The sequence below is a fragment of the Triticum urartu genome, chromosome 7A (genome assembly GCF_056163025.1).
Source record: "Triticum urartu cultivar PI428250 chromosome 7A, HENAU_Tu73, whole genome shotgun sequence".
Lineage (NCBI taxonomy): Eukaryota > Viridiplantae > Streptophyta > Magnoliopsida > Poales > Poaceae > Triticum > Triticum urartu.
Window position 1 is genome coordinate 733571913 of NC_141879.1, and position 144179 is coordinate 733716091.

General features: G+C 44.7%; 3 protein-coding genes and 2 pseudogenes across 3 annotated transcripts; 4 read left to right on the forward strand and 1 right to left on the reverse strand.

Moving 5' to 3' along the window:
- Positions 1–14558: 14558 nt before the first annotated feature.
- On the reverse strand, positions 14559–103695 carry LOC147962433 (uncharacterized; annotated as a pseudogene).
- A 713-nt stretch (positions 103696–104408) lies between these two features.
- Positions 104409–105593, forward strand: LOC125530955 (26 kDa endochitinase 1). The gene has a single exon (XM_048695365.2). The coding sequence runs from the start codon at positions 104501–104503 to the stop codon at positions 105452–105454; it is 954 nt and encodes a 317-aa protein (XP_048551322.2). The 5' UTR covers positions 104409–104500; the 3' UTR covers positions 105455–105593.
- A 2749-nt stretch (positions 105594–108342) lies between these two features.
- Positions 108343–109356, forward strand: LOC125530954 (26 kDa endochitinase 2). The gene has a single exon (XM_048695364.2). The coding sequence runs from the start codon at positions 108419–108421 to the stop codon at positions 109217–109219; it is 801 nt and encodes a 266-aa protein (XP_048551321.1). The 5' UTR covers positions 108343–108418; the 3' UTR covers positions 109220–109356.
- Positions 109357–118054: 8698 nt separating this feature from the next.
- On the forward strand, positions 118055–119051 carry LOC147962434 (26 kDa endochitinase 1 pseudogene; annotated as a pseudogene).
- A 13971-nt stretch (positions 119052–133022) lies between these two features.
- Positions 133023–133892, forward strand: LOC125517989 (uncharacterized). The gene has a single exon (XM_048682954.2). It carries the CDS (start codon positions 133124–133126, stop codon positions 133667–133669), a length of 546 nt encoding a protein of 181 aa, XP_048538911.1. The 5' UTR covers positions 133023–133123; the 3' UTR covers positions 133670–133892.
- The last annotated feature ends 10287 nt before the right edge of the window (positions 133893–144179 follow it).

Here is a 144179-nt window from a genome sequence, read left to right on the forward strand (position 1 = left end):
GTCGCAGGGCAGAACCGCCTCTGCGCCGTATACCATAAAGAATGGTGTGTATCCGGTAGTGCGATTTGGCGTGGTCCGCAGCCCTCGGAGTACAGAGTCGAGCTCCTCTACCCAATGCGTGTTAGATTCCTTGAGGGACCGCACTAATCTGAGTTTGATGCCGCTCATGATAAGACCATTTGCTCGCTCTACCTGACCGTTAGTTTGTGGGTGATAGACTGAAGCATAATCAAGCTTGATGCCCATGTTTTTGCACCAGAGTTTTACCTCGTCGGCCGTAAAGTTCGTGCCGTTATCAGTGATGATGCTGTGGGGGACGCCGTAACGGTGTACGCCCCCGAATATGAAGTCTATCACCGGTCTGGATTCGGTCGTCTTAACAGGCTTGGCTTCTATCCATTTGGTGAACTTATCCACCATGACCAGTAAGTATTTTTGCTTGTGGGTTCCTCCTTTAAGGGGTCCAACCATGTCAAGCCCCCAGACCGCGAAGGGCCAGGTGATGGGGATGGTTTGGAGGGCGGTGGGTGGCATATGGCTTTGGTTAGCAAAAAGCTGGCAACCAACGCATCATTGGACTAAGTCCTGAGCGTCTTCCCAGGCAGTCGGCCAATAGAAGCCTGTACGGAAGGCCTTGCTTACAAGGGCCCGGGCCGCCGCGTGGTGACCGCCGAGTCCGAATTTCAGCCAGAAGATTCCGCCCTTCCTCTTCGGAGATGCACCTTTGAAGGACTCCGGTGGTGCTTTTCTTATAAAGCTCTCCCTCATGAACTTTATAGGCTTTAGATCGCCGCACTATGCAGCGTACCTCGTTTTGGTCCGCGGGAAGTTCCTGCTTAGTTAAGTAGGCTAGGAATGGTTCTGTCCACGGGGCGATGACTGCCATTATTACGTGGGCTGAAGATGTTATTTCGTTGGCAGGGCCTCCAATTACGTCAAAATATTCAGTGTCGGGCAGTGCGATTGGGTCCGGGCTGTTATTTCCAGGTCCCCCTTCCCATAGTACGGATGGCTTGAACAACCTCTCCAAGAAGATGTTTGGAGGGACGGCATCGCGTTTTGCGCCGATGCGTGCCAGGACGTCTGCTGCCTGGTTGTTTTCCCGGGCTATATGGTGAAATTCGAGCCCCTCGAACCGAGCTGACATTTTTAGGACGACATTGTGATAAGCTGCCATTTTCGGATCCTTGGCATCAAAATCTCCATTTATTTGGGATATCGCGAGGTTTGAATCCCCGCGCACCTCTAGGCGTTGAATGCCCATGTATACTGCCATCCGGAGACCATGTAGAAGGGCCTCATATTCGGCTGCGTTGTTGGAGTCCATATACATTATCTGGAGTACGTATTGAACTGTATCTCCTATTGGGGACGTCAAAACGACGCCAGCCCCCAGACCAGCCAACATTTTGGAGCCGTCGAAGTGCATGATCTAGTTTGAATATGTGCCGTACTCTTTAGGGAGTTCGGCTTCCGTCCACTCGGTGACGAAGTCGGCCAAAACTTGCGACTTAATAGCTCACCGTGGCTTGTAAGTTATGTCGAACGGGAGGAGCTCAATGGCCCATTTGGCAATCCAGCCCGTCGCGTCGTGGTTGTTTATAATATCGTTAAGTGGTACTTCCGAGGCTACCGTTATCGAACACTCTTGAAAGTAGTGTCGCAGCTTCCGGGATGCCATAAATACCGCGTACGCTATCTTTTGATAATGTGGGTACCGTGACTTGCATGGAGTAAGGACAGTGGACACATAGTAAACCGGCTTTTGAAGGGGGAATTTGTGTCCGTCCGTTTCTCGTTCGACGACGAGCACTGCGCTTACTACTTGATGAGTTGCCGCAATGTATAATAGCATTGGTTCGCCAATGTTTGGCGCGGCCAGGACTGGGTTTGCTGCCAATATGGCTTTTATTTCATCGAGTCCGTCCGTGGCGGCATCCGTCCACTCGAAGTGTTCGGTGCGCCGGAGGAGGCGATAAAGGGGTAATGCCTTTTCTCCCAAGCGGGAGATGAAGCGACTTAGAGCCGCCACGCATCCGTTCAATTTTTGTATTTGTTTGAGGTCCTTTGGGATGTCCAATTGTGACAGAGCTCGGATCTTGGCTGGGTTTGCTTCAATTCCTCTACCGGATACAATGAAGCCCAAGAGCTTTCTGGCTGGTACGCTGAAAACGCATTTTCCGGGTTGAGCTTGATGTCGTATTTCCAAAGGTTATCGAATGTGAGCCTCAAGTCGTCTACTAGAGATTCGACATGCTTGGTTTTGACGACCACGTCATCTACGTATGCCTCCACTGTTTTGCCGATCTGGTTTGCCAGACATGTCTGAATCATGCGCTGATATGTTGCGCCGGTGTTTTTGAGCCTGAAGGGCATTGTGTTGAAGCAGAATGGGCCGTACGGTGTGATGAATGCCGTTGTGGCTTGGTCTGGCTCTGCCGTTTTAATTTGATAGTAGCCGGAGTATGCGTCGAGGAAACACAATGAATTGTGTCATGCGGTAGCGTCGATGATTTGATCGATGCGGGGGAGGGGGAAGGGATCCTTTGGGCAGGCCTTGTTAAGGTCCTTAAAATCGACGCACAAGCGCCAGGATTTGTCCTTATGTGGTACCATCACCAGGTTTGCTAGCCAGTACGGATGTTTTATGTCTCTGATGAATTCGGCCTCCAATAGCTTGGCTAGTTCCTCTCTCATGGCTTGTCTCTTAGGTTCGGAGAAACGCCGAAGAGCCTGCTTGACTGGCTTGAATCCTTTTAGGATATTTAGGTTGTGCTCGGCCAGCCTACGTGGGATTCCTGGCATGTCTGAAGGGTGCCAGGTAAAAATGTCCCAGTTCTCGCGTAGGAACTCTCGTAGTGCGGCGTCGACATTAGGGTTTAATTGTGCCCCGATGGAAGCTGTTTTTGTAGGGTTCGTTGGATGGACTTGGAATTTGACTATTTCGTCCGCCGGTTTAAAGGAGGTGGACTTGGATCTTTTATCGAGTATCACGTCATCCCTGTTCACCGTGGAGCGCAGCGCAGTCAGTTCCTCGTCCGCTAGGGCTTTGGATAGTGCCGCGAGGGCCAGTGCGGCTGTCTTATTTTCGGCGCGGAGTGCTATGTCCGGATCACTAGCAAGAGTGATGATTTCGTTGGGCCCGGACATTTTGAGCTTCATGTACCCGTAATGGGGTATGGCTCGGAAGATTGTAAACACCTCCCACCCTAATAGAGCGTGGTATCCGCTACTGAACGGGGCCACTTGGAACGTGACCTCTTCGGACCTGTAATTATCCGGCGTGCCGAACACCACATCTAGTGTGTTTTTTCCTGTACAGCGCGCTTCCTGACTAGGGATTATTCCTCTAAAGGCTGTGCTGCTTCGCTCGATGCGGTTCCAGCCTATTTCCATTTTTTGAAGGTTTCCTCATAAATGAGGTTCAATCCGCTGCCACCGTCCATGGGTACCTTGGTGAGTCGAAAGCCGTCCACTATTGGACTGAGGACCAATGCGGCTGGTGCTTGGGCTGTTCGGAATTTAGGTTCGTCACTGGCATTAAAAGTAACTAGTCGATAACCCGTGCACTTGCACGGGCTAGAAAATTAATATTATATATAACAAAGGTTTGAAAAATTAGAAATGTCAAATATTATTTGAAAATGTTTATATAGGTTATTATTATTACACATACACATATGGCCTAATGAATTTACATTGCTTTGACTATATTGTGATTATATTGTTTATGTCCAATTTTGTCACAACGGTATAAATTATATCGCTGTGTGATGGAAACCACCTCAGGTATATAGAAGATATGTGGAAAATATGGATTTATAAGGGTATATATGTTATGTTAATAGAAAACACGGTTACAAACACAAAATGTGTTGCATGTAGCATGGACTCGTGACATATAAGTTTCTAAAAGGTATTAAAGATCAAGCGCCCTATTGTAGCATATATCTTCCTTTCTTACTCAACGAAAAAAGACGTACATATTTTTTTCTACCACAGAAGTATGGTAGAATTATAAAAACATGGTTTCTATACACAATAATGGACACACGCATGCACGTCTTTCTATCGACATATATGATATCGTTGAAAATAATATACGTTTTTTAGAAGTGGAAGTTGTATACTATAAGCACCATAGAATATTCAGATTATAAATTCTTGTCTATACCAACAAATTCTTGCAAATAAATGTATTTTGCATGACCCTTGGAATTTTAAATTTTCTATCCATTATACGTATCGCTATGCTTTCCATCTGCTAGAGATTTTCCAATGGGCAGCGTACCAATTAGGACAACGACACGATCTACTTTAGACCACTGTAGGTAGAACTCATCATACGCTACATCAACCATTATCATTGTTAGATTGCAATCTGCTCGGAGCTTGAAGCCAAGAAGAATAGATTGAGGATGGATTTGATAGTTGTCCTTTGTTAGATCAGAAACGTGAGTGTACTTTGAAGCTTGTGGTGGATCGAGAGAGATGCGGTGATCCTGAGAAACATGAAGACCAATTGCCGCTTAGGTCGCTCGTCATCCCTCGTAACAGCTAGCTTTGGCTGCTTTGTGGCTCGCCCTTGGTCATGCAGGTGGGCGAGTGCACTTGATGGTGATGGTTATATCCTTTGGTGAGAAAAAATGTCGCCAACAGCCATAGAAGAGAAGAATTGAAGGAGATGGAGTCAGCAACCATGTACAGTTCAAGAGAGATGTTTTCCTTCCATTTTTTGAGGGAGAGGTGTTTTTCAATCTTTTGTGAGTGATTTTCTTTTCTTCAGTCAGCAGAAGAATTTTTTACGTACATTGAATGGACATCACATGGATGTGCTTTTTTTCCTTTTCATTGACGTAGTTTTTATGGAAGGCTGCTATCCTTAAAAAGAACCGATGTGCTTTCCTTCTTTTGTCTCACGAACATTACGTGTTAGACGTTTTTTTTGGACGGGACGATGTAAAGTTACGTATAAGTTTCAGCGGTCAGGGGTCGACGGTGAGACGTTTTTCCTTTTTTGCATTGATGTTTACTTCCTTTTTTAATCGGGAAAATATTTTATTGACCGAATAGGGTCCTCAAGCGGATCTGTTTTTTTTTTTTTTTACTTTCTTTCGATGGTTTTCTTTTGTTTCACGCCAACATTAAACGTGTCAAATGCAATCTGCTATTTTTTCTTCAAGTTATTGGTTTCCTTTTCATCCATGAGTTTATATGGAAGGAGACTATCATTTTTTGTTTTGAAAAGGAAGGAGGCAATCCTTACAAAAGGAACCGTGGAAGCTTTCCATATTTTGTTTCACCGGCATTAAAGATAACCTGAAATCTAAAAAGCGGCCGGCCACTAAATAGACAGAACGAGCGGCCGAACGAGAGCCGCTCGATCTCGTCCCGATCGACGCCGCGCGGTGTCCAGGTGTCCCCTGGTCGGGAGGTGGGGCCGCGCCGCTCAGACCCACGTGTGGACCAGTCGCCTGGTCCGATTTGCGCCGCGCCCGCGAGATAAATCATCCATGGGACCCACATGTCATCGAGGATTAGGCAGTTCTCCAGCGTTTTAGCCGTCGTGCGTAGTGGGCGGCGGTTTCGAATTTTGTGCCATTACCCCGTCCACCCCCACCTCTCGCCGCCCATTCCTCCACTTTCCCCCTTTGCTTTCGCCGTTGGTTGGTGCTCGGAGGCGGTTCCAAATCCGCTGGGTTGTGGTCGACGGCGGGGCGCGCCGCGAGGGTCGTCGTCCGCGGCGGCTCTGGTACTGTTCCTACGCGCGCTCCTCGTCTTCGTCCCTGCTTGTTTCTCCACTCGCCCGTCCTCCTTTTTCTGATGAGGTCGCTCGTTTTCCGGTGAGGTCGCGGTCGTTGTCAGGGAGGTCGAGGTAGAGGTCGAGGTCGCGGTCGGGGTTAGGGAGGTCGAACTCATTTTCCGGCGAGGTTGAGGTCACCCCAGCGGACTACTTCGTTTGGGAAACCGCCGGATTGGCAGGGATGGGTTAGGGTTGTGCTCATCTTGTCGTTTTTGAGTTGCAGTAGGGGGTGAGCTCGTGCATATGGTTCAGGGAGGATGAGTGGTTCGCGGCGATAGTGCCTCTTCTGTGGATTGAAGCCTCGCGGTGGATCTGGTGTTTTTGATGAGTGTTTTTCCCCCGCGGTGTGCAACTCTGTCGCCCCTTGCGTGCAAATTAGGAGCAGTAGTAGACAATTTTTGAGATAATATAGCCAATCTGCCAGCCTTCTGGTGGTTCTCGTGGGTCATGTGTTTTTCTCCTCTTGTTTGTAATTAGGGACCATTACATGTGCAAATTAGTACCTGTGCAAATTAGGGACCATTACCTGTGCTAACCAACTAAGAGGGTGAAACTTGTATCACGGCCACTTTTTAGTTGGTAGACACTTGTGTTCCAGTTGCACAAAATTCTATCCAGTTGGCTTCATTCATATAGTAGTTGGCTGTCCCTATGTTCTGCAGTTGCACCAATTTTTTGCTAGTTGGGTGTCTACATACTGTTCAGTTGCACAAGTTGCCTGCTCAGTTGGCTACATCACTTTTACTAGTTGGCTGTCCATATGTTCTACACCTGCACTAGTTTGTCCCGCTTAGTTGGTTTGCTGTTTTGCACTAGGTCGACCGTCTATATGTTGTTCATTTGCACAATTAGATGGATGCATCCATATACTAATTGGCTGTATATATATATACTGTTTTTGTGTTGCAGAAGTGCTCTGCTTTCGTGGTCAAGTTGGTTGTCCATGTGTTTTACAATGGACACTAGTTGCCCTGCTTAGTTTGCTTGCTATTTTGTGCTAGGTTGTCTGTCTACGCGTTGTTCAGTTGCACAAGTTGCCTGATTAGTTGGCTGCATCCATGTACTAGTTGGTTCTGTACTTCATTTTGCGCATCTTCTAACTCATTTTGCGCATGAGTTGGCTGTTTTCCCCTCTGCTGTGTGCAACTAGGGACTCTTGTTTGTGCAATTTTAGCACCAATGCTTGCCAGTTTTCCAATATAATCTACCCAATCCACCAGCGTTGTGGTGGCTGTGGTGGTTTATGTGTTATTCTCGTGCTTTTGTGCAACTAGGACCCCTTGATTTGTGTAAATTAGTACCAATGCTTGCCAATTTTCCATTTTTAATTTTTCTCAATGTGCAAGTCTTTTTGTTGTGGATATGGTTGTTTTAATGTGTCTCCCCTCATGTTCAACTAGGGACCTTTTTTTCAGAATAAGTTATCTCACTGAGCTTGTTGCCTTTACTTAACTTTTTTCTGTCTAGGTATTACTTGTCACAGTTGGCAAGTAATAATTAGGCAGAAAAAAGTTAGTTGGCTTATTTGATGTCCAGTTTGCACAAGGTTTACTGCCCAGTTGGCTGCATCATTGTAGTAGTTGGTTGTCCACATCTTCTAACTATGTTTTTTTGTTGTATTTCCTGCCGCAGGGCAAAAATGGTTATAATAGGAGGAGATGCGGATGGCAATAAAGGAGATGTATTTTTATTCACTTTTTTTCTTTTGTTTTTGAGTTGTTTTCAACTTATGCATGTATGCTAATGTCTTTTTTTTCATGTTTTCTTTTGGTTGCTTAATCAGCGTTCTGGAAGTCAGCCGCTTCGCCGGAACTCGAAGCGTCCTGCTAATCGCCAGCCACGACCTGCGCAGAGTGTTGAGCAGGGAGAGGATGTTGAGGTACGTGGCATGCTGATGACACAAGTCCATTTTTTTTGGTTTTGTTTGGGTCATATAACATTTTTTTTTGTTTTTTCCCATGCTCATGTTTTTTTTCTTAGGATGCTGATCAGTTCCGTGTTGTAAAGCGGACTAGACGTGCAGCACTTGGCAAGGGAGCTGAGTCATCTTCTAGGGTAAGTAAAATCTCAAATATAAGTGTTTTTCTCGCCTTTTTTAGATAGTGATGAAATTATGCAGCAGTTCGGACCATTATTTTTGTTTTTAGTCTGTCAATAACAACCTTTTGTAGTTGACATCTCTAGTCATATTGATTTAAATACAGTTGACATTAGTTGGCATTAGTTGGCATCTTGTAGTTCACTAGTTGGCATCTTTTCATAGTTGACATCAGTGGTCATTTTTTTGTGCAGGCAGCAGTTGCTGGAGAAGCTGTCGCATCTTCCGCAGCAGATGCTGAGGTATGTGGGTTTTTTGTGTGTGTTTATGAGCTATTTGAATAGTTCTTTGTAAACCTTTTTTTTGTTACTGTTTTTCTTGTGTTGCAGTATCATTTCTTATTGTTGCACATACACTAGAACTTTTTGTAGCTGCCAGGTCTCGTTCTTTTTTTATTTACTTTTTTATTGTTGCACATTCAGTTGCACACTGGCAGTCTTTGCAGTTGTCCTCATGAGCTTTATTAGTTGCACAAATACATCATATTAGTTGGCATGATCCATTTTATGAATATATAGCTCATTCTAATACTGATCCAAATGATGGTTGCTCGTTTTTTTTCATTCTTGTTTTTTCTCTTGTGTTTAATGTTTGTGTAATGCTATCATTTTCTAATCAACAGGGCAGCGGTGAAGGAGTTGAGGTAGCTCCAGGGGAAGATGTGGAGCGACCATCACAAGCAGGCAGGATAAGGGCATCATCAGCGCGCTTTGCAAATTTCAACGCCTCTCTAACCCCACTACAGAAATCAGAGCTAGTTTCGAGGTCGGTCGGGGGGCTATTGAACTTATCAGACACACTTCCAGCGGACCTCACTAAGTTCCTGGTGCAGTCCTACCAGCCACAGACCTCTGAAATGGTTTTCCCAGGAAGGGGAAGGATCCGTGTCGATGCTGATAGTGTTCAGAGGGTATTTGATCTCCCAAACAAGGGTCCAAAAGTCAGATATTTAGTTGACAAGGATGCAACTAGGAGATTCAGACAGGCTTTCAACATAACTGGAAATTCTCATCCCCAGATCACTACATGGCTCAAGATGATTCAACATATGGCTGGAAGAACGGATGACACATTCTTTATGGCCTGGCTTGTGGTTGCCTTCAGCACTTTTCTAGCACCAACCACGGCCTTGAAGCTCAGCCCAAAGTGTTATGGACTTGTGCTAGATCATCAAATGCTAAAGAATACAAACATCTGCCTCTTTGTAGTAGAACACATTAACGAAGCTTTCCGGAACATGGACCAGGAGAAGCAAACTGTCTGCTGCTGCTTGTATCACTTGATGGTTAGTGAAAACGACCACTTTTTTCCATCTGTTCCTGTTCTTTCTGTGCAGTTATAGTTTGCTGAAATTCTCATAACAATAACTGAACTTGGCCTTTTCTTTTGTTTGGGTCTGGTGCAGATACTATACCTTGATGCGCTCGTACATGACATCCCAGTAAGCAACTGCACGATACGATCGAATGCATGGGATAGTACTCTAATTGCCAAGGTGATCAAGAAGGATACTATCTCTCCTGGTGTGTTCGGCAAATTACAAGTAAGTTCTTTTTTGTTTTTTTCCAACAGTGTCTTCCTTCTATGTTCTTTTGATGTCTGGTCACTCTTTTTGGAAATTGCATAGAAAACTGTCATCAGCTGGCACAACAATGCATGTAGTTGCACAGATTGTAGCTTTTAGTTTGGCAATCTGCACACATGTTCATTTTAAATTGGCACACCATCTTTTTTAAGTTGCACAGTTTTACTAATCTTGTTGCACAGATGTGTTGCATCAGTTGGTAGAAACTTTTTTTAGGTGCCATGTGTGTTGCACAGTTTTTGTGTCTTTGTTCAGTTGCATATATGTATAGTTGAATTTGTCTACCCCAGTATCTTGTTGTAGTTGCACAGGTTGTAATTTGTGGTTTCATTCAACACACAAATCTATTTTTGATAACCTTGTTATTTTCTGTTTCTCTTTTTTTTTCACATCAGCTTAAAGAGGAGTATAGAGGCACGGAGCAGACACCACAGTTTGGTGGAATTTTGCAAGCTGAAGCATTCATGGCATCCAAGTTACCAATAACATACAATCCGCAGGTTAGTGTTTTGCATACAGAAACTTGTATCACTTACCAATATTTTTCTATTGGCTGGGATGTATGTTCAGATGGACATGTATAACTTTTGTAGTTGCGAGAATACAGAATTTAGTTGGCTGTGATGTATGTTCAGTTGCACATATAAGCTTTTGTAGTTGCACATGTTCTTTTGGACAGTCAAAGTGTTCATTTACAACCATTGTCATCAACTTTTGGCAGAATGCATGTTTTTTAGTTTGTGCCACAGTGCATGTGTAGTTGGCTAGAATCATGTTTTTAGTTGGCCAGAAAGTGTGTGTTAGTCATTTTTGCTTATCACATCATGGTCAGTTATAGACATTTTTACTTTTTATTTTTTCTTTGTAACTGAATCAGTACTGAATCTTTTTTGTTTTGATGCAGAAAAAGGCAAAGATTGCGAAAGTGGTCAATGAGCTGTGCAAGGCTGTAACTGAACAGGTTGGCACCTTCATTGAAGAAGCTGCCAAGATTGATGACGAGGAACCAGATATTGATCCTTACGTACAGCAGCCATCAATGCAAACTGGGGCGTCACGCCGTGCTCCAAAAAGAAAGAGATGGCGGTCAACTATACAAGAAGAAGAAGAATTTGTTGAGGATGGGTCAGAAGAAGATGAGGAAATGGAAGCAGCGATAGATGCTGACGACGATGAGGAGACAGATGCGGATGAATCAGAGGAGGAGGACAAGGATGAGGATGACAATGAAGAAGATGCAGAGGAGGAGGAGGATGAGGAGGAAGAGGAGGAAGAGGAGGAGGAGGAGGACAAACAAGAAGAGGACAAAGGAGAGGAGGAGGACAAAGAAGAAGATAGTGATGCAGAGGAGGAGGAAGAAGAAGGTGAGGCCAAAGAGGGGGACGGGGACAAAGGGGCAGCAGTTGATGGCAGTGAGAGGGAGAAGAAAAAGGCGCAACAGCTGATGGCAGTGAGAGGGAAGAAGACGATGATGAAGAAGACGAGGATGATTATGGTGATGATAAAGGGGGATCCAATGGAGGCAGCGACAGCAGCGATGACGATGATGATGACAACGCCCCTGGTTCTGGTGGTACAGGTGGCAACACATCCAGGAGGACTAGCACTCATGCCACCCCTGCGAGCAGCAGCAATTCATTGAGTAGCAGGAGCACACTACAGATGTTGATTGACAAAACTTGCTGGAAAGACAAGGATTTGCCAAAGTCAACGAAAAATGACGAAGCAGAGTCTCAGGGCAGCATTGATATGTTCAAGCTCTGCAACTTGAAGCCAGCTTTGCCAACCACCTTTCCCGTGCCAGATTTCAGCGACAAAGATATGTGTGAGAAGATCAACTTTGCCATTGACAAGAGCCTGTTCTTATCAAGTGATGCTAAAAAGAATCAAATTGACATGGAGGAAGCAGGAAAGGGTCTTGACTGGGTTCATTCAAAGGAAAAATACAAGGAATATTTAAAGCAGCTCCCAGACCTAAGCTCCAGCAAGAGCAAGGCAGCATCCACGGCAAACCCTCACGTGGTCCAGAAGCGTAAAGCAGTTTCAATGAAGAAGAATCTGCAGTTGCCTCAAACCAAGGAGAAGATGGTGAGTGCAGATGCTGAAGTAAATATGGTCAAGGAAGCTGTGCTTCAAACTGATATGCCAACAGTAGTGAGCAGAGAGCCAACCAATGTTAGAGAAGTTCAACAGATCAAGGGGAAGACTCCCCTTTCAACAGTCCCACCAAAACCACCTAAGCAGAAGATTGTCAAGTTTGCCAGGGGCGCAAAGGGGGAACAGGCCACAAAAGATTTGGGGTTCAGAGACGAGAGAGAGCTGCGAGCCGCAGCCATTGATGCAGGGGTGCCAAGTTCTGCTAGGTTGCTGCCAACTCAGACTGGAAAGATGCCAACTACAGATACCAGTGTGCCAACTGATGTGTCAGTTAGCAGCATGGTCACAGTCAAAACCACCACAGCTGGTCAGGAAGGCACCACTTGCAACTGCAAGTCCCAAGGTGCCTACTGATAGAGATGCTTCAATGCCAAACACAAAAGGAGGTGATCCAACTATCAAAGTGCCGTCCCCAAGAGCTGACTTTCAGCAACCATTAACACAAGAGGAGGTGTTCGACATTATAAGTAGGTGCAAGCCTCCAAGGCCGCCAACTACAACACTATTGCGAACCAAGTCAGTGAATGATGCACCCGTGTTTGTGCCGCAAGGAGATGCCCTGGTCCTTGAACCCTTACGAAGATCAAACTCTTATCATGGTGATGGGTTCTGCGATGCACCATCTTTTGACCTCGGCATAGATGGTGATGCTCCAGCACCTGCTCCAGCAGCAGAAATAGCGGAAGCCGGTGTGATCAGCATCGATGAGTGTGAGTTGGACCCAGCAGCTGTGAATGAAGGATGTGATGCTGCTGATGCTGGCAAGGCAATAGCTCAAGAACTAGATGTTGGTTCACCAGAGAATTGCCACACCCCGATATGCGCAGAACCAGAACTTGGCACGAGCAGTTCTTCGGGGCCACCTCTTGCACGAAGACAGAGGAGGGTAAGAAGGCCCGCAGCATCTCAAAGGTCTCCATTCATCGACTACAACAAGAAGAAGACTTTCAGCACCAATGAGGTAGTGAACAAGCTTTACGCTGCCCTCTTGTATTGGGTCAGGCATCACAAAGGAGCAGATGATGGAGCTACCAGGTAAACTAACTCCCCACAGCCTACATACATATCTTTTTCAGTTGCATAGGACCAGCCACTTAGTTGCACAGAAAGCATAGCATGTTGCACAGAACAGGGCTTTTAGTTGCACACTGTTCTATTTTCATTTTCATGCACATTTTTTTTGCTGCTGTGACCCTTCGAGCTAACTTGTCTTTTTATTGCTTTCAAAAAAAATCAGCCCTGAGATAATCAGGTATGGTGCTTTCTACATTTCTTTAAAGGAGTTAGTTGATTCGATGAAGCCGGTTCAATGATTGTCAAAAATTGTTATTGAGACTGGAATCTTACACATCATGGATAACTTACCAGAAGGGTCAAAGAAGGTTGTTATGCCACTGAGGTTTTCTGTAAGTTTTTCCAAAACCTTCTTTTTACCCTCATCTTTGTTCTGTAGCACTTTTTTCGTTGACCATTTGAGGGAGGCCTTTCACCTACTAAGGAGTTTTGAGCCATGTTTTATAATCTCTGCAGATAAAATTACAGCAAGGGATCCACAATGTGAATGAGATTAACAAGAAGTTTGATTACAAGAATCGTCTCGACAAGAAAGACTTGGTGAGTGTTGTGCCCACATGATCAATCTTTTTTTAGTTGGCACCCACAGCATGTCCAGTTGCACATGACACATCTGTTAGTTGGCAGATACTTGTTGCAACCCGTTTTTAACTTGACCAAGTCTTTTACTGTTTTTCTTAGCTACATCTTGTATTTGTGTCTGAAATCGTTCACGCTTGCAGGTCATGCTGCCAGTGCTCGAGTGCGCAGATGTAACCGATAAGGACGGAGGGAGGCATTATTGGGTCTTCAGTGTCAACTTGAGGGACGGACGCTTCGAAGTTCTTGATTCAAGCAGGATGCTAGACAACATTGAGCTGATGAACACCGCCTCTACCATTGTGGGGGCAGTACGCCAGCTATGGAGGAAGCATTACCCAAAGTTTAGCATCGAGCACTTCCAGATTATTGACATTGACGTACCGAAGCAGCTCGGCAAGTAAGACAATAAGCATTTCATTCCTTATCAATCAAATACCATCATTTTGTAGTTTTTAAATTTTTCTACATGTGCAATCTTTAGTATTTTTAAGACACAGTACTAGTCTTCAATCTGTTTTATCATTTTTATGAGTTTCTAATGGATTATGCTAGTTGCAGAGTGGCGCGTAAGTAGTTGCACACTGGCACGTAAGCAGTTGCACAGTGGCACATAATGAGTTGCAGTAGAACACAAGCAGTTGCACAGTAGGACATAAGTAGTTGCACAGAGTGCATTACCTTTATTTGGTTTTAATTTTATGTGACAATTTTTTTGCCCATTTTTGCAGTAATGAGTGTGGGTTGTTTGCACTGCTTAACGCCATCGAGTGGAATGGTAGCCAACTGCCCAACTACGACCCCAAGGAAGTACTCAACATCAGGAAGAAGCTGACATATGATTGGGTCACCAGCATGCACAACACCGCCCCATGGAGGAAGTTGCTGAGATACGACAAGGAGTAGGTCAGTACTATTTTTTTTCTGCTCCATGGAGGAAGTTGCTGGTTTGTACAATTTTATTAAGTAGATTTTGTAGTTGCACACTACTAGTAATTGCGTTTGCAACTCAATATCATCACTTTTGTTGATACATTAGGAGCACTGGATATACAATTGTTCAACAACTAAATATTTAACCAGTTGCCAACAAAGGCACAAATAGCAACTTTTTTTTACACAGTGCATGAACTAATTCAAGCAGCATAAATTAGATAAAGAGGAATCATAGATGCTGAATGTGTCCACTTGGTCCCAACATTGCTAAAAAAGACATCATTATTTCCCTTTTTTGTTCCAAAGTTACAAATGAGGAAACAGAATCACAGGAGCCACTGTGGACACACACCAGCAGTGTGCTCTGTAGATTGGCACTGGCTGCATTTGTTTTTCTTCTTTGGGTGTAGCTCCAGCGCCGATTTGTACCGTCGACTCTTTGCCCTACCCTTTGTAGTAGACCTTGGAGGATCCCTGGGCACAAAATCATCAGAAGCTTGTGCAAGGGATGCAGCCTCCAACGGGGCAGTAGGACCGTCACGATCACCTGTGTAATAATCATATAAAAAGTTTAGTATTTTTGTTATTGTGCAACCAACACTGATGTTCTGTGCAACCACACAGTACATTTTGTGCAACTAACTGGTTGCTGTGTGCAAGTTAAGTTGAAAAAAACACCTGCAGTAGTACGGCCTGTCATGGTACTTGGATTGTAGCCGCCTATGGGCAGAACATGAAAAACAAGTTAGATTTTTAGCTTGATCCTCAAACTAACACAGCGCACGCAACTAGGCAGCATGTTTCTGTTCAACTGGGCACTATGATATGTGCAACTAAAGTCACTCACCCTAGTTTTTGTTTTGGAGTCGGTGAAGGTACTAACCTAGGTTATGAGCCCCCTGAGTCCTGCCTGTAGGTCCATTGGGAGTAGCACAAAGGGCACTGCTAGTTGGGCCTGGCGGGGGAGGAGGTCTTTGAGGGTTGGCATCACCTATAGGCAGAACAGGACAAACAAGTCAGTTGTGTTTATCTTTTTGATGCTCGAACTAACATAGCATGCGCAACTAGGTAGCCTGTTCGGTGCAACTGAGCACCATGATGTGTGCAATTGGAGTTACAGACCTAGCTTGATGGGGAGTTGGGGGCAGGTAATTACCTGGACGACGAGCCCCCTGAGTGCTGCCTGTAGGGCCATTGGGAGGAGCACGCGGGGGAGGAGGTGGCGGAGGATGCCGTGTACAGCCAGGAGGGGGAGGAGGTCCTTGAGGGTTGACATCACATATATCCAGAACTGGAAAAATAAGTTAGCTGTGTTATCTTGATGCTTAAACTAACACAGCGTGCGCAACTAGGCAGTATGTTCTGTCCAAGTGGCTACCATGGTGTGTGCAACTGGGCACAATGATGTGTGCAACTGAAGTTACACACCTAGTTAGATCAGGAGTTGGGGCAAGTAATTACCTGGATGATGAGCCCCCTGATTGCTACCTGGAGGTGGAGGAGGTCCTCGAGGGTTGCCATCATCTGATGGCCCCGTTGCAGCAGTCGGTTTTTTCTTTCTTGGACTTGTTCAGGTGGCCGATCTCGGTACGTGCTGCACGCATATGCTTGTATACAATAGCTTGTGCTGGATCAGAACCACTCGCAAACTTTGCTAGTTTCCGAAAATCGTATATCATGTTCCTCTCCCTTATCTGCTTCTTTGATTGAGGAGGCATTTCATCCGGTTGCTCATAACCAGTCCCTGGCGCACTAGGTACAGCAGTAGGTGTCCACCGTCTTAGCAGGTACCTTTCCGGTATGACATCAACGCCAACATGGGTGAACACCTTGAGGATTTGGCAACAGAGGATGCCGTCCTTGTCCATTTTACAACACTCACACAAATAGGAACCCTCCTCCACCCTTGCCTGCACCAAGTAGTTTCGAGAACCATATTTCGCAACAAATTCCTGGTTCGGTCTAAGCTCAAACGCATCAGCACCAACTTGGAATGCATTATAATGTCCAATCAGCTCAAACTCTTCTCTGAACTTGCGGTAAAGGTCTCTAGTATAGGTTTTGTAAGCTTGCTTCTCTATTGGGAAGTTGGACCACAACTCAATCTCAAGGTGTTCTGTCCTGTAATCATTGCAGCCTTCCTTGGCAAGGATGTGGTTCTGTATTTTTTCATATTGCTTGACGAAGTTCAGCATTGAGTTGTGTGGGTTCACATATCTTTTGAGGACGGCGTTGAACCCCTCACTACGCTGTGTAGACTGGAGGAAGGGAAAGAACCTGTGTTTGAAGTAGCACGGCACCCAAGTTGACCTGTATTCGTACAACTTCTCAAAGTGTGTGTGTGTCATAGCCTCATACTTCATCATTAACCCAGCCCAATTCTGCTCAAACTCGTCTATAGTGAAGCTGAAGTCAACACACTTGTTGAAATCATCAGAGAGTCCTGGATTCCGGCACAGAAACCAACCAACCTTTTCCTGAGCCTTTTTCATGATGTGCCATCGACAACAGCGGTGCACGGTGGTTGGAAAGATGCTCTGTATTGACTGCCTCATCGCACCATCCTGATCGGTGATGAAGTTGTCAGGAGGTTTGCCATCCATAGCCTCTAGGAATGCTCCAAAGACCCAATCAAAGCTCAATGCCAACTCCTGCCTCACAAACGCGCAACCCATCATGAAAGATTGGCCATGTCGGTTTATTCCTATGAAGGGCGCGAACGGCATATTGTACAAGTTGGTCATAGGTGGTGTCAAACGATATGCAATCGTGGTACGCCTCCGCATAAGCTTTTCGAGCTAAGCCGTCCACCCAAAATATGTTGACAACTCTGTCCTCTTCATCATATTTCACCTTATAGAAGAAGTCTGGATCGGTTTTTTGTATATCCTTGAAGTGCGTAATTGTCTCAATCAGATCACCCTCCTTTGTGTCATCTCTACGGAAACTTGTACAAAGATTTGTTATTGCCTTTGGTCTGAATGGCACCATCATCTCAGATCCATAGAACTCTGCCATTACATGCATCATTCGTCCTGCATAATACAAAACCAAACAGTATATCCTTTTTTAGTTGCACAAATGGCACATCCAGCTGCACAGTAATAGGACACGTGTTGGCATAGAACATAATCGCAGGAAATGGACACCTAGCTGCACCTTTTTAAAAACACTTTGCAGTTTTTGCATACAGGACATTGTGTAGTTGCACAGTAAAGACAATCTAGGTGCACAAGAAGCACCAAAAGTGATATACAAAAAGCATGGGAAGTTGGACACCAGTTGCACAGTTGAGCCATTTCAGTTGCACAGTAGTACCATAACAGTTGCACACTGGACTGCCTAGAAGGAAACTTAATTCTTCAAGGGATATAGAAAAACACCACACCTGTAGTCAAGTTGCAGTTATACAAGATGCGCAGAAACTCCTTTTCATCAGGTGAGATGCCTTGGTGGGATCTCAATTATTTGGATAATGACGGTTTGTTCACAAGCGGATGATTGTGGTCACGAACAAAGTGCATCACCTCCCATCGCCCATCTATCAGCTTCACCAACATTTTCGCCTTGCATTCAGTCTGCTTTATTGTCTCGTGTTTGTGCTTCTTCTTCTTCTTACTAGTACCAGCCTCCTCTTCAGCAAATATTGGAGGTTCTTCTTCCATCTCCTCATCACTGTTAACAGATTTTGGATCTGGAATAGGGTCCAGGACAGGAGGAGCCTTAGCTCCTCCATCATCAGCTTTGGGCTTCTTGAACTTGTTGTAGCAAAACTGTTGTTTTATCAATTCATTGGTGCGGGCTGTCCGTCTAGAGGTGTTCATCTTGATAGAGAAACCCATCCGTAGTGCATAGCTGTTGTAGTGATCCTTAGCAATTTGAAGGCTGTCAAACCTCATGCCAACATAGGGTTCCATAGGTTGAGAACCAACCTCGTCCTCTCCTTCTTCTACTTGCACAGCTCTGTCAACAACCCCAGCTTCTAGCTCAGTCCTGGTTGGACCAGGAACATTTGCCTCGGTTCCTGTGTCATCAAGAGTATGGCTCTCTGACTGCAAAGACACCACTACAGGGGCACCACGGACTGATGATTGGCCTGCCACATTGTCATGGCCCGTAGGGTTACCATCACGACTTGCCTGCGTGTAGTAAACAGATCGACCATTTTCTGTCCAATTTCCTTATTGTATGCTGGGTTGCTGCTGATCCATATCACGAGGAAGCTCATTGAGATCTGGAGGCAACTCATTGAGATCAAGCATTTTTTTCCTTGTTCTTGGATGCTGCCACACACTCCCTGCACATATATAAAAAGAAGAAATTGATGTCATCAGTTGGTAACCACAGAAAAAGAGTGTTTCAAACAACCTAAAAACTTAGTAAATAGACAGTTGCACACCATTTTGTGATAATCTTAGTTCCAAAAACAACATGACCGTAGAATAATATTTTATTATAACGGTTATGAAATTTTTTGTTTGCACAGATTTGTTATGTTAGTTGCACAGTTTGCAGTAAATAACTGGCAAAAGCATGACTCCTTTTTGCTACAGAGTTTTTCTAACTTCCCCCTTTTTGTTTTGTTGTAATGATCTGTAGGTTTCCGTTTCGCAAGGAGCTCTTTTCAGATTTTTCTGCACATAATTGGATGCTACATTTGAGAAGGAAAATCCAGGTGAAAGAAGAAAGAAGAATTCGAGGACAGATTATAGTTATATGTTTTTCATCGTCATTTATGTTTCTAGTTCTGGTATATTTGAACATATTAATATGGTTTGCAATAGGTGTGGGACCAGAATATATGCGTGGGACAAGATTATATGTGTGAATATGTTAATATGGTTTGTGGCTTCATTAGCCATGGACAAAAGTTGTTGTGCTTTTCCTGTTGCACTACAGATTTCTGGTTTTCGCTAGAATAGGCGTCTCAATTGCCAGGATGTATCTTTGCACTTGGCCAGCATACATATCCAGTTGGACATTCAATGTTTTTAGTTGGCTAGAATAGATGTCTCAGCTGGCCATGTTGCATTTATTTCAGTTTTTGGCCAACATGCATGTTTAGTTGGACAGTTAATACATTCAGTTGGCTAGAATAGATGTCTCAGTTGGCCAGGATACATTTTCTCAGTTTTTTGCCAACATGCATGTTTAGTTGGCCAGAAAACATGTTTTTTATTTGCACATATACTACAGTTTTCCCAAAGTGTTCACTCACAAACATGTATTTGCGAAATATACATGTTTACTTGGCCAGGATACATGTTTAGTTGGCCAGGATACATGTTTTTTAGTTGACCAGATAACACGTGGGGTACAATGCATGTTTTAGTTTTGGCTAGCATGCATGCCGAGTTGCCAGAATATAGGTTCAGTTGGATGGGATGCATGTTCAGTTGCACATTTATGAATTTTTCGTTGCACATATCTATTGGGCAGTTAATTTTTTGTTCATTTTGCAAACAATAACTACAAGTTGGTAGAATGCATGTTTAGTTTTTGGCTACAATGCTTTGTTGAGTTGGCTTTAATCATGTTTTAATTGGCCAGAGAACTTGTTTTTAATTGGCTTGTTTAACACATCCAGGTGGTAGAAACTTGTCTGGCATGCATCAAGTAGTTTTTGGCATTTTTAACACATCCAGCAGTAACATCAAGTAGGCTGGTGTGATGTGCCAGATTCACCTCTTTTTTGAAGCAGATTCTCCATGGATCCATGGAGAAGGGGGTTTACATATGCCTATGCAGTACAAGAAAGGGGGAAGTGAAGAGGTGCAGAGGGGGCTTACCTGCTTGATCTTACTGCCTGGTATGGCTCTGACCACCCTGCCCTTTAGATCTTGAAGCAGCTCCTTCTAGTTTGGGGCTCCCATGGCGGCTGTGTAGGAGGAGGAAGAAGGGTTGGGGGCGATTTTTGTTTGGATCTGCTTTTGGCATGGAGAAGAAGAAAAAGGCAGCGTGGGAGGGGCTGAGGCATGGGGGCGAGCGGGGGCGTGGGTGCGAGCTGGGGACAGCTAGCTACGTGGGCGCTCGATCGGTTTGTTTGGTGGCCGGTCGAGCGGTCTGTTGCCTTCCTTTTCTGTTTCGTGGGGACAGGGGGTTTCCTTTTTCAGCCGGCCGCTCGGTTGCACTAGTGGGCAGCCGGCCGCCCACTAGACACGCCCTAAAGATAAATATGTCAGATCCAATCTATTTTTTTTCTTTTCATCCGTGAAGTTTTTCTGGAAAGAGGCTAACCTTTTTTAAGGAACCAAGGACTCTTTCCTTGTTTTGTTTCACCAACGTCGAACATCTCTGTCTAAAAAATGTTGAACGTGCCAGGTGTTCTTTTATGGACCATTTGTGTTACATAAATTCTCCTTTTATCTTAGACGTAAATTATGTAATCCAATAGTGTAATTAATGTTGATGATGTGGATTAATGAGAAGACTTGAAAGGTGCCTCCAATTAGTAAATATAAGATAAGATAGCCGTGTCACTCCATGGGTTTATTGTTGCCGCGTGGTAGACCTCGGCAAGGCTGCGGAGTGTTCGTTTTCGCATATTATTTGATGTAAAAGTCTCGAAGACTGTTAATACCGTACTGGTATCCCTAGGCCGGTGCTCTGTGGCTTATGGGGTTAGAAGATCTTCGCCACTTTTGGCCACCTGCCGGAGTATCCAACATGCTCTAAGGCTATGAGTTGGTGTGGCGCCCTCTGCACTGTGAATTTTACAGGGTCCATTGAGCCATCCCTTCAGTACAGTTCCATGCCTTGTAGAGGGTTTTTGCTTTTTGGTGTTTAACCCGGGTGTCTGGCGATAATGCACCCTTTTATTTCGGACTGGGTTTGTATTCAGGGCCGGATTATCCCAAAATTTTATTTTGGTTTTCCAGGCGTTTTTCATCGCACAGTACTTTCGTACTATGGACACCAAGTCGGCAAAGCGTGTAATATCGCGGCGACTTATGTCGTTGAGGATTCCCTTGTCCGTGCAATTATTGTAGAAGAGTGAAATTGCGTCTTCCTCGCGGCAGTCCTTTATCCTGTTCATGACCAGGAGGAATCTGGCCCAGTAATGGTGTACTGTTTCTTCGGGCTCTTGCCTAATTTGGGATAGATCGCTTATGTTTGGGTGGGTGAGTGGAATTGAATCTGAATCCTCACCCAATCTGAGACTCAGGGGCCAAGGAGTTTCCGAACTCGGAAGTTTGGATTCTTGGATGTTTTCCAATGAATCTAGCCCGCTGCCTAATTCTAGGTTTAGGTCTTGAGTGACGACCTCCCCTCCACGGGTATCCGACTTGGAGGGATCGGGAATCCGGACATAGCTAGTCCTTAAGATAGATGAATGGTTGCCGCATTGTTCCTCCACCACTACAACGTGATGGGTGACCTGGGGAGAGTTGATCTCTCTCAGATCGGGTTTAGGCCCAATCTGATCGTAGTATGTAGCGACTCCCAGGGCGGTGATGCGATCCAAGAGCTCGTTTAGGGAAGAGAAATCCATTGGATCTAACTGCTCGGCGAGTTCCGAGTTGACGTGAAGATTGCTTTCGATGACCCGAGAAGTCATCGTCGGCAACGGCCGAATAGGTGGTCATAAGAAAACTACCTAGCCGGAGAGTTTGGCCGACAGCCAAAGCTCCCTTGGCAACAGTGCCGTCTTTAAAGACGGGATGAGGCATCCTTCCTGATGGCGACGGCACAGCGGAACTCTCAATGAAAGCACCAATGTCGGTGTCAAAACCGGCGGATCTCGGGTAGGGGGTCCCGAACTGTGCGTCTAGGCTGGATGGTAACAGGAGGCAGGGGACACAATGTTTTACCCAGGTTCGGGCCCTCTCGATGGAGGTAAAACCCTACGTCTTGCTTGATTAATATTGATTATATGGGTAGTACAAGAGTAGATCTACCACGAGATCAGAGAGGCTAAACCCTAGAAGCTAGCCTATGGTATGATTGTCTGTTGTCCTACGGACTAAAACCCTCCGGTTTATATAGACACCGGAGAGGGTTAGGGTTACACAAGGTCGGTTACAAAGGAGGAGATATCCATATCCGTATTGCCTAGCTTGTCTTCCACGCCAAGTAGAGTCCTATCCGGACACGAGACGAAGTCTTCAATCTTGTATCTTCATAGTCTAACAGTCCGGCCGAAGGATATAGTCCGGCTTTCTGGAGACCCCCTAATCCAGGACTCCCTCACACGGGTTCTGTAGTCGGCGTTCCAGTCCGAAAACCTCTCATACCACGGAATAGCGCCCTTGCCTCATGTTCTTCCCGGGTGTTCAGGATTTCCCAGGGCACGCGTAAGCTCATCGTTCTCTCTGTTGGGCTGGAACACCCCCAATCGAGCCTCTTCTATTGCAACAAGTAGCTTATCTTCGGCTCCGTTCAGACATGCCTTCTTCGAAACTTTGCCTGTCTTCGGGTCCAACTCCCCCCCATGTGCATAGAACCAAGTCCTGCACCTGGGGGGCCAGCTCCTAGTAACCGGAGTGACACCTGCATCCTCCATCTCTTTCTCAGACTTATCCCACTTAGGCATTGCCACCGCGTAGCCACCTGGCCCCAGCTTATGGAACTTATCCTTTTTTGGCATTTTTCTTGTTTATTCTCGACCGTTCCTTAGCTAATTCCGAATCCTTGAATTTTAGGAAATCGTCCCAATGAGCACTTTGCTTCTCTAGTGTTCCCTCGAATACTGGAGTCTTCCTTCCTCCCTTGACATACTTGTCCCATACACGATTCTTGTGGTTGTTGAATGCAACCGCCATCTTCCTAAGAGCAGCGTCCTTGACTTTCTCCACATCTGCATCTGTGAAATGATCTAGTAGGGTGAAATGTTCCATGAGAGTTTCCCAAAGCAGACCTTTTTGTCTGTCGTCGACAAAAGTAACATCTGGACGTGGCTTTGCTGGCTCTCTCCATGCTTGAAGGGAGATCGGGAGTTGGCCCTTCACAAGAACTCCGCACTGACGAATGAACTTGTCTGCAATCTTCTTAGGCACTAATGGTTCGCCATTAGGTTTGATGGCCTCAATATTGTACTTTACGCCCTCCTTCAACTTTTTGTTCGGGCCTCGTTTCCTGTTGCCTGAAGATTTTCTCGATCCGGATGGCTGAAAGAAGAAAGATCGATTCGTTAATATATCTTCAAGTCATTTAAAACATATGATGATCACCAGATGCCTGCTTATATAAATATATATACCTCACCGGTCTTTGTTGTTTCAAGATCAACATTTTCTTCGTCAACTTCATAATCATAGTTCATGACTTCATCAATTCGGTCGTCGCGATCGAATATCATATCACCCTCCCCGGTGTTGTTTAGAAATTCGGAGCCGTCATAATCTTCTTCATTCTGATCATCATCTGGCCCGCGAGGATGGCGTATGATATCGAACAGGGTCTCCTCCCCCTCTCTGCCGGTATTGTCCGCCATAGCTTTTATTTAACTAATCCAAAAGAAATATAAAACAATTTAGTATTCAAATTACAATGCATGGATGCAATCAATTAATAAGGAAAAATTGAATCAATCATAGTACATAATAAGCATAATTGAATATAATCTCGAATACATCGTCTCAAATAATCTTATATTTACTAATTGGAGGCACCATTAAAGCCTTCTCCTTAATCCACATCATTGAAATTAATTGTACCGTTGGATTAAATAATTAACGCCAGAGATGAAAAAGAAACTTATGTAACACATGGTCCAAAAAAGGACTCGTGCCACGTTTTGGTGAAGCAAAACAAAGACTGCATCCAACGTTGCCTAAAAAAATGATAGCATTCAGGCACCATTAAAGCCTTCTCCTTAATCCACATCATTGAAATTAATTGCACCATTGGATTAAATAATTAACACCAGAGATGAAAAAGAAACTTACGTAACACATGGTCCAAAAAAGGACTCCTGCCACGTTTCGGTGAAGCAAAACAAAGACTGCATCCAACGTTGCCTAAAAAAATGATAGCATTCTTTCATAAAAAAAATCTAGCAATGAAAAGGAAAAAAAATAGGAGAGCAGATCTGTTTGATTACCCTTCAAACTCCAATCTTCTCCCGTGAAGTAAAACAAAGAAAGCTGATTTTTTTTCCATTAGCAGATATGCTAAACGTAAGATGTGATTTAAGTCTGGCGTGATAAACTAGAAAAAGAGCAAGTCCATAATGAGTGCTTTAGCATGTCTGCACGCTAGAATAAGGGAGTCCATATATAGTACGATTTGTCATTCCGCAAAAAAAAAATATAACTTACGTAACACATGGTCCAAAAAAGGAATGCTGCCACGTTTTGGTGAAGCAAAACAAAGACTGCATCCAACGTTGCCTAAAAAAATGATAGCATTCTTTCATAAAAAAAATCTAGCAATGAAAAGGAAAAAAAAATAGGAGAGCAGATCTGTTTGATTACCCTTCAAACTCCAGTCTTCTCCCGTGAAGTAAAACAAAGAAAGCTGATTTTTTTTCATTAGCAGATATGCTAAACGTAAGATGTGATTTAAGTCTGGCGCGATAAACTAAAAAAAGAGCAAGTCCATAATAAGTGCTTTAGCATGTCTGCACGCTAGAATAAGGGAGTCCATATATAGTACGATTTGTCATTCCGCAAAAAAATAAATGCTACAAGTCGTGCGTGATTTTAGTCCAACAGGATAAAGTACGCATGTTGGAGAGTCCATCTATGATACAAGTCATACGACATGCATGATTTGATTCTGGCGTGATATGTTTCTTTCAAGAAAAAGAAAGGCCGACGAAAAAAAATATTGCGGGGAAAAAGTCCGACGTGATAGAACAAACAGTACTACCTCTGCACGTACGTTTAGAGATAGTTGTGTCCCTGTATAAATACATGTGTACAAAAACAATATGAGGGCCCATGAAAACAAATAAGGGCTGCATGTACGGCCATTGAATCCCTGCAAAAAAATGTACGCCCATTGAAACGTAGTTGCAAACAAAAAATATATAAGGGCGTCCTTCAGTAATGGAAAATAGTATTTTCAAAAAAAAGTAATGGAAAATAGTATTTATTCATCAACCAGATATTGCATCCGTGGAACTTTTATATGCATGTGGAGACAAAGAATGGACACATATAAAGTTGTAGAGATTTGGTGGGATAAGAGGGCACTACAATAAAAATAAGGAAATTAATTTTTAAATTCATATTCGACGGGAGATTCATTCAATCTTCTCAGTTTCCATGCCAATCACGATGGATGATGCTCTGAAGGGGGTGCGCCGATGGTTCGTCGAAGCAGACCATCTCAAACTCTGTCGGCTTCCATCCAATTTGTTTATCGATCCAGTGGCCGTAGTCTCAAGGTGCAACGATGGCGGGTGCTTTTCCAAAGGGTAGACGTTTCCTCCACATCCATGCATCGCCAGAGTCACGCCCAACATTTGGTTTGTCGGGCGTGAGGTCCGTCTTCATCCTCATTATGGTCCTATAAGAAACACCAGCATAGATGTCTGCATACTTCTAAAAAAGACTACATTTCTCTTGGCCCAGGTAAAATACAAGATTCGAAACAACTAGATTGGTTAGTCTTCTCTATACTCAGGACACACGCTTGCTCTTATCATGGATCTAGGATGAGTTTGACACTTTGTTTGCCATGTAAGTCAAAAAAGATCTATGTGATGACCATAAAATCTTCTTCGCACTAAAACGAGGAAAACTGTTCATGTAAAAAGCAAAAAGGAAACACATCTCTTCCTCAAAGTAAAAGGGAAAACATCTCCCTCAACTCCTATACATGACTGCTGCCTCCTTTCCTTCGATTCTCCTCTCCTATCGATGGCCCCCGACAGTTTTTCTCAGTGAAGGATATCCCCTTCACCGTCAAGTGCCCTCTCCCACCAGCATTGCCATCGGCAAACCACAAACATCCCAAAGTCAGGTGTCGCACGGGATGACAAGCGACCCCAAGCGACGACTGAACTTACATGCCTGTGTTATAATAATAATCTACATCAACATATTCATATTATTATTGTTTGACATTTTTGAATTTTCACAGCTTTGTTATTTTAAATATTGAAATTGCTAGACCGTGCAAGTGCACGGGTTGACGACTAGTAGATATAATCTCAAATACATCGTCTCGAATAATATATATAATCTCGAATAAATCATCTCAAATATTATATATCGAATACATCACTAGCTAGCTAGCTATCTAGCAGCTAATAAAGATCGAATACTAAAGAGTAATCTAGGCCACTCACGGTTCCTGAGGCGCGGGCGGTGGACAACCAAAGTGAAGGAACCATCACTGGATCATAGCTCGGGTGATCTCCCCAAAGAACCTGCCAGGTATTGGAGAACCTGACGTCCATAGCAGCCATGTAGCGATGGACGTGCTCGTCCTCCTCCCTGACACGGCGACGTACCACCTCCGGCGGGGCCGGCTCCCTCCGCACCGAAAGTGGCCCACGCAAACGCCACCAAAGGAGATGAGAGTCGACGACGGGACCCGGGGCCGGGTTCCTCACCAAGCGTCGCGCCCCTGAAGGTAGCACCTCCCAGTGCCAGCCCGGCGGAGCCCAGTCCCGGACATGGGTCCTCTGAAGCAGGACGTCGTCGCGAACGGGTCGACGGCGAGGATGCGGGCCGGGCATCGTCGACAACAAATACTATATGCAAATGTAACACTAATTATGTTATAATTGCATATGTCAAAAGTCTATATGCTATTTCATACTAATTAAGCATCTAATACTAAAAACAGAAAAAACAACTTCTATACATCCATTAAAAAACAGAAAAACAACATTATATAAAAAAATTCCATACTAATTAAACACTAATTATATCCATCTAACATGCATTCATACATATATACTAGTGAAAAAATAATAATCTAAAAAATCTAAACTAATTAAACATACAAAATACGTATATACTAATTAACTTAAGGAAATGTGTGTGTGTGTGTGTGTTCATCATGCTTGTGTGTGTGTATGGGCTCGGGGAGGGGCGGTGCCCATGGTGGCCGCCGGGGGCGAGGGAGAGGGGTTAGAGGGGGAGAGCTCACAGCGGGGCGACGGCGACGGTGAGGCGACGGCCGGGGACGGCGACGGGCCGGGGCGTGACGGGGCGGCGACGCGGGGACGGCGCGATGGGGACGGGCCCGGGGCGGCGACGGAGACGAGGGCGGCGACGGGGATGGGGGCGGCGACGGCAACAGCGCGGGACGGGGGCGGCGACGGGGACGGGGGCGGCAACGGCGTCGATCGATCGGGGCGGGCTGTCCTTCAGTGGGGAAACAGAGGAAGAAACAGAGTGAGAATGAAATTTTTCGAAGTGATGTATATATAGAAGGCACCTTTAGTACCGGTTGGAGCCACCAACCGGTACTAAAGGCCTGTTTTGGCCAGGCCAAGCGGCGGGAAGGGCATGCCTTTAGTACCGGGTGGTGGCTCCAACCGGTACTAAAGACCCCCCCCCCCTTTAGTACCGGTTGATGCCACGACCCAGTACTAAAGGGGGTGCGCTGCCAGGCGAGGGGCACAGAAGTTCAGTCCCACCTCGCTAGCCGAAGGGCGCTCGCACCTGCTTATAAGCCCCGCCGGCGCTGCCGTCTCGAGCTCCTCTCTAAAGCAGGCCTTCTGGGCCTACCTCTGCTACTCTGCCTTGTGGGGCCTATTGGGCTTGCGGGCCTACATCCTGGCCCAACAACAGGTTGGGTTTCTAGTCTTATGCAGGCCGCTGTGTCCCGGTAGGTGGGCTTTTTTTCATTTAGTTTTTTCTTTTCTGCTTTATTTATTTAGTTTTATTTAGTTTTAGTTGTTTTTTGCTGTATTTAGAGTTTCTTTGTGAATATTTTTGATAGTTTTTAGAAACTTTCAGTTAGTGCCGGTAGTTTTTAAATTTGAATAGTTTAAATTTTGAATTATTTGAAATTTGTGTGAATCACTAGTTTGTGAATAACTTAACTTCAAAAATACATTTTTCAGTGATTCTTTTTTATTATGTTTAATATTAGTGTGTTTTATCATTATATTCAATTTGGTAATGCTTAGGTTATTTAAAAAATGAAATGCCTTTTTAGCTGAAAAAATCAGTAAATGCATGAAAGAATTTGTTTGCACATAAAATTTCTTCGCGTTTCAAATGCCAAAACACATAACTACCCTAACTATTACAGAGATTCCCTCCTGGGTGTGAAACACAGAAGAAAGTGATGATAGTGAAGCCGATCACATCCCATATCTTTGGGTGTGAAACTTTTTCTTCGCGTGTGTCCCTTTGCGCCGTAACCATGGAAAATCTTCATCATTTAACGGGATGCTCGGGTCAATATTCACTGTGAATGGAGAAATGTCATCAAACTTTTCATAATCTCCTGACATGTCTGTCTTGTCATCCACTCCCACGATGTTTCTCTTCCCGGAAAGAACTATGTGCCGCTTTGGCTCATTGTACGATGCATTCGGTTCCTTATCTTTTCTTTTTCTCGGCTTGGTAGACATGTCCTTCACATAGAAAACCTGTGCCACATCATTGGCTAGGACGAATGGTTCGTCTGCATACGCAAGATTGTTGAGATCCACTATTGTCATTCCGTACTGCGGGTCTTCCGTTACCCCGCCTCGTGCCATATTGACCCATTTGCACTGAAACAAAGGGACCTTCAAACCACGTCGATAGTCAAGTTCCCATATGTCCTGTATATAACCATAATATGTTTCCTTTCCCGTCTTGGTTTCTGCATCAAAGCGGACACCACTATTTTGGTTGGTGCTCTTCTTATCTTGGGCGATCATGTAAAATGTATTACCATTTATCTCGTACCCTTTGAAAGTCATTATATTCAAAGATGGTAACTGGGACAGCAAGTACAGGTCATCTTGAATAGAGGCGTCATGCATGGTACGTGTCTGCAACCAGCTGGCGAAACTCCTGGTTTGTTCACGTGTAATCCAGTCATCGGACCGCTCCGGGTGTTTGGAGCGTAGCAAATTCTTGTGTTCATCCATATACGGAGCTACCAAGGCAGAATTCTGTAGAACTGTGTATTGTGCTTCAGTGAGAGAATGTTCGTCCATACATATTATTTGTTCCCCTCCTAGCGTGCCTTTTCCATCCAGTCCGCCCTTATGCCGCCATTCAGGAACACCAATCGGCTTAAGGTCAGGAATAAAGTCAATACAAAACTCAATGACCTCCTCATTTTCATGGCCCTTGGAGATGCTTCCTTCTGGCCTAGCACGGTTATGAACATACTTCTTTAAGACTCCCATGAACCTCTCAAAGGGGAACATATTGTGTAGAAATACAGGACCCAAAACATTAATCTCTTTGCATAGGTGAACTAGGACGTGCGTCATGATGTTGAAGAAGGATGGTGGGAATACCAACTCGAAACTGACAAGACATTGCACCAAATCATTCTCTAACCTTGGTATGATTTCTGGATCGATTACCTTTCGAGAGATTGCATTGAGGAATGCACATAGCTTCATAATGGCTAATCGAACGTTTTCCGGTAGAAGCCCCCTCAATGCAACCGGAAGCAGTTGCGTCATAATCACGTGGCAGTCATGAGACTTCAGGTTCTGGAACTTTTTCTCTGCCATGTTTATTATTCCCTTTATATTCGACGAGAAGCCAGACGGTACCTTAATACTGAGCAGGCATTCAAAGAAGATTTCCTTCTCTTCTTTGGTAAGAGCGTAGCTTGCATGACCCTGATGTATGCCGTCTTTTCCGTGCATACGTTGCTGGTCCTCCCGTGCCTCAGGTGTATCTTTTGTCTTCCAATACACGCCCAAGAAGCCAAGCAGGGTCACACAAAGATTCTTCGTCACGTGCATCACGTCGATTACGGAGCGGACCTCTAGGTCTTTCCAATAGGGCAGGTCCCAAAATATAGATATCTTCTTCCACATGGGTGCGCGTCCGTCAGCGTCATACGGAACAGGTTGTCCACCAGGACCCTTTCCAAAGACCACCTTCAAATCCTTGACCATATCATGTACATCAGCACCAGTACGGTGGCGAGGCTTCGTCTGGTGATCCGCCTCACCTTTGAAATGCCTGCCTTTCTTTCTTACGGGATGCCTGCTTGGAAGAAATCGACGATGTCCCAGGTACACATTCTTCTTACAATTAGCCAAATATATACTGTTGGTATCATCCAAACAGTGTGCGCATGCGCGGTATCCCTTGTTTGTCTGTCCTGAAAGGTTACTGAGAGCAGGCCAATCATTGATGGTCACTGTCGGTGTCAAAACCGGTGGATCTCGGGTAGGGGGTCCCTAACTGTGCGTCTAGGCGGATGGTAACAGGAGGCAGGGGACACAATGTTTTACCCAGGTTCGGGCCCTCTTGATGGAGGTAAAACCCTACGTCCTGCTTGATTAATATTGATGATATGGGTAGTACAATAGTAGATCTACCACGAGATCAAGGAGGCTAAACCCTAGAAGCTAGCCTATGGTATGATTGTTGTTCGTCCTATGGACTAAAACCCTCCGGTTTATATAGACACCGGAGAGGGCTAGGGTTACACAGAGTCGGTTACAATGGTAGGAGATCTACATATCCGTATCGCCAAGCTTGCCTTCTACGCCAAGGAAAGTCCCTTCCGGACACGGGACGAAGTCTTCAATCTTGTATCTTCATAGTCCAGGAGTCCGGCCAAAGGTATAGTCTGGCTATCCGGACACCCCCTAATCCAGGACTCCCTCAGTAGCCCCCGAACCAGGCTTCAATGACGACGAGTCCGACGCGTAGATTGTCTTCGGCTTTGCAAGGCGGGTTCTCCAAATTCCGTGTACCCGTTGAATAATGTCCGGTTTCTTGTAGCGCTCCTTGGCTTCTACGCCCAATAATGGCCGTCTTCCACGTGTCAAACGAATACGAAAAGTCAGGGTGTTTTTTTATATTTACACACCTAGTCGCGTGAATGAGCCGCCTATTTAAGGAGATGAGGATTTAGATCCAAACCACACTGAGGGAGTCCTGGATTAGGGGGTGTCTGGATGGCCGGACTATACGTTCAGCCGGACTCCTGGACTATGAACATACAAGATTGAAGACTTCGTCCCGTGTCTGGAAGGGACTTTCCTTGGCGTGGAAGGCAAGCTTGGCAATACGGATATGCAGATCTCCTACCATTGTAACCGACTTTGTGTAACCCTAACCCTCTCCGGTGTCTATATAAACCGAAGGGTTTTAGTCCATAGGACAACATACACAACAACAATCATACCATAGGCTAGCTTCTAGGGTTTAGCCTCTCCGATCTCGTGGTAGATCTACTCTTGTACTACCCATATCATCAATATTAATCAAGCAGGACGTAGGGTTTTACCTCCATCGAGAGGGCCCGAACCTGGGTAAAACTTCGTGTCCCTTGCCTCCTGTTACCATCCGGCCTAGACGCACAGTTCGGGACCCCCTACCCGAGATCCGCCAGTTTTGACACCGACATTGGTGCTTTCATTGAGAGTTCCTCTGTGTCGTCGCCGTCAGGCTTGATGGCTCCTACAATCATCAATGGCGATGCAGTCCAGGGTGAGACCTTCCTTCCCGGACAGATCTTCGTCTTCGGCGGCTTCACACTACGGGACAATTCACTTGGCCATCTGGAGCAGATCGAAAGCTATGCCCCTGGCCATCAGGTCAGATTTGGAAGTTTAAACTACACGGCTGACATCCGCGGGGACTTGATCTTCGACGGATTCGAGCCACTGCCGAGGGCACCGCACTGTCATGGCGAGCATGACCTAGCTCTGGCGCCGAACAGTGCCCTGGAGGCCGCACCCCACTGGTAGAAAAAGGGCCTATAGTCCCGGTTCGTAAGGGCCTTTAGTCCCGGTTCCGGAACCGGGACTAAAGTGTCGGTACTAATACCTCCCCCCTTTAGTCCCGGTTCAATCCAGAACCGGGACTAAAGGCCCTCCACGTGGGCATTGCGCAGAGCCCAGTCAGGAGACCCTTTGGTCCCGGTTGGTGGCACCAACCGGGACCAATAGGCATCCACGCGTCAGCACTTCTGTGGGTGGGGTTTTTGTTTTTTTTTGAAGGGGGGGGGGTTGGGGGTTTTGCGGGGTTAATTTAGTTGTTTCATATATTGTGTTAGCTAGTTATAATTAATAGAGAGAAGTGTCCTCTCTTATGTCCATGCTTGGTCGACGCTACGTACTATACATACGTATATAGAGAGGACTAGACACGCTAGCTAGATAGTAAGCAAATGAAGGAAACAGAAGATCGTCATGAACATATATGCATATATACAGAGAGAAGTGATATCGACCACCTCTCCTTCTCCGAGAGATTGGTCGAACAACAAGTTCTCGTATATCTATCTGACACTACCGGCTACATATATACAATAATTATCTCTTACAAATGTAATCATACGGACTCAGGGTCCACATAGAATTCTCCGTCTTCAGGGATCACGTGGTCAAGAAAGAATGCCGCCAATTCCTCTTGAATTGCTCGCATGCGAGCTGGTGCTAGGAGTTCATCCCGCTCCTGAAACATCTAATTTGAAGAAGGGGGTCAATACATATATATATATATATAAATGAATGAAACTCAACACAAATGATGGTAATAAAATAAAATTGTGAATGTTGTTATTTACGTACTTCATATTGTTCGTTAGAGTACCCGCCCCGCTCACAGGTCGTGTGGCGGATGGACTCGCAGATGTAGTATCCACAGAAATCATTCCCTTGTTCCCGCCACAACCACTTTACAAGAAATAGAGGTCAATCAAACTGATAAGCAAGAATGCTAAATGGTATTGATGAAACTAGCGCTTGAATAACTAGGAGATGCGCGGAACATGCTACTATAGTACTTACTTTCGGGTGTCTAAATTCCAGCTCCTTCGGCAGTCCCGGAACTGTTTTGGTGAATTTTCTCCAAACCCTGCCGGACAAAGAAAACAATTACTTGATATCAGGAAATGAACAAAGTTGCTGATATGGTGGATAATGATCGATTTAACTTACTTCTTGAGGATTTCAGTCATGTCCGCATACTCCTTGGGATCTTTTTGTTTAGAGTCCAAGACGGTTACTACTCCCTGCTCAAGCTTAATCTCTAGGAGAATATAGTGGTAACTGCACACACATGCATAACTCATCAATTACATTACTATAACCTTGACTCATATATAAGGGAAACCGAATACGCACAAGACAGTAACACTCACCTGAAGTTGTAAGGAAAGAGTATTATATCTTTGTTTTGATTTATTACGAACGATCGTAGCAAGCTGGCCTCGGTAGCTGCGGCATGAAGTTTAACCTGAGTTGCATCTATGAGATATGTGTTAATGAACCCAATATCACCAACTTGTCTTTTCTTCAATTCGACGATCTTCAATCTGCATAATATAGTGAGGATGATTATAAATACATGCAATGAAAGAGCTAAGCTATATAGAGAAACTTAATGACAGAAGTAGTACTACTTACAGACAGTAGCAAGCGACCGTTGTTTTATCGAGGGCCAATTGATTGAAGAACTGATAGAACTCCTCAAATGGAACAGGCAACAGATCAATTCCAACGAGGTCATGCTCCGGTTTAACTCTCGCATACAAAGTACTCCTCCCCCCAGAGTCTCTACAGATTTTCAAGTACCAATCATGCAATCTTCGCATCATCGTTGATAGAGATCTTTCATCTTTGACGAGAGGCTTCCCGTACTCGTATCTTTGTATCTGCACGTCCATGGGTTCATAATGTACTTCGTCGGGCAGGTAATCTGCAAGATTGCTATAATCGGGCACCATCCTCGGATCATTATCGACGTTGTGGCTAGGCACCTTGAGCGGGGGGCACGATTGCTTCGCTTGTTCGCCGAGCTGGGCAATTTGTTTCCCAGCTCGTCGTTCTTTCAGCCTTTGATCACTGACAGTACTTCCCGACCGCTCCGCTTCGGCAAATTCCTTTCCAATAATGCGGTCATAGTTTCCTTTCGGCGAATCAGACTTCGGTGGTTTTGTCAGGGTAGCCAGAGTGCGCTTCACTTTCACCCGATCTACCTTCTCCTCCGGAGGTGGATGTTTCTTTGCTTTCACCCCTTCAAAGAATTTCTTTACTTCTTCTCGCGCGATCTCGGCATTCTCCTCCTGGGTCCTCTCGTATGGTAACTTCTCTGGAGTCTTCAGAGAAGGACCGAATCTGTATGTCCTCCCGCCTCTGGTTGTACTGCTAGACGCCGACCGAGCAAATGTAGCGGTTGTCTTCTTTACTTGCTTAAGAGGCGGAGGAGAAGGACTACGACGCGCCGGAGCAGCTGGAGCGGTGGCAGGTCTCTTCCACCCTTGCTGACGAGGCGGAGAAGGAGGAGGCTGGCTGCTCGGGCGCGTCGGCACAGGCGGAGAAGGAGGCGGAGTGCCGCGGCGCGCCGGAGAAGGAGCCGGCCGAGGGCCCTGATCGTCACTCGCCGGAGGAGGAGGCGGTGGAGGCGGAGTGCCCTGACTCACCGGAGGAGGAGGAGGAGGCGGTGGCGTCCAGTTCGGAAGGTTGATGAGCTCCTTCCGCCATAGGCATGGAGTCTTCAGAGCAGACCCCAGCCGAGTCTCCCCTTCACCGGTAGGGTGGTCAAGCTGGAGGTCCTCAAATCCCTCCGTTATCTCATCCACCATCACCCTAGCATATCCTTCTGGAATCGGCCGGCAGTGAAAAGTTGCGCCGGGTTCAGTAGGAAAAACAGAGCCAACAGCCGCCTTGACCTTCAAATTCATCCATTGCATCATAAGGTGGCAATTTTGAGACTCTGTTATAGCATCCACGGGATAGCTGGCAGGAGCCGTCAAGGCATGCTCCGGCTGAAGCAGCTCGGTGGAAGCCACGCTGCTTCTGCACTGAGATGGCGGGGTAGCTTCGGGGGAGGCTTCGGCAGTATGTTTGCTGCGATTTGCTTCTCGTTCCTCTATCGCGTCTACCCTTGCTTGCAGCACCTGCATTTGGGTCTGCTGCACTTTTTTCCTCCTCTCATGGGATTTGTAACCGCCTGCGTCCGGAAACCCAACCTTCCACGGAATGGAGCCTGGCATGCCTCGTGTCCGTCCAGGGTGCTCAGGATTCTCGAGGGCCATTGTGAGCTCGTCGTTCTCTCTGTCTGGAAAGAACGTCCCTTCCTGCGCTGCTTCGATATACTGCTTAAGCTTACTGACTGGTATGTCCATTTGATCGTTCGTCCAAATGCACTTCCCTGTTACAGGGTCCAGTGTTCCGCCAGTCCCGAAGAACCAAGTCCGGCAACGGTCTGGCCAGTTAATTGTCTCTGGTTCGATCCCTTTATGAACCAGATCATTCTCAGTCTTGGACCACTTAGGCCGGGCTACGAGGTAGCCACCTGACCCCGTGCGATGGTGAAGCTTCTTCTTCGCAGCATTTTGCTTGTTTGTCGCCGACATCTTCTTACTCTTTTCCGATGTCTTGTGGGCCACAAATGCGGGCCAGTGATCTCTGATATTCTCATATCTGCCCTTAAATTCTGGTGTCTCATTATTTTCGACAAACTTATTCAGCTCTTTCTTCCACCTCCTGAATAGTTCTGCCATCCTCTTCAGAGCAAAAGACTTGATTAATTTCTCTTTAACTGGGTTCTCTGGATTATCCTCAGGCGGTAGGGTGAAATTTGACTTCAGCTCAGTCCAAAGATCATTTTTCTGCATATCATTGACATAAGAGACCTCAGGGTCTTCTGTAGCCGGCTTAAACCATTGCTGGATGCTTATCGGGATCTTGTCCCTAACCAGAACCCCGCACTGAGAAACAAATGCGCTCTTTGTCCAGAGGGGTTCAATAGGTTGGCCGTCGGGCGCGATTGCTATGATCTCAAACTTTTCATCCGAGCTCAACTTTTTCTTCGGGCCTCGTCTCTTTACCGAAGTTGTGCTCGATCCGGAGGGCTAGAAAAAAGAACAAAGACTTAATTAATATGTGTACATACCAAAACAATGAATGCATCAATCAGCTAGTCAGCATAGGCTTAACTAATATATATACCTGGCCGGACTCGGTTCGGTCACCGGAGCCGTCCTCATGTTCTTCTTCTTGCACCGGCATTAGGTCACCGTAGCCAGCTTGTTCACCCTCTCCTTCCAGACCATCGGTTTCGTTGAGAAACAACGAGATGGCATCACTTCCTTCTGCGATTATGTCCCTCAACAACGCTTCTTTTGTTGCTTCGTCTAGGGCGGTGTCCATAGTTTCTACAAATATTTACAACATGGCAATTATTATTCAAACATGATAGATGGATATATTAGTGCCAAACGTAGAACTAGCTACCTAATCATAGTAAGCTATCGGGAGGGGCTATATATCGACAACGACGACACTACATCTATGTCCCTCGACGACCCTCGTTCCCGATAAAAAAAAGAGGAAGAAGAAGAAAAATAAGAGGAGAAGAAAGAATAGAGGAGAAGATAGCCGGGGCGGCGGGCGTCGGGCAAGGGGCCGGCGCGGGTGACGGCGACGGCGGGACGGGGCGGTGCGCGTCGGGGCAGGGACGAGGGCGACGGCGACGGGGGCGGGCCGTGGCGGCGCGCGTCGCGGGCGACGGCGACGATGGGGGCGGGGCGGCGTCGGGGCAGCCTGGCGGCGTCAGGGGCGATAACTGCAAGATGAGAATGAAAAATTCCAAAGTGTGGCCTTATATAGAAGAGGCTTTAGTCTCGGTTCGTGGCAGCAACCGGGACTAAAGGTGGGCATTAGTCCCGGTTGGTGCCACAAACCGAGACCAATGGCCTCTTTTCGGCAGCCCAAAGGGCGGGAAGCGAAGCCCATTGGTCCCGGTTGGTGGCACCAACCGGGACTAAAGGGGGGCAATGGTCACGGCTGGTGCCACCAACTGGGACCAATGCCACCTTTAGTCCTGGTTAGGGCCACCAACCGGGACCAATACCCTTGTGCTGCCCCGCGCCCATAAGTTTAGTCCCACATTGCTAGTTGACAGCGCCCAACACCAGTTTATAAGCTCTGCTACCTCCTCCCTCTCGAACTCCTCTGAACAGCAGGCCTATGGGCCTAATTTGACACTGCTTTGCCTGTGGGCCTATTGGGCCTTCTGCGGGCCTGAATCCTGGCCCATGTAGGGTTTCTAGCCGTATTCAGGCCGTGGAGGCCCAGTAGGTGGCATTTTTTTTGGGTTTTTCTTTTTTATTTCTATATTTTTTTGGTTTTTTATTTTTTTATTTCTACTTAAAACTAAATACTTACAGTTTTTTAGTGATTTCTTTTTGCTTTTAGGTCACAAAAATTATAAATTTTCTTTTAGTGCCATTAGTTTTAAATTTTAAATAGTTTAAATTTGAATTTTTAAAAATTTGTGTGAATCACTAGTTTATGAATAACTTTACTATAAAATTAGAATTTTTTTCTATTTATTTTTTATTTCTACTTAAAACTAAATACTTACAGTTTTTTAGTGATTTCTTTTTGCTTTTAGGTCACAAAAATTATAAACTTTCTGTTAGTGCCATTAGTTTTAAATTTTAAATAGTTTAAATTTGAATTTTTAAAAATTTGTGTGAATCACTAGTTTATGAATAACTTTACTATAAAATTAGAATTTTTTTCTTCTTTGCTATTTATTTTTTATTTATACTTACAATTAAATACTTATAGTTTGATTTTAGGTCACACAAATTATATTATTTTTGCTATTGAAGAATATTATAGTTTTATTTTAGTTGATCATAACATAATATTTTAATTGATTGTTTTTATTTTCATAAAAGTTTTGTAGTTCATTCTGTTTGCTATTAATTCATTCTTTGAGCTAAATGACTCTGAAATTGGAAAGCATTTCAAAATGAACTCTGAAAAGGTTGAAAGTTGGCATGGTATCATCATTTCACCCACATAGCATGTTCCAAAAAGTAGAGAGGGTTACGACAAAAACTTGATGCATTTCGTGTACAAAATGGACAATCACTTTCGAAGTATCAAAGTTTCGAACCATAAGACATGAAAGCATTTCAAATGAACTCTGAAAAAGTTGAAAGTTGGGATGGTATCATAATTTCACCCACATAGCATTTGCTTATTGCGGGAGAAAGTCTTCACTTTTTCTTCGCTTGTGTCATTTGCTTATTGCGCCGTAACCATAGATAATCTTCATTGTTTATCAGGATGCTTGGGTCAGCCTTGACATTGAAGGGAGGAATTTCATGAAACTTTTCATAATCTTTAGACATGTCTGTCTTGCCGTCCACTCCCAGGATGTCCCTTTTTCCTGAAAGAACTATGTAGCGCTTTGGCTCATCGTATGATGTATTCGCTTCCTTATCTTTTCTTTTTCTCGGTTTGGTAGACATGTCCTTCACATAGATAACCTGTGCCACATCATTGGCTAGGACGAACGGTTCGTCAGTGTACCCAAGATTTTTCAGATCCACTGTTGTCATTCCGTACTGTGGGTCTACCTGTACCCCGCCGCCTAATAGATTGACCCATTTGCACTTAAACAAAGGGACCTTAAAATCAGGTCCGTAGTCAAGTTCCCATATGTCCACTATGTAACCATAATATGTGTCCTTTCTGCTCTCGGTTGCTGCATCAAAGCGGACACCGCTGTTTTGGTTGGTGCTCTTTTGATCTTGGGCGATCGTGTAAAATGTATTCCCATTTATCTCGTATCCTTTGTAAGTCAATACAGTCAAAGATGGTCCCCTGGACAACAAGTACAACTCATCACAAACAGTGTTGTCACCTCTGAGACGTGTTTCCAACCAACTGCTGAAAGTCCTGATGTGTTCACATGTAATCCAGTCGTCGCACTGCTCCGGGTGTTTGGAGCGCAGACTGTTCTTGTGTTCATCGACATACGGGGTCACCAAGGTAGAGTTCTGTAGAACTGTGTAGTGTGCTTGAGACCAAGAATATCCGTCCCTGCATATTATTGAGTCTCTTCCCAGAGTGCCTTTTCCAGTCAGTCTCCCCTCATACCGCGATTTAGGGAGACCTATCTTGTTAAGGCCAGGAATGAAGTCAACACAAAACCCGATAACATCCTCTGTTTGATGGCCCATGGAGATGCTTCCTTCTGGCCTAGCGCGGTTACAGACATATTTCTTTAGGACTCCCATGAACCTCACAAAAGGGAACATATTGTGTAGAAATACGGGCCCCAGGATGACAATCTCGTCGACTAGATGAACTAGGACGTGCGTCATGATATTGAAGAAGGATGGTGGGAACACCAGCTCGAAACTGACAAGACATTGTGCCACATCACTCCTTAGCCTTGGTACGATTTCTGGATCGATCACCTTCTGAGAGATTGCATTGAGGAATGCACATAGCTTCACAATGGCTAATCGAACGTTTTCCGGTAGAAGCCCCCTCAATGCAACCGGAAGCAGTTGTGTCATAATCACGTGGCAGTCATGAGACTTTAGGTTCTGAAACTTTTTCTCTGGCATATTTATTATTCCCTTTATATTCGACGAGAAGCCAGTCGTGACCTTCATACTGAGCAGGCATTCAAAGAAGATTTCTTTCTCTTCTTTCGTAAGAGCGTAGCTGGTAGGACCTTTATACTGCTTCGGAGGCATGCCGTCTTTTTCGTGCAAACGTTGCAGGTCCTCTCGTGCCTTGGGTGTATCTTTTGTCTTCCCATACACGCCCAAGAAGCCTAGCAGGTTCACGCAAAGGTTCTTCGTCACGTGCATCACGTCGATTGAGGAGCGGACCTCTAGGTCTTTCCAGTAGGGTAGGTCCCAAAATATAGATTTCTTCTTCCACATGGGTGCGTGTCCCTCAGCGTCATTCGGAACAGCTAGTCCACCGGGACCCTTTCCAAAGATTACGTAGTGTAAATCATTGACCATAGCAAGCACGTGAACACCGGTGTGCATGGCGGGCTTCTTCCGGTGATCTGCCTCGCCTTTGAAATGCTTGCCTTTCTTTCGACATTGATGGTTGGTCGGAAGAAATCGACGATGGCCCAGGTACACATTCTTCCTGCATTTGTCCAGGTATATACTTTCAGTGTCATCTAAACAGTGCGTGCATGCGTGGTATCCTTTGTTTGTCTGTCCTGAAAGGTTACTGAGAGCGGGCCAATCGTTGATGGTCACGAACAGCAACGCCTTCAGGTTAAATTCCTCCTGTCTGTGCTCATCCCACGTACGTACACCGTTTCCATTCCACAGCTGTAAAAGTTCTTCAACTAATGGCCTTAGGTACACATCAATTTCGTTGCCGGGTTGCTTAGGGCCTTGGATGAGAACTGGCATCATAATGAACTTCCGCTTCATGCACATCCAAGGAGGAAGGTTATACATACATAGTGTCATGGGCCAGGTGCTGTGATTGCTGCTCTGCTCCCCGAAAGGATTAATGCCATCCACGCTTAAAGCAAACCATACATTCCTTGGGTCCTTTGCAAACTCATCCTAGTACTTTCTCTCGATTTTTCTCCACTGCGACCCGTCAGCGGGTGCTCTCAACTTCCCATCTTTCTTTCGGTTCTCACTGTGCCATCGCATCAACTTGGCATGCTCTTCGTTTCTGAACAGACGTTTCAACCGTGGTATTATAGGAGCATACCACATCACCTTCGCAGGAACCCTCTTCCTGAGGGGCTCGTCATCAAGATCACCAGGGTCATCTCATCTGATCTTATACCGCAACGCACCGCATACCGGGCATGCGTTCAGATCCTTGTATGCACCGCGGTAGAGGATGCAGTCATTAGGGCATGCATGTATCTTCTCCACCTCCAATCCTAGAGGGCATACGACCTTCTTTGCTGCATATGTACTGTCGGGCAATTCGTTATCGTTTGGAAGCTTCTTCTTCAATATTTTCAGTAGCTTCTCAAATCCTTTGTCAGCCACAGCATTCTCTGCCTTCCACTGCAGCAATTCCATTACGGTACCGAGCTTTGTGTTGCCATCTTCGAAATTGGGGTATAACCCTTTTTTGTGATCCTCTAACATGCGATCGAACTTCAGCTTCTCCTTTTGACTAATGCATTGCGTCCTTGCATCGACAATGACCCGGCGGAGATCATCATCATCGGGCACATCGTCTGGTTCCTCTTGATCTTCAGCAGCTTCACCCGTGGCAGCATCATTGGGCACATCGTCTGGTTCCTCTTGATCTTCACCAGCTCCCGCCGTTGCAGCATCACCGTATTCAGGGGGCACATAGTTGTCATCGTACTCTTCTTCTTCGCCGTCTTCCATCATAACCCCTATTTCTCCGTGCCTCGTCCAAACATTATAGTGTGGCATGAAACCCTTGTAAAGCAGGTGGGAGTGAAGGATTTTCCGGTTAGAGTAAGACCTCGTATTCCCACATTCAGTGCATGGACAACACATAAAACCATTCTGCTTGTTTGCCTCAGCCGCATCGAGAAACTCATGCACGCCCTTAATGTACTCGCGGGTGTGTCTGTCACCGTACATCCATTGCCGGTTCATCTGCGTGCATTATATATAATTAAGTGTCCAAACTAATAGAAGTTCATCATCACATTAAAACCAAAGTGCATACATAGTTCTCATCTAACAACATATAGCTCTCCAGAGCATCTAATTAATTAAACCATACATTGAAACTATGTAAAACATTTCAATGCGAAAACAAATGCGATCATAATCGCAACCAAGGTAACAATTGATCCAACGGCATAATGATACCAAGCCTCGGTATGAATGGCATATTTTCTAATCTTTCTAATCTTCAAGCGCATTGCATCCATCTTGATCTTGTGATCATCGACGACATCCGCAACATGCAACTCCAATATCATCTTCTCCTCCTCAATTTTTTTTATTTTTTCCTTCAACAAATTGTTTTCTTCTTCAACTAAATTTAACCTCTCGACAATAGGGTCGGTTGGCATTTCCGATTCACATACATCCTAGATAAATAAAATCTATGTCACGTTGGTCGGCATAATTTTCATAAACAATAAATGAACCAATAGTTATGAAGATAATATACATACCAAATCCGAATCATAGACAGGACGAGGGCCGACGGGGGCGGATACCAAAACCATCGCACTATATAAGATGCAATAATAAATGTAAGAAAATGATACAAGTATCTATCTAAACAGACAAGTAAGAATATTTTTCCTTTCAGAAAAAGATAAGAACAAGAGGCTCACCACGGTGGTGTTGGTGATGAGATCAGCGCGGGTGATCGGCGGCGGTGAAGACGGGGACGAGGCGTGACGGACCGCTAAATCTAGACAAATCTCGAAGAAAATGGAGCTTGGAGGTCGAGCTTCGAGAGGAGAAAGTTTAAGTAGTGTGGCTCGGGCATTCCATCGAACACCTCATGTGCATAGGAGGTGAGCTAGAGCACCACAAACCCCTCCCCTCGCCGGCCAGAGAAAAACAGAGCACTGGAGTGCTCTGCTCGCGGGCAAGGGTATATATAGGCACCTCATTGGTCCCGGTTTGTGGCAAGAACCGGGACTAAAGGGGAGCCTTTGGTCCCGGTTCAGGCCACCAACCGGGACCAATGGTGGTGGGCCAGGAGCGAGGCCCATTGGTCCCGGTTCGTCCCACCAACCGGGACCAAAAGGTCCAGACGAACCGGGACCAATGGCCCACGTGGCCCGGCCGGCCCCCTGGGCTCACGAACCGGGACCAATGCCCACATTAGTCCCGGTTCTACACTGAACCGGGACTAATGTGCTGAGCCGGCCTGGACCATAGCCCTGTTTTCTACTAGTGCCCGCATCGGCTTCGACCCTTAATTTGGAGCCAACCGCGCCGATCGAGGATGGGTGGTTGGACGCCGCCTCGGGGGCTGTGATCCCAATGGGGATCGAGCCAAACACCAGCCCCGCACTCTGCGAGACTCGTGACTCCAAGGAGCCGGACTCCTCTCCGGACTCCGAACCCTCCGCGCCCCTGCCGATCGAATCCGATTGGGCGCCGATCATGGAGTTTACTGCCGTGGACATCTTTCAGCACTCGCCTTTCGGCGATATTCTGAAGACACTGAAGTCTCTCTCTTTATCAGGAGAGCCCTGGCCGGACTACGGTCAGCAAAGTTGGGGTAGGGATGATGAATAAATTCAAAGCCCACCCACCACCCACTTTGTAGCCACTGTCGACGATTTAATCGACATGCTCGACTTCGACTCCGAAGACATCGACGGTATGGATGCCGATGAAGGAGACGATGAAGAACCAGCGCCCATCAGGTCCTGGAAAGCCACCTCGTCATATGACAAATACATGGTGGACACCCCAAAAGAAGGACATGGCGGTGGAACAGCAGAGGATGACCCCTCCAAGAAACAGCCTACGCGCCGGCGTCAGCAGCGCCGCTCAAAATCCCGCCAAAACAAATACGGTGATTCCAGCACGGGAGATAATAATACTCCGGAAAGTGCCGAAGAAAACCCCCTCCAGCAAGATTTAGCACAGGAGGATGGAGAAACCAGCCCTCACGAGAGAGCGGCTGACAGAGAGGTCGAGGACGATAATTATATGCCTCCCTCTGAAGACGAGGCAAGCCTCGATGACGACGAATTCGTCGTGCCAGAGGATCCCGTCGAGCAAGAGCATTTTCAATGCAGGCTTATGGCCACGGCAAGAAGCCTCAAGAAAAAACAGCAACAGCTTAGAGCTGATCAAGCTTTGCTAGTCGACAGATGGACTGAAGTCCTTGCGGCCGAAGAGCATAAACTCGAACGCCCCTCCAAGAGCTACCCAAAGCGCAGGTTGCTACCCCGATTAGAGGAGGAAGCACTCGATGCGGCTGACCGGCCACCTCGTGGCCGCGACAGAGAGGCCTCTCGGCCCTCCACTCAAGCCGCACCCCGTACCAAGGCACGGGAATATGCGCCGGACTTACGAGATATGTTGGAGGACAAGGCAAGGCAAACAAGATCGATCTACGATCGCGTGGGCGCCCCACGGCTCAAGACGGTAACCGTCACGCCGGCCACAAATTCGGCAGGGCCGAACACAGTAGACAAAGCTCATTGGAGCTACGTCATGATATAGCCCAGTACAGAGGCGCCGCACACCCACTATGCTTCACAGACGAAATAATGGATCATCAAATCCCCGAGGGTTTCAAACCTGTAAATATCGAATCATATGATGGCACAATAGACCCTGCGGTATGGATCGAGGATTATCTCGTTCATATCCACATGGCCCGCGGCGATGATTTCCATGCCATCAAATACCTCCCACTCAAGCTTAAAGGACCAGCTCGGCATTGGCTTAACAGCTTGCCAACAGGATCAATCAGTTGTTGGGAGGACCTGGAAGCCGCATTCCTCGACAATTTCCAGGGCACTTATGTGCGACCCCCAGACGCCGATGACCTAAGTCACGTAATTCAGCAGCCAGAGGAATCGTCCAGGGAATTCTGGACGCGGTTCCTAACAAAGAAAAATCAAATAGTCGATTGTCCGGACACTGAGGCCCTAGCAGCCTTCAAGCACAATATCCGTGACGAGTGGCTTGCCCGGCACCTTGGACAGGAAAAGCCGAAGTCTATGGCAGCACTCACGACACTCATGACCCTCTTTTGCGCGGGAGAAGACAGCTAGCTTGCTCGTAGCAACAATATGACCAAGAACCCTGGTAATTCAGATACCAGGGACAGTAGTGGCAGGTCACGTCGCAACAAGCAGAAGCGCCGCATTAACGACGACAATGCTGAGGATACGGCAGTTAATGTCGGATTCAGAGGCTCTAAATCAGGTCAGCGGAAAAAGCCATTCAAAAGGAATCCTAGGGGCCCGTCTAGTTTGGACCGAATACTCGACCGCTTGTGCCAAATACATGGCACCCCCGAAAAGCCGGCCAATCACACCAACAGGGATTGTTGGGTGTTCAAGCAGGCAGGCAAGTTAAATGCCGAAAATGAAGAGAAGGGGCTGCATAGCGATGACGATGAGGAGCCCCGGCCGCCGAACAACAGTGGACAGAAGGGTTTTCCCCCACAAGTGCGGACGGTGAACATGATATACGCAACCCACGTTCCCAAAAGGGAGCGGAAGCGCGCGTTAAGGGATGTATACGTGGTAGAGCCAGTCGCCCCAAAGTTCAACCCATGGTCCTCCTGCCCGATCACCTTTGATCGAAGGGACCATCCCACTAGCATCCATCATGGCGGATTCGCCGCATTGGTTCTAGACCCAATTATTGACGGATTTCATCTCACTAGAGTCCTTATGGACGGCGGCAGTAGCCTGAACCTGCTTTACCAGGATACAATGCGGAAAATGGGCATAGATCCCTCGAGGATTAAGCCCACCAAAACGACCTTTAAAGGCGTAATACCAGGTGTAGAGGCCAACTGTACAGGCTCAGTCACACTTGAAGTGGTCTTCGGATATCCGGATAATTTCCGAAGCGAGGAGTTAATCTTCGACATAGTCCCATTCCGCAGTGGCTATCACGCATTGCTCGAGCGAACCGCATTCGCTAAGTTCAATGCGGTACCGCACTACGCATACCTTAAACTCAAGATGCCAGGCCCTCGAGGAGTAATTACGGTCAATGGAAACACCGAACGCTCCCTCCGAACGGAGGAGCACACGGCGGCCCTTGTAGCGGAAGTACAAAGCAGCCTCTCCAGGCAGTTCTCCAGTCCGGCCATTAAACAACCGGACACCGCCAAGCGCGCCCGGAGTAACCTACAACAAGACCACCTGGCACGATCCGAGCAGGCGTAGCAATGCGGCCCCAACCCCAGCCCTCGCAAAAATGCGACACTAGTACTTCGCGTACATAACTACGCTCTAAAAATACCATGGGTACAGGGGAAGGGGCACCATCACGGCACGCCCGAAACACGGCTTAAACCGCACCAGGGGCTGCCGATTTTTTAATTTTCTCTTACTTTCAGGACTCCACACTTCGGAAGGCCTGTTCGGCAGTTCAATTGCCGCACAAAGGATGCAAGAACCAGGGAAGCAGACAAGCCGCGCCGCATTACGGAACTCCCAGGTGGTCTCTATCACGAGCAGTATACCTGTTTCACATACTATTCTGCAGCTTGCCCCTGGAACGGACATGTTACATAGTCCAACCTTTTGCTTATCGCATTATTTGTATCGTTCTGCTTTGATCGCAGCCCTCTTTAATAAACAGTGCATAGCTTTTGTCTATTTTTGGATTACTCTTTATATATATATATATGTTCCTTAATGACATGTTGCACCCATACACGTTGGTACGGCCAAAATACGCCAGGGGCTTTAATACCCCTCAATATGGTGTGAGAAGCCTGAACACTTTAACAAGTGCGGCACCCTGAATTTATAGCATTATATGCATCGGCTCCGAATCATGTCTTGGGTCAATAGTTGGGTTTGGCCGGCTCCTATGTTTTGGTGCCTTACGTTCCGCTATATCGGCTAAGGTAGCACTAGGAGAACCACTGCGATTGTGCCCTAGTTGAGCTGGGTCGAGCATCTCAGTGGAGAAAGCTAAAACTGACTGTCATGATGAAGCGAGAGCTGGTCGCTGTTCGAGAGGTTTTTCGAGTCCCTAAAGACTTATGCCTCTTAGAGCGAGGAGTCGGCTCTGTCCGGCCAAGGCGTGGATAGCGCCCCGAACTCGGTCTTCCGAATACCAGGGGCTTCGCGGAAATTTAAAATTATAGAATTCTATGGCTAAGTGAGAGTGTTTACGCATTATAGTCCGATTGCCTTGTTCATTGGGCTGACCGCCTCCCTCGAAGGACCCAAACATGAAAAAAAGAGCGCTCAGATTTATCCCCGAACACCCTAGCACTAGCGGCACGGGGGCAGAAGCCGACGACTCGCCATCTCTCAGAATTGATAAACAGCCGCACAGAAGGTAATATTTTAAATTCAATAGCATTGCTTAGCACATATGAACAAGTTTTCAGCGCACAGGACAAAACGAGCAAGTTTCACTCAAAAATTACATCCCTAGAACATTCATCCGCCACAAGGCAGGCACCCTTCAGAACATCCTTATGATAATTCTCGGGCTTGCGATGCTCTTTCCCCGGTGGTGGCCCGTCCTTCACAAGCTTCTCAGCATCCAGCTTGCCCAGTGCACCTTAGCAAGGGCAAGGGCCCTACGGGCACCTTCAATGCAGACGGAGCGCTTGATGACTTCGAGCCTTGGACAGGCCTCCACCAGCCGCCGCACCAGCCCGAAATAGCTCCCAGGCAGAGCCCCTCCAGGCCACAGCCGAACTATGAGGCCCTTCATGGCTTGTTCGGCCGCCTTGTGGAGCTCGACAAGTTGCTTCAGCTGGTCGCTCAGGGGCACGGGGTGTCCGGCCTCAGCATACTGAGACCAGAACACCTTCTCTGTCGAGCTTCCCTCCTCAGCTCGATAGAATGCGGCGGCATCGGACACACTACGGGGAAGATCTGCGAACGCTCCTGGAGAGCTCCGGATTCGGGTAAGTAACAAGTTGAAAGTGCGTTATATCGACTAGAGGGGGGGTGAATAGGCGTTTTTTATGAAAGTCTTCAAAACTTGGGAGTTATGAAGACAAATAGTGAAGATTATGCCTATTACTATGCAGCGGAAGTTAGATTACACTAGGCCAGCCATGGTCATGTATTCACAGAGTGAAAGCACAGTGACAAACAGCTTCAGTGTAATAAGGATCAAGTGGGAAGAAGTTATGAAGCCACACAGATCATGCATTCACGTTGTGAAGACAAATGATAAAGCAAGCATGCAATGACTTCACAATAAGTAACAGCAAGGGAAGGAAGTGAAGATGAAACCAGTGACTCGTTGAAGACAATGATATGTTGGACCAGTTCCAGTTGCTGTGACAACTGTACGTCTGGTTGGAGCGGCTAGGTATTTAAACCTTAGGACACACAGTCCCGGACACCCAGTCCTGAACACACAGTTCAGGACACCAAGTCCTCACCGTATTCTCCTTGAGCTAAGGTCACTTAGTCCTCGCCCAATCACTCTGGTAAGTCTTCAAGGTAGACTCCCAAACCTTCACAGACTTCGTTCACTGGCAATCCACAATGTCTCTTGGATGCTCTGAACGCGACACCTAACTGTCTGGAGGATTCACAGTCCTCAAGTGTAATAAGTCTTCAGATCACACAGACAAGAAGACTCAAGTGATGCCCAATTTACTCTGGCTCTGGGTGGTTAGGGATTTTCTCCTCGCTAGGAATTTTCTCTCAAAGGCTTCGAGGTGGGTTGCTCTCAAACGACAAAAGCCATGCACTGAAATCTGAGTAGCCAACCATTTATGGTTGTGGGGGTGGGCTATTTATAGCCACTTGGCAACCCGACCTGATTTGTCCGAAATGACCCTAGGTCACTAAGGAACTAACACGTGTCTCAACGGTCAGATTTCGAACTCTCATGGCAACTTTACTTGGGCTACAAGCAAAGCTGACTTGTCCGGCTCTGGACAAGATTCGCTCTCATTGTCTTCACTCGAAGACATAGGTTTTTGATTTAGGCATCACTTCAGTCATTCTGACTGGTTCTCCTGGACCCCACTTAACAGTACGGTGGTTCCTATGACTCAACAAGAATAAAAAGAACTACGAAGGATCTAAGTCTTCGAGTTCCATAGGCTTCATAACGTGTCTTCTGTTGTCATAGTCTTCAATGTGAATATCTTCATATACCACCTTTGTCTTCAATGTCTTCATACATTTTTAGGGGTCATCTCTGGTAGTAAAACCGAATCAATGAGGGACTTCTACCTGTGTTTTCCTGCAATTCTCACAAACACATTAGTCCCTCAACTAGGCTTGTCATCAATACTCCAAAACCAACTAGGGGTGGCACTAGATGCACTTACAATCTCCCCCTTTTTGGTGATTGATGACAAACTAGTTGAAGTTTTCAACGGGGAATATAAAGTGTGAAGTTTGTAAAGGAATTGTCTTCATAAGTTGCAAGAGCTCCCCCTGAAGATGTGCATATAAGTTAATTTGCTTTTGGAATGCAAATGCACATGGCAGGTTGTACTTGTGGAGATCAGCTTCAGCTTATGATGACAATCCACTATGCATGTGAAAGTATATGAAGATAATGACATGCATAATGGAAAATGGACGTCTTTGGACGTTCCACCATGTCGCTGTCTGCCTCCCTTCCTTGCTGCTGTTTCTGAAGCCATGAATCTTAACTTGGAAGGCTTCAAGATGTTCAAAGGCTTCAAAGGCTTCCTTTTGCTTGACCAACAAGAACTGGCTTCAGGAGAGTTGATGTGATGCTGCAAGTACTCTGCAAATGAATGCAGACTGTGAGAACCAAAGGATTGTCCCACGGACATGTACCTGTGACAGCATTAAGGTGCGAGGGAAGGGGAAGAGGTCATATGCATTCTCAGAAGGTTTTGAAGATTAATCAGTTTAGAAGACATTGACCTCATTGTGTGAAGACATTCACTTATAGATAAGAAGTTGGTTCCAGATTTGTACGAACCCATAGATCAGTACAAGTGAGGAATCTAACTACTTTATGAAGCACAAGTGAATATACTAGGCATGTTATGAGATGCAGCGAGAGATCTAACTGGTGTGAAGAGAAACTTCTTATGGTTGAAAGTGACAGAACCAAGAGATCAAAAGAGGCTGTAAAAAGAAGTTTTATTTACCACACTGGAACTGCTAGACGGAAGGAAGTTGATGCCGAGCAGTTCAGTCCTCCGTGCCCTAACTTGGCGACAGAAAACACCTACGGCGACGGCGGAGAGGACGATGTCCGCGGTCGGCGTGAGGACGGCGTTGGAGAGGTTGCGGCAGCGAAGCGCTTCGTCTCCGGCGTCGTCGAGTGCTAGCGGTGGCGCTAGGGTTCGTGCGAGGATGGAAGAAGGAGATAATGACTGCGGTAAGTGTGAATTTATAGACTCAGAGGCGGCACTGTGCTATTACACAGGTGCCCCTGGCGGTTCGCATTTGAGGCACGCGTGGCCAGTTAGCGGAAGTTTGGGGTTTGTTCCACGTCCCACGCACGCCTAAATTGTCGGGCGGTCGTTCCTGCTTCTCCGGATCTTATGTGGAGAAATGAGCATTAAAAACGGACTTTTATGGTTGTCTCTATGTCTTCAGATGACAAGGACACAGTGAAGACATTCGACAGTTTCAACAGAATGCATATGACTTGGAGAGATAGAGTTTGAGATAGAAAGCATAGAGAGGTTAGGGTCCGATCACATTCACTTAGTTCAAAAGATTCAACCAAGAAGACATAGCTATAAGTGAATGCTGTAGAGGACAGAACACTAGAGCATATATATATATATATATATATAATCATCATAGTGAAGATAATCATGAAGATATGTTAAGTTCGAAGCCAAACCAATGTGAAGATATTGCAACGTAACGCCATGTGTTAAACACTTCAAAATGGAACGCTTGGTGGTGGCGTTACCCACCGTATAGGAAGTATTAGACCCAGACACGGCGCACAATTATCGTGGCGCTCCGAAGTCAAATTCCACATTAATGCATTCACACTTAGAATGTATGTCTTCATTGATTGAAGATATACTTTACTTTGTGTGTTGCACATCTAAGTCATCAATATGCATAAGTCTTAGGATGTGTGTCTGATCACAGGACATTTGAGGATTCCAAGATATTTAGCTCACACCGTAACTTGCAAAACCTCTTCTCATCCAAGGGCTTGGTGAAGATATCTGCCAATTGCTCTTCGGTGTTGACGTGTATGATATCAATGTCTTCCTTCACAACATGATCTCTGAGAAAGTGATGACGAATTTCAATGTGCTTTGTCTTCGAGTGCTGAACTGGGTTGTTGGCAATCTTGATGGCGCTTTCGTTGTCGCAGTAAAGTGGCACTTGCTTCAGATGAATGCCATAATCCTTGAGTGTTTGCTTCATCCACAGAAGCTGAGCGCAGCAAGATCTAGCAGCAATGTATTCAGATTCAGCAGTGGAGAGAGATACACAGTTTTGCTTCTTTGAAGACCAACATACAAGTGATCGTCCCAGAAAGTGACATGTGCCTGATGTAGACTTGCGATCAACTTTGTCACCAGCATAATCAGCATCCGAAAATCCAACCAAATCAAACTCTGAGCCCTTTGGATACCATAATCCTAGAGTTGGGGTGTGAGCCAAATATCGAAGAATTCGCTTCACAGCTAAGTGATGCGACTCCTTTGGTGCCGCTTGAAATCGAGCACACATGCAAACACTAAGCATGATATCTGGCCTAGATGCACATAAATAAAGCAAAGACCCAATCATGGAGCGGTATACCTTTTGATCGAACTCTTTACCATTGTCGTCAGGACCTAGATGATGTTTGGACGGCATTGGTGTTGTGAAGCCTTTGCAGTCTTGCATACCGAACTTCTTCAGGCAATCTTTGAGATACTTCTCTTGAGATATGAAGATGCCATTGCTCTGTTGTCGGATTTGAAGACCAAGAAAGAACTTCAGCTCCCCCATCATGGACATCTGATATTGCTCTGGCATCATATATCCAAACTCTTCACTATACTTCTGATTGGTGCAGCCGAAGATAATGTCATCCACATATATTTGGCACACAAACAGTTCACCATCGTATGTCTTCATGAAGAGAGTGGGATCCAGGGAACCAGGTATGAAGCCTTTGCTCTTCAGAAAGTACTTGAGTGTATCATACCAGGCCCTAGGGGCTTGTTTGAGGCCATACAGTGCCTTGTTGAGCTTGTATACCATATCAGGATGTTTTGGATTTTCAAAGCCAGGTGGTTGTGCAACATACACTTCTTCTTCAATCTTGCCATTGAGAAAGGCACTTTTCACATCCATTTGATATAGAAGTATGTTATGATGATTTGCATAGGCCAGCAGTATGCGTATGGCTTCAAGCCTAGCCACAGGAGCAAATGTTTCATCGAAGTCAATGCCCTCCACTTGAGTATATCCTTGAGCAACGAGACAAGCTTTGTTTCTGACAACTTGACCATGCTCATCTTGCTTGTTGCGGTATATCCATTTGGTGCCTATTATGTTGTGCTTCCGTGGATCAGGACGCTTAACCAGTTCCCATACATTATTCAGCTCAAACTGTTGAAGCTCTTCTTGCATAGCTTGAATCCATTCAGGTTCCATGAAGGCTTCTTCAACTTTCTTGGGTTCTGATATTGAGACGAATGCGAAATGCCCACAGAAGTTTGCTAGCTGAGTTGCCCTTGAACGAGTGAGTGGACCAGGTGCATTGACGCTGTCAAGTATTCTGTCAATCTGTACTTCATTTGCAACACGAGGATGTATAGGGCGAAGACTTTGCTCTTGCTGATCTGCGTTATTGTTTGGAGGAATGTCTTCATGCTGAGCATTGTCTTCATGTTGATCAGGTGCTGAGATGATGAGTTCTTCTTCAGGATGAGCTTCAGAAGGCATAATCTCTCCAGTTCCCATAAGCTTGATTGATTCACTAGCTGGGACTTCATCTAGCACATTTGGCAGTTGCTCTCTTTGTGAACCATTTGTTTCATCAAACCGTACATCCACTGTTTCGACCACTTTGTGATGGAAGAGATTGAAGACTCTGTAGGAGTGTGAATCCTTTCCATATCCAAGCATGAAGCCCTCATGTGCTTTTGGTGCAAACTTTGAGGTGTGGTGTGGGTCCTTGATCCAGCATTTTGCGCCAAATACTCTGAAGTAACTGACATTTGGCTTCTTGCCAGTTAGGAGTTCATAAGATGTCTTGTTCAGAAGCTTGTGAAGATAAACACGATTGATTGTATGGCATGCAGTATCAATGGCTTCAGTCCAGAATTTTCTTGGAGTCTTGTATTCATCTAGCATTGTTCTGGCCATCTCAATGAGTGTTCTGTTCTTGCGTTCGACGATGCCATTCTGCTGTGGCGTGTATGGAGCTGAGAATTCATGTGTGATGCCCAAGGTATCCAGATATGTATCAAGGCCAGTGTTCTTGAATTCAGTGCCATTGTCACTTCTGATGTGCTTTATCTTGGCGCCAAAATTGTTCATAGCTCGATTTGACAAGCGTCTGAAGACATCCTGCACTTCAGTCTTGTAAAGGATTATGTGTACCCAAGTATATCTAGAGTAATCATCAACATTGACGAAGCCATAGAGGCAAGCAGTAGTAGTAAAAGTTGAGTAGTGAGTGGGACCGAAAAGATCCATGTGGAGCAGTTCGAAGGGTTGTGTAGTAGTCATGATTGTCTTCGAAGGATGTTTTGCCCTTGTCATCTTCCCTGCTTCACAGGCACTGGATAAATGATCTTTCTTGAACTTGACGCCCTCGATGCCTATGATGTGCTTTTTCTTCGCAAGGGTGTGGAGGTTCCTCATGCCAGCATGCCCAAGCCTTCGATGCCAAAGCTAGCATTCTGAAGCTTTTGCAAGAAGACATACTGCAAGTTGTGGTCCTGCTGAGAAATCTACCACGTACAAATCACCTTTCCGATACCCTTCAAACACTAGAGATTTGTCAGATTCCATTAGCACCAGGCAACGATATTTTCCAAACATTACAATCATATTCAAATCGCAAAGCATTGAGACAGACATTAAGTTGAAGCCAAGGGATTCAACAAGCATGACTTTATCCATGTGTTGATCCTTTGAGATTGCAACTCTACCTAGACCCAATACCTTACTTTTACCAGTGTCAGCAAATGTGATGTGGCTCTTGTCGGATGGACGTAAAGTTGAGTCCATAAGAAGGCTTCTTCTGCCAGTCATGTGATTTGTACACCCACTGTCAATAATCCATTCTGAAGACTTTGAAGTCGCTGGTGTCATACCCTACAGTGCAGTTAGGGGGATAGGCTTCACGAAGAGAATTGTGAAGCATAAACATTTGAAGAACCAGTGGGTTATGAAAACTTAGATCCAGATTAGAACTAATAGGGAGAGTTGCATGCGATTCAGGAACGAAATACATAGTGATGCCATTAGGGCATTTTATCTTGCGCCCTGCAAGATTTTTAAGGTCCCTAGCAATAGCATCAGAAGATTTTGTTTTTCTGCTGGAGACCTTTCCCTGCAAAAGAGAGTTAAGCTTTCTTAACCACCCACATCTTCAAGGGTGGCTTAGAAGCAATAAGTCTAAGTGCAGCATCTGAGAATTTTGGCTTTGAAGCCTTAGCAAACAGTCTAGCAGGTGGAAAATAATACTCATGGGAATAAGCAGAATAATTTTTGGTCACATGAACACGATTCGATGAACCGCTCTCATATTCATATGCCTGAGTATAGTTTCCCTGCAAAATATTTGCGTTAGTGCGACTCAGGTGAGTCCTCTGTTTGTATGAAGCCTTTGGACCATATGAAGCCTTTGGTCTGAGGTTTGTCTTCTTTAAGTGAGGTGTCATGAAGACATTCACAGGAAGATTTTCCAGACACTTTTTCGGAACCCAGATCTTCTTCATAGGCGGTCCATTCCTGCAGTTAGTACCAATGTACCTGGCAAACACTTCACCATTCTGATTCTTAAACAGTTTATAGTTTGCATCAAAGGATTCATCAATGATAATGGGGTTAGCACAAGTGAAGCCAGATAAGTTGGATGGATCTGCTGAAAGTTCCTTTGCAGCAACCCATGTGGTTTTGGGGTACTGCTCAGGTTTCCAGTAAGAGCCATCTGCATTGATTTTCCTCACAAATCCGACACCCTCTTTCCTAGGGTTTCGATTCAGGATCTGCTTCTTGAGGACATCACATAGTGTCTGATGTCCTTTAAGACTTTTGTACATCCCTGTTTCAAGCAATGTCTTCAACATAGCATTCTCATCAGCAATAGCAGTGGTATCCTCAGCAGAGGGGTTAGTTACCACGTCAACAGTTGAAGATATTGCAACAGCAGTAGTAGTGGAACATTCAGCAACAGAATTAGCATTATCACGCTCAATGCATTTAAGACATGGTGGTTCAAATCCTTCCTGAGCGGGACTGATCTATTCGGAGCGAAGTGACTCGTTTTCCTTTTGAAGATCTTCATGAGCCACCCTCAATTTCTCAAGTTCTTGCTTCCTTTGAAGATAATCATAGGAAAGCTTTTCATGAGTTGTTGAGAGAGTATCATGACGATCTTCAAGTTCCTGATACTTAACGTGAAGGTTTTTTATGTCTTCAATTAAGGATTCAGATCGAGTCATTTCAGCACCCAACAGATCATCGCTTCTGTCTAACAGTTTTTGAATATGTTCCATAGCTTTCTGTTGTTCAGTTGCAATTTTAGCAAGTGTTTTGTAGCTAGGTTTTGAATCACATTCAGAGTCATCGTCACTAGATGTTTCATAGCGAGTAGTGCGTGTGTTTACCTTGGCACCGCGTGCCATGAAGCAGTAGGTAGGAGTGGAGTCATTCTTGTCATTTGCGTCGGTGTCGGTGATGCAGTCATTGTCTTCAGTGTTGAAGATGGACTTGGCGACGTATGCTGTAGCCAGACTCGCAATGCCAGAATCAGACTCCTCCTCAGACTCCACCTCTGCCTCCTCAGATGCGGACTCCTCCTCTGAATCCATCTCCTTTCCAACAAACGCACGTGCCTTGCCAGATGAGCTCTTCTTGTGTGATGAAGACTTTGATGAAGACTTGGAAGAAGACTTTGAGTATTTCTTCTTCTTCTTGTCGTCAGAATCATATTCCTTGCTCTTCTTCTTCCTTCTGTTCTCATTGTCCCACTGTGGACACTCAGAGATGAAGTGTCCAGTTTTCTTGCACTTGTGACATGTTTTCTTCTTGTAGTCATGAGCAGAAGCTTCATCATTCCTTGAGCTTGATCGTGAAGATTTTATGAAGCCTTTCTTCTTGGTGAATTTTTGGAACTTCTTCACTAGCATTGCAAGTTCTCTTCCAATGTCTTCAGGATCATCAGAACTGCAGTCAGATTCTTCTTCAGATGAGGAGACAGCTTTTGCCTTCAAGGTGCGAGTTCGCCCATAGTTTGGACCGTAGATATCTCTTTTCTCAGAAAGCTGAAACTCATGTGTGTTGAGCCTCTCAAGTATGTTAGACGGATCGAGTGTCTTGAAATCAGGACGTTCTTGAATCATCAGGGCCAGGATGTCAAACGAACTATCAAGTGATCTCAGCAGCATCTTGACGATTTCATGTTTGGTGATCTCAGTGGCGCCGAGGGCTTGAAGCTCATTTGTGATGTCAGTGAGCCGATCAAAGGTGTGCTGAACATTCTCATTGTCATTTCACTTGAAGCGGTTGAAGAGGTTGCGAAGAACACTGATTCTCTGATCTCTCTGGGTTGAGATGCCTTCATTGACCTTGGAGAGCCAGTCCCAGACTAGCTTGGATGTCTTCAAGGCACTCACACGGCCATACTGTCCTTTGGTCAGATGACCACAGATGATATTCTTGGCAGTAGAGTCCAGTTGAGTGAACTTCTTGACATCAGCAGCAGTGACACCTTCTCCAGCCTTGGGAACGCCGTTTTCGACGACATACCATAGGTCGACGTCAATGGCTTCAAGATGCATGCGCATCTTATTCTTCCAGTAGGGATATTCAGTTCCATCGAAGACGGGGCACGCAGCGGAGAATTTGATTATCCCTGCAGTCGACATAGCTAAAACTCCAGGTGGTTAAACCGAATCACACAGAACAAGGGAGCACCTTGCTCTGATACCAATTGAAAGTGCGTTATATCGACTAGAGGGGGGGTGAATAGGTGATTTTTATGAAAGTCTTCAAAACTTGGGAGTTATGAAGACAAACAGTGAAGATTATGCCTATTACTATGCAGCGGAAGTTAGATTACACTAGGCCAGCCATGGTCATGTATTCACAGAGTGAAAGCACAGTGACAAACAGCTTCAGTGTAATAAGGATCAAGTGGGAAGAAGTTATGAAGCCACACAGATCATGCATTCACGTTGTGAAGACAAATGATAAAGCAAGCATGCAATGACTTCACAATAAGTAACAGCAAGGGAAGGAAGTGAAGATGAAACCAGTGACTCGTTGAAGACAATGATATGTTGGACCAGTTCCAGTTGCTGTGACAACTGTACGTCTGGTTGGAGCGGCTAGGTATTTAAACCTTAGGACACACAGTCCCGGACACCCAGTCCTGAACACACAGTTCAGGACACCAAGTCCTCACCGTATTCTCCTTGAGCTAAGGTCACTTAGTCCTCGCCCAATCACTCTGGTAAGTCTTCAAGGTAGACTCCCAAACCTTCACAGACTTCGTTCACTGGCAATCCACAATGTCTCTTGGATGCTCTGAACGCGACGCCTAACCGTCTGGAGGATTCACAGTCCTCAAGTGTAATAAGTCTTCAGATCACACAGACAAGAAGACTCAAGTGATGCCCAATTTACTCTGGCTCTGGGTGGTTAGGGCTTTTCTCCTCGCTAGGAATTTTCTCTCAAAGGCTTCGAGGTGGGTTGCTCTCAAACGACAAAAGCCATGCACTGAAATCTGAGCAGCCAACCGTTTATGGTTGTGGGGGTGGGCTATTTATAGCCACTTGGCAACCCGACCTGATTTGTCCGAAATGACCCTGGGTCACTAAGGAACTGACACGTGTCTCAACGGTCAGATTTCGAACTCTCATGGCAACTTTACTTGGGCTACAAGCAAAGCTGACTTGTCCGGCTCTGGACAAGATTCGCTCTCATTGTCTTCACTCGAAGACATAGGTTTTTGATTTAGGCATCACTTCAGTCATTCTGACTGGTTCTCCTGGACCCCACTTAACAGTACGGTGGTTCCTATGACTCAACAAGAATAAAAAGAACTACGAAGGATCTAAGTCTTCGAGTTCCATAGGCTTCATAACGTGTCTTCTGTTGTCATAGTCTTCAATGTGAATATCTTCATATACCACCTTTGTCTTCAATGTCTTCATACATTTTTAGGGGTCATCTCTGGTAGTAAAACCGAATCAATGAGGGACTTCTACCTGTGTTTTCCTGCAATTCTCACAAACACATTAGTCCCTCAACTAGGCTTGTCGTCAATACTCCAAAACCAACTAGGGGTGGCACTAGATGCACTTACAATCTCCCCCTTTTTGGTGATTGATGACAAACTAGTTGAAGTTTTCAACGGGGAATATAAAGTGTGAAGTTTGTAAAGGAATTGTCTTCATAAGTTGCAAGAGCTCCCCCTGAAGATGTGCATATAAGTTAATTTGCTTTTGGAATGCAAATGCACATGGCAGGTTGTACTTGTGGAGATCAGCTTCAGCTTATGATGACAATCCACTATGCATGTGAAAGTATATGAAGATAATGACATGCATAATGGAAAATGGACGTCTGCAGAATGAGATGAGTGCGGAATTTATCTTCGCAAACAGAGTGGTAAACAAGTAGCAGACGACCATCGAGTTTTAGTGTTTACAACTCAAAAGAACCAAATGAAGCAAAAACAAGAGTTGTAAACACGAAGCAAAGTATAACAAAACAAGGCACCCGCCCATGTTGACCCGCTTGAAGACTATAAACATCATATGCTTCTCCCCCTTTTGTCAGGAATGACCAAAAAGGTTTGAAGACATAGAGTTTTCTACGCGTTCCCAGGCGCAGCAGGGTCGGTGGAGTTGTTTGGCGGTGCTGAGCTTTGAGGTGCTGAGGCAGGTGGTGGTGAAGTAGCATCATCATCTTCATCAATGATCCTCGCAGTGACGGTGGCAGCAGATGAGGAATACTCAGAGTCTTCAAGTGATGGTGTGTTGCGCATCACAGCCCTCCTAGGAGGTGTGGTGTGAAATTTGAAGCGCTCTGTGAAGCCATCCTCTTCAAGTTCAGCTTCAGTGCAGATCATTGGGAGCCCTTTCCACGTACGACGGCAAGTCTCATGTGTAACGAAGGCATTCTTAGTGGCCAGGTTTCGAAGACGATTGACATCCACCAAGAGGCTCTTCATCTGACGTTTCAGTCAGTCGTGATGCCTATCTTGCTTTTGGTGAAGGGCCACAAGAAGCTCTCGGTCAGTGAGGACACGAGCACGCTTCTTGGGTCTTGGAGCATTTGTGCTATCTGTGGCTTCAGTTGATGCTGGTGCACGTGTAGTGCCAGCCATCGGATAGACCCTGGACATGGCTTCAACACCTTCAACATTCTGCGTGAAGCTCTGGTGTTCGGCATTCTGAAGACTTATTGGTTGCTTGGCAGGCTCAGGGTATATTGCTTCAGCAGAGATATCCACATCTGGCAGGAAGATGCGATGGTTTCGGGCTGAGGGCTGATACGAAATTGTAGAGTGCAGTTTGATCAGCCTCATCACCCAAGGGGCATAGATTTTTAGACCAAATAAGTCCGAGCCTGACGCAGCAAGTTGTCGTATGAAAAGATCCTGTGCGTTGAAGCATTTGCCATGCATGATATAGAATATGAGAGTCTTCATTGCACCCTCAATCTTGGCATGTGGAGAGTGTCCCTTAATGGGCCAGAGAGTCCGCCGGATAATATGATATATGGTCCTGGGCAGGTACTCTAGGTCTTCAACGAAGAACTCAGTTGGATAGGGTGCATCTTGAGGCAATGGCTTCATCATTGAGAGCATCTGACTCATATTGGGTTCAGGTCTCTGGAAAATACTCTCAATAGCTTCAGAATGCGATTGGCAGCCTTCCTCGAAGAATTCGCCTGGAGTGGGCAGGCTGGTGAGCTCAATGATGTTAAATGCATTGGCTTCATGATGGACATTTCCGGTCATCCACTCCAGGATCCAAGTCTTCGGATCTCTGTTGTAGCCTTTGATGTGGAGAGTGGCATAAAACTGAAGCAGAAGCTCTTCGTTCCAGTGCTCTTCATCAGTCACGAACGGCAGCAGACCCACTTGCCTGAAGCAGTCCAAAGCTTCCTCAAGACATGGCAGACCAGCAATAGCTTCAACCTCAAGGCGCTTGTGAGGGAAGATGCGACCTTGGTTGTATAAGATGCAAGAATAATAGCTGCACTGTGAATAGCTCCAGAACCTGTCTGATACAATCCTTTCCCTTGAATAGGGGTTCTTGGAGCTATCGAAAAATGTGTTGTCTGCCTTGAAGCTGTTTACATCAAAGGAGCCAGGTGCTGATGTAGGACCTGGGAACCTTGGAAGCCTTGGGACTGGCTTCTGGACATGAGGCCTGTGCTCTATGTGATAGTCAAATTGTGGACCTGCAGCAGACTCAAGAACTGAAGTGTATGGCTCAGTGGCTTCGCTGTCCGCTGAAGCATTTGGTGGGGCGGGCTCCACATTGGCTTCAGTGTCAGTAGTTTGAGGGACATCTTCAGGCATGTTCTCTTGGGGAACTGCATCTTGATGGAGCGAGGGAGTGGGTTCTGGAGGTGCTTCTTCATTGTCTTCGGTTGATGCAGCCGAAATTTCTGCAGACTGGACTTGAGGCCGTGGACCTTTGCGAAGCCTACGGAACGCAGACGACGCTTGTGCTGTCGGAGTGGGCTGGGCCTCAATGTCTTCTTCCTCCTGAGGGCGATCCGCCCATGACTCATCTTGTGCCATTGGCGTCAGAGGACGACCAATGCTGATGGGTTCGCTTGTTTCAAGCTGAGGAAGGGCTGCATCACCTTGCACATTGTCCTGATGACCAATGTCTTCAGCAGCTAGTGGGTCGGCTGCTGGAATATCTTCAGCGTCAGGTGCTTCTGTGGGAGCAGGCTCATGAACTGTTAGTCTTCTTTCTGCATTGGGGTGAATGACAGAAAGGGGTTCAACCATCAAGGGCTCTGTGGGAGCAGCCCTAGATTTCTTAGTCTTGCGCTTCTTTTTACTGGGGGCAGAAGGAGAGGCTTCAGAGCTCTTCCTTTTTCTGGCTTTAGCTTCTGCAGCTCTTGTCTTCTTTAGCTCTGAAGCTGTTGACCGGCTCTTTGGCTTCGAGCCAGTCGTGGCAGTTGGGAAGACAATGGGAGTGCCTGCTTGTCTTGATGCCTCTGGTTCACTCACAGCAGGCTGCTTCTTCTTCTTTGCGGCCATCTTGGGGTCGATGCCTGGACGCCCAAGTGCCTTGCGCTTTTCAGCCTCGTTGTAGGCTTGAACACATTTGTCAGCCAATGACTTCATCCTTTCACGCGAGCCTTGAGCTTCAGCACGCTTCTTCAGAAAGTTTTCTTTGAGATCATGCAGCATGATTTTGAAGCTTCTCACTTCCTGCACGCTGAGACTAGCCATGTGCTTCTTGAACTGAGCCTTTTCGTGATCAATTTTCTGCTTCAGCTCAACGATGCGCTGAGCAATGGCCAGTTCTGAAGCAATTGCGCCTTGGAAGGCGACGCTGAGTCCAACAGGCAGCTGCAGATCATTGAAGCTTATATCTGGTGTGTCAAACCATTCATCGATGAAGCTGTGGATGATGGCGACATCAAAGAGAGGCAGATTGTTGAAGATTTCCGCTTCCTCCTTGCTTTTGATGAGCTGTTCTAGTGCGTCATCGCCCAGATCTTCATCGCTTGATAGATCAATGGCTTCACTGCGCAGAATGGCAGCAGCAGTGAGCTCTTTGCCTGTGTGTTGCTGGGGCTCCTTATCCTTCAGGGGCTTGGAGATGCGGGATACATCTTCAGACTGCACACTGACTTCAGGAGGTGCAGTTTTCAATGGCTTCGCCCTTGAGATTTTTGAGGCAGGGGCCGGCTTCGAAGCTTTTGGTTTCTTTGTCTGCTTTGGCTTCACAGCAGGAGCTTCATCAGACTCAGAATCAGCTGGAGGGTCATTCACAGCAGTCCCTTGGACCAAGATGTGGGTGATCAGGCCCTCAAGATTGGCAAACGGACCGATGATATTGGGTTCCGCGTCGCGTGTGCCATCTGCCCTTGCTGAGGAGGGACCAGGATTGAAGTCAAGCCCAAATTTCTTCTTGTCTAGCTTCGCTGACTGTTGGGCAAACTGAAAGTTGCGCTTGAAGAGATTGTCGTCACGACACCAGAGAAGTGACGACGGATGTGCATCATCAGGCTGTGGTCCTCGGACCATGCATGGGTAGAAGCCTTGAGCAATGGCTTCATCTCTGGTCCTGGGTACAAGGTTCTTGTATAAGATATCCCCCCATGTACTCTTGATGGCGCACTTCTCCGCATACTCCTCAGTGACGAAGCGGTAGTGGAACCATTGCTCTGCCCAATATCTTCGAATCCATTGGATTCGTGTCTTGCGCTGACCATAGCTCTCTTCAGGATCAGTTTTGTACATCTCTGCCAATTCATCAGGCAAATCTTTGGACGTTCCACCATGTCGCTGTCTGCCTCCCTTCCTTGCTGCTGTTTCTGAAGCCATGAATCTTAACTTGGAAGGCTTCAAGATGTTCAAAGGCTTCAAAGGCTTCCTTTTGCTTGACCAACAAGAACTGGCTTCAGGAGAGTTGATGTGATGCTGCAAGTACTCTGCAAATGAATGCAGACTGTGAGAACCAAAGGATTGTCCCACGGACATGTACCTGTGACAGCATTAAGGTGCGAGGGAAGGGGAAGAGGTCATATGCATTCTCAGAAGGTTTTGAAGATTAATCAGTTTAGAAGACATTGACCTCATTGTGTGAAGACATTCACTTATAGATAAGAAGTTGGTTCCAGATTTGTACGAACCCATAGATCAGTACAAGTGAGGAATCTAACTACTTTATGAAGCACAAGTGAATATACTAGGCATGTTATGAGATGCAGCGAGAGATCTAACTGGTGTGAAGAGAAACTTCTTATGGTTGAAAGTGACAGAACCAAGAGATCAAAAGAGGCTGTAAAAAGAAGTTTTATTTACCACACTGGAACTGCTAGACGGAAGGAAGTTGATGCCGAGCAGTTCAGTCCTCCGTGCCCTAACTTGGCGACAGAAAACACCTACGGCGACGGCGGAGAGGACGATGTCCGCGGTCGGCGTGAGGACGGCGTTGGAGAGGTTGCGGCAGCGAAGCGCTTCGTCTCCGGCGTCGTCGAGTGCTAGCGGTGGCGCTAGGGTTCGTGCGAGGATGGAAGAAGGAGATAATGACTGCGGTAAGTGTGAATTTATAGACTCAGAGGCGGCACTGTGCTATTACACAGGTGCCCCTGGCGGTTCGCATTTGAGGCACGCGTGGCCAGTTAGCGGAAGTTTGGGGTTTGTTCCACGTCCCACGCACGCCTAAATTGTCGGGCGGTCGTTCCTGCTTCTCCGGATCTTATGTGGAGAAATGAGCATTAAAAACGGACTTTTATGGTTGTCTCTATGTCTTCAGATGACAAGGACACAGTGAAGACATTCGACAGTTTCAACAGAATGCATATGACTTGGAGAGATAGAGTTTGAGATAGAAAGCATAGAGAGGTTAGGGTCCGATCACATTCACTTAGTTCAAAAGATTCAACCAAGAAGACATAGCTATAAGTGAATGCTGTAGAGGACAGAACACTAGAGCATATATATATATATATATATATAATCATCATAGTGAAGATAATCATGAAGATATGTTAAGTTCGAAGCCAAACCAATGTGAAGATATTGCAACGTAACGCCATGTGTTAAACACTTCAAAATGGAACGCTTGGTGGTGGCGTTACCCACCGTATAGGAAGTATTAGACCCAGACACGGCGCACAATTATCGTGGCGCTCCGAAGTCAAATTCCACATTAATGCATTCACACTTAGAATGTATGTCTTCATTGATTGAAGATATACTTTACTTTGTGTGTTGCACATCTAAGTCATCAATATGCATAAGTCTTAGGATGTGTGTCTGATCACAGGACATTTGAGGATTCCAAGATATTTAGCTCACACCGTAACTTGCAAAACCTCTTCTCATCCAAGGGCTTGGTGAAGATATCTGCCAATTGCTCTTCGGTGTTGACGTGTATGATATCAATGTCTTCCTTCACAACATGATCTCTGAGAAAGTGATGACGAATTTCAATGTGCTTTGTCTTCGAGTGCTGAACTGGGTTGTTGGCAATCTTGATGGCGCTTTCGTTGTCGCAGTAAAGTGGCACTTGCTTCAGATGAATGCCATAATCCTTGAGTGTTTGCTTCATCCACAGAAGCTGAGCGCAGCAAGATCTAGCAGCAATGTATTCAGATTCAGCAGTGGAGAGAGATACACAGTTTTGCTTCTTTGAAGACCAACATACAAGTGATCGTCCCAGAAAGTGACATGTGCCTGATGTAGACTTGCGATCAACTTTGTCACCAGCATAATCAGCATCCGAAAATCCAACCAAATCAAACTCTGAGCCCTTTGGATACCATAATCCTAGAGTTGGGGTGTGAGCCAAATATCGAAGAATTCGCTTCACAGCTAAGTGATGCGACTCCTTTGGTGCCGCTTGAAATCGAGCACACATGCAAACACTAAGCATGATATCTGGCCTAGATGCACATAAATAAAGCAAAGACCCAATCATGGAGCGGTATACCTTTTGATCGAACTCTTTACCATTGTCGTCAGGACCTAGATGATGTTTGGACGGCATTGGTGTTGTGAAGCCTTTGCAGTCTTGCATACCGAACTTCTTCAGGCAATCTTTGAGATACTTCTCTTGAGATATGAAGATGCCATTGCTCTGTTGTCGGATTTGAAGACCAAGAAAGAACTTCAGCTCCCCCATCATGGACATCTGATATTGCTCTGGCATCATATATCCAAACTCTTCACTATACTTCTGATTGGTGCAGCCGAAGATAATGTCATCCACATATATTTGGCACACAAACAGTTCACCATCGTATGTCTTCATGAAGAGAGTGGGATCCAGGGAACCAGGTATGAAGCCTTTGCTCTTCAGAAAGTACTTGAGTGTATCATACCAGGCCCTAGGGGCTTGTTTGAGGCCATACAGTGCCTTGTTGAGCTTGTATACCATATCAGGATGTTTTGGATTTTCAAAGCCAGGTGGTTGTGCAACATACACTTCTTCTTCAATCTTGCCATTGAGAAAGGCACTTTTCACATCCATTTGATATAGAAGTATGTTATGATGATTTGCATAGGCCAGCAGTATGCGTATGGCTTCAAGCCTAGCCACAGGAGCAAATGTTTCATCGAAGTCAATGCCCTCCACTTGAGTATATCCTTGAGCAACGAGACAAGCTTTGTTTCTGACAACTTGACCATGCTCATCTTGCTTGTTGCGGTATATCCATTTGGTGCCTATTATGTTGTGCTTCCGTGGATCAGGACGCTTAACCAGTTCCCATACATTATTCAGCTCAAACTGTTGAAGCTCTTCTTGCATAGCTTGAATCCATTCAGGTTCCATGAAGGCTTCTTCAACTTTCTTGGGTTCTGATATTGAGACGAATGCGAAATGCCCACAGAAGTTTGCTAGCTGAGTTGCCCTTGAACGAGTGAGTGGACCAGGTGCATTGACGCTGTCAAGTATTCTGTCAATCTGTACTTCATTTGCAACACGAGGATGTATAGGGCGAAGACTTTGCTCTTGCTGATCTGCGTTATTGTTTGGAGGAATGTCTTCATGCTGAGCATTGTCTTCATGTTGATCAGGTGCTGAGATGATGAGTTCTTCTTCAGGATGAGCTTCAGAAGGCATAATCTCTCCAGTTCCCATAAGCTTGATTGATTCACTAGCTGGGACTTCATCTAGCACATTTGGCAGTTGCTCTCTTTGTGAACCATTTGTTTCATCAAACCGTACATCCACTGTTTCGACCACTTTGTGATGGAAGAGATTGAAGACTCTGTAGGAGTGTGAATCCTTTCCATATCCAAGCATGAAGCCCTCATGTGCTTTTGGTGCAAACTTTGAGGTGTGGTGTGGGTCCTTGATCCAGCATTTTGCGCCAAATACTCTGAAGTAACTGACATTTGGCTTCTTGCCAGTTAGGAGTTCATAAGATGTCTTGTTCAGAAGCTTGTGAAGATAAACACGATTGATTGTATGGCATGCAGTATCAATGGCTTCAGTCCAGAATTTTCTTGGAGTCTTGTATTCATCTAGCATTGTTCTGGCCATCTCAATGAGTGTTCTGTTCTTGCGTTCGACGATGCCATTCTGCTGTGGCGTGTATGGAGCTGAGAATTCATGTGTGATGCCCAAGGTATCCAGATATGTATCAAGGCCAGTGTTCTTGAATTCAGTGCCATTGTCACTTCTGATGTGCTTTATCTTGGCGCCAAAATTGTTCATAGCTCGATTTGACAAGCGTCTGAAGACATCCTGCACTTCAGTCTTGTAAAGGATTATGTGTACCCAAGTATATCTAGAGTAATCATCAACATTGACGAAGCCATAGAGGCAAGCAGTAGTAGTAAAAGTTGAGTAGTGAGTGGGACCGAAAAGATCCATGTGGAGCAGTTCGAAGGGTTGTGTAGTAGTCATGATTGTCTTCGAAGGATGTTTTGCCCTTGTCATCTTCCCTGCTTCACAGGCACTGGATAAATGATCTTTCTTGAACTTGACGCCCTCGATGCCTATGATGTGCTTTTTCTTCGCAAGGGTGTGGAGGTTCCTCATGCCAGCATGCCCAAGCCTTCGATGCCAAAGCTAGCATTCTGAAGCTTTTGCAAGAAGACATACTGCAAGTTGTGGTCCTGCTGAGAAATCTACCACGTACAAATCACCTTTCCGATACCCTTCAAACACTAGAGATTTGTCAGATTCCATTAGCACCAGGCAACGATATTTTCCAAACATTACAATCATATTCAAATCGCAAAGCATTGAGACAGACATTAAGTTGAAGCCAAGGGATTCAACAAGCATGACTTTATCCATGTGTTGATCCTTTGAGATTGCAACTCTACCTAGACCCAATACCTTACTTTTACCAGTGTCAGCAAATGTGATGTGGCTCTTGTCGGATGGACGTAAAGTTGAGTCCATAAGAAGGCTTCTTCTGCCAGTCATGTGATTTGTACACCCACTGTCAATAATCCATTCTGAAGACTTTGAAGTCGCTGGTGTCATACCCTACAGTGCAGTTAGGGGGATAGGCTTCACGAAGAGAATTGTGAAGCATAAACATTTGAAGAACCAGTGGGTTATGAAAACTTAGATCCAGATTAGAACTAATAGGGAGAGTTGCATGCGATTCAGGAACGAAATACATAGTGATGCCATTAGGGCATTTTATCTTGCGCCCTGCAAGATTTTTAAGGTCCCTAGCAATAGCATCAGAAGATTTTGTTTTTCTGCTGGAGACCTTTCCCTGCAAAAGAGAGTTAAGCTTTCTTAACCACCCACATCTTCAAGGGTGGCTTAGAAGCAATAAGTCTAAGTGCAGCATCTGAGAATTTTGGCTTTGAAGCCTTAGCAAACAGTCTAGCAGGTGGAAAATAATACTCATGGGAATAAGCAGAATAATTTTTGGTCACATGAACACGATTCGATGAACCGCTCTCATATTCATATGCCTGAGTATAGTTTCCCTGCAAAATATTTGCGTTAGTGCGACTCAGGTGAGTCCTCTGTTTGTATGAAGCCTTTGGACCATATGAAGCCTTTGGTCTGAGGTTTGTCTTCTTTAAGTGAGGTGTCATGAAGACATTCACAGGAAGATTTTCCAGACACTTTTTCGGAACCCAGATCTTCTTCATAGGCGGTCCATTCCTGCAGTTAGTACCAATGTACCTGGCAAACACTTCACCATTCTGATTCTTAAACAGTTTATAGTTTGCATCAAAGGATTCATCAATGATAATGGGGTTAGCACAAGTGAAGCCAGATAAGTTGGATGGATCTGCTGAAAGTTCCTTTGCAGCAACCCATGTGGTTTTGGGGTACTGCTCAGGTTTCCAGTAAGAGCCATCTGCATTGATTTTCCTCACAAATCCGACACCCTCTTTCCTAGGGTTTCGATTCAGGATCTGCTTCTTGAGGACATCACATAGTGTCTGATGTCCTTTAAGACTTTTGTACATCCCTGTTTCAAGCAATGTCTTCAACATAGCATTCTCATCAGCAATAGCAGTGGTATCCTCAGCAGAGGGGTTAGTTACCACGTCAACAGTTGAAGATATTGCAACAGCAGTAGTAGTGGAACATTCAGCAACAGAATTAGCATTATCACGCTCAATGCATTTAAGACATGGTGGTTCAAATCCTTCCTGAGCGGGACTGATCTATTCGGAGCGAAGTGACTCGTTTTCCTTTTGAAGATCTTCATGAGCCACCCTCAATTTCTCAAGTTCTTGCTTCCTTTGAAGATAATCATAGGAAAGCTTTTCATGAGTTGTTGAGAGAGTATCATGACGATCTTCAAGTTCCTGATACTTAACGTGAAGGTTTTTTATGTCTTCAATTAAGGATTCAGATCGAGTCATTTCAGCACCCAACAGATCATCGCTTCTGTCTAACAGTTTTTGAATATGTTCCATAGCTTTCTGTTGTTCAGTTGCAATTTTAGCAAGTGTTTTGTAGCTAGGTTTTGAATCACATTCAGAGTCATCGTCACTAGATGTTTCATAGCGAGTAGTGCGTGTGTTTACCTTGGCACCGCGTGCCATGAAGCAGTAGGTAGGAGTGGAGTCATTCTTGTCATTTGCGTCGGTGTCGGTGATGCAGTCATTGTCTTCAGTGTTGAAGATGGACTTGGCGACGTATGCTGTAGCCAGACTCGCAATGCCAGAATCAGACTCCTCCTCAGACTCCACCTCTGCCTCCTCAGATGCGGACTCCTCCTCTGAATCCATCTCCTTTCCAACAAACGCACGTGCCTTGCCAGATGAGCTCTTCTTGTGTGATGAAGACTTTGATGAAGACTTGGAAGAAGACTTTGAGTATTTCTTCTTCTTCTTGTCGTCAGAATCATATTCCTTGCTCTTCTTCTTCCTTCTGTTCTCATTGTCCCACTGTGGACACTCAGAGATGAAGTGTCCAGTTTTCTTGCACTTGTGACATGTTTTCTTCTTGTAGTCATGAGCAGAAGCTTCATCATTCCTTGAGCTTGATCGTGAAGATTTTATGAAGCCTTTCTTCTTGGTGAATTTTTGGAACTTCTTCACTAGCATTGCAAGTTCTCTTCCAATGTCTTCAGGATCATCAGAACTGCAGTCAGATTCTTCTTCAGATGAGGAGACAGCTTTTGCCTTCAAGGTGCGAGTTCGCCCATAGTTTGGACCGTAGATATCTCTTTTCTCAGAAAGCTGAAACTCATGTGTGTTGAGCCTCTCAAGTATGTTAGACGGATCGAGTGTCTTGAAATCAGGACGTTCTTGAATCATCAGGGCCAGGATGTCAAACGAACTATCAAGTGATCTCAGCAGCATCTTGACGATTTCATGTTTGGTGATCTCAGTGGCGCCGAGGGCTTGAAGCTCATTTGTGATGTCAGTGAGCCGATCAAAGGTGTGCTGAACATTCTCATTGTCATTTCACTTGAAGCGGTTGAAGAGGTTGCGAAGAACACTGATTCTCTGATCTCTCTGGGTTGAGATGCCTTCATTGACCTTGGAGAGCCAGTCCCAGACTAGCTTGGATGTCTTCAAGGCACTCACACGGCCATACTGTCCTTTGGTCAGATGACCACAGATGATATTCTTGGCAGTAGAGTCCAGTTGAGTGAACTTCTTGACATCAGCAGCAGTGACACCTTCTCCAGCCTTGGGAACGCCGTTTTCGACGACATACCATAGGTCGACGTCAATGGCTTCAAGATGCATGCGCATCTTATTCTTCCAGTAGGGATATTCAGTTCCATCGAAGACGGGGCACGCAGCGGAGAATTTGATTATCCCTGCAGTCGACATAGCTAAAACTCCAGGTGGTTAAACCGAATCACACAGAACAAGGGAGCACCTTGCTCTGATACCAATTGAAAGTGCGTTATATCGACTAGAGGGGGGGTGAATAGGTGATTTTTATGAAAGTCTTCAAAACTTGGGAGTTATGAAGACAAACAGTGAAGATTATGCCTATTACTATGCAGCGGAAGTTAGATTACACTAGGCCAGCCATGGTCATGTATTCACAGAGTGAAAGCACAGTGACAAACAGCTTCAGTGTAATAAGGATCAAGTGGGAAGAAGTTATGAAGCCACACAGATCATGCATTCACGTTGTGAAGACAAATGATAAAGCAAGCATGCAATGACTTCACAATAAGTAACAGCAAGGGAAGGAAGTGAAGATGAAACCAGTGACTCGTTGAAGACAATGATATGTTGGACCAGTTCCAGTTGCTGTGACAACTGTACGTCTGGTTGGAGCGGCTAGGTATTTAAACCTTAGGACACACAGTCCCGGACACCCAGTCCTGAACACACAGTTCAGGACACCAAGTCCTCACCGTATTCTCCTTGAGCTAAGGTCACTTAGTCCTCGCCCAATCACTCTGGTAAGTCTTCAAGGTAGACTCCCAAACCTTCACAGACTTCGTTCACTGGCAATCCACAATGTCTCTTGGATGCTCTGAACGCGACGCCTAACCGTCTGGAGGATTCACAGTCCTCAAGTGTAATAAGTCTTCAGATCACACAGACAAGAAGACTCAAGTGATGCCCAATTTACTCTGGCTCTGGGTGGTTAGGGCTTTTCTCCTCGCTAGGAATTTTCTCTCAAAGGCTTCGAGGTGGGTTGCTCTCAAACGACAAAAGCCATGCACTGAAATCTGAGCAGCCAACCGTTTATGGTTGTGGGGGTGGGCTATTTATAGCCACTTGGCAACCCGACCTGATTTGTCCGAAATGACCCTGGGTCACTAAGGAACTGACACGTGTCTCAACGGTCAGATTTCGAACTCTCATGGCAACTTTACTTGGGCTACAAGCAAAGCTGACTTGTCCGGCTCTGGACAAGATTCGCTCTCATTGTCTTCACTCGAAGACATAGGTTTTTGATTTAGGCATCACTTCAGTCATTCTGACTGGTTCTCCTGGACCCCACTTAACAGTACGGTGGTTCCTATGACTCAACAAGAATAAAAAGAACTACGAAGGATCTAAGTCTTCGAGTTCCATAGGCTTCATAACGTGTCTTCTGTTGTCATAGTCTTCAATGTGAATATCTTCATATACCACCTTTGTCTTCAATGTCTTCATACATTTTTAGGGGTCATCTCTGGTAGTAAAACCGAATCAATGAGGGACTTCTACCTGTGTTTTCCTGCAATTCTCACAAACACATTAGTCCCTCAACTAGGCTTGTCGTCAATACTCCAAAACCAACTAGGGGTGGCACTAGATGCACTTACAATCTCCCCCTTTTTGGTGATTGATGACAAACTAGTTGAAGTTTTCAACGGGGAATATAAAGTGTGAAGTTTGTAAAGGAATTGTCTTCATAAGTTGCAAGAGCTCCCCCTGAAGATGTGCATATAAGTTAATTTGCTTTTGGAATGCAAATGCACATGGCAGGTTGTACTTGTGGAGATCAGCTTCAGCTTATGATGACAATCCACTATGCATGTGAAAGTATATGAAGATAATGACATGCATAATGGAAAATGGACGTCTGCAGAATGAGATGAGTGCGGAATTTATCTTCGCAAACAGAGTGGTAAACAAGTAGCAGACGACCATCGAGTTTTAGTGTTTACAACTCAAAAGAACCAAATGAAGCAAAAACAAGAGTTGTAAACACGAAGCAAAGTATAACAAAACAAGGCACCCGCCCATGTTGACCCGCTTGAAGACTATAAACATCATATGCTTCTCCCCCTTTTGTCAGGAATGACCAAAAAGGTTTGAAGACATAGAGTTTTCTACGCGTTCCCAGGCGCAGCAGGGTCGGTGGAGTTGTTTGGCGGTGCTGAGCTTTGAGGTGCTGAGGCAGGTGGTGGTGAAGTAGCATCATCATCTTCATCAATGATCCTCGCAGTGACGGTGGCAGCAGATGAGGAATACTCAGAGTCTTCAAGTGATGGTGTGTTGCGCATCACAGCCCTCCTAGGAGGTGTGGTGTGAAATTTGAAGCGCTCTGTGAAGCCATCCTCTTCAAGTTCAGCTTCAGTGCAGATCATTGGGAGCCCTTTCCACGTACGACGGCAAGTCTCCTGGAAAATTATTTTGCAGAGCCGGACACTATCTTTGTGTTCAAAATCTTCTATGAAGTACTTGGAGGAGGAACCCGCCTTGCAATGCCGAAGACAATCTGCGCGCCGGACTTGTCGTCATTGAAGCCTGGTTCAGGGGCTACTGAGGGAGTCCTGGATTAGGGGGTGTCCGGATGGCCGGACTATACCTTCAGCCGGACTCCTGGACTATGAAGATACAAGATTGAAGACTTCGTCCCGTGTCTGGAAGGGACTTTCCTTGGCGTGGAAGGCAAGCTTGGCGATACGGATATGTAGATCTCCTACCATTGTAACAGACTCTGTGTAACCCTAGCCCTCTCCGATGTCTATATAAACCGGAGGGTTTTAGTCCATAGGACGAACAACAATCATACCATAGGCTAGCTTCTAGGGTTTAGCCTCCTTGATCTCGTGGTAGATCTACTCTTGTACTACCCATATCATCAATATTAATCAAGCAGGACGTAGGGTTTTACCTCCATCAAGAGGGCCCGAACCTGGGTAAAACTTCGTGTCCCTTGCCTCCTGTTACCATCCGGCCTAGACGCACAGTTCGGGACCCCCTACCCGAGATCCGCCGGTTTTGACACTGACACACACCTTCTCCCCTCCGCGAGTATTCATCAGAGCGTATCCGACAGAGGTCCATTCTATCATGGCCGGCCGCCACAGCTCCTCCTCTCGCCCTTCCAGCCCTCAGCCTGGAGATTGGAAGAGGTGCTCCATCCCGCACAGCGAGCTAGCGACGCTCCAGACCAAGGGATTTCTCCCCCCAGCCTATATGGTCTCGGTTCGAGCCGGACTTGCCACCTATAATGGCGGAGAGCAAGCGGAGAGCGTCCCCAATCCCTCCAAAGGAGAGCGGGTATGCCTTGTCCCTTACTTAATAAGACGGCTCGGATTTCCAATTCATCCGTTTCTCCAGGGGCTCCTGGAGTTCTATGGCCTCCAGCTGCACAACCTCACGCCTGCCTCCATATTGCATATCGCGGGCTTCGTAGCCCTTTGCGAGCTGTTTTTGGGCTGCGAGGCTCATTTTGCGCTGTGGAAAAGGCTATTCTGCCTTGTGCCCCGTTCTAAGAAGGGGTCAATATATCAAGTGGGCGAAGCCGAAATGTGGCGCATCACCGGGACCGGATATCTATCCGGAACCCCAAAGAAGGCGTCCGAAGACTGGCCTTCGGAATGGTTTTATATAGAGGACGTCCCGCTGCCGGATCCTGTCCGGATCGGCCTCCCTGAGTTCGACAGTGCTCCCCTAAAGAAGCGCCTAAGCTGGCGTCCATGGAGCCCTCAGAGGGAAAGCGACAAGGTCGTTCTTTACCTGATGGGATGGATAAGATTGTTAGCTCATTCCGGACTGACCATGATCGGGGTCATGGCCGCATGCATCATGCGAGGGGTGCAACCGCTTCAGTATAGAGGCCGCCCCATGTGGGACTTCAACGGGGAGGACGACGCCACCCGCCACGGCCGTAAGGGGCCGGATTCGGCTACCGCTCTAATAAAGATCTTGTCCACTTTGTACAAGGGAGAAGAGGAGGAATTTCTCCGCGTCAACCCACATGGTGGATTTTCTATGTACAATCCCCCAAGTTGGGTAAGTGGACACTTTTACTTGCCCATCCGTTTTATATTCCCATCGTTAAATATTCAGTCTAACGACATCAACGCAGGAACTGCGCCAGACTATTAAAGAAATAAATAGCCCCCCTCCACAACCCGAGGATCCGGGACGGTTCCTCGACCCGGCCTCTCAAGAGGATCCAGACTTATCTATGGAGCTGATTGATGGGGTGTTTCATCAATTGAGCAAGGACAATGCCTTGGTGGCCATTACGGCCGATTACCCAGGCTACTCCCAGCCTCACAGGTAACTGAGACCGAAGTCCCAGCACTTTGAAAAGGGATCTATCCTCGCGTGTTTTCGGTTGCCGTATGACAACCGTGTTTTGTAGGGGAGGTCCTTGAGACGGGAGGCCGAGCCTGCGGCGACTAGCCAACGAGGGGCGGCAAGGCCCCACGGGCTGAAGAGAAGTGCGGTCCGGACTGAGACGCCGGTGCAAAGGTATAACGCGCCATCTTATTCCCAGGTGTTATCCCTTCAAGGCATACTAACGCTCGTGCTCTCTTCAGGACGAAGAGACCTCGCCGGACTATATCCGGAGAGGTTGCCAATCGCGCCTCCACCAGCCAGGCTCCAAAGCCTGGTCCGGAAGCGGAGGCGAACACGAGGCCCGCACCGGACGCTCCTTCGATAGAGGATGCGGACAGGCTGTCTGCCACCAATTCCGAGGTGGAGAGTGCCATGAACCACAGGCGTCGCCGGACAGTTCTTCGCGATGCTTGTTTCTCCCAAGAGGCATTGGATGCCTTCAATTCGGGAGATGCGTACCTCCGTGCCGCTCAAAATGGTTTAGCCAGAGCCACGGAGCAATATGTAAAAGACATACGGGTAAGAAAATTTTGGTAATTATATATATACCAGTAGCCCCCGAGACTTGAAACAGTTAGAATAACTGATTTAAGGATCATTTGTTATGCAGGTTCTTACAGAAAAGAATACCCTACTGTCCCAGGAGCTGGAAGAGTGCAAAGCCCAACTTGAGGCCGCACTAGCCATGGCAGGGGAGCCCAAGGAGACCCCCTCTGGTAATATACGCTTCGAAAGATAACTATTTTGTGAAGTGCAGCGTGGGTGCAAATCTGACAAATGAAATTGCAGATGGCGCCGGATTAAATCCGGAAGAGCAACAACTCCGACGCCAGCTGAAGGCTGGTGAGAGCGTGCTGACAAAGGTGAGGCGGGAGAAGAACGATCTCCAAGATGCCAACACCAAGCTGGGCGTTGAACTGAAGGATGTTCGTGCCCAGTTGTTGGACTCCATGAAGGAGAATCGGCGGCTTCGATGCGGCATATATAGTAAGTGCTTAAACGAACTTTGAAAAAAGAGTTCAGCGAGGAAGTCGACTAACAGAGTAATGTCTGTAGGTATGCTAACAGGTCGTCCTGCAGAGGAAATGCCCGGTTCTATGGGTGACCTTCTTCCCGAGCTCTCACAACTGCACGAGCGAGTTCGGCAGGTGATGCAAAGCGTCGCCCAGGCCTTGTGGCCATCCGTCTCCATGCCCGAAGGCCTTGGAGAGCTTGTAGAGAAGCTGAAGGGAGCGCGGCGGCGCTTCTGATTGTGGAAGATGTCAGCCTGCCGTCAAGGCGCCAGGGAGGCCTGGGCCATGGTGAAGATGCGGTACACGAAGGCTGACCCAAACCATATGGCCGAGGTCGGACCCGTGGGGCCCGATGGGAAGGAGATCCCTGTGAGCTTAGTATAAGGCCAGTAGAATTGGCCGCAAAGTATTCCCAACAGGACTGTAAACTAGACAGCCTGTTAGATGGTATTGAAGAGGAATACAATCAGTCAGATTGACCATGTAATTATAATTGACATGTGTAATGCCTTCTAGCCGGATTGTAGATCGTTTGTCATGGCCGATATTTTTGCTTCAACCTCGGGACCTGACGGTCCGGAGTGTGTCTGAATACCCTCGCGGTTATATAAGAACCAGGGTATGCGTGGAGACCAGGCGTAGGGGTCATTAGTGCTTGAACAGGCAAATGACCAACTAGTTATGTTATATTACATGGTTAGTAAGAAACATCTTCCAGGGAGAATAGTTCCGTTAGGGGTTCCTTCCCCTGGGAGGCATGCCCTAAAGTGCATGTCCATTCTGTGAAAAGAGACGCAGGAAAAACATCTGGGGGTGTATAGATAAATAAGTGAAAAAAAAGATCATCTTTAGTTCACCGACCGAATATTCCCTTAAGAACGCTAGCTTTCGGCTTCACCCAGTCTGAGGTACACATCCGGCTGACCCGGCAGTAACAATCGCAGAGGTGCTCCCTTTACCACCTAGCCGAACAATCGGGAACGTAGGGGTAAGCACAGGAGCCAGGAAACCCATCTTGGCCAAAACTTAAGTCATATCGATGCATATAATGGTGAATAAAAGGTACATGCGGAAGTGTGACACATGTGTTGGGCATGAAGCCCGTATAAATAAGCTTCTGTTTAAGGAAGCCCCCAGGTTTAATGAGCGCGGATAGCGCATCACTGTATGAGCCTTTAAAGGCTATAAGAGAGAGAGAGAGGAGAAGGAGAGAAATGTAAGACATAAAGTATATAAAAAATGGACAGAGGAAGGAGACGAACACAGAGTCCGGCGCTAGGCGTAGAATCTTTGGAGACGGGCTGCGTTCCATGGGTTCGGCTTGAGTCGGTTATCCGATGCATCTCGCAGGCGGTACGCTCCACCAGTCAGGACTTGATCAATTATGAAGGGACCTTCCCACTTGGGCTTGAGTTTGTCCTTTTTCTTGTCCGGCAGGCGTAGAACTAATTCGCCAACGTTGTAATTTTTGGCCCGTACTTCTCTACTTTGGTATCTTCGAGCCTGCTGTTGATAGAATGCGGAACGGGCTTTTGCCACGTCACGCTCTTCCTCCAAGGCGTCCAAACTATCCTGTCGATCGAGCTCGGCTTCTCTTTCTTCGTACATGCACACTCGAGGTGAGTCATGAATTATGTCGCAGGGCAAAACTGCCTTTGCGCCGTACACCATGAAGAATGGTGTGTATCCGGTGGTGCGATTCCGCGTGGTCTGCAGCCCCCAGAGTACGGAGTCGAGCTCCTCTACCCAGTGCGTATTAGATTCCTTAAGGGATCGCACTAATCTGGGTTTGATGCCGCTCATGATAAGACCATTTGCACGTTCGACCTGGCCGTTAGTTTGTGGGTGATAGACGGAAGCATAATCGAGCTTGATGCCCATGTTTTTGCACCAGAGTTTTACCTTGTCGGCCGTAAAGTTCGTGCCGTTATCAGTGATGATGCTGTGGGGTACGCCGTAACGGCGTACAACCCCGGATATAAAGTCTATCACCGGTCCGGATTCGGCCGTCTTAACAGGCTTGGCTTCTATCCATTTGGTGAACTTTATCCACCATGACAAGTAAGTATTTTTTTCTTGTGGGTTCCGCCTTTAAGGGGTCCAACCATGTCAAGCCCCCAGACCGCGAAGGGCCAAGTGATGGGGATAGTTTGGAGGGCGGTGGGTGGCATATGGCTTTGGTTTGCAAAAAGCTGGCAACCGACGCATCGTTGGACTAAGTCCTGGGCGTCTTCCCGGGCCGTCGGCCAATAAAAGCCTGTACGGAGGGCCTTGCTTACAAGGGACCGAGCTACAGCGTGATGACCGCCGAGTCCGGCATGAATTTCAGCCAGGAGGTTCCGCCCTTCCTCTTCGGAGATGCACCTTTGAATGACTCCGGTAGTGCTTTTCTTATAAAGCTCTCCCTCATGGACTTTATAGGCTTTGGATCGCTGCACTATGCAGCATGCCTCATTTTGGTCCTTGGGGAGTTCCTGCCTGGTAAGGTAGGCGAGGAATGGTTCTGTCCACGGGGCGATGACGGTCATTATTACGTGGGCTGAAGGTGTTATTTCATTGGCAGAGCCTCCAATTATGTCAGAGTGTTCGGTGTCGGGCAGTGCGGTTGGGTCCGGGCTGTTATTGCCAGGTTCCCCTTCCCATACTACGGACGGCTTGAATAGCCTTTCCAAGAAGATGTTGGGGGGGACTACATTGCATTTTGCGGCGATGCATGCCAGGACATCTACCGCCTGAATATTTTCCCGAGCTATATGGTGAAATTCGAGCCCTTCGAACTGAGCTGACATTTTTAGGACGGCGTTGCGATAAGCTGCCATTTTTGGATCCTTGGCATCAAAGTCTCCATTTATTTGGGATATTGCGAGGTTCGAGTCCCCGCGCACCTCTAGGCGTTGAATGCCCATGAATACTGCCATCCAGAGACCATGTAAAAGGGACTCATATTCGGCTGCGTTGTTGGAGTCTGTGTACATTATCTGGAGTACGTATTGAACCATGTCTCCTGTGGGGGACGTCAAAACGACGCCAGGCCCCAGACCGGCCAACATTTTGGAGCCGTCGAAGTGCATGACCCAGTTTGAATATGTGCCGTACTCTTTAGGGAGTTCGGCCTCCGTCCATTCTGCGACGAAGTCGGCCAAGACTTGCGACTTTATAGCTCGCCGTGGCTTGTAAGTTATGTCGGGGGGGAGGAGCTCAATGGCCCATTTTGCAATCCGGCCCGTCGCGTCGCGGTTGTTTATAATATCGTTAAGTGGCACTTCTGAGGCTACTGTTATTGAACACTCTTGAAAGTAGTGTCGCAGCTTCCGGGATGCCATAAATACCGCGTACGCAATCTTTTGATAATGCGGGTACCGTGACTTGCACGGAGTAAGGACAGTGGACACATAGTAGACCGGCTTTTGAAGGGGGAATTTGTGTCCGTCCGTTTCTCGTTCGACGATGAGCACTGTGCTTACGACCCGATGGGTTGCTGCAATGTATAATAGCATTGGTTCGCCAATGTTTGGCGCGGCCAGGACTGGGTTTGTTGCCAAGATGGCTTTTATTTCGTCGAGTCCGGCCGTGGCTGCATCCGTCCACTTGAAGTGTTCGGTGCACCGAAGGAGGCGGTAAAGGGGTAGGGCCTTTTCTCCCAAGCGGGAGATAAAGCGGCTTAGAGCCGTCATGCATCCGGTTAATTTTTGTATTTGTTTGAGGTCCTTCGGGATATCCAATTGTGACAGAGCTCGGATCTTGGCTGGATTTGCTTCAATTCCTCTACCGGATACATTGAAGCCCAAGAGCTTTCCGGCTAGAACGCCGAAAAGCATTTTTCCGGGTTGAGCTTGATGTCGTATGTTCGGAGGTTATCGAATGTTAGCCTCAAGTTGTCTACTAGAGATTCGACATGTCTTGTTTTAACGACCACATCATCTACGTATGCCTCCACTATTTTGCCGATCTGGTTTGCCAGACATGTCTGAATCATGCGCTGATATGTTGCACCGGCGTTTTTGAGCCCGAAGGGCATTGTGTTGAAGCAGAATGGGCCGTATGGTGTGATGAATGCCGTTGCGGCTTGGTCTGACTCTGCCATCTTTATTTGATGGTGTTGGGGAAAGTAGTAATTTCAAAAAAATTCCTACGCACACGCAAGATCATGGTGATGCATAGCAACGAGAGGGGAGAGTGTAATCTACGTACCCTCATAGACTGACAGCGGAAGCGTTATGACAACGCGGTTGATGTAGTCGTACGTCTTCATGACCCGACCGATCAAGCACCGAAACTACGGCACCTCCGATTTCTAGCACACGTTCATCTCGATGACGATCCCCGAACTCCGATCCAGCAAAGTGTCGGGGAAGAGTTCCGTCAGCATGACGGCGTGGTGACGATCTTGATGTTCTACTGTCGTAGGGCTTCGCCTAAGCACCACTACAATATTATCGAGGACTATGGTGGAGGGGGGCACCGCACACGCCTAAGAGAACGATCTTGAAGATCAACTTGTGTGTCTAGAGGTGCCCCCCTGCCCCCGTATATAAAGGAGCAAGGGGGGAGGCCGGCCGGCCCTAGGGCGCGCCAAGGAGGAGGAGTCCTCCTCCTAGTAGGAGTAGGACTCCCCTCTTTCCTACTCCTACTAGGAGGGGGAAAGGAAGGGGGAGAGGGAGAAGGAAAGGGGGGCGCCGCCCCCCTTCCCCTAGTCCAATTCGGACCAGAGGGGGAGGGAGCGCGCGGCCCACCCTGGCCGCCCCTCTCTCTCTCCACTAGGGCCCATAAGGTCCATTACTTCTCCCGGGGGGGTCCGGTAACCCTCCGGCACTCCGGTTTTCTCCGAAATCACCCGGAACACTTCCGGTGTCCGAATATAGCCATCCAATATATCAATCTTTATGTCTCGATCATTTTGATACTCCTCGTCATGTCCGTGATCACATCCGGGACTCCGAACAAACTTCGGTACATCAAAATATATAAACTCATAATAAAACTGTCATCGTAACGTTAAGCGTGCGGACCCTGCGGGTTCGAGAACAATGTAGACATGACCGAGACATGTCTCCGGTCAATAACCAATAGCGGAACCTGGATGCTCATATTGGCTCCTACATATTCTACGAAGATCTTTTATCGGTCAGACCGCATAACAACATACTTTGTTCCCTTTTTCATCGGTATGTTACTTGCCCGAGATTCGATCGTCGGTATCTCAATACCTAGTTCAATATCGTTACCGGCAAGTCTCTTTACTCGTTTCGTAATACATCATCTCGCAACTAACTCATTAGTTGCAATGCTTGAAGGGCTTATGTGATGTGCATTACTGAGAGGGCCCAGAGATACCTCTCCGACAATCGGAGTGACAAATCCTAATCTCGAAATACGCCAACCCAACATGTACCTTTGGAGACACCTGTAGAGCTCCTTTATAATCACCCAGTTATGTTGTGACGTTTGGTAGCACACAAAGTGTTCCTCTGGCAAACGGGAGTTGCATAATCTCATAGTCATAGGAACATGTATAAGTCATGAAGAAAGCAATAGCAACATACTAAACGATTGGGTGCTAAGCTAATGGAATGGGTCATGTCAATCACATCATTCTCCTAATAATGTGATCCCGTTAATCAAATGACAACACATGTCTATGGTTAGGAAACATAACCATCTTTGATTAACGAGCTAGTCAAGTAGAGGCGCACTAGTGACATTTAGTTTATCTATGTATTCACACAAGTATTATGTTTCCGGTTAATACAATTCTAGCATGAATAATAAACATTTATCATGATATAAGGAAATAAATAATAACTTTATTATTGCCTCTAGGGCATATTTCCTTCAGTCTCCCACTTGCACTAGAGTCAATAATCTAGATTACAGAGTAATGATTCTAACACCCATGGAGCTTTGGTGCTGATCATGTTTTGCTCGTGGAAGAGGCTTAGTCAACGGGTCTGCTACATTCAGATCCGTATGTATCTTGCAAATCTCTATGTCTCCCACCTGGACTAGATCCCGGATGGAATTGAAGCGTCTCTTGATGTGCTTGGTTCTCTTGTGAAATCTAGATTCCTTTGCCAAGGCAATTGCACCAGTATTGTCACAAAAGATTTTCATTGAACCCGGTGCACTAGGTATGACACCTAGATCGGATATGAACTCCTTCATCCAGACTCCTTCGTTTGCTGCTTCCGAAGCAGCTATGTACTCCGCTTCACATGTATATCCCGCCACAACGCTTTGTTTAGAACTGCACCAACTGACAGCTCCACCGTTTAATGTAAACACGTATCCGGTTTGCGATTTAGAATCGTCCGGATCAGTGTCAAAGCTTGCATCAACGTAACCATTTATGATGAGCTCTTTGTCACCTCCATATACGAGAAACATATCCTTAGTCCTTTTCAGGTATTTCAGGATGTTCTTGACCGCTGTCCAGCGATCCACTCCTGGATTACTTTGGTACCTCCCTACTAGACTTATAGCAAGACACACATCAGGTCTGGTACACAGCATTGCATACATGATAGAGCCTATGGCTGAAGCATAGGGAACATCTTTCATTTTCTCTCTATCTTCTGCAGTGGTCGGGCATTGAGTCTTACTCAATTTCACACCTTGTAACACAGGCAAGAATCCTTTCTTTGCTTGATCCATTTTGAACTTCTTCAAAACTTTGTCAAGGTATGTGCTTTGTGAAAGTCCAATTAAGCATCTTGATCTATCTCTATAGATCTTAATGCCCAATATGTAAGCAGCTTCACCGAGGTCTTTCATTGAAAAACTCTTATTCAAGTATCCCTTTATGCAATCCAGAAATTGTATATCATTTCCGATTAGTAATATGTCATCCACATATAATATCAAAAATGCTACAGAGCTCCCACTCACTTTCTTGTAAATACAAGCTTCTCCAAAAGTCTGTACAAACCCAAATGCTTTAATCACATTATCAAAGCGTTTATTCCAACTCCGAGAGGCTTGCACCAGTCCATAAATGGATCGATGGAGCTTGCACACTTTGTTAGCTCCCTTTGGATCGACAAAACCTTCTGGCTGCATCATATACAACTCTTCTTCCAGAAATCCATTTAGGAATGCAGTTTTGATATCCATCTGCCAAATTTCATAATCATAAAATGTGGCAATTGCTAACATGATTCGGACAGACTTAAGCATCGCTACGGGTGAGAAGGTCTCATCGTAGTCAATCCCTTGAACTTGTCGAAAACCTTTTGCGACAAGTCGAGCTTTGTAGACAGTAACATTACCGTCAGCGTCAGTCTTCTTCTTGAAGATCCATTTATTCTCAATTGCTTGCCGATCATTGGGCAAGTCAACCAAAGTCCACACTTTGTTCTCATACATGGATCCCATCTTAGATTTCATGGCTTCAAGCCATTTTGCGGAATCTGGGCTCACCATCACTTCTTCATAGTTCGTAGGTTCATCATGATCTAGTAGCATGACTTCCAGAACAGGATTACCGTACCACTCTGGTGCGGATCTTACTCTGGTTGATCTACGAGGTTCAGTAGTATCTTGTTCTGAAGTTTCATGATCATCATCATTAGCTTCCTCACTAATTGGTGTAGGTGTCACAGAAACCGGTTTCTGTGATGTACTATTTTCCAATAAGGGAGCAGGTACAGTTACCTCATCAAGTTCTACTTTCCTCCCACTCACTTCTTTCGAGAGAAACTCCTTCTCTAGAAAGTTTCCGAATTTAGCAACAAAAGTCTTGCCTTCGGATCTGTGATAGAAGGTGTATCCAATAGTTTCCTTTGGATATCCTATGAAGACACATTTCTCCGATTTGGCTTCGAGCTTATCAGGTTGAAGCTTTTTCACATAAGCATCGCAGCCCCAAACTTTCAGAAACGACAACTTTGGTTTCTTGCCAAACCACAGTTCATAAGGCGTCGTCTCAACGGATTTTTATGGTGCCCTATTTAACGTGAATGCGGCCGTCTCTAAAGCATAACCCCAAAATGATAGCGGTAAATCAGTAAGAGACATCATAGATCGTACCATATCTAGTAAAGTATGATTACGACGTTCGGACACACCATTACGCTGTGGTGTTCCGGGTGGCGTGAGTTGCGAAACTATTCCGCATTATTTCAAATGTACACCAAACTCGTAACTCAAATATTTTCCTCCACGATCAGATCGTAGGAATTTTATTTTCTTGTTATGATGATTTTCAACTTCACTCTGAAATTCTTTGAACTTTTCAAATGTTTCAGACTTATGTTTCATTAAGTAGATATACCCATATCTGCTTAAGTCATCTGTGAAGGTGAGAAAATAACGATATCCGCCACGAGCCTCAACATTCATTGGACCACATACATCTGTATGTATGATTTCCAACAAATCTGTTGCTCTCTCCATAGTACCGGAGAACGGTGTTTTGATCATCTTGCCCATAAGGCACGGTTCGCAAGTACCAAGTGATTCATAATCAAGTGGTTCCAAAATTCCATCAGTATGGAGTTTCTTCATGCGCTTTACACCGATATGACCTAAACAGCAGTGCCACAAATAAGTTGCACTATCATTATCAACTCTGCATCTTTTGGCTTCAACATTATGAATATGTGTGTCACTACTATCGAGATTTAATAAGAATATACCACTCTTCAAGGGTTCATGACCATAAAAGATATTACTCATATAAATAGAACAACCATTATTCTCTGATTTAAATGAATAACCGTCTCACATCAAACAAGATCCAGATATAATGTTCGTGCTCAACGCTGGCACCAAATAACAATTATTTAGGTCTAATACTAATCCCGAAGGTAGATGTAGAGGTAGCGTGCCGACCGCGATCACATCGACTTTGGAACCATTTCCCACGCGCATCGTCACCTCGTCATTAGCCAATCTTCATTTAATCTGTAGTCCCTGTTTCGAGTTGCAAATATTAGCAACAAAACCAGTATCAAATACCCAGGTGCTACTGCGAGCATTAGTAAGGTACACATCAATAACATGTATATCATATATACCTTTTTTCACCTTGCCATCCTTCTTATCCGCCAAATACTTGGGGCAGTTCCGCTTCTAGTGACTAGTCTGCTTGCAGTAGAAGCACTCAGTTTTAGGCTTAGGTCCAGATTTGGGTTTCTTCTCCTGAGCAGCAACTTGCTTGCTGTTCTTTTTGAAGTTCCCCTTCTTCTTTCCTTTGCCCTTTTTCTTGAAACTAGTGGTCTTGTTGACCATCAACACTTGATGCTCCTTATTGATTTCTACCTCCGCAGCTTTCAGCATTGCGAAGAGCTCGGGAATTGTCTTATTCATCCCTTGCATATTATAGTTCATCACGAAGCTCTTGTAGCTAGGTGGAAGTGATTGGAGAATTCTGTCAATGACGCAATCATCTGGAAGATTAACTCTCAATTGAATCAAGTGATTATTATACCCAGACATTTTGAGTATATGATCACTGACAGAACTGTTCTCCTCCATCTTGCAGCTATAGAACTTATTGGAGACTTCATATCTCTCAATCCAGGCATTTGCTTGAAATATTAACTTCAACTCTTGGAACATCTCATATGCTCCATGAAGTTCAAAACGTCGTTGAAGTCCCGATTCTAAGCCGTAAAGCATGGCACACTGAACTATCGAGTAGTCATCAGCTTTGCTCTGCCAGACGTTCATAACATCTGGTGTTGCTCCAGCAGCAGGCCTGGCACCCATCGGTGCTTCCAGGACGTAATTCTTCTGTGCAGCAATGAGGATAATCCTCAAGTTACGGACCCAGTCCGTGTAATTGCTACCATCATCTTTCAACTTTGCTTTCTCAAGGAACGCATTAAAATTCAATGGAACAACAGCACGGGCCATCTATCTACAATCAAACATAAACAAGCAAGATACTATCAGGTACTAAGTTCATGATAAATTTAAGTTCAATTAATCATATTACTAAAGAACTCCCACTTAGATAGACATCCCTCTAATCCTCTAAGTGATCACGTGATCCAAATCAACTAAACCATGTCTGATCATCACGTGAGATGGAGTAGTTTCATTGGTGAACATCACTATGTTGATCATATCTACTATATGATTCACGCTCGACCTTTCGGTCTTCGTGTTCCGAGGCCATATCTGTATATGCTTGGCTCGTCAAGTATAACCTGAGTATTCCGCGTGTGCAACTGTTTTGCACCCGTTGTATTTGAACGTAGAGCCTATCACACCCAATCATCACGTGGTGTCTCAGCACGAAGAACTTTCGCAACGGTGCATACTCAGGGAGAACACTTCTTGATAATTAGCGAGAGATCATCTTAAAATGCTACCGTCAATCAAAGCATGATAAGATGCATAAAAGATAAACATCACATGCAATCATTATAAGTGATATGATATGGCCATCATCATCTTGTGCTTGTGATATCCATCTTCGAAGCACCGTCATGATCACCATCGTCACCGGCACGACACCTTGATCATCATCGTAGCATCGTTGTCGTCTCGCCAATCTTATGCTTCCATGACTATCGCTACCGCTTAGTAATAAAGTAAAGCATTACAGTGCAATTGCATTGCATACAATAAAGCGACAACCATATGGCTCCTGCCAGTTGCCGATAACTTGGTCACAAAACATGATCATCTCATACAATAAAATTTAGCATCATGTCTTGACCATATCACATCACAACATGCCATGCAAAAACAAGGTAGACGTCCTCTACTTTGTTTGTTGCAAGTTTTACGTGGCTGCTACGGGCTTAAGCAAGAACCAATCTTACCTACGCATCAAAACCACAACGATAGTTTGTCAAGTTGGTGATGTTTTAACCTTCGCAAGGACCGGGCGTAGCCACACTCGGTTCAACTAAAGTTGGAGAAACTGACACCCGCCAGCCACCTGTGTGCAAAGCACATCGGTAGAACCAGTCTCGCGTAAGCGTACGCGTAATGTCGGTCCGGGCCGCTTCATCCAACAATACCGCCGAACCAAAGTATGACATGCTGGTAAGCAGTATGACCTATATCACCCACAACTCACTTGTATTCTACTCATGCATATAACATCAACACATAAAACCTAGGCTCTGATACCACTGTTGGGGAAAGTAGTAATTTCAAAAAAAATTCCTACGCACACACAAGATCATGGTGATGCATAGCAACGAGAGGGGAGAGTGTAATCTATGTACCCTCGTAGACCGACAGCGGAAGCGTTATGACAACGCGGTTGATGTAGTCATACGTCTTCACGGCCCGACCGATCAAGCACCGAAACTACGGCACCTCCGAGTTCTAGCACACGTTCAGCTCGATGACGATCCCCGGACTCCGATCCAGCAAAGTGTCGGGGAAGAGTTCCGTCAGCACGACGGCGTGGTGACGATCTTGATGTTCTACTGTCGCAGGGCTTCGCCTAAGCACCACTACAATATTATCGAGGACTATGGTGGAGGGGGGCACCGCACACGACTAAGAGAACGATCTTGAAGATCAACTTGTGTGTCTAGAGGTGCCCCCCTGCCCCCGTATATAAAGGAGCAAGAGGGGAGGCCGGCCGGCCCTAGGGCGCGCCAAGGAGGAGGAGTCCTCCTCCTAGTAGGAGTAGGACTCCCCTCTTTCCTACTCCTACTAGGAGGGGGAAAGGAAGGGGGAGAGGGAGAAGGAAAGGGGGGCGCCACCCCCCCTTCTCCTAGTCCAATTCGGACCAGAGGGGGAGGGGGCGCACGGCCCACCCTGGCCGCCCCTCTCTCTCTCCACTAGGGCCCATAAGGCCCATTACTTCTCCGGGGGGGTTCCGGTAACCCTCCGGCACTCCGGTTTTCTCCGAAATCACCCGGAACACTTCCGGTGTCCGAATAGAGCCGTCCAATATATTAATCTTTATGTATCGATCATTTCGAGACTCCTCGTCATGTCCGTGATCACATCCGGGACTCCAAACAAACTTTGGTACATCAAAATATATAAACTCATAATAAAACTGTCATCGTAACGTTAAGCGTGCGGACCCTACGGGTTCGAGAACAATGTAGACATGACCGAGACATGTCTCCGGTCAATAACCAATAGCGGAACCTGGATGCTCATATTGGCTCCCACATATTCTACGAAGATCTTTTATCGGTCATACCGCATAACAACATACTTTGTTCCCTTTGTCATCGGTATGTTACTTGCCCGAGATTCGATCGTCGGTATCTCAATACCTAGTTCAATCTCGTTACCGGCAAGTCTCTTTACTCGTTTCGTAATACATCATCTCGCAACTAACTCATTAGTTGAAATGCTTGCAAGGCTTATGTGATGTGCATTACCGAGAGGGCCCAGAGATACCTCTCCGACAATCGGAGTGACAAATCCTAATCTCGAAATACGCCAACCCAACATGTACCTTTGGAGACACCTGTAGAGCTCCTTTATAATCACCCAGTTACGTTGTGGACGTTTGGTAGCACACAAAGTGTTCCTCCAGCAAACGGGAGTTGCATAATCTCATAGTCATAGGAACATGTATAAGTCATGAAGAAAGCAATAGCAACATACTAAACGATCGGGTGCTAAGCTAATGGAATGGGTCATGTCAATCACATCATTCTCCTAATAATGTGATCTCGTTAATCAAATGACAACACATGTCTATGGTTAGGAAACATAACCATCTTTGATTAACAAGCTAGTCAAGTAGAGGCACACTAGTGACATTTAGTTTGTCTATGTATTCACACAAGTATTATGTTTCCGGTTAATACAATTCTAGCATGAATAATAAACATTTATCATGATATAAGGAAATAAATAATAACTTTATTATTGATTCTAGGGCATATTTCCTTCAGATGGTAGCCAAAGTATGCGTCGAGGAAACACAACGAATCGTGTCCTGCGGTGGCGTCGATAATTTGATCGATGCGGGGGAGAGGGAAGGGATCCTTTGGGCAAGCCTTGTTAAGGTCTTTAAAATCAATGCACAGGCGTCAGGATTTGTCCTTCTTTGGTACCATTACCAGGTTTGCTAGCCAGTCCGGATGTTTTATATCTTTGATGAATCCGGCCTCCAATAGCTTGGCTAGTTCCTCTCCCATGGCATGTCTCTTAGGTTCGGAAAAACGCCGAAGAGCCTGTTTGAATGGCTTGAATCCTTTTAGGATATTTAAGCTGTGTTCGGCCAACCTGCGTGGGATTCCTGGCATGTCTGAAGGGTGCCAGGCGAAAATGTCCCAGTTCTCTCGTAGGAACTCTCGCAGTGCGGCGTCTACATCAGGGTTTAACTGTGCCCCAATGGAAGTTGTTTTATTGGGGTCCGTTGGATGGACCTGGAATTTGACTATTTCGTCCACCGGTTTAAAGGAGGTGGACTTGGATCTTTTGTCGAGTATCACATCGTCCCTATTCACTGTGGAGCGCAGCGCAGTCAGTTCCTCAGCCGCTAGGGCTTCGGATAGCGCCTCGAGGGCCAGTGCGGCTGTCTTGTTTTCGGCGCGGAGTGCTATGTCCGGATCACTAGCGAGAGTGATGATTCCGTTAGGCCCGGGCATCTTGAGCTTCATGTACCCGTAATGGGGTATTGCTTGGAAGATTGTAAACGCTTCCCGCCCTAGCAGAGCATGATATCCGCTACTGAACTAGGCCACTTGGAACGTGACCTCTTCGGACCTGTAATTATCCGGCGTGCCGAACACCACATCTAGTGTAATTTTTCTTGTACAGCGCGCTTCCCGACTGGGTATTATTCCTCTAAAGGTTGTGCTGCTTCGCTCAATGCGGTTCAAGTCTATTTCCATTTTTTGAAGGGTTCCCTCATAAATGAGGTTCAATCCGCTACCGCCATCCATGAGTACCTTGGTAAGACGAAAGTCGTCCACTATTGGACTGAGGACCAATGTGGCTAGTGCTTGGGCTGTTCGGAATTTAGGTTCATCACTGGCGTTAAAAGTAATAGGCGTGTCACTCCATGGGTTTATTGTTGCTACTTGGTAGACTTCGACAAGGCTGCGGAGTGTTCTTTTTCGCATATTATTTGATGCGAAGTCTCGAAGACTGTTGATACCATACTGGTGTCTCTGGGGTGGCTTTATGTGGCTTCTGGAATTAGAAGATCTTCGCCAATTTTTGCCACCTGCCGGAGTACCCAACATGCTCTAAGGCTATGAGTTGGTGTGGCGCCCTCTGCACTGTGAATTTTACAGGGTCCATTAAGCCATCCTTCCTGCACGGTTCCATGCCCTGTAGAGGGATTTTGCTTTTTCGTATTGAACCCGGGTGTCTGGCGATGATGCACCCTTTTATTTCGGACTGGGTTTGTATTCAAGGCCGGATTGTCCCAAAATTTTATTTCGGTTTTCCAGGCGCTTTCCATCGCACAGTACTTTCGTACTATGGACGCCAAGTTAGCGAAGTGTGTAATATCACGGCGACTTATGGCGTTGAGGATTCCCTTGTCCGTGCAATTATTGCAGAAGAATGAAATTGCGTCTTCCTCACGGCAGTCCTTTATCCTGTTCATAACCAGGAGGAATCTGGCCCAGTAATGATGTACTGTTTCTTCGGGCTCTTGCCTAATTTGATATAGATCGCTTATGTACGGGTGGGTGGGTGGAATCAAATCCGAAACCTTACCACATCTGAGACCCAGGGGCCAAGGAGTTTCCGAACTCGGAAGTTTGGATTCTTGGATGTTGTCCAATGAATCTAGCCCGTCGCCTGACTTTAAGTTCAGGTCTTGAGTGATGTCTTCCCCTCCGCGGGTATCCGGCTTGGAGGGATCCGGAATCCGGACATAGCTAGTCCTTAAGATAGATGAAGGGTCGCCGCACTATCCCTCTACCACGGCAACATGATGGGTGACCAGGGGAGAGTTAATCTCTCTCAGATCGGGTTTAGGCCCAATCTGGTCATAATCCGTAGCGACTCCCAGGGCGGCAAAGCGATCCAAGAGCTCGTTTAGGGAAGAGAGCTCCATTGGATCTAGCTGCTCGGCGAATTCCAAGCTGACGTGAAGATTGCTTTCGATGACCCGAGAGGTCATCATCGGCGTAGCAGCAGAACAGGCGGTCATAAGGAAACCACCTAGCCTGAGAGTTTGGCCGACAGCCAAAGCTCCCTTAGCAACGGTGCCGTCTTTAAAGACGGGATGAGGCATCCTTCCTGATGGCAACGGCACAGAGGAACTCCCAATGAAAGCACCAATGTCGGTGTCAGAACCGGGGGATATCGGGTAGGGGGTCCCGAACTATGCGTCTAGGCGGATGGTAACAGGAGGCAGGGGACACAATGTTTTACCCAGGTTTGGGACCTCTTGATGGAGGTAAAACCCTACGTCATGCTTGATTAATATTGATGATATGGGTAGTACAAGAGTAGATCTACCACGAGATCAAGGAGGGTAAACCCTAGAAGCTAGCCTATGGTATGATTGTTGTTCGTCCTATGGACTAAAACCCTCCGGTTTATATAGACATCGGAGAGGGCTAGGGTTACACAGAGTCGGTTACAATGGTAGGAGATCTACATATCCGTATCGCCAAGCTTGCCTTCTACGCCAAGGAAAGTCCCTTCCGGACACGGGACGAAGTCTTCAATCTTGTATCTTCATAGTCCAGGAGTCCGGCCGAAGGTATAGTCCGGCTATCCGGACACCCCCTAATCTAGGACTCCCTCAGTCACGAACAGCAACGCCTTTAGGTCAAATTCTTCCCCCATGTGCTCATCCCACGCACGTATACATGTTCCATTCCATAGTTGTAAGAGTTCTTCAACTAATAGCCTTAGGTACACATCAATGTCGTTGCCGGGTTGCTTAGGGCCTTGGATGAGCACTGGCATCATAATGAACTTCCGCTTCATGCACAACCAAGGAGGAAGGTTATACAAACATAGAATCACAGGCCAGGTGCTATGGTTGCTGCTCTACTCCCCAAAAGGATTAATGCCATCTGCGCTTAGACCAAACCATACGTTCCTTGCGTCATCTGCAAACTACTTTCCGTACTTTCTTTCGATTTTTCTCCACTGCGACCCGTCAGCGGGTACTCTCAACTTTCCGTCTTTCTTACGGTCTTCTCTGCGCCATCGCATCGCCTTGGCATGCTCTTTGTTTTGGAACAAACTTTTCAACCATGGTATTATAGGAGCATACCACATCACCTTGGCATGAATCTTCTTCCTGGGGCGCTCGCTGATGTCTACTACACAACCTTCTTCCTGTAGACGTTGTTGGGCCTCCAAGTGCAGAGGTTTGTAGGACAGTAGCAAATTTCCCTCAAGTGGATGACCTAAGGTTTATCAATCCGTAGGAGGCGTAGGATGAAGATGGTCTCTCTCAAGCAATCCTGCAACCAAATAACAAAGAGTCTCTTGTGTCCCCAACACACCCAATACAATGGTAAATTGTATAGGTGCACTAGTTCGGTGAAGAGATGGTGAAACAAGTGCAATATGGATAGTAGATAATAGTTTTTGTAATCTGAAATAATAAAAACAGCAAGGTAGCAAGTGATAAAAGTGAGCGTAAACGGTATTGCAATGTGTTGAAACAAGGCCTAGGGTTCATACTTTCGCTAGTGTAAGTTCCCTCAACAATACTAACATAATTGGATCACATAACTATCCCTCAACATGCAACAAAGAGTCACTCCAAAGTCACTAATAGCGGAGAACGAACGAAGAGATTATGGTAGGGTACGAAACCACCTCAAAGTTATTCTTTCCAATCAATCCGTTGGGCTATTCCTATAAGTGTCACAAACAGCCCTAGAGTTCGTACTAGAATAACACCTTAAGACACAAATCAACCAAAACCCTAATGTCACCTAGATACTCCAATGTCACCTCAAGTATTCGTGGGTATGATTATACGATATGCATCACACAATCTCAGATTCATCTATTCAACCAACACAAAGGACCTCAAAGAGTGCCCCAAAGTTCTACTGGAGAATCACGACGAAAACGTGTGCCAACCCCTATGCATAGGTTCATGGGCGGAACCTGCAAGTTGGTCACCAAAACATACATCAAGTGGCACGTGGTATCCCATTGTCACCATAGATATCCATGGCAAGACATACATCAAGTGTTCTCAAGTCTTTAAAGACTCAATCCGATAAGATTACTTCAAAAGGGGAAACTCGATTCATTACAAGAGAGAAGAGGGGGAGGAGAAACATAAGATCCAACTATAATAGCAAAGCTCGCGATACATCAAGATCGTGCCAAATCAAGAACACGAGAGAGAGATCAAACACATAGCTACTGGTACATACCCTCAGCCCCGAGGGAGAACTACTCCCTCCTCGTCATGGAGAGCGCCGGGATGATGAAGATGGCCACCGGTGAGGGTTCCCCCCTCCAGCAGGGTGCCGAAACAGGGTCCCGATTGTCTTTTGGTGGCTACGGAGGCTTCGGGCGGCGGAACTCCCGATCTATCTTGCGTTCTGAAAGTTTTAGGGTATATGGAGTTATATAGGCAGAAGAAGCACGTCAGGGGAGCCACGGGGGCCCCACGAGGCAGGGGGCGCGCCCTAGGGGGGTGGGCGCGCCCCCACCCTCGTGGGCAGCTCCTGTATCTTCTGACATGGGGTCCAAGTCCATCAGGTGTGTTTCCTTCCAAAAATAATTTCTCCAGTTGATTTCGTTCCGTTTCGACTCCGTCTGATATTCCTTTTCTTCAAAACACTGAAATAGGCATAAAACAACAAATCTGGGCTGGGCCTCCAGTTAATAGGTTAGTCCCAAAAGTAATATAAAAGTGGATAATAAAGCCCAATATTGTCCAAAACAGTAGATAATATAGCATGGAGCAATAAAAAATTACAGATACGTTGGAGACGTATCAAGCATGCCCAAGCTTAATTCCTGCTCGTCCTCGAGTAGGTAAATGATAAAAAAGAATTTTTGATGCGGAGTGCTACTTGGCATAATTTCAATGTAATTCTTCTTAATTGTGGCATGAATATTCAGATCCATAAGATTCAAGACAAAAGTTCATATTGACATAAAAATAATAATACTTCAAGCATACTAATAAAGCAATTATCTCTTCTCAAAATAACATGGCCAAAGAAAGTTATCCCTACAAAATCATATAGTCCGGCTATGCTCCATCTTCACCACACAACATATTTAAATCATGCACATCCCCGATGACAAGCCAAGCAATTGTTTCATACTTTTGATGTTCTCAAACTTTTTCAATCTTCACGCAATACATGAGCGTGAGCCATGGACATAGCACTATAGGTGGAATAGAATGGTGGTTGTGGAGAAGACAAAAAGGGAGAAGATAGTCTCACATCAACTAGGCGTATCAACGGGCTATGGAGATGCCCATCAATAGATATCAATGTGAGTGAGTAGGGATTGCCATGCAACGGATGCACTTGAGCTATAAGTATATGAAAGCTCAACAAAAGAAACTAGTGGGTGTGCATCCAATTCGCTTGCTCACGAAGACCTAGGGCATTTTGAGGAAGCCCATCATTGGAATATACAAGCCAAGTTCTATAATGAAAATTCCGACTAGTATATGAAAGTGACAAAACAAGAGACTCTCTATATGAAGAACATGGTGCTACTTTGAAGAACAATATATGAGACTCGCTATATCATGGTGCTACTTTGAAGCACAAGTGTGGAAAAAGGATAGTAGCATTGCCCCTTTTTTTTGGGCCTTCTTTTTTTTCTTTGGCCTTTATCTTTTTTTATTTGGCCTTTCTTTTTTTGGCCTTTCTTTTTTTTATTTGGGACAATGCTCTATTAATGATGATCATCACACTTCTATTTATTTACAACTCAATGATTACAACTCGATACTAGAACAAAGTATGACTCTATATGAATGCCTCCGACGGTGTACCGGGATGTGCAATGATGCATGAGTGACATGTATGAAAGAATTATGAACGGTGGCTTTGCCACAAATACGATGTCAACTACATGATCATGCAAAGAAATATGACAATGATGGAGCGTGTCATAATAAACGAAACGGTGGAAAGTTGCATGGCAATATATCTCGGAATGGATATGGAAATGCCATAATAGGTAGGTATGGTGGCTGTTTTGAGGAAGGTATATGGTGGGTTTATGGTACCGGCGAAAGTTGCACGGTATTAGAGAGGCTAGCAAGGGTGGAAGGGTGAGAGTGCGTATGATCCATGGACTCAACATTAGTCATAAAGAACTCATATACTTATTGCAAAAATCTAGAAGTTATCAAAGCAAAGTATTATGCGCATGCTCCTAGGGGGATAGATTGATAGGAAAAGACCATCGCTCGTCCCCGACCGCCACTCATAAGGAAGACAATCAATAAATAAATCATGCTCCGACTTCGTTACATAACGGTTCACCATACGTGCATGCTACGGGAATCACAAACTCTAACACAAGTATTTCTCAAATTCACAACTACTCAACTAGCATGACTCTAATATTACCATCCTCATATCTCAAAACAACCATCAAGTATCAAACTTCTCTTAGTATTCAACACACTCATAAGAGAATTTTATTATTAATCTTGTATACCTAGCATATTAGGATTTTAAGCAAATTACCATGCTATTTAAGACTCTCAAAATAATATAAGTGAAGTATGAGAGTTCATCTATTTCTTCAAAATAAAACTACCACCATACTCTAAAAGGATATAAGTGAAGCACTAGAGCAAACGACAAACTACTCCGAAAGATATAAGTGAAGATCAACGAGTAGTCGAATAATTATGCAACTATGTGAAGACTCTCTAACATTTAATAATTTCAGATATTGGTATTTTATTCAAACATCAAGCAAAGCAAAAGAAAATGACATCTAAGAATAGCAAACATCATGTGAAGAAGTAAAAGCTTAGGATCAACCGATACTAACCGATAGTTGTTGAAGAAGAAAGGTGGGATGCCAACCGGGGCATCCCCAAGATTAGATGCTTGAGACTTCTTGAAATATTATCTTGGGGTGCCTTGGGCATCCCCAAGCTTGAGCTTTTGTGTCTCCTTAATTCCTCTCATATCACGGTCTCCCTAAATCTCAAAAGCTTCATCCACACAAAACTCAACAAGGACTCGTGAGATAAGTTAGCATAAACCATTGCAAAAACCTTATCATACTCTACTGTAGAAAATCACTAAAATTATTATTCAACATTGCATACTAAATGCCTCTGCATATTTAATAGTCCTATCCTCAAATAGAATCATTAAAGAAGCAAACATATGCAAACAATGCAAACATAACAGCAATCTGCCTAAACAGGATAATCTGTAAAGAATGCTGCAACATCCATACTTCCCTAGCCCCAAAAATTATGAAAGAAAATTCCCACTATAGTAAATTTATCAGAGAGTAATATGCAAAAATGTTTCAACATTTTATCACATTCTGACTTTTCTAGGGAATTATTGCAACAGCGGTAAACTTTCTGTTTTCAAACAGCAACATGTATAATTGTAACCTAGGCATAGTAAAGGCTATCAATGCCACTTTTATTGAAATAAAAGATGCAAAACATTATTCTAAATAACAGCAAGCAAATCGTAAAAAAATAAAATGACGCTCAAAGCAAAACACATATCATGTGGCGAATAAAAATATAGCTCCAAGTAAAGTTACCGATGAACGAAGACGAAAGAGGGGATGCCTTCCGGGGCATCCCCAAGCTTAGGCTATTGGCTATCCTTGAATATTACCTTGGGGTGCCTTGGGCATCCCCAAGCTTAGGCTCTTGCCACTCCTTATTCCATAGTCCATCGAATCCTTACCCAAAACTTGAAAACTTCACAACACAAAACATAACAGAAAACTCGTAAGCTCCGTTAGTATAAGAAAATAAATCACCACTTCAAGGTACTGTAATGAACTCATTATTTATTTATATTGGTGTTAGACTTACTGTATTCCAACTTCTCTATGGTTTATAAACTCTTTTACTAGCCATAGATTCATCAAAATAAGTAAACAACACATGAAAAACAGAATCTGTCAAAAAAAGAACAGTCTGTAGTAATCTGCCTCAAACTTATACTTCTGGAACTCATAAAATTATAAAATAAATTGCTGGACCTGAATAATTTATCTATTAATCATCTTCAAAAAGAATTAACTAAATAGAACTCTCCAAAAAAAATGGCAGCAATTCTTGTGAGCACTAAAGTTTCTGTTTTTTACAGCATGATCAACAAGACTTTCCCAAAGTCTTCCCAAAGGTTCTGCTTGGCACAAATACTAACTAAAAGCATAAAACCACATCTAAGCAGAGTCTAGATGAATTATTTATTACTAAACATGAGCAAAAATCAAGGAACAAAAATAAAATTGGGTTGCCTCCCAACAAGCGCTATCGTTTAACGCCCCTAGCTAGGCATGATGATTTGAATGATGCTCACATAAGACATAAGAATTGAAACATAAAGAGAGCATCATGAAGAATATGACTAGCACATTTAAGTCTAACCCACTTCCTATGCATAAGTATTTTGTGAACAAACAACTTATGGAAGCAATAATCAACTAGCATAGGAGGGCAAAACAAGCATAACTTCAAAATTTTAAGCACATAGAGAGGAAACTTGATATTATTGCAATTCCTACAAGCATATATTCCTCCCTCATAATAATTTTCAGTAGCATCATGAATGAATTCAACAATATAACCAGCACCTAAAGCATTCTTTTCATGATCTACAAGCATGCAAAATTTACTATTCTCCACATAAGCAAAATTCTTCTCATCAATAGTAGTGGGAGCAAACTCAACGAAATAACTATCATGGGATTGAAAATTGAAATCAAGATGAAAAGTTTCATGGTTATCATTATTCTTTAAAGCATATGTGTCACCACAATAATCATCATAGATAGGAGGCATGCTTTCATCATAATAAATTTGCTCATCAAAACTTGGGGGACAAAATATCATCTTCATCAAACATAGCTTCCCCAAGCTTGTGGCTTTGCATATCATTGGCATCATGGATATTCAAGGAATTCATACTAACAACATTGCAATAATGCTCATCATTCAAATATTTAGTGCCAAACATTTTATAGATTTCTTCTTCTAGCACTTGAGCACAATTATCCTTTCCATCATACTCACGAAAGATATTAAAAAGGTGAAGCGTATGAGACAAACTCAATTCCATTTTTTCGTAATTTTCTTTTATAAACTAAACTAGTGATAAAACAAGAAACTAAAAGACTCGATTGCAAGATCTAAAGATATACCTTCAAGCACTCACCTCCCCGGCAACGGCGCCAGAAAAGAGCTTGATGTCTACTACACAACCTTCTTCTTGTAGACATTGTTGGGCCTCCAAGTGCAGAGGTTTGTAGGACAGTAGCAAATTTCCCTCAAGTGGATGACCTAAGGTTTATCAATCCGTAGGAGGCGTAGGATGAAGATGGTCTCTCTCAAGCAATCCTGCAACCAAATAACAAAGAGTCTCTTGTGTCCCCAACACACCCAATATAATGGTAAATTGTATAGGTGCACTAGTTCGGCGAAGAGATGGTGAAACAAGTGCAATATGGATAGTAGATAATAGTTTTTGTAATCTGAAATAATAAAAACAGCAAGGTAGCAAGTGATAAAAGTGAGCGTAAACGGTATTGCAATGTGTTGAAACAAGGCCTAGGGTTCATACTTTCGCTAGTGTAAGTTCCCTCAACAATACTAACATAATTGGATCACATAACTATCCCTCAACATGCAACAAAGAGTCACTCCAAAGTCACTAATAGCGGAGAACGAACGAAGAGATTATGGTAGGGTACGAAACCACCTCAAAGTTATTCTTTCCAATCAATCCGTTGGGCTATTCCTATAAGTGTCACAAACAGCCCTAGAGTTCGTACTAGAATAACACCTTAAGACACAAATCAACCAAAACCCTAATGTCACCTAGATACTCCAATGTCACCTCAAGTATCCGTGGGTATGATTATACGATATGCATCACACAATCTCAGATTCATCTATTCAACCAACACAAAGGACCTCAAAGAGTGCCCCAAAGTTCTACTGGAGAATCACGACGAAAACGTGTGCCAACCCCTATGCATAGGTTCATGGGCGGAACCCGCAAGTTGGTCACCAAAACATACATCAAGTGGCACGTGGTATCCCATTGTCACCATAGATATCCATGGCAAGACATACATCAAGTGTTCTCAAGTCTTTAAAGACTCAATCCGATAAGATTACTTCAAAAGGGGAAACTCGATTCATTACAAGAGAGAAGAGGGGGAGGAGAAACATAAGATCCAACTATAATAGCAAAGCTCGCGATACATCAAGATCGTGCCAAATCAAGAACACGAGAGAGAGATCAAACACATAGCTACTGGTACATACCCTCAGCCCCGAGGGAGAACTACTCCCTCCTCGTCATGGAGAGCGCCGGGATGATGAAGATGGCCACCGGTGAGGGTTCCCCCCTCCAGCAGGGTGCCGAAACAGGGTCCCGATTGTCTTTTGGTGGCTACGGAGGCTTCGGGCGGCGGAACTCCCGATCTATCTTGCGTTCTGAAAGTTTTAGGGTATATGGAGTTATATAGGCAGAAGAAGCACGTCAGGGGAGCCACGGGGGCCCCACGAGGCAGGGGGGCGCGCCCCCCACCCTCGTGGGCAGCTCCCGTATCTTCTGACGTGGGGTCCAAGTCCATCAGGTGTGTTTCCTTCCAAAAATAATTTCTCCAGTTGATTTCATTCCGTTTCGACTCCGTCTGATATTCCTTTTCTTCAAAACACTGAAATAGGCATAAAACAGCAAATCTGGGATGGGCCTCCGGTTAATAGGTTAGTCCCAAAAGTAATATAAAAGTGGATAGTAAAGCCCAATATTGCCCAAAACAGTAGATAATATAGCATGGAGCAATCAAAAGTTATAGATACGTTGGAGACATATAACTCGCCCTCGACATCACCAGGGTCATCGCGGCTGATCTTATAGCGCAATGCACCGCATACCGGGCAAGCGTTCAAATCCTCGTACTCACCGCGGTAGAGGATGCAATCAATAGGGCATGCATGTATCTTTTGCACCTCTAACCCTAGAGGGCAGACAACCTTCTTTGCTTCGTACGTACTCTCGGGCAATTCGTTGTCCTTTGGAAGCATATTCTTTATCATTACCAGCAACTTTCCAAATCCCTTGTCAGATACACCATTCTCTTCCTTCCATTGTAGCAATTCCAGTGTGGTGCCCAGCTTTTTCTTGTCACCTACGCAATTCGGGTACAACAATTTTTTGTGATCCTCTAACATGCGCTGCAACTTCTTGTTCTCCAAATCACTTGCGCAATTTCTCTTTGCATCGGCAATGGCCTGACCTAGATCATCAACGGGCTCATCCGATGCCTCTTCTTCAGCTTCTTCCCGCATTGCCGGCTCAGCTTCTTCCCGCATTACCGGCTCAGCTTCTTCCCTCATTGTTGTATCATCATATTCAGGGAACCCATGGCCAGGATAGCTGTCGTCGCCCTCTTCTTCTTCATTGTCTTCCATCATAACCCCTCTTTCTCCATGCTTGGTCCAAACATTATAGTGGGGCATGAAACCGGACTCAAACAGGTGGACGTGAATGGTTCTTGACATAGAGTAATTGTGACCATTCTTACAGCCAGCACATGGACAAGGCATAAAACCATCCGCCCGCTTGTTTGCCTCAGCCGCAAGCAGAAAAGTATGCACGCCATTAATGAACTCGGGAGAGCATCGGTCATCGTACATCCATTGCCGGCTCATCTTTAATACACAGCACCGAAAACACCAAATTAATACAATACATAAAGTTCATACAACACTTAAATGCAACAAACAAATAACTCTCTAGCTAAAGAATTTAAATGCAACAACAAATGCGATCAAGATCGCAACTAAGGTAACAATTGATCCAACAGCATAATGATACCAAGCCTCACTATGAATGGCATATTTTCTAATCTTTCTAATCTTCAAGCGCATTTTCTCCATCTTAATCTTGTGATCATCGACGACATCGGAAACATGCAACTCCAATTCCATCTTCTCCCCCTCAATTCTTTTCAATTTTTCTTTCAAATCCTCGTTTTCTCTTTCAACTAAATTTAACCTCTCGACAATAGGGTCGGTTGGAATTTCCGGTTCAACTACCTCCTACATACAAATATCTATGTCAGCTTGATGGGCATAATTTGTCATAAACATGAAATGCAACAAATAGTTTTAAAAGAGAATATACCACATCCGAATCATAACAAGGGCGAGGGCCGACGGGGACCGATATCAAAACCATGGCACTATGTATAACAAACAACGTACGGGTAAGATAATTATACGAGTAACTATATATCCAAATCACACAAACATCAATTTTTATATAAAATTTCATGAACAAGAGGCTCACCACAAGGTGGTGCCGGCGACGGGACGGTACGGGCAATCGACGATGGTTACGACGGAGATTTAGAAGGCACTAAGTAAACCACACCTACATATGCAAACTAAGTGTTATTTTGACCTCAATTTGCATATAAATCAAATACTACCACATATAATTCCTCCCAAATTACTAAAACCCACAATTAATCACTATATAAACCAATGCAAGAGCTAATCTAGCAATGAGAGATGAAAGGACAAAGTTGCTAACCTTTGTGATCATTTGAATGGATGGGGGCCTGCAAATCTTGACAAATTTGGGGCAAATTTTGTGATGAACTCGAGAGGAAGAAGGGAAGAACAGAGGAGAGGGAGAGGGGAAAGGGGGAAGAACAGAGTGCTGGTGGACGAAGGGTTTATATAGGACGACCTTTAGTACCGGTTCGTGGCACGAACCGGTAGTAAAGGTGCTGGAGGGGCCCACTCTGACAACATCTTGTCACCACTCTCATTAGTACCGGTTCGTGGCACGAATCGGTGCTAAAGGTTTGCCACGAACCGGTACTAAAGAGCTCCTCCCGCCTAGCCGTTGGACCAGCACTAATGGACACATTAGTGTCGATTCTGTTACAAACCGGGACTAATGTGTCGCACATTTGACCCTTTTTCTACATTTGAGATAGGGAATTAGGGTTTGGACAGATGTGTTTTTGAGAAAAAGACTGGGGTTTTTTAGAGCAATACCACTAAGCACTTGAGCAACAACCTCATCGTGAACACCTCATCTCCTTTTAATAGTATTGACTTTCCCAAGGGACTCAATGTGATCTTGGATCACTAAACCAAAATGTAGAGTCTTGGAGTTGTCAATTCTTGTCCTTGACATTTTGAGGGGTCTACATCCATTAGTCCTTGCTATACCAATCATTGCTCTTTTCTAAAATCTATTTGCAATGAATATTAGATCAATGATGTATATGTTGTTATTAATTACCAAAACCACTCGGAGATTAGTTGCACTTTCATATACATGTTTAACATTTTCCAAACACATGATTAACATTTTTAAAACTTTAATGTTTTATCTCTAGTTTTTCCATAAATGTTGTACATTTTTTGTATACATCACAAACATTTTCTATATATACGTTTAACATTTTTTGTAATATATGATTAACATTTTTTTCATAGATATGTTTTGATGTCTAATTTTCCATAAATATTGTACATTTTTGTATACATCTTTAACATTTTTAATACATGATTAACATTTTTCATATACATATTTTGTTCTCTATTTTTCATATACATTGTACAATTTTCCTATACATTAGAACAAGTTTTTGTACACATTTACCACTTTTCAAATGCGCAATCAGATTAGTAATTTTTTAAACATTCTGAACATTTTTTAAATACATGGTGAAAATTCCTCTAATACACAATGAATAAATTTGAAAAAAATGAATAACTTCTTAATGCACAGTGACCTTTCAATTAAACACACCATGAATGCTTTATTATGCTTAAATAAAACTGATTACACAATTTTTAGCAAGAAATATGGAAACAATATCACTAACACAGTGCTCTGAAATTTTAGGGACACTTGCTCTAGGAAGGCAAGCGAGATGAACTGGGATAGCAACGCATGACCGGTATAATGCCGACCATCATAATATAGGAGGCCTGCTCATACTTACCGCCTTAGAGCATCTCTAGCAGCTACTGGAAGATCTCGTCCCGCAAAACTAGTTTTGGGTGCCCCGAAAACGATTATAAAGTTCAGGAACACCTCAAACAGAACATCCACACTATATTCATACTGTCGTCGGTGATTGCGGCGAGCTCATCGCGCGTCATCTTCAGAATGGGCTAGGTGCATGAAGAGATCGACCCGTTGGAGTTAGAGTACGCCTCGTCAGAGACGAAGTCCTTCATTGGCGGCAGCAACGACCCCGCCGCACCGCCCAGAGGAGGTGCACCATTGAGGTCGGTACCGCCCACACAACCCGAAGGAGGTACAGCACCGAGGCCTGCACTACCCAGAGGAGGTGTACCGCTCATGTCGCCAAAACCGCCCTCCATTTTAGCTCCAATTGCTTGTCAGAGCGAAACCACCGAAGGAGTGGACGAGATGAAATGTGGCAGAGGGGATATGGTTGGGGGGCGAAAAATATTTCCACGTCCGCCGGATATGCAAGGCCTGTTCGGGCCACAAAAATGCCCAAACCTGCACATGGGCCAGAATTTTCGGGGAGTGGGGGCCTTTTACGACATATGCTAGAGATGCTCTTGGTGGGCTATAAGGAGGCGACGTACAAGAACTTAAATAACGGGCTTGTCGATGGGTGGTGCTCTATAACATGGGACTGCTATGCCTTGCATTCAGCGAGCGCTAGGGGAGCATCGCTCAGAGTGACCCCAGACATGGGCCAGGCCCAACATGTGAGGCGGCGACACTCTGCCAGCCATGTGTGTTCTCATACAAAAGTAATTGCAGATGCACCAAGTAGGAGAAAATGCACATCTATAGGAGCCATGCTTAATTTTTTTTTCTTTTGTTTATATTTTGAAATATTCTAAGCACATACATTTCAAAAATTAATTTAGTTAAACATTTAAAAATGTTCATCCCAGTTTAAAAAAATGTTCATGCAGTGTAAAATGTCCGTACCATTTACTAAATGCTCACAGGGTCAAAAATTTGTTCTTGACATTTTATAAAACATTAATATAATAGAAAAAAATATTTGCATAATAAAAAATAAATGTCTGGTAACACTCAAAAAAATGTTCAAAGTGAAGCTCAAAATGTTTAACATTCGAAATAAATGTTCCACGTGTACAAAAAAAATGTTACACATGTATATGAAAAATATACAACGTGTATTAGAAAAGACAATGCCTATTTGAGAAAAGAAAAGGAGAAAAAACTGAAAAATAAATAAAACCGCCCCCCCCCCCCCCCCTAAGGAAATCGATAAAAACACATAGAAATGAAAATGAATTAAAACAGCACATGGAAGGTTCTAAAACCGGTCCATGGAACCTTCCCAAAACGGCTTCGGTGGTTGCAGTGTTGCGCCAACCTATTTAGTGGAGCACTAGAGACGAGGCCAAGCTACATATGTCAATAAGCGACGCCTCGATTTTTGTTGTTGTCATGATTCCGTGTGTGCCATGTTCTTCTTCCTGCCTTTCACCTTCCTACTCCCACCCCATCGAGCCGCCTCTGATGCCGGGGTAACCTACAGTCCCCACCACCTGGAGCAGGAGGCACTGTAGCATGCAACCACTCCCGCTCGACTCGCCTCCTCCATCGCCCATGGCACCCCTTAAGCCCACTCCCCCTCCAGCGACCGCCCCCACCATGCACCCGCACTCGGCAATACTCTTCGTAGCTTCCTACAATGATGTCACGGCTCCTCGGTGATTGCTTTTCTTCGGTGGTGATGCCGTGAGCAGCCACAGCCTCCCCATATTCGGCTCGGTGCTACGCCTGGGAATTGGCTGGACATGCGAAAAAACTATTAAGCGGCCCAAGAATAGCAAACATGTACTCCCTCCATTTCAAATTAAGTGTCGCTGATTTAGTACAAAGTGTCGCTTGGAGCGGAGGGAGTACACATACATTGCAACGTTGTTGTTAGCTAGCTTGGCACGATCAATATGTATCGCCAGACTCCAAGGAAAGGAGCGGGAAAAGAAAAGAAAAAAAAGTCAAGGCAGTGCGAATGCGTGCACGATTATCTGTTTCAACGGAAAGGAAGATAAATGATGAACTTCGAAAAGGAAAATTGGGAATTGCATTCCAGCACACGCTCCGTCCATGAATGTCCTGCGTCATCTATGGACTAAAATTCCACATGCGTGCATACCAGCACACGCTCTCGATCATGCATGCATGGCCAGCCGCTCACCGCCGTGCCTCTCGACCGGATATAAGCCGCCAAGTTTGATCTTTCGATCGCATGACGAGCAGGTAGATAGATAGAGAGATCAATCATGGCGATCGAGTAGCGCGACACCTATATAAAGACGTGCACTCCCCACCGCTTCTGACACACACACACACACCACCACCACCACCACCACACTTGGATCACAAGATAGTGGTTCGTTGCTACCCACGATGAGAGCGTTCGCGTTGTTTGCCGTGCTTGCCATGGCGGCCGCCATGGCCGTCGCCGAGCAGTGCGGCTCCCAGGCCGGCGGGGCGACCTGCCCCAACTGCCTCTGCTGCAGCCGCTTCGGCTGGTGCGGCTCCACCTCGGACTACTGCGGCGACGGATGCCAGAGCCAGTGCTCCGGTTGCGGCAGCACGCCCGTCACCCCCACACCCTCCGGCGGTGGCGGCGTGTCCTCCATCATCTCCCGCGCCCTCTTCGACCGCATGCTACTGCACCGCAACGACGGCGCCTGCCAGGCCAAGGGCTTCTACACCTACGACGCCTTCGTCGCGGCCGCCGGCGCCTTCCGGGGCTTCGGCACCACGGGCAGCACGGACACCCGGAAGCGCGAGGTGGCCGCCTTCCTGGCCCAGACCTCCCACGAGACCACCGGTGGGTGGGCGACGGCGCCGGACGGAGCCTTCGCGTGGGGCTACTGCTTCAAGCAGGAGCGTGGCGCCACCTCCAACTATTGCACTCCGAGCGCGCAATGGCCGTGCGCCCCAGGGAAGAGCTACTACGGCCGTGGGCCGATCCAGCTCTCCCACAACTACAACTACGGGCCGGCAGGCCGGGCCATTGGGGTCGATCTGCTGCGCAACCCAGACCTGGTTGCCACGGACCCGACGGTGTCGTTTAAGACAGCGATGTGGTTTTGGATGACGGCACAGGCGCCAAAGCCGTCGAGCCATGCTGTGATCACGGGCCAGTGGAGCCCATCAGGGACGGACCGGGCTGCAGGGCGGGTGCCCGGGTTTGGCGTGATCACCAACATAGTTAACGGCGGGATCGAGTGCGGGCATGGGCAGGACAGCCGAGTCGCCGATCGGATAGGATTTTACAAGCGCTACTGTGACATCCTCGGTGTTGGCTATGGTGACAACCTCGACTGCTACAATCAGAGGCCCTTCGCTTAACTAATTAGTTATATTTATATATAACCCCTCCAAACAAAATACAATAAGAGCATCCTCTCTCATCTAGATGTTGGAAGTTGTAACTATGGTTACATCTCATAAGGAACTCAATAAAAGCATCCGGTATAGATGCTTTGTATTGAGAGGGTGTTTGGTTGAGAAGTCCTATGACTTTTTCTAGTCCCAGGGACTAATCAAAAAAGACTCTCTAGTAGAGTCTTTTTCTAGTCCCTGTAGAAAAAGTCCCTCCTGTTTGGTTCCTAGGGACTTTTTCTAGTCTCTGGGACTAAAAAGTCCCTGAACCAAACACCCCCTGAGTTTTACCAAAAATATTGGCTCTTGCTTCGAGATGAACACTAAATGCTTCTTAAAGAGTTCAATCATGGCAAACGTGATACATCTAGGTTTAACTAGGTATGGTGCCTATGTTACTTAAGGATCAGGGGCAGATAAGATGATGTCTGGATCTGTGGAAATGTAAAACAACTTCGTTGCGCAACACAACCATGTTCCCCAGTTGCCGATTCAGAATCTGTGATGATTGAACCTTAGTAACATCAAAGTCCTCCGCGGAAACGTGAGATGGTAAACAAGAGTTTGTGCATCGATAAAATAGAACAGAGAAAGATATGAGCGTCCTATGTGAGTAACCAAGAATAGTAGCAGAATACAAGAAGTAACAGATTAAATTACCTGTCAAATTGCAACTTTAATGCATCAAACTCTGCTCGAAAAGATCCCATACTGGTAGTGCACAGAATAACCACAGTAGGAGAAGCAGCGAAGCAGCGAAGCAAAGAAATTACGTGAATGCAAGAGAACAGAAAGTATTGGATGAAAGAAAATGACACAACAGTAGCGATGTAGAATAGGAAGAAGAGTTCGTCAGACAAGAGGAAGGAGATGAACAGCAAGCAAAGAAGTAAACATATAAGGTCCACCCATAGTCAAAGAAGGAATAGGGCAATAGTTCATACGGCATATATGTATGAGACCGACATGCATAATCAACCATATTTCGACGTATTCACAACATATATCAATTACAAGTGGTTTTTCACGATTTTTCAGTGCACACAAGTGCACGACTCACGGCGCAAAAGGACAAAAATGCTACACGTACAGGCACATTGTACAGGTTTTTATAGGTTGAAGGACTGCACGCTCCTCTAATTGCCCCCCACCCCCCCTATTGGCCCGTGCGTCTTAATCAATCCACGGCCAATCAATGTTAAGCAACCTGTAAAACCCCCGTATAAGTCCGTACGTCTACCAAAGTTGGCAAAAGGACGCACGTGTGTGCCCTCGCACTTGGACCCAAATGCGGGTGCGGTTCTCTGTCCATTTGTTTCAATGGATAAAGAGTCAATTACACCGGTGGTGCTTGAACTTGGCGCAAACGGTCACTTTGGTGCTAGAACTTGCGGCATACATCGAACTGGTGTAACAAGTTGGCTCGGGCATGCAAATACAATGCAAACCTTGGCTGTGTATGCCCGAGCCGCTGATTAGGCGCGCCAACATAGGATGGGTCCCGCCGTCAGTGACCCGAAGGCAGACAGGAGGGCGTGTGGCCATTTTTTGCGTAAACCCTCTTGAATTATTATTTTCCCACAAAAAGGCACTGTCGACGTTGGAAGATGGCATTTCATTTTTTTTCGACTCTATAGCCAGTGGGCCCTGTGTGTACATACTGAGAATTATTACCAAGAAAAAATGGAGGCCTCCACGTCTCGAACGTGCGACCCTTGCCCATGTCACAGTCTGGCTGCTACACCATTTAGTCTTCACAACTTCAGATAAATTTTTGTATTCATCAATTTGAATATTAAATATAAGCAGCACATGTGTATTTTTCTATTAAATAAACATTTTAAATGTCCATATTTAATTAACAATTTTATATAATAGATGTGTGTATGTTTAAATATTTTTGTCTACTAATCATTGTTTGTATGTCTAACATTTATAAAAAATAAATATTTGAACATTATTTTAATGACTTACATTTCACAAATATTTCAAAAAGAATTAGCGCGTGCAAATGGGTTGCACTATCTGCAGCCAATTTAAGCCCCACATGTATCTTCCTTATACTACATTAACAGTTGTTATCCTTGTTAGACATCAGAATGTAATTGATGCAGTGGCTATGAGCACGAGCGCCCTAACAGTAGGTCGTTGTGTTGAATTCTAAAAAAAAGGTCACGTGTTGGAGTGTAGGAGTCTAACATATTCTCTTTTAATTCCAGCAAAAAAAAAACATTTTCCCTTTTAATTTTCACGTCGGGACTCACCTGTCATAGAACAAACAAAATAAAATACCATCTACCACGTGGATATGGTCTTTTTTGTGAGAAATAAAAAATGTTGAGGTTTTTCTGCAAAAGGAAAAAAACAGGTCACGCACTTCTAGTCTTTGACAACGCTGGCGGCCAAGTCAGCGTTGATTTCGTATCCAAGTGCGGTTAGCACTGTATTTGCACACCCGAGTCAAGTTATTGCACCAGTTTAATGTATGCCACAAGTTCTAGCACTAAAGTGACCGTTTACGCCAAGTTCAAGCACCACCAGTGTAATTGACTCATGAATAAATGATAAACTCTGGAAAGGGAAAATAGGAATTGCGTTCCATGGACGTCCGTCCATGAATGCATTGCGTCGTCTATGGACTAAAATTCCACATGCGTCCATGAATGCACACGCTCTGGATCATACATGGCCAGCTGCTCACCGCTGTACCTCTCGACCGTATCTAAGCTGCCAAAATTGATCCGTCAATGGCATGACGATGTCGCCCTGGAAGAAAGCTCACGAGGAGGTAGATGGATAGACACAGGGTCGATCATGGCGATCGAGTAGCGCGCGACACCGATATAAAGACGTGCACTCCCCAGCGCTTCTCCCACAACACTACACCTGCACCAGATAGCGGTCAAGTACTCTGCTTCGTTGCCACGCACGATGAGATCGCTTGCGGTGGTGGCCGTGGTGGTAGCCACGGTGGCCATGGCCATCGGCGCCGCGCGCGGCAGCGTGTCCTCCGTCGTCTCCCGCGCACAGTTTGACCGCATGCTACTGCACCGCAACGACGGCGCCTGCCAGGCCAAGGGCTTCTACACCTACGACGCCTTCGTCGCCGCCGCAGCTGCCTTCCCGGGCTTCGGCACCACCGGCAGCGCCGACGCCCAGAAGCGCGAGGTGGCCGCCTTCCTGGCACAGACCTCCCACGAGACCACCGGCGGGTGGGCGACCGCACCGGACGGGGCCTTCGCCTGGGGCTACTGCTTCAAGCAGGAACGTGGAGCCGCCTCCGACTACTGCACCCCGAGCGCCCAGTGGCCGTGCGCCCCAGGGAAGCGATACTACGGCCGCGGGCCCATCCAGCTCTCCCACAACTACAACTACGGGCCTGCTGGCCGGGCCATCGGGGTCGATCTGCTGAGCAACCCGGACCTGGTGGCGACAGACCCCACAGTGTCGTTTAAGACGGCGATGTGGTTCTGGATGACGGCTCAGGCGCCAAAGCCGTCGAGCCATGCTGTGATCACGGGCCAGTGGAGCCCCTCAGGGGCAGACCGGGCCGCAGGGCGGGTGCCCGGGTTTGGTGTGATCACCAACATCATCAACGGTGGGATCGAGTGCGGGCACGGGCAAGACAGCCGCGTCGCTGATCGGATCGGATTTTACAAGCGCTACTGCGACATCCTCGGCGTTGGCTACGGCGACAACCTCGACTGCTACAACCAGAGGCCCTTTGCTTAATTAATTAGTTATGTATAATCTTGGCCCTGGGCAAAATACAATAAGAGGGTCATCTCCTATCTACATGTTGTAAGATGTAACTATGGTTACCTTTTATGCGGAACATAACAAAGGCATCTCGTATGGATGCTTTGGTACCGAATCTTACCAACAATATTGGCTCTTGGTCTGAAATGAACACTATACGCCTTTTAACGAGTTCAACAATGGCAATAGAGATGCCTCAACATTTAAGTAGGTACTAGCAAATATGCCCGTGCGCTTGCGATGGGAGAAAAATAATCAGATTATGCAGATGTGGTAGAGATAAAAAAAAAGTCCAAATCAAATGTCAGGATGAGATAAGGACTTTTAAAATATCATTTCAAAAACTATGCCTGGATGTCATGATGAGATAAGGCACTTTTAAAGTCATTTTAAAAATTAAAATGTGATGGCCTCATAATGACTTGATTTCCTAAGGCACCACAATGAAATACTTTTTGGCTGAGCAAACTGCATTGACGGACCATGCCTGAGCTATACTGATGAATGATGTGTCTCATCTTGGCCTAGCGTACCGGTGTTTTTCATAACGAGTAAAACTATCGTACCAAAATAAACATAGTTGTGTATGGAGGCAAATTAACATTTAGTCATTTTTATATAGTTTACCAAAACGAACCCATATAAAGTTGTGTGAATTTTTTGGGCTCAGCGCTGCTCAGAAAAAGGAAACCTTTTACTTACTCTGATGCATGAGACTAAATAAAATCGTAAAAATGACCTCTACAGAGCCCCTAATAAAACCTCTACATAAGTGACGGTTTGTTTTTTTCGTTATTTACGGAACTGTTTCAATTTTTTTAAATTTCATAGACATTTTTTCAGATTACTGAACATCTTTTGAATACCATAATTTCTAAAAAATCATGAACATTTTTAGTTTCACAAACATTTTAGTTATGTATAATTTTGACCCTGCACAAAATACAATAAGAGCATCATCTCCTATCTACATGTTGTAAGATGTAACTATGGTTACCTTTTATGCGGAACATAACAAAGGCATCTTGTATGGATGCTTTGGTACCGAATCTTCCCAACAATATTGGCTCTTGGTCTCATATGAACACTATACGCCTTTTAAAGAGTTCGACAACGGCAATAGAGATACCTCAACATTTAAGTAGCTATTGTGCCTGTGTTACTTTATGTTTTTTAATTGAACTAAAACAACAACACGAGTTATGGAATGGAGGGAGTAGCTTATTTGGTTTGGTTGGTTTGGACCCTACTATTTAGTCTTTGTTTTACTTTTTTTAAATACCATGAGCAAAAAATATTTCTTATAAAAATGAGAAAAACATAAAAATCTATAATTCCTATGAATACAAAAAAATGTCATGCTACTTTATAAAACTGCCATGTTAATTTAATAAAATTCCATGAATATTGCTTTGCTTTATTTGGTCCATTGTACAAAAATCCATAAAAATGCCATGTCAGGGAAAAATAAAACTGCCATGCCAATAAAAATAAATTGCCATCCTCTTACTAAGAAAAAAAATGTCATCCTCTTGATAACAAAAATGCCATGCCAACAATAATAAAATGTTAGGCTCTCAATAATAATACCGCCAACTTGTTAATAATAAAACTGCCATCCTCCTAATAATACAAATTCCATACCCTTAATCATAAAAATGCCATGCTATTAATCATAAAATTGCCATCCTCTTGACAATAAAAATGCAATGCTCTTAGTAAATAAAAATGCCATCTTGTTAATAATTTAAATGCCATGGTATTATTTATTAAAATGCCATGCTCTTAGTAATAAAACTGCCATGTAGAACTTAAGATTACTGCCATGTTATTCATGGCATTTTTTTTGGAAATTATACATGGCAAGTTTAGAAAAAAAAACCTGGATGACATTACAAACAAGACCTATAAATAAAAATGCACATGGCAAGTTTAGAAAAGAGGTAATTTCACCGGGAGTCACACAACTTGCGCCACATGTTCAGGTTGGTGCTAAAATTTTAAAAATACGATTTTATGGTCACCTAACTTGGCTCAGTTGTGCAGATACAATCATAATATACATATGCGGAAGTATCCATTGTGTATGACCCCACTGTCAGTGACCGATTACGCTGGGCCGATTTATTTTTGCACAAAACATCCTGATATTTTTTATTTTACAAAAAGATCAACCACCGTGATTTTTATTTATGAGAAAACTGTACATATAAGCGGAAATTAACACAAAAAATGGTTCCACCAGATCTCGTACCCACGACCAACCAGTATACAACAACACATACTAGCGAGTACGACCCTTCAATTCTTGGTGTCTGATATGGATAACGAACCTATATGGACTAAACGGGACGCATGTAGACCTTAACCCATTTTACACGCGCTGTTCTTTGGATATATTTGTAAAACATAAGTAATAAAGTTATGTTTAAATATTCGTGCATTAAAAATATTATACATACAAACAATGATTAGTAAGTAAACTTTCAAATATAAACATGTGCATCATATAAACAAGTGTTTTATACAAATGTGTGTATACATATTTAGTTTTCAAAATTACAATTCAAAAAAATATTTTATTCATGCAAACACTTAAATAATTATATGCACATTTGTATAGTTTAATGTTTGTACAATTAAAACTATTCATAATTTAAAATTTAAACTGTTAATATGATGTTCAATCATGGCTAATAAATAAATTATGTATTTATCTTAATATAAGTCATGAGTAAAAAATTATACAGAAGTGAATATTCAAAATTATCTAGTTAATGTTTCTATTCATAATTTTGTATAATTTAAATATAAGCCGCAAGTGTAGATATTTTTAGATTCATTAAAACTATTTATTTTAAAAAACATTTTCAAGTCAGTATTAACTAAATAGTTTTATATAATACACAAGTTTATATTGAAATGTTTTTATTTATGAATCATATTTTTGAATTATAGTATTTCTAACACAAAAAAATTTGAACATAATTTTATTACTTATGCTTTACAAATATCCTAAATATTTCCTTTACTTATGTGTTACTAAATATTTTATATATGATACACAGGTTTATATTTAAATATTTTTATTTACTAATCATCATTTGTATGTATAATATTTTTAACACACAAATATTTGAACATAATTTTATTATTTTTTTAGACAACATAACTTTATTACTTATGTTCTATAAATATCTTACAAATAATAGCGCGCACAAAACGGGACACAGATCCGCAACCCAATTAAACTCCACACAGTTTTTGTGTATATACAACTTCTTATCCAGAGTACACAAGACTACCTTAAGTGCCTGGTGGCTACATCAGCAGTGTTTAAACTGGTTGTTGCGGGTTCAAGTCCATCTGATGTATCTTTTTTATGCTAATTTTCGCATATACGTGCACTACTGTGGTCCAGTTTTTCTGTAAGTAAAAAAAGTGAGAGGGTATTGTGTACAAATTTGTCGCTATTTTTGACTTTTTCTCCAAATAAAAAAAATGAGGGTGTTCTGTGTAAAAATACATCGCCGCCTAATGCCCTCACTCGCTGCTAAGTGGGGCCATACACATGGATACGCCCGCATACGTGTATAGAGTGACCGTATCCGCACGCTTGAGTCAAGTTAGGTGACCACAAAATCGTATTTTCAAAATTCTAGCACCAAACTGAACATGTGACACAAGTTCTATGACTTCCGTTGATATTACCTCTTTAGAAAAAATCTATTTAAAAATAGGGAAATTTTGTTCTTTGAAAACTGAAAAAATTCTGGATTGCATTTTAAAAGGAAAAAAATTAATTTAAAATAATTTAGCTTCAAACACATAAAAACAAGTATAGTACATCTATTCACAAAACCTGTTGCAACCAACTGGTAAGCGTGTCACGCCTCTTCAGCCGATCTACATGGCATTGTCATTGCATCAAGATACGTGCAACAACGATCGGGTCATTTGCTGGGGTTGGCCTCCCAGGGAACGGGTGCCAGAGAAAATTTTCCTCTGGTTTTAGAGTTTTAGTACATAAAGCACCCTGCTAGTCTAAGAATTTTCACATGAAAAGAGACCGAATACAAACTTGCCAGAATAATATGTACACAAATGGAAACACAGAAAAGACATTGCATGAGAATCTCAACACAAATAGGGCCCTAGTACCATTGGACTGCATGTCCATTTCTTAAATGAATAGTGTCTATAGGTCCATCAGAGCATAATCATTATTTTTAGGACACTCATAAGTTTCAAACGTTCGGGATTTGCCCATGGCAAATCAAACATTTTTCTAGGGGCAATTTATATACGCGAGGGATGGCAAGTTTATAGTTTGGAAACATGGCAATTCCGTCCCCAATTTTTTTTATTGCCAGGAAATTGCCATGCTTGTCAACTAAATTTGCTATAAAATCATTCGATTTGCCATGGAAAAATCCTGAATGTTCGAGATTTATCATTTCCGAATTTTTATCGATAAACAACAGAAAATAATGCCTGCACAAAATAAGAGTGTGCTCTTCCATCCTTTAAAATGTGCAAACCACTCAATTTTGATTTTTTTAACCCTGAACCAGGTTCAATTTCTGGCTTCAGAGTATGCAAACAATAAAAATGCTACACGTTTCTAAATCGAAAATTGCACCTAATAGTGTACATTTATGCCAACACCCATCTGTACATTTATAAACCAAGTGTACATTTATGCCAACACCCATCTGTACATTTATAAACCAAAAATTGTACATTTATGCCAACACCCAACACAATTTTATAATGAGCAAACTAATAAAGACAAAAAAATACTAACTAAAAAATTAATGTAACAAATATAAATAATCAAATATCTTTAAAACACAAATACATATCTTCTTTGGTTTTAGATTTTTAGTACATAAAGCATTCCAGTCCAAGAATCCTCACATGGAAGACGGAATACAAACTAGCCAGAATATGTAATATTAGGTGCCAAATAGAAACACAGAAAAGACATTTCACACCAGCAAAAAAAGAAAATACATTTAACAAGAATCGCACCACAAATAAAAAAGCTTGAAGGGTTCATAACCTAAACACACCAGCATAACCGAAGTTGGGATTATTTTGTCTAATCTGTATGCAACTATGCATACAAATGGAAGAAAATATATGTGATCACACTCCTTTACTTATTTTGTTTCTACTAGGATTATATCCAAAATGCACGCACGTCAAAATCCTTGACATCGCTGGGTGTGAGGTAGGATCGACCAGGCCAGTACGGCGAATAGCGGGATGTAAGGTATGACCGACTAGGCCAGAGCGGCGCAGCCACGAGCTCGCCGTTTCTTCCATACCTGATGCGGCACATGGTCACGCGGAGCAGGCAGTCGTCGCCGTCGCCGTCGGCTTTGGAGCGGCTGGAGCTGACACCCTTGCGCAAGGCCCGCTCGACCAGGCAAAACGTGCCTCTGCCACCGGTGTGGAGGAGCACAGCACGCCCCGTACTCTTAAGCTTGGGCTCCAGGAACGTCAGCTTCTCTGCGGCAAGACTCCAGGGAGGCACCGGCGGCGGGCAGACTCCGTCGACCAGCTTCTCCTCTTCCACCTCTTCATCCTCCTCCCCTTCATCCTCCTCTTCATCGGTCCCTTCATCCTCCTCCTCTTCCTCCTCATTCCTGATCAGGTCCGGGACGTCATAGGAGCAGAGGTGCTCGTGCTCGTCATTGCGGTAGCCTTGGCCGTCGCGGGCGGCGTGGGTCTTCCCGACCCACGTGCCCAGGTCACCGTCGTAGTGCGCCTGGCCTTCGAACGGCAGGTACCAGGTGCCGTACTGCGTCCAGCTCCAGCACCCCCACTCGCTCTGCGTGTCCAGCGCGAAGGTCCCCAGCTGCTGCACGCTCTGCCGCTCCGGATCCTTCTTGCCACCCTCTTGCTCCGGTTCTTCCTCCACAAAGCCGGTGCGGTAGTCGCCGGAGCGGCGCCTGACGGAGACGAATATAGTGCGCCCGTCCGGGTGCAAAGCGCACGCCGAGACATAGCTGTCCTTGTAGGGGGTGAAGGGCTCTGTGGGGCCGGGGCCAACCTCCCAGTGGGGCACGGCGTACTCGTCCAAGTTGAGCATGCTGCTGCTCTTGGAATCCAAGGTGTACAGATTGTTGCCTGCGGCCACGGCGTGGTGGCAGCAACCATCTCCGTGCGGGGGGTCTCTGTTCCCAGTGCGCAGCGTCGCCGTCTCCGTGTCATACACGAGGGTTAGGCCGTCGCCGTCGTCGGTGGTCACGACAACGTTGCTGCCCAGGGAGTGGAAGCCTGGGTTTGTGCCGATCGAGCGGGAGTCGAAGCGGAGGATCGGATCGGGGAGGCGCCGTGGCTCCACGCCACCGTCGTCGCCGCCGCCGACCAGCTCCCCCGAGCTGATCTTATGCAGGGAGAAACCGTGCTTCCAGTCATCCAGAACCACGTACAGATGCCGCCGCCGCTGCTCCTGTTCCGCGCCGCAACTGTTGCACAAGTGCGGCCATGTTTCCGCGGGCACCGGCGGCACCGGGTCGCGATGTGATTTACCGGCGTCGGCCGAGGCGTATGCACGCCATGTACCGCCCAGCACAAGGGACTGCCGGTGTGCGGATGCAGGGCGCCGGAGACGGGAGAGAAGCGCCAGCGGCGGCAGAGATCGAGCGAGCCACATTGCGTGCGTGTGTGTAGCTCGCTAGGGTTCTGGGTGAGGTTCGTTTGGGTTTATCCTCTTTTATTAAGTGTAAATGGCCTATATGCTAGCCCAACTTATTTAGTAACCTTGGCCCAAAAGTACTGCCTCAATTAATTAAAATTTGATTATAAATTAGACCAACCAACATGATATCATAAATAAGACTAACCAAATTTAGATTATAGTAATATATGACAAAATTTATACCATTAAATTATTATTCAAAAAGTTTTTCGTAATATATATTTTGAAGTAAAAAATAATACACTATAGTTCTAATTTATTGGAATGGAAGGACTATGTAAATTCATGATCTGGACCTGGTCCATATCATCTCGACTCCAAAGTTCAGCAAAACCACATCACTTAAATTTTCAAAAATTATGAGGAAACATTATGCATATATAAAAAAGAGAGAAGTCCACTTTACAACACCGAACTATTCCATTTGTAAAATTTGACCCAAACAATTTCAACCCCTTTTGGTGAAAAAAATTCCAACAATAAAAGTATCTAGAAATTTTTGACATAATTCTGTAAACTCAAGACTAATATAATGGTCATTTTGGGAAACCTTCAAATGTTTATGCCAACAAATTTAAACATAATACGAAATTACAATTTTGGACCCTTTTTTGGCCATTTTTATTTAAAAAAAATGTAAGTATGACAAAAATTTGGAAAAAATTCTCTAAAAATCAAGAATAGTACTGATAACTCTATGCAAGTTTGAGATATTTTGCGCGGACGGATTTAAAAAACCATGAAATTACAATTTCTTGTCCAAATTTTGTCAAAAAAACTGTCCAGGAAAAAATGAAATAATTTTGTGAACTAAATACTAATATATTGATCATTTGGTGAAGGTTTTAGATGTTTTGGCCAAACAGATTTTAAAATATCCTAAAATTATTTTTTCTGTCCTATTTTAGTCCATGTGCTGACGCCGTTGCTGATTGGGATCCGACTGTATGGTCAACGGGTCATAATCCGACATGCTCGCCAAAATCAGGGCCAGATTTTTTTTTGCAGAGTGCGGTGTTGATTCTTAGCCGGTTTTAGAGTTGAGGCTTCATTCTTGGACAAACTGAATAGTTGAGGGTTTTAAGTGGACTTCTCTACATAAAATAGATAATATAAAACATAAAACATGAAGCAGGTTCCAAAATTCCCTCTACAAAAACTATTACCAGTTATTTCCCAACAAAGATCAAGCCGTGGAACCTAGTCTATAATTTGGACAAATTACAAATCAGATTCGACATAATAATAGCTAAAATTATGTGGAATTTTGCCAGAAACTGTATTACATACATGAGCAATTACTCACATATTTGCAAAGTATGTGTGACTTACACATCTCAGTGACCCTACTAAGTCTGTACATATTAGCACATGGCCTATGTAACTTCCCAATGAGGAAGCCTAACAAGATATCAGATTCGTAATGTAGACTGGTTTTTTTAGCGATAAGAACCTAGATTGAAGTTTGTTAAAAAGAGACCAACCCGACTAGCTCGACTAGGTGAAACTATTGATTACGATTGTGTGAGTAACACTTAACGGTACACGAGATGTTGCAATGTGTCTCGGATTGAGGTGTTCACTTTAGGGGGAAAAAGTATACATTTTTTTTACTAGGGCACGGAGACAATAAGAGAAATTTGGCTCAAATTCAGACATACAATTATGTGGAAAAATATAGATTACGAATGTGTGGGTAACACTTTGCTAGCAACCGCTAATTAAATTGGAGATAATCACTTTGAATAAATTGTTTCTTTGCTATAGATAGTAACGAGGTAACTGTATTCCATGGACGCCGTACATTTTTCTTGGCTATAGATAGTAACGAGGTAACTGTATTCCATGGACGCCGTCCATGAATGCCTGCCCATGCGTCATCTATCTATTTTTCTGTCATCCATGCATACAAACTTACAAACACAGACGCTCTCGATCAGCTCACCCCTCGGCCGTATCGGAGCCGCCAGGTTTGATTGCTGCCTAGTTCTTGCAACACGAGCGCGACACATATATATAAAAACGTGAGACTCCCCACCGCTTCTGGCACGTACACACACTTGCACCAGCCAGCGGCCAACCGAGCTGTGTGTACGATGAGAACGCTCGCGGTTGTGTCCGTGCTAGCCACGGCGGCCATGGCCATCGCCTGCGCGCGTGCCGCACAGTGCGGTTCGCAGGCCGGCGGGGCGACCTGCCCGAACTGCCTCTGCTGCAGCCGCTTCGGCTGGTGCGGCTCTACCCCGGAGTACTGCGGTGACGGCTGCCAGAGCCAGTGCTCTGGCTGCGGCACGCCCGGCTCCTTTGGTGGCGGCGTTTCCTCCATCATCTCCCGCTCACTCTTCGACCGGATGCTGCTGCACCGCAACAACAGGGCGTGCCAAGCTAAGGGATTCTACACCTACGACGCCTTCCTAGCGGCCGCGGCCGCCTTTCCGGGCTTCGGCACCACGGGCGGCACCGCCACCCGAAAGCGTGAGGTGGCCGCCTTCCTAGCGCAGACCTCCCATGAGACCACCGGCGGGTGGGCTACGGCCCCGAACGGGCCCTACGCGTGGGGCTATTGCTTCAAACAGGAGCGCGCTAAGTCCAACTACTGCACCCCAAGCGTGATATGGCCATGTGCCCCTGGAAGACGCTACTATGGCCGAGGGCCCATCCAGCTCTCTCACAACTATAACTATGGGCCGGCGGGCCGGGGCATCGGGGCTGACCTGCTGGGCAACCCGGGCTTGGTGGCCACAGACTCGACCGTGTCATTCAAGACGGCAATTTGGTTCTGGATGACAGCGCAGCCACCCAAGCCCTCGAGCCACGCGGTCATAACGGGCCATTGGAGTCCTTCAGCAGCGGACCGGGTTGCGGGGCGAGTGCCAGGATTCGGCGTGATCACCAACATCGTCAACGGCGGGAAGGAGTGCGGGCATGGGTATGATAAGCGTGTTGCTGACCGGATCGGGTTTTACAAGCGCTACTGCCACATCCTCGGCGTCACCCACGGTGACAACCTTGACTGCTACAACCAGAAGCATTTCCCTATAATTTTTTCTTGAGATATTACTTTGTAATAAAACAGCGAGACTTATTTTAGGATGGAGGGAGTATAAAAGCTTTAGAAGTATAATCATAAAACAAGATATTTCAATGGTCAGGCGATACACACAAAATTGTGGGTTACTTGTTGTGCGCGAAGCACCATGGGTCTATGCAAATGATTCGGCCCGGCCTCATCTTCCCTGCATGATGCCATCAAGGCCATTGTTTTAGGAGTGACGCCGGAGCGCTCCCCCATGCCTTGCCGCCAGACGACGACCAGGGGTATGCTGTGTCTACGAGCACGCCAGGGCAGCCATACCGCAGATTGGCGACCTTGGCCTTATACTCACCCAACTTCGTTTTCATACCCACTTGGCGAGCTTGTTAGCCCTTCTTTTGAGCCCATTGGTCCTCTTGCGGAACGACTGGTTGGTTACTCATTCTTTTTGTTTTTTAGACTTCCAACACGTCTGGCCCAATTTGCTCAAAAAAAAAAAAGCCCAGTGGAGTGCTGAAACACGGCATGGACCAAGTTTTGCAGTTTGTTTTGTAGCCTGCCATATATCGCTGTTGAAATTCATGTATGCTGCTTGGTTACCTTCAACTGTGGTATGAGGTTTGTCTCAAAAAAAAAAAAACAAAAAACTGTGGTATGAGGTCCGCTGAAAAAAAAACTGTGGTATGAGGATGGGCAGATGGAAACCGTAAGTGTTTGGCTATGTGCAATGGGATGTTCTGCTCACCCATTCAAATTCGGCGGGCTTACCACCTCAAATGTTACACAACAACCTTAAAGAGTATACAATTTTTTTTACTAGATCACGGAGACAATTAGAGAAATTCGACTAAAATTCAGACATACAATTATGTGGAAAAAATATAGATTACGAATGTGTGGGTAACGCTAGCTACCGCTAATTAAATGGGAGATAATCACTTCACATAAATTGTTTCTTGGCTATAGATAGTAACGAGGTAACCATATTCCATGTTTTAATAATGCTCAGTTGCCGCCCAACTAATTTAGTAATCTTGTAAGTGCATCTAGTGCCCCTTAGTGATTTTGGTGTATTGAAGACTTATAGGTTAAGGGACTAATGCTTTTGTGAGTGTACACAGGTCTATAAGTTTATGAGGAGTTTGATATTTACAGAGAAAGTCGACCCCTAAAAATGAAGTTCTTCGACTGAAGACTTTGGATTTCTGAAGACTTTCTGAAGACTTTGAAAGTGAAGAAATTGGTGTGACCTTGAAGACTTGGTATTCATTCGAAGAACATGAAGCGTGAAGACTTTTGTTTTCGTAGTTTCATTTTCTCTTTCTTGAGTCATAGGAAACACCGTACTGTTAAAGGGGGTCGAGGAAATACTAAGGAAAATTTCCATGTGATGCTCAACTCAAAATCCTACACCTACCAATCCCTTCGAGTGAAGCCATTGGAAATCTCATACAGTTCAGTCAATTTCTTCAGTGACAGAGACGAAGTTCTTCTGGTCTCTGAGGAATTTGTTCTGACCGAGGAGTTAGGAATTCGCCAGTGCGGATTGCCTACACAGTGAGGAACATGACAGCCCTGAGGATTTTGCTACTCAAAATTCCGACCGTTGCTGTGCTATGCGCCAGCTGTCCCAAAATAGCTATCCACCTAACGGTCATATCATTGCAGGGCATTTATGTCTTATCATGTCAGGCTGCTCCCTAGACTATAAATAGCCGCCCCCTACAACCACTAGCTGGTTGGCTGCTCTGAGAGAAACTGACACTTGTCATTTGAGAGCAACCCATCCTCTGAGGACTTTGAGCGAAAATCATCAAGTGAGGAAAAACCAAAACCAAAACCCAAACACCTTCAAACCCCAAGTGATTGAGCATCACTGAAGAGATTGATCCTGCGTGGATCCGACGCTTGTTACCTTTGAAGACTATGCTTCTTCCAGACGGTTAAACGTCATGGTCTAGAGCATCCAAGAGGAATTGTGGATTGCCGAGTGACCAAGTTTGTGAAGGTTTGGAAGTCGCCCGAAGACTTACCACGAGTGATTGGGCGAGGTCTGTGTGACCTTAGCTCAAGGAGAATACGGTGAGGACTGGGTGTCCTGAGCTGCGTGTTCAGGACTCGGTGTCCGGGACTGTGTGTCCTCGAGTTTAAATAGTCAGCCGCTCCAACCAGACGTACAACTGAGACAACAGTTGGAACTGGTCTACCAAATCATTGTCTTCACGAAGCTTACTGGTTCCATTTCCTCAACTCCTTCATTTCCTCATAACTGTGTTGTGTGCTTGTTCATATCTATGCTTGAAGACTTTGACTGAAGACTTTCTCAATTTCCTCAGTTCAATTTCTTCAGTCTGATTGTCTTCATCCTGTGTTATCCTGTGCTTACGCTTCCTGTACTCTGTGCCTGTCTTCGTTTCATCATGATGACTATGCTTGTATTCTGTTATGTTTACTTTTGAGTACTTATTCCGCTGCTAGTAGTTCTTCGCTAAGGAATTTCCTCTCTGGCAAATTCCTTAGTGAAGAATTTCATAAAAATCGCCTATTCACCCTCCTATAGTCGATATAACGCACTTTCAATTGGTATCAGAGCAAGGTACTCCCTTGTTCTATGTGATTTTGGTTTAACTGCCTGGAGTTTTAGTTATGTCGATCGCAGGTATGATCAAGGTCTCTGCTGGGTGTCCTACCTTCGATGGGACGGACTACCCCTACTGGAAGAATAAGATGCGAATGCATCTTGAGGCAATTGATAACGATCTCTGGTATGTTGTGGAAAATGGTGTTCCCTCAGTCACACCTTCTCTGAATGTGCCGATGTGAAGAGATTCAAGCAACTCGACTCTCAAGCGAAGAATATCATATGTGGCCATCTGAGCAAAGGACAGTATGGCAGAGTGAGTTCTTTGGAGACAGCAAAACTTATCTGGGACAGGTTGTCCAAAGTGAATGAAGGAGTCTCAACACAGCGTGACTCTCGAGTTGATGTTCTTCGCAATCTCTTCAACCGCTTCAAAATACTCGACAATGAAAATGTTCAACAAACCTTCGATCGCCTCACTGACATCTCAAATGAGCTTCAAGCAATTGGTGCCACTGACATCACCGACCATGAGGTGGTGAAGAAATTGCCGAGATCGCTTGATTCCTCATTTGACACTCTGGCATTGATGATACAAGAACGTGCTGATTACAACTCACTTGATCTCGCTGATATTCTCGAGAGGCTAAATACTCATGAGTTCCAACTTGCTGAAAAAAGAGATCTCTATGGTTCAAGCTATGGCAGATCACGTGCACTGAAGGCCAAGGAAGTATCTGAGTCTGAAGATGAAGACTCTGGTAGCAGCCTTGGTGATCCTGAAGAACTAAGCCATGATCTGGCTCTGCTGGTGAAGAAGTTTCAAAAGTTCTCAAGACGTGGTTGCCTTGGAAGACCCTCAAGGAGTAGTGATTCCTCATCCAGTGACTATAAGAGGAGGCTCTGCCACAAATGCAAGAAACCTGGACATTACATTCAAGATTGTCCTCAGTGAGAAAAGGAATCAAAGAAGGAGAAATACAAGGATTACAGTTCTGATGATGTGAAGAAAAAGAAGAAATCCACAAAATCTTCATCATCAAAATCCTCAAAGCCTTCATATCACAAGAAGAGCAGCTCCAAGAAGGCCAGGGCATTCATTGGCAAGGAAATGGACTCTGAGGCTGAATCTGAAGAAAATGAGGAAGATGAGTCATCTGAGGAGTCCGAATCCGGAGTGGCGAGCCTAGCTCTCGCTACTGCATTCGTCAGCAAGTCTATCTTCAACACTGAAGAAAATGACCTCACCAACAAGGCTCATGAAGGGGATGATGACTATGCTCCCACCTATTGCTTCATGGCAAAGGGTGCCAAGGTACTCAAATATACCTCATCTGAATCAAGTGAGAATGAATCTGATGAAAACCTTAAGCCCAACTATTCTAAACTTGCTAAGATTGTTGTAAAGTAACAAAGAGCTTTAGAAAAGGTTCAAAACATGCTAGACAAAAGTGATGATATGTTGGGTGAAGAAATGGATCGCACTAAAGCCTTGACTGAAAATCTTTAGAGATTTCAGACTAGGTTTGACAATCTTCAAAGTCATCATAACACTCTCTTATCCGATCATGAGAAGCTTTCTTATGAATTTCTTCAAAGAAAGCAAGATCTTGAGAAGCTAAGAGTGAGTTATGAAGATCTTCAGAAGGAGCGCGATTCATTACTTGCTCAACAAATCAGCGCTTCTCAGGAAGAATTTGTTCCTCCATGTTTGAAATGCATTGAACGTGAATCTGCTAATTCTTCACCTGAATGTTCAAATGCTGCTAATGTTTCAAATTCTTCACATGCCTCTGCTATCACTAATTCCTCATCTGAGGACATTGCTAGTATCACTGACGATGCAGGGCTGAAGGAATTGTACATGACATGCATGTACAAAAGCCTCAAAGGGCATCAGACTCTTTGTGATGTGCTTAAAAAGCAGATCCTCAATAGGAACCCTAGGAAAGAGGGTATTGCCTTTGAGAGGACACTCAACGCTGATGGTACATATTGGAAGCCTGAGCAGTACCCCAAAACTACATGGGTTGCTGCAAAGGGACCTCCAGTTGATCCATCTAACCTATCTGGATATGCATGTGAATCTCCTCATTCTGATGATGAGTCATTTGACTCCAACTATATACTGTTCAAAAATCAGAATGGTGAAGTATTTGCTAGATATGTTGGCACTAACTGCAGGAACGGTTCCCCTATGAAGAAAATCTGGGTTCCCAAAAGATGCCTTGAAAATCTTCAGGTGAATGTCATCATGACGTCACCTGTGAAGAATAGGAACCCTAGATCAAATTCTTCATATGGACCAAATTCTTCATATGGATCCAAGTCCTCATACGAACCAAACTCCTCACATGGATCAAATTCCTCAAAAGGATCAAAGTCCTCATATGAACATCATCGTGCTAACCCGTCTATTTCGCAGGGAAGATCTAAGGATTATGGATATGTGCATTATTCTTCAAATTATTATGTCCATAAGTCCTCGAAGAATTTCTCTGCTTACTCTTATGCTTACTCTAACCCCTCTTATGTGAAACGAAATGGACTGGCTTCTATGCCATCCTTCTCGTATGGAGCTCATAGAATGATGAACTCTTTGCCACCCCTTCAGATGTGGGTGGTGAAGAAAAAAAAACTAATCTCTTCTGCAGGGTCAGGTCTCCAGACGTACGTAATCGTCTGAAGAATTTGCTGGAGACCTGAGTATGCCTGATAGGATGCAGGCTAATCATGAAGAAATGAACTCTTATTTCTCACGTCCTCACACTGTTTTATCTGTTCTGTTGTTTGATGAAATTGATCTGATGAATTGATGTCATATTCTTCACTGATGAAGTATATGAGTTTGTAAGCTGCACTAATTCATCTGCAGGATGATCAACCCAAAGCCACTGAGTGGGTCCTCGATAGTGGATGTACAAATCACATGACTGGTGACAAGAATCTATTGATGGATGCTCCATTATCTCCGTCACATCTGAAGCATATCATCTTTGCTGATAAAGGAAAAAGTCAGGTATTGGGTCTAGGTAAGGTTGCGATCACAAAGGATCCACACATGGACAAGGTCATGCTTGTTGAGTCCTTAGGATACAACCTTATGTCTATCTAAATGCTTTGTGATCTTGATATGGCTGTTGTCTTTGGCAAGTACCGTTGTGTTGTGGTTATGGAAGCTGACAATTCCAAAGTCTTCGGAGGCTTTAGGAGAGGAGACCTGTATATTGTTGATTTCTCTACAGGACCACAACCAGCCGTGTGCTTACTTGCAAAAGCTTCAGAAGGCTGGCTCTGGCATCGACGACTTGGTCATGCAGGCATGAGGAATTTGCACACGCTTGTGAAGAAGAAGCATGTCATAGGCATCGAGAATGTCAAACTCCTCAAGGATCACCTATGCGGAGCCTATGAAGCTGGGAAGATGACAAAGGCCAAGCATCCAGCGAAGACTATCATGACCACCACTCGCCCATTTGAATTGCTTCACATGGATCTCTTTGGTCCTAATCATTATTCTGTTATTTCAAATGAAGCATCTCAATATGGCTTTGTTATTGTTGATGATTACTCTCGTTATACATGGGTACACCTTGTTACTTACAAACATGAAGTGCAGGAAGTCTTCAAACGATTTTCCTCGAGGGCTTCAACCAACTTTGGTGTGAAGATCAAGCACATTAGAAGTGACAATGGCACTGAGTTCAAGAATTCTGGTCTCGATGACTATCTTGATGAACCTGGTATTACTCATGAGTTATCTGCTCCTTACACTCCTCAGCAGAACGGCGTCGTGGAGCGCAAGAATAGGACTCTTGCTGAGATGGCTCGCACTATGCTTGATGAATACAAAACGCCTCGTCGTTTCTGGACTAAGGCAATTGATACCGCGTGCCACATCATCAACGGAGTATATCTTCACAAATTCTTCAAGAAGACTGCCTATGAACTCCTCACTGATAAGAAACCCAATGTAAGTTATTTCAAAGTCTTCGGTGCTAAATGTTGGATTAGAGATCCTCATCACAACTCAAAATTTGCACCGAAAGAACATGAAGGGTTTATGCTTGGTTACGGAAAGGACCCGCACACCTACAGAGTCTTCAACAACGTTCTTCACAAGGTTGTTGAAACTGTAGATGTGCAGTTCGATGAAACTAATGGCTCGCAAAGAGAGCACCTACCTACTGTGATAGATGAACCAGCACCTGAGGAAACTATCAAGTTCAAGGCTATTGAGGATGTCATTCCTACTGAAGAATCTGCTGAAGAATTCATTTCAGAGCATGAAGAACGTCGAGCTAATGCACCTGAAGAAAATACTGAAGAAAATGGTGCTGAAGAAAATGCTGATCAAATTCTTCAACGACAACCAGCTCATCCTCGCATTGCAAAAGAAGTGCAAGTTGAAAAGATCATCAATGACATCAAAGCGCCAGGTCCTCTCACACGCTCAAAAGCTTCACATTTATCTAACTTTTGTGGGCACTATGCTTTTGTCTCTATTACAGAGCCCACTAAGGTAGATGAAGCATTTCTGGAATCTGAGTGGATTCAGGCCATGCAAGAAGAATTACATCAGTTCGAGCTCAACAATGTCTGGGAACTAGTCAAACATCCAGATCCTCGCAAGCACAATATCATTGGCACAAAGTGGATCTACCGCAACAAGCAAGATGAAAACGGCCTTGTGGTGAGGAATAAGGCACGGCTTGTAGCTCAAGGCTACACACAGGTTGAAGGAATTGATTTCGATGAAACTTTTGCACCTTTTGCTAGACTTGAGGCTATTCGCATATTACTTGCTTATGCTAACCATCATGATATCACTTTATATCAAATGGATGTGAAAAGTGCATTCTCAATGGTAAGCTTGAGGAAGAAGTATATGTTGCTCAACCCCCAGGTTTTGAAGATCCAAAGAATCCTGACATAGTCTTCAAACTCAACAAGGCCCTCTATGGCCTCAAGCAGGCCCCACGGGCGTGGTATGATACCTTGAAGGAATTCCTCATGACGAAAGGCTTCAAACCCGGTTCACTCGACCCTACTCTTTTCACTAAATCTTATGATGGTGAATTATTTGTGTGCCAAATATATGTTGATGATATTATCTTTGGCTGTACTGACCAACGTTATAGTGATGAATTTGCCTATATGATGAGTGAAGAATATCAAATGTCTATGATGGGAGAGTTGAAATTCTTCTTAGGTCTTCAATTTCGTCAACAACGCAATGGCATATTCATATCTCAGGAGAAATACCTCAAGGATGTACTAAGGAAATTCGGCATGCAAGATTGCGAAGGAGTCAAAATTCCTATGCCCACAAATGGCCATCTGTGCACTGATGAAAATGGTATTGACTTCGATCATAAGGTATACCGCTCCATGATTGGTTCTTTATTGTACTTATGTGCATCTAGGCCAGATATAATGCTTAGTGTTTGCATGTGTGCCCGATTTCAAGCTACACCAAAGGAATCACACCATAAGGCTGTGAAGCATATTCTTCGATATCTAGCTCACACACCAACACTTGGATTATGGTACCCCAAGGGCTCGGCTTTTGATCTCATTGGATATTCTGACTCTGACTATGCTGGTGATCGTGTGGACCGCAAGTCAACATCTGGTACATGAAATTTCCTCGGACGATCTTTGGTCTGTTGGTCCTCGAAGAAACATAACTGCGTATCACTATCTACCGCTGAAGCTGAGTACATTGCCGCTGGTTCTTGCTGTGCTCAATTGCTATGGATGAAGCAAACTCTCAAGGATTATGGCGTCAACATTAAGAATGTGCCTCTCTTATGCGACAATGAGAGTGCCATCAAGATTGCTCACAACCCAGTTCAGCACTCGAAGACAAAGCACATTCAGATTCGTCATCATTTTCTTTGTGATCATGTGTTGAAGGGCGACATTTCTATTGAGCATGTGAAGACTGAAGAACAGCTAGCCGATATCTTCACAAAGCCCTTGGATGAGAAGAGATTTAGCAAGTTGCGGTGTGAGCTAAATATCCTAGAATCTTCGAATGTTCTTTGAAAAGGACACTCATCCTAACACTTATGCAAAATTGATGACTTAGATGTGCAACACATGAAGAAACGTTTCTCTTCAATCAATGAAGAATAACACTCTTAGTGTGAAGAAATTAACGAAGAATTTGATTCTCAGAATCCTACGATAATTGTACGCGGTGTCTGAAATCATCATTCTTATACGGTGGGTCACGCCACCACCAAAAATTGAAATTTCTCAATTATTCATATTTTTCAACTTTGCATTGTCTTCACTGTTTCCGTTGTTTTTCTTCATTGGCTATATATATGAGTTTATGTCCTCTACAACATTCACTTATTGCTAATTCTTCAAGTTGGATTTTTCTGCTAAGTGAATGTGATCGGACCCTTCCCCCTCTATGCTATACTCAACCCAATCTATTCACAAATTCTTCATGTGCGTTCTATTTGAAACTCGTTCAAAATCTTCACTGTGTCCTTGTCAGCGGAAGAAATTGCGAACGGAACTTTAAAACCTATCTTATCTAAATTTTCGGCTTTGTCGCTCAAACCGTTCCGCATCCCACGATATACTTATCCACTCACCCACGATCTAACACGATCTCCACTTCTCACTGCGTGGGTGACACATGTCATGCGAATGAGAAGGGTCAGGGGCACGTTCGTCCAATTTCTTCGGGCGAGCAGTTTTTCACCGTGGCTATAAATACCCCTCCATCCCTTCCTCACTTCTTTTACTCCGCTCGATCTCTCTCTCCAGCTTGAGCTTCTCAAACCCTAGTGCCGCCGCTACTTCATCGTCGCCGGTGAGGAAGAGCTTCACTGCCTCGACCTCGTCGCCGACGTACTCGTGCCGACCACGGAAATCTTCACTCCGCCGCCGCCGTAGCCACCATCCTCCGCCGAGTTAGGGCGTGGAAGATCTACACAGACGAACTTCACCTCTCCTCTTCACTGTTCGTCGTGTTCTTCATCCAGGGTAATTAAAAGTCACTTTTACTGCCCTCGTTGATTTGAATGATTATCTACAAAATCTTCAAAGGTGTTTTTTTCTTCATATCTTCACACACTAAACACCACACAAGTCATCTGTTCTTGATTCGTTTCTCCAAGCATCATTTTCTTCAAGATTCCTCAATTGTGTGGATCTTCGATCTATACAACTCTGGAACCTAAGACAAAGAACGCTTAGTGAAATTCTTCAAGACTCATCTGGTCAAATTCCTCAAACTTGTTCTTTTTTTAAAAACCCTCTGAGAACGCATATGACCTCTCCAAATTCCTCGCAACTATACTCTATTCACAGGTACTCATGTCAGCTGCTGAATCACTAGGTTCTCATCAACTTAACTCATTTGCAGCGTACCTCGAAGAAAAGTTGCATACTTCTTCAGAGAATTTGATTGTTCAAATTCCTCAACTGAAGAAAATGGCTGATGGTAAAAGGCCACAGAAAGGAGGAAAGAAGCCTGAGGTTATGACTGCCTTTGAAATCCCTGAGGACATATACAAAGATTACCGCACTCCTGATGAGGCCAAGTTTGGAAAATAGGACAAAAATCAGCGCAAGGTGCGCATACAGAGGATAGAAAGGAGATGGGCAAGATAATGGAGGGAGTACATGTATGTAACTCCAAAGTACATGAAGAAATTCGCACTCAATCCTCCATGCCCAAGAGCTCCATTGGCACCTGGCCAAATAGCAGATCCCACCAGCCTCAAGCGCGGTGAGGACTATCCTGACGAATGGGCCAAGCGCCAAGCCAAGTTGGCTAAGTGCTACGTCTTGAGCTTGCGTTGGTTTTCCCCGAAGAGGAAGGGATGATGCAGCAGAGTAGCGTAAGTATTTCCCTCAGTTTTTGAGAACCAAGGTATCAATCGAGTAGGAGGCCATGCTCAAGTACCTCGTACCTACACAAAGCGATAGCTGCTCGCAACCAACGCGATTAGGGGTTGTCAATCCCTTCACGGTCACTTACGAGAGTGAGATCTGGTAGATATAATACTTTTGGTATTTTTGGTATGAAGATGCAAAGTAAAAAGTAAAAGCAAAGTAAAAAGCAAAGCAAGATTAAAGTGATGGAGATTGATATGATGAGAATAGACCTGGGGGCCATAGGTTTCACTAGTGGCTTCTCTCAAGAGCATAAGTATTCTACGGTGGGTGAACAAATTACTGTTGAGCAATTGAAAGAATTGAGCATAGTTATGAGAATATCTAGGCATGATCATGTATATAGGCATCACGTCCGTGACAAGTAGATCGAAACGATTCTTCATCTACTACTATTACTCCACTCATCGACCGCTATCCAGCATGCATCTAGAGTATTAAGTTAAAAACAGAGTAACGCCTTAAGCAAGATGACACGATGTAGAGAGATAAATTCATGCAATATGAAATCAACCCCATCTTGTTATCCTCGATGGCAACGCTACAATACGTGCCTTGCTGACCCTTCTATCACTGGGTAAGGACACCGCAAGATCGAACCCAAAGCTAAGCACTTCTCCCATGGCAAGAACTACCAATCTAGTTGGCCAAACCAAACAGATAATTCGAAGAGAGTTGCAAAGATAACCAATCATACATAAAAGAATTCAGAGAAGATTCAAATATTATTCATACATAGACTTGATCATAAACCCACAATTCATCGGTCTCAACAAACACACCGCAAAAAGAAGATTACATCGAATAGATCTCCACAAGAGAGGGGGAGAACTTTGTATTAAGATCCAAAAAGAGAGAAGAAGCCATCTAGCTACTAACTATGGACCCGAAGGTCTGAGGTAAACTACTCACACTTCATCGGAGAGGCTATGATGATGTAGAAGCCCTCCGTGATGACGGCCCTCTTCCGACGGAGCTCCGGAACAGGCCCCAAGATGGGATCTTGTGGATACAGAAAGTTGCGGCGGTGGAATTAGGTTTTGGCTCCTGTTCTGATCGTTTGGGGGTACGTGTGTATATATAGGAGGAAGAAGTACGCCGGAGGAGCAACGAGGGGCCCATGAGGCAGGGGGGCGCGCCCTAGGTGGGGGGCGCCCCCACCCTCGTGACCGCCTCTTTTGTTCCTTGGAGCAGGGTCCAAGTCTCCTGGATCACGTTCAGTGAGAAAATCACGTTCCCGAAGATTTTATTCCGTTTGGACTCCGTTTGATATTCCATTTCTTCGAAACACTGAAATAGGCAAAAAAACAGCAATTCTGGGCTGGGCCTCCGGTTAATAGGTTAGTCCGAAAAATAATATAAAAGTGGAAAATAAAGCCGAATATAGTCCAAAACAGTAGATAATATAGCATGGAGCAATGAAAAATTATAGATACGTTGGAGACGTATCAGGCACCCCCAAGCTTAATTCCTGGTCGTCCTCGAGTAGGTAAATGATAAAAAGAGTATTTTTGATGCGGAGTGCTACTTGGCATAATTTCAATGCAAATCTTCTTAATTGTGGTATGGATATTCAGATTAGAGAGATTCAAGACAAAAGTTTATATTGACACAAAAATAATAATTCTTCAAGCATGCTAACAAAGCAATCATGTCTTCTCAAAATAACATGGCCAAAGAAAGTTATCCCTACAAAATCATATAGTCTGGCTATGCTCTATCTTCACCACATAAAGTATTTAAATCATGCACAACCCCGATGACAAGCCAAGCAATTGTTTCATACTCTAACTTTTTCAAAACTTTTTCAATCTTCACGCAATACATGAGCGCGAGCCATGGATATAGCACTATAGGTGCAATAGAAGGGTGGTTGTGGAGAAGACAAAAAGGAGGAGAAGATAGTCTCACATCAACTAGGCGTATCAACATGCTATGGAGATGCCCATCAATAGATATCAATGTGAGTGAGTAGGGATTGCCATGCAATGGATGCACTAGAGCTATAAGTATATGAAAGCTCAAAAAGAAACTAAGTGGGTGTGCATCCAACTTGCTTGCTCATGAAGACCTAGGGCAATTTGAGGAAGCCCATCATTGGAATATACAAGCCAAGTTCTATATGGAAATACTACATGTCTTACAAGTAGAAGAAAAAAGGGACATGAAAGAGAATTGTGAGTTGAGAACATCCTTTGAAGCTTCAGCCCCGAGCAACATCACAAAGATGGCGTTCCACATGGTAAAGCAGGGGGCGCATTCTGAAGATGATGTGTGTCATTGTGAGGAGTGAGAGGCGGGGAAGGAGCTAGCACCATTTGTGAGGAGGTATTTGTTAGCAATGATCACAAACTAGAATGTGGCTTAGCCAGGGACGAAGCCAAGGCAGGGGGGATACATACCACTAAAATTTAGACGGGCCCAAGTAGGAATTGTTTCTTTTTTACATATATGATTGAAGGGTATATGTAAAAAAATCAATCTTAGTGGGCACAATGACCACGCGCTAAATGGCACCCTCTCAAAATGAACCACTCATTGATCGACCATGACTATTTTTTAGGGACCGATACCTGGTTTTCTCGATGGAATCCTACATAGGCGGTCTAGGGTTTTTACTACGGCACAACAATGGACATCATGCATTCTTCTCGATGGAAATCTAGATCTAGTGGTCCTCCTTTTACTTTAAAGATCGGTGTGTCCACCGAGCGCCACACATATGGAGACTAGTGAGTTAATTGGCTTCTTGCGATGGAGAGAGGCTTAATGAACCTATGGGCTATAATTTTTCCTATGGAATATGCAAGTCGTGGCTGGAGCCCAAGGGAAGACAAGATATTAGAATGCTCTAGGAGGGTAAGACCATAAAGTCCAACAGCCAAAAGCGCACTTGTAAGAGGGTTAGGACGGTGCTCAATATTGATGTCATCAAAATATATGTGCAAAATACCAAACCAGCCCACAGGTTTTGCAAAATATAGGGGTGGCTTCTCTACCCAACTAGAAAGTGAAATTACAAACACTTCCGTCTAGAAGTGAAATTACGATATACCAACATCGGATATGGCTGCACTATATGGAAGCTTCCTAGTGTTTTTTCCTTGCGAAAAGGGAAGCTTCCTAGTTGAGACCAAACCATATAAAGTAGGTTGCAATGCTTACATAGGCTCAGCCTTGACGATCCTGGAACAACCAACGTCAGATTTGACAAAACCTTTTGTTGTCTCCTTTTCTTTTCCTCGATCCTTTTTGTTTTTGTTCCTTTTCCTATCTGGATTAATAGTTAGGGCGCTGTGATTGCAAATATTGTTATAGGGCATAAATAGGATGGCACCTGCACTGCACATACCGGCATCTTTCCACCAAGTAAAACCAAGTAAAAGGGAAATGTTTCTTAGAAAAGCTTACAGTCTCCCCACCGATGACACTAATATAGATTAATAAAGACCACATAGTACTAGATAAACAGATACTCTAAGTACTAGTACATTGATAGATGGTGCTGCGGCGGTGCGGCCCACCTACTCAGCAGTCCCAAGCCGCTACACATACATAAATACACAGTGCATCTAGAGTGTCCATAGTCCATACACAAATACAGAAACGGCAGCCACAACCCACAACATGCACAACGGATCGAGCTCGCAAGTGTTCATCATGCCCGCTGCCGCCCATGTCCACTACCTTGTCGCGGGAGGCTCCGGAGGAGGCGACGAGCCCAGGTACCCCTGGACCTTCAAGTCCCTGCACGAGGTGGACGCCGTCGTCCCTGCCATCGCCCGTGGCAGCAAGAGGCCGGCCGCCGTCCCCGGTGGAGCACAGGTAGAGCCCTACGGGTGCCCCATCTGCTTCCGCGTGTTTGCCACTGCCAAGGCCGTCCATGGCCACATGCGCAGCCACACGGACCGCACCTGGCGCGGCATGGAGCCGCCCCGGCCGCCGCCCCTGGGCGAGATCCGTTACCCGTACGTGTGCGACCGCTGCAAGATGCCGTTCCAGACGCGGCAGGCGCTCGGCGGCCACCGCGCCAGCCACAATGGTAAGAAAGGCTGCTCCTGGCTCGAAAGAGAGGAGCTCGCCGCCGCCGAAGAAGCTCGGAAGCCCGTCGTGTTCGGTGTTGATCTGAACCTTCCGGCTCCCGAGGCAGATCAGGAACAGGGGGAGGAGTAGTAGGAGTGATCAACAGATCGATCGAGCAGCTTGCTAGTGTTCTCAGTTGACAGTTGCTGGAGCTGTGCTTGCGTGTGCTATATTTGGTGTTTAGCTTCTCCGATATTATATTCTGCCTTCCTTCTCTTTGACTTTGTGTTTCGAGACTTGGGTTGCAAATAGCTCTCGATCGATCGATCCCCGCTTAATAGAGAAATAAATGAAGAGTGCAATTAAGCTGCTATATATGTGTGTGTGTCAGATTGTGTTTGATACTTTGATGCAGCTAGAACTAATTTTTCAGGTTATTTCATGTGATTCTTTGTTTCTTTAGCTGATTTGGTGCTGTTTTACTTGAAATTAGCCGGTCTAACATTAGATCTATAGGTTAACGACCTTGTGTCCAGCTCCAGCAATTCTGTATGGTGAATTAAATTATTTATTAATGAGTTGCATTAATCCATAGCTAGCTTGATTTTGCACGCATATATCTTATTTCTCAACAGTTCCAAAGAGAATCACATGAGTTTTTTTCCAGGTGTTGTGCCTATTTTATTTTATATAGAGATAGGAAAAGGAGGAAAAGGGTCACAATGTATATGCATGAGATTAATGGATGATAAACGGGTCGATCCAGTCCTAGTATGATATACTCTCATTAATTGCACTGTGATTTCCAAATCTTTTCTTCCTTAGCAGAAAGAAAAAGTGGCTTTGCAAAAAAGAACAGAATTAGTTTGAGTATTTATGTCTTTTAGTGAAACATGAAGTGTGCCGTGTGCATTACATACCATTTCCCAAGTTAACGATGCTGCATCACATGTATATATCGGAGATATGTATATTGGCATCATTGGAGTAATTAATGCATTCTATCTGGACTCTTTATGCTATAATAGTGTCCTTGTTTCTATATAGGAAATGAGAAGGACAATGGGGCCAAAAAACATGTTTGAAACAAAAAAAATCCATATTTTCATGAAACAAAACCATGTTTGTCAAACACATTGTTACTCAAAACCAATGTTTCATTTTCACCTGCATGGATATACATTTATAATGTAGCGCACAACATAGCATCAGACACAAACATAACTGTCCGAATCCGAGTCGGATTCGGATGTCTATTTCGGACATCAGAGATTTCCGCATATTGGAAGACAATTGGACTTGGATATGTGTGTTGAATCCATCGCAGTCCAAGAGATTGGGTATGACTGAGTTTGACATGACAATTATAAGTCGGACATGGATACAACCGTAAACATCAGACTTAATGATATTGCTTCACAATGTATATATATGTGGGGGATATATTAGCATCATTAGAGTAATTAATGCACTCTATTTCGACTTTATATATGTTATAGGAGTCTCGTTGTTTCTATATAGGAAATCAGAAGAACAATGGGGCCAAGAAATATTTTTGAAACAAAAAAAAAATCATATTTTCATGAAACAAAACCATGTATGCCGAATACAATGTTACTCAAAACCAATGTTACATTTTCAGCTGCATGGATATACATTTATAGTGCTAGTGCATTGCACAACATCAGACACAAACACAACTGTCCGAATCGGACTCGGATTCGGATGTCTAATTCGACCATCAGAGATCTCCGCGTAGCCGAAGACAATCTGACATGGATATGTGTGTTAAATCTGTGGCAATCCTAGAGGATTGGGTATGACTGAAAGGTTGACGTGACAATTATCAGTCTCACATGGATACAAGTGTAACCACCGGACTTATATTTATTTGATCATCCGACTTAATGTTTTTTTTAGGGAAGAACCTACCTCATAAAGCATCTATTGGTTATATATAAATTTATCCCATATAGTTTTTTTGTAATAATTACCCAAGAAAAATTAAGAATTGTGTCACACTTGCAACTTAAAACAACACAAAATAAATAGTTGCTAGCTATTACAGAATACTGTTACAGAAATGCTAGTTAGAGAATACCCATGTAACCGTCAACTACCATTTCGTACACACTAATCACGTCTATAGCTATATAGTCCCAGTACCACCGAGTTGTGTCAAGCATCGGGTGCCTTGCATGGATATAAAAACATAAACCACAGCCCATGATGAGGAGGAGGTCAACATCACAGGCCTTCATAGGTCCCTTGGAAACGTAATTAGCTCGATAATTGCCAAATAAAAGAGTGCAAGTTTTAGCAAAAATGCCAAATGAAGGCTTTAATTTTGAAAATTCAAATTCATACTTTGACTTTTCAAAAACTATTTGAAAATAGACATATAACAAAAGAGACATTGTACATGTGTGCAAATTTTCCTGATGAAATAGGTTAAAATGAGAGCTAAATGAAAAACAAATTTGTGGCTTTTCAGCACACGTATTGTTCCTCCCCATAATCCAATATTTGTTTTGTGCAACTCACAATTCAAGATATCTCATCCCAAAATTTTGCACATGTATACATTACATCCTTGTGTCCCTGGCCATATGTAAATACATGTCCAATGCAATGATACCCAGACTACAGTGCAACGTTCATGCAGGATTCCACATTTTACATGCCCATGTTGATGAGGGCCCAATATTATATAAGATCACATTGAATAACCTATAAGTGCACTATTGTAATATTCCTAGTTTTGTTGAGAATACATCCCCCCATTAAAAAAAGAAGTACAAAAAAATTCTGCAATGAAAAAGATTGTGTGCATCAATTGATGCAGTAGCTGAGGGTGTACCTGCCTTTTCAAAAAGGAAATACCAAATGGGGGCAGATTCTGTATTAGGAATCAAATTTGAATTCATGTACCGTACCCGGAGTGTTACGATTTTTTATGTTTCCAAAATAGTATTTCTAGAATGGCACCTAAATCCAAAAAGGACCGCAACACTTGAATGTGTCTCGATACAATATAATGTTCGTATTTTTTTAAGGATGTGTTTCTTCATAGTGATGTCATTCAAAAGACACTGACACGTGCCACGGGGAGGATGTGGTGAGACTGGGCACTCGGCACCGTAAGAAAAATAGCCTATTTGACAATTGGACTATTATCTCGCTAGGCTCGACTCCTCACATTTAGTGAAGCCATGAACAATCCCCCCCCCCCCCCCCCCCCCAATCCTTGCACCTTGCCAGCATACCATTGGTGTTGAAGTTGTGTCGAAAGATACATGCCCTAAAGATGGCATTCAGACATGTTGGACAATGAACCAAAGACCAAGGTCGTTTTGCAATAAAGCATTAAATACATCAAGCATTACATGATACTATTTCAGATCCTGGAATGCTACTTTATAAGAAGTAATAGACGAAATGGCTGAAAAAATATAAATTGAATTTTTCTGTTTGGCATAAAATAGCCCGATATTTCCCATAGGTACTGTTCATCTCATGTGCATTTTGTGGTGTATCTACTAGGATGGAATTGAGTGCGAAACCGGGCTCAGGTGGCACGTACGGAGAAGATGGCATAGATTGATGGGAAGATGCGGTCAAAGACACAAAAGACAAAACGAGCTGGTGTGGTGCTGGAGCCGAGGGTGATGTTGCCGAGTGGGAAACATGTGATGTTCGACGCGTTTGGAGGGGAGTAGCGCATGCATGTTAGAGTTAAACGCAATCCTAGAGTGGACGTGGGTGTCATACAAAAGGGTACGAGGTAGGTCGCGGTCGGAGCTCGAAGTAGACCAGATGAAAGGGCTCAAGAGGAATGGGATTCGCTGCCGGAGGCCTGTGTGTAGGTTATTGTGTGGTATAAACATATAAACAATGTCAATAAACAATTTATATGGGAGGACACTAACTTTTTGAGTTTGAAGACCAAGACACCGATACCCTTGTCCATGATATCGCTAGTGGACCGAATGAGACGCCCGACTTTGCCATTTTGAAGGGAGGTGCGGGGCACACAATGCAAAGAACTTAGACATGGAGACCTCCAGGTCGCAGTCGTGGAATTTTCGTCCAAAAGAACTCGTCTTGGTTACATACATAAAATAAAATATTATACACATATATATATTTCTCATGTTCTTGTGTGTGAGAATATTTCACGATTTTTAAAAAATTGTGCATGTATCGAAAAAATGAGAAGGAAACAAAGAAGCAAATGAAAAAAGAAAGGAAAAAGAAAACCAAACTTTAATACCTTGATAAATAGAGAATAAAATTAAACAATATTGAATAATAGAACCATAAAACGTAAAAACCATAGGAGAAATAAAAGAAAAAGGGGATCATATATAATGAAAATGAAAAAAATAAAAAAAGAATGGAAGAAAAGAGAACTATTGTTACTGGGGCCCCGCTTATACTAGAGGAGACGTCCCACGTCCGTCAAACAGCTACACCTTCACGCTAGTGCGAAACGTCTGGGCGGTCCATGTAGCAACACTGTAGCTTTCGATACACTTTAACTCTCCGGTTTTAATTAGGGTTTTCCAAACAATTTCTTAAAATATTAATCTTCTTCGAAAACACAAACAATTTTCCAAAAATGTAAACATTTTTTGTAATTTGAACAACTCCCAAAAGTATCTACAATTTTCTAAAAATATTTTAAACCTTTTTAAAAATTATTATATTTTAAAAAAATAGTGTATATTAAAAAAGGTTCACCGTATATTGAAAAGAAATCCACCATATACAAAAAATTTGATCAGTGTCTATTCGAAAATGTTCATTGTATCTCTAAAAATGTTGATCTTATATTAATTTTTCAATGTATATTACATAAATGTTAAGAGTATATTCAAAAAATGTTCATCGTATATTAATGATTCGTTTGTCATGTATGAAATATATTGTTCCCATGTATTAAAAATTTTTAAAAATTAAATATTCACTGTTTTATTTTGAAAAAAATATTTAACATATGTTGCAAAAAAAGTATGAAAATAAACAGAAAAGCAAAAGAAAAACCAAATCTCAAAAATGAAATAGAAAAAATAAAAAGAACAAGAAAACTGAAACAAAAATCACACATAAAAGAACAAAAAAATACAGCCGAAAAAAGACAGAAGAAAAAGGCATGCCCGATTGGAGGCTCGGCCATTAGAATCCACCAGGACATCAATATCACGAAATCTGACAGCCGAAAGCGCACAGGTCAAGAGAGGGTTAGGAGAGTGCTCAGTATTGATGTCCATAAAATATATTTGCAAAATGCCAAACTAGCCCATGGTTTTCGCAAAATCAGGGGTGGATTCTGTCCTCAATAAGAAACTGAAATTATAGAGTTTTGTTTCCATCTGAAATTATGAAGAACAGTACTGTGCTAATTTTTTAGCCAAATCTATTTTCCTTTATTTTTCTTTCACTTCAGATGTTGGGGATATACCACCATCAGATAAGATTAGGCTCACCCTTGACTATCCTGGAAGAACCAACGTCAGATTTAACAAAACCTTTTTGTTGTATCCTTCCCTTCCTTGATTATTTTTTTGTTCCTTTTCCTATCTTCATTAATTGTTAGGGCTTTGAGGTAGCCAACACTGCTGCCTGGTTATATTGAAAAGCTAGCGGTGCGGGTTCTCTTGAGAAAAAAAATGGGATCGGCTTTGTTGTACTTGAACTAATTTTGCAGGTTTGATTTTAGCCAAATCTTTATAAGTATTACTTGTCGTCAACCCGTGCACTTGCACGGGCTAGTATTTTTTTACATATTTACACAAACAACCACAAAGCAAGTATTATAAATTGGAAGTGAAAATATGTGCGAATTATATTGGAGAAACTTTCATGCATGTTTATTATTTTGAACAATGTGATTCTTGCTCAAACATAGGACTAAAAGGAAGTGTGTTCCTTCTAATAGTTCCTTATTCACATTTTTTCTTAAATTAGTGTCACATTGAATTGTATGTTTACACAGGACGTACTATTATTACTATAACATATTTCAAAATATACCTTTTTTCATCGACAACAAATCTCACACCTTCTCCAGACAACAAAATACAATATATATATATATATATATGGGACACCTAGGTGCTTGGGCACCTAGATGCCCGTTATAGTAAGTGATATTCATGGTGCATGATGTACAATCCACGACATATGACTTTCCAAATTTTATTTGCATGCACTATCAGCTCTAATAGCCAATTATTGCTTTCCAAAAACAAAATCCTACTATTTTTCTTGCAATGATTTTTCGTACGTACATGGACCTAACATATCATACCCGCATACCCTTTTTCAATACATGCATGCTTTGAAGATATACATAAAACTGATATACTTTGAATGATACATAACCCAAAAAATGATACACCATTTTAATACACGTAAAATATTTCAAGACATACCCGTAAATGATATTGGATATATACCTAGAAATAGTACAATTTACATATACGACAGATATTGACTAGGTATATGAAAAAAGTTAGTACGTGACTAGGTATACAATTTTTATAGGTATATGAATTAGTACGTGACTAGGTATACGATTTTTATAGGTAAATAAATTAGTAAGTGACCAGGTATATGAATTAGTACGTGACTAGGTATACGATTGTTATAGGTATATAAATTGTACGTGACGAGGTATATGCATTTTTATAGGTATATGAATTAGTACGTGAATTTTTATAGGTATATGAATTAATACGTGACAAGGTATAACACGTCAATAAAATATACGTACCATGCATGGACCATTAATTGTTGATTTTCTCTTTTTTATTTAATGAGGGCATTAAGTGTTCAAATCAACCAATAATTCTTTTCTAATTAAAGAGTCAACATTTAACCCATTAGTTCTAGTACTAATACAAGTGCACGCATCTTAGTGTAATCCGACGGTGTGTAGGCAAGATGCCCAGGCACCTATATATATATATGTATATATATGGAGTTCATAGATACATTAGCTCCCCGTTTTGAGCTAGAGACATTAACATTTTGTTCCCCAAAACATGATTCCTGCTCGCATGTTGCTTCATGTGGTTTCTGCAACCTTTCTAAGCAAATGATACAACATCTTTTCTCGGGCTTTTCTGTCATCGCCATCACTTGGAGCTCGATGCTTCAATGGGCTAATCTTAGCAAGGTTGTCCCCCAACATGTTGTTCTACACAGGGTCTGGTACTCTGGTGGCGGGAGGTAGGGAGACGGTTCAGGCCTCTAAGGAAAGAGCTCTAAACTCCCTTGTGCCACTGGTAGTTTGAAGAATATGGCGGGGGGAATGGAAGGGTTTTTGATGACTCTGCATATGCCGCTGCCACTACAAAGGATCATCAACCAATTAAAAACTGAAGCTTGTTAATGGGCTGTAACACCCCGGATATGATTACCCAATATGTAATCCAACTCTTGCCGTTTCCGGCGTTAAGTTATTTTATTTTCTCGGGTTAGGGTTTTTGTCTCCGTGTATTGTTATCGTTGTCATGCATCTCATATCATATCATCATGTGCATTGCATTTGCATACATGTTCATCTCATGCATTCGAGCATTTTTCCCGTTCTCCGTTTTGCATTCTGGGGCTTCGTTCTCCTCCGGTGGTCATTTCTACCTTTCTTTCGTGTGTGGGGTTTAATCATTTCCGGATTGGACCGAGACTTGCAAAGCGGCCTTGGTTTACTACCGGTAGACCGCCTGTCAAGTTTCGTACCATTTGGACTTCGTTTGATGCTCCAACGGTTAACCGAGGGACCGAAAAGGCCTCGTGTGTGTTGCAGCCCAACACCCCTCCAAGTTGGACCAAAACTCACCAAAACCCTCTCCATCATCTAGAGCGTTCGATCACGATCGCGTGGCCGAAAACCGCACCTTATTTGGACTCTCCTAGCTCCCTTTATGCCTATATATACACCTCCCCCTCAAAAATTCGCGGTGCAAACCTACCCTAACTCTCCCCGCCGCCGCCGGACATCTTCGCCACCGACGGACACGTCCGGATCCACCGGCCTGCGCCAATCAACGTCCGCCATGTGGCGCCGCGCCCACATCGCCTGTCCCCGCTGCCGCGCGGGCTGGGAGCCCGGAGCCGGCCCCCGCGGCCCGCTCCCTCGCGCCGCCCGCCCGCGCGTCTCTTCGCCCGCGCCGGCGAAGCCTCAAGCTCCGGCGGCCGCCCACCATCGCCGCCGTCGACGCCGACCCGCCGGACCGCGCCACCGTGCCTCCTCGTCCCCGTCCGAGTCGCGCCACTCGCCGCCCGAGCCGCCCGCCATCACCGCCGCCTCGCCCTCGACTCCACCGCCCGGATCCGGTGTCTTCTCTCTCCGGCGACCGCGACAAGTCCAGCCACCGCGTTGTCCATTTCCGGCGAACCTCGAGACTCGTGCTGCTACAGTGCCCAGATCTAGATCCGGTTGATTTTTTGCCTGAAACCCTAATTATTTGGCATTGTTCATCGCATCGTAACTCCACATCCGTAGCTCCGTTTTGGGCATATAGCATATCAAAATGTTTGTCTCAGAGAGCACATCATTTCATGCCATTGCATCATTTTCATTTGAGTTCATCTTGATGCCCGAAATGCTTTTGGAAGAGTGCTATTTGAGATAATTGTCAGATCTGCCGCTCCAATTAGATATTTGTCATTTTTGCCATGATTATTGTGTGCATGATATGCCCCTGAGCTCTTCATGAGTTTTGTTATATGTTTTGCCATCTATCCAGAGGTGCAATCCAGGTATTTTTGTGATGTGTGTGGTGACTAGCACAGGCTTGCAAAATGGAGCATTCGTTAATGCTGATTTCAGGGACTTAGCATTTCCACTAAGTCCTTGAGCTGTTTATCTCAATATGCCATATGTTCATGTTGTTTCCTAGTGATCCGTGCCTCTTTTGAGGATGATCAGTAAGGATGTTTTGTTAATCTTGTAGTGCTCTATCCATCCATTTCTTTGTTTGCAATTATGGAGCATCCTAGCTTGAGTCAATCGAGCTCTACTTTTGTCATTTCGTGAATCTGGGCAGATTATCTACTTGTTAGCGATTTTGCCGAGGATGTTGTAGTTGATCCGTGCATGCTATGTTATTGTTCTTGCCATGTCTAGCTTGTATTTTGTGTATTCTTGATGGGTGTATGCTTAGTTTGTCATGAGTTGCTCTGTAGTGAGTGCATCGAGCTCGTAAACATGACTACTTGATATCTGTTTCAGCATGCTCCAGTTTTCACTAAGTCTGAGAACTGATTATGTTTTTGCCATGTTCACATGCTTGCAAATGTATTTTATGATCCCTTTTGGCTCAAGACCACTAAGGGACTTTTATTAAGCTCCTTGAGTATCTCCATGCCGTGCTTTACTTTTCCATGTTCAGGTCCTGTAGCATATAGTTTTCATGCTCCAAATAGTGCTATCTGATCTGAAATTCCAGACAAGTGTTAATTTCACTAAGTCTGAAATCTGTTTGCCAAATGCATTTTTGCCATGCTTGTTCGAACCTGTTAATGGATCAATTGGCCGTAGCTTAGTGTTCCTCTTTTGTTAAGCATCATGAATGGATCCCTTCCATGTATTTTGATGCCATGGTTGGGTGCCGTAGCATGTTCATCTTGTTGCATTTAGATGGCTACTTGCTGTAAATCGCAGAACGTGGTCATATTTGAATTGCTTGCCATTTCCAAACCGTAACTCCGATTCCGGCGTTCTTTATATCGTTTTCAAGCGATTTCATCTCACCTTTCCAGTGGCACACTTGGATTTCAAAGTTGAGGCCAGGTTCATGCATTCCTTGTCAAATCTTGCATATGCATCACATATCGCATCCCGCATAGCATACCATCTTTGCGTCATATTGTTTGAGCTTTGCACGTGGTTGATTGCGTTCCGTTTGCTTGTTTGTCTTGATTGGGTAGAGCCGGGAGACGAGTTCGCTAACAAGGAGCCCATTGAGTTTGCTTTCGAGGATCCAGTCAACTCTGATAACTTTGCAGGCAAGATGATCATACCCTCGAAATCACTACTATCTTTGCTTTGCTAGATGCTCACTCTTTTGCTATGCCTATGCTACGATGCCTACCACTTGCTTATCATGCCTCCCAAATTGCCATGTCAAACCTCTAACCCACCATGTCCTAGCAAACCGTTGATTGGCTATGTTACCGCTTTGCTCAGCCCCTCTTATAGCGTTGCTAGTTGCAGGTGAAGATTGGAGACCGTTCCTTGTTGGAACATTATTTACTTGTTGCGATATCATTATATTGCCTTGTTATCTTAATGCATCTATATACTTGGTAAAGGGTGGAAGTCTCGGCCTCTCGCCTAGTGTTTTGTTCCACTCTTGCCGCCCTAGTTTCCGTCATATCGGTGTTATGTTCCCGGATTTTTGCGTTCCTTACGTGGTTGGGTGATAATGGGAACCCCATGATAGTTCGCCTTGATTAAAGCTTTTCCAGCAATGCCCAACCTTGGTTTTACCATTTGCCACCTAGCCTCTTTTTCCCTTGGGTTTCCGGAGCCCGAGGGTCATCTTATTTTAAACTCCCTCCAGGCCAGTGCTCCTCTGAGTGTTGGTCCACCTCGTCAGCCGCCGGTGTCCACCAGGGGCAACTCTGGGCTGGCCTACCAGAAGTTTAG

Coding starts and splice junctions, on each gene's coding strand:
- LOC125530954 (XM_048695364.2), top strand. CDS start 108,419: ATGAGATCGCTTGCGGTGGTGGCCGTGGTGGTAGCCACGGTGGCCATG.
- LOC125530955 (XM_048695365.2), top strand. CDS start 104,501: ATGAGAGCGTTCGCGTTGTTTGCCGTGCTTGCCATGGCGGCCGCCATG.
- LOC125517989 (XM_048682954.2), top strand. CDS start 133,124: ATGCACAACGGATCGAGCTCGCAAGTGTTCATCATGCCCGCTGCCGCC.